Source organism: Oncorhynchus kisutch, linkage group LG3 (assembly GCF_002021735.2).
Source record: "Oncorhynchus kisutch isolate 150728-3 linkage group LG3, Okis_V2, whole genome shotgun sequence".
In the NCBI taxonomy this organism is placed as follows: Eukaryota; Metazoa; Chordata; class Actinopteri; order Salmoniformes; family Salmonidae; genus Oncorhynchus; species Oncorhynchus kisutch.
Genome location: NC_034176.2, coordinates 8,906,475 through 9,050,653, shown reverse-complemented (window position 1 = coordinate 9,050,653; position 144,179 = coordinate 8,906,475). Strand labels below are relative to the sequence as shown.

The 144,179-nt window shown below is 42.1% G+C and overlaps 5 protein-coding genes across 10 annotated transcripts in view; 2 read left to right on the top strand and 3 right to left on the bottom strand.

Annotated features, from left to right (window-relative positions):
• slc1a3a (solute carrier family 1 member 3a) overlaps nt 1-17,654 on the bottom strand; it is a 33,634-nt gene extending 15,980 nt beyond the window's left edge. The window contains exons 1-3 of the mRNA XM_020467217.2: nt 17,184-17,654; nt 15,456-15,751; nt 14,067-14,204 (exon numbers count right to left, since the gene is read on the bottom strand). Of these exons, the coding sequence (XP_020322806.1) occupies nt 14,067-14,204; nt 15,456-15,636 (319 nt within the window). The 5' untranslated portion in view covers nt 15,637-15,751; nt 17,184-17,654. The remainder of the gene's footprint in view (nt 1-14,066; nt 14,205-15,455; nt 15,752-17,183) is intronic.
• A 12,158-nt stretch (nt 17,655-29,812) lies between these two features.
• Nucleotides 29,813-44,648, top strand: lmbrd2a (LMBR1 domain containing 2a). Of its 2 annotated transcripts, XM_020467229.2 has the most exons (18): nt 29,813-29,943; nt 30,218-30,471; nt 30,731-30,831; nt 32,490-32,588; nt 32,701-32,868; nt 33,015-33,225; nt 33,901-33,975; nt 34,111-34,224; nt 34,347-34,530; nt 35,082-35,263; nt 35,565-35,698; nt 35,946-36,051; nt 40,986-41,083; nt 41,321-41,427; nt 41,669-41,715; nt 41,978-42,077; nt 42,308-42,404; nt 42,851-44,648. In XM_020467229.2, exons 2-18 carry the CDS (start codon nt 30,298-30,300, stop codon nt 42,912-42,914), a joined length of 2,061 nt encoding a protein of 686 aa, XP_020322818.1. In that variant the 5' UTR covers nt 29,813-29,943; nt 30,218-30,297; the 3' UTR covers nt 42,915-44,648. The 2 variants fall into 2 exon arrangements, 1 of the variants encoding a protein (XP_020322818.1); XR_004207858.1 differs by lacking the exon at nt 41,669-41,715 and having other exon boundaries at nt 29,819-29,943; nt 42,851-43,889.
• Nucleotides 44,649-49,585: 4,937 nt separating this feature from the next.
• On the bottom strand, nt 49,586-97,672 carry spef2 (sperm flagellar 2). Of its 5 annotated transcripts, XM_020467245.2 has the most exons (38): nt 97,451-97,669; nt 96,771-96,873; nt 96,430-96,682; nt 95,698-95,868; nt 91,331-91,471; nt 88,045-88,127; nt 87,617-87,824; nt 86,618-86,806; nt 84,751-84,938; nt 83,294-83,462; nt 82,717-82,936; nt 81,821-81,903; nt 81,555-81,645; nt 80,765-80,823; nt 77,606-77,709; nt 77,227-77,477; nt 70,943-71,060; nt 70,302-70,456; nt 69,974-70,147; nt 69,734-69,808; nt 69,352-69,494; nt 68,472-68,599; nt 62,297-62,435; nt 61,951-62,088; nt 59,579-59,742; nt 58,993-59,061; nt 58,618-58,747; nt 58,128-58,290; nt 57,796-57,921; nt 56,791-56,929; nt 56,408-56,637; nt 54,647-54,753; nt 53,402-53,584; nt 52,902-52,994; nt 52,428-52,598; nt 51,232-51,426; nt 50,211-50,333; nt 49,586-49,884 (listed from the first exon to the last, which is right to left on the bottom strand). In XM_020467245.2, the coding sequence occupies exons 1-38, from the start codon at nt 97,506-97,508 to the stop codon at nt 49,819-49,821; spliced, it is 5,400 nt and encodes a 1,799-aa protein (XP_020322834.1). In that variant the 5' UTR covers nt 97,509-97,669; the 3' UTR covers nt 49,586-49,818. The 5 variants fall into 5 exon arrangements, 2 of the variants coding, with proteins under 2 accessions (XP_020322834.1, XP_031672925.1); XM_031817065.1 differs by lacking the exon at nt 69,734-69,808 and having other exon boundaries at nt 49,602-49,884; nt 80,774-80,823; nt 97,451-97,668; XR_004207853.1 differs by lacking the exon at nt 49,586-49,884 and having other exon boundaries at nt 51,232-52,598; nt 97,451-97,672.
• A 320-nt stretch (nt 97,673-97,992) lies between these two features.
• Nucleotides 97,993-120,955, bottom strand: lifra (LIF receptor subunit alpha a). Its single transcript, XM_020467278.2, has 18 exons — nt 120,762-120,955; nt 115,336-115,490; nt 114,994-115,130; nt 114,618-114,771; nt 111,982-112,257; nt 111,677-111,806; nt 111,004-111,134; nt 110,714-110,859; nt 109,949-110,102; nt 109,324-109,388; nt 108,885-109,107; nt 108,130-108,315; nt 107,884-107,985; nt 104,308-104,457; nt 103,166-103,303; nt 102,730-102,823; nt 102,167-102,233; nt 97,993-102,039 (listed from the first exon to the last, which is right to left on the bottom strand). Exons 2-18 carry the CDS (start codon nt 115,397-115,399, stop codon nt 101,398-101,400), a joined length of 2,859 nt encoding a protein of 952 aa, XP_020322867.1. The 5' UTR covers nt 115,400-115,490; nt 120,762-120,955; the 3' UTR covers nt 97,993-101,397.
• Nucleotides 120,956-134,821: 13,866 nt separating this feature from the next.
• On the top strand, nt 134,822-136,789 carry LOC109871345 (zinc finger protein 771-like). Its single transcript, XM_020462195.2, has 2 exons — nt 134,822-135,162; nt 135,424-136,789. The coding sequence occupies exons 1-2, from the start codon at nt 134,967-134,969 to the stop codon at nt 136,638-136,640; spliced, it is 1,413 nt and encodes a 470-aa protein (XP_020317784.1). The 5' UTR covers nt 134,822-134,966; the 3' UTR covers nt 136,641-136,789.
• Nucleotides 136,790-144,179: the final 7,390 nt, after the last annotated feature.

Sequence of the window (144,179 nt, the reverse complement as noted above, 5' to 3'; positions counted from 1 at the left end):
TTAGACCTTTTATAAACAGTGATTTTTAAGGACCATTTTTTTTATGGCAAAAACATCTTGAAGACAACTGATCGTGCCAATCAAGGCACTGTTTAGGTCTACATTGCCAACTGTGCATCAACAGTGTGGTGTTTACTTTAAAATGAGAGATTATACATACATCCAGATGAGCAAAACAGAGGCACAGTGCATTCAGAAAGTATTTCAGACCCCTGGACTTTTTCCACATATAGTTACATTACAGCTTTATTATAACATTGATCAATTGTTACCCCCACCCCCCTCACCAATACCCCATAAATGACAAAGCATTGACAAAGTCTTTTGCTTTGTCATTATGTGGTATTGTATGTAGATCGATGGGGGAAATACAACTATTTCATAAATTTTAGAATACGGCTGTTAACGTAACAAAATGTGGAAAAAGTCAAAGGGTCTGAATACTTTCTGAATACACAGAGTTAGTGTAAAAAACGTATTCGTCTGATTTAGCCATGGGCTAGAACTAACGAGTGGGTTGATGTGAGCAGAGGCCCCACCACACACCCCTTGTATAACCTCCACGGCCCCACCCCATATCTCCCAATTCATCCACCCACCCACCCACCCTTTAAACCTCTGCACTTCCCTCTTATGTGGGGTCATGAAATGCCTGGCCACAATATGTTTTTTTTTCTCTTCTAGAAAGCAACGGAAGGAAATGCAGTGTTTTATGTGTAGTAAGAGGACAAGGAGGGAGAGCCATGAGGGCCCTTGTCACAAGCAGACCACACATAGCAGTAATTAGAGCAGCTGACGCAAAGAGGGAGAAAACGACAGAGGCCTCTCTCTCTCCCTCTCTCTCAATTCAATTTAAATTTAAATTTAAGGGCTTTATTGGCATGGGAAACATGTGTTAACATTGCCAAAGCAAGTGAGGTAGATAATAAACAAAAGTGAAATAAACAATAAAAATGTACAGTAAACATTACACTCACAAAAGTTCCAAAAGAAGAAAGACATTTCAAATGTCATATTATGTCTCTATACAGTGAATATGTTTTATTAAATGTATTATTATTATTACACCTTTATTTAACCAGGTAGGCTAGTTGAGAACACCTTTATTTAACCAGGTAGGCTAGTTGAGAACACCTTTATTTAACCAGGTAGGCTAGTTGAGAACACCTTTATTTAACCAGGTAGGCTAGTTGAGAACACCTTTATTTAACCAGGTAGGCTAGTTGAGAACACCTTTATTTAACCAGGTAGGCTAGTTGAGAACACCTTTATTTAACCAGGTAGGCTAGTTGAGAACACCTTTATTTAACCAGGTAGGCTAGTTGAGAACACCTTTATTTAACCAGGTAGGCTAGTTGAGAACACCTTTATTTAACCAGGTAGGCTAGTTGAGAACACCTTTATTTAACCAGGTAGGCTAGTTGAGAACACCTTTATTTAACCAGGTAGGCTAGTTGAGAACACCTTTATTTAACCAGGTAGGCTAGTTGAGAACACCTTTATTTAACCAGGTAGGCTAGTTGAGAACACCTTTATTTAACCAGGTAGGCTAGTTGAGAACACCTTTATTTAACCAGGTAGGCTAGTTGAGAACACCTTTATTTAACCAGGTAGGCTAGTTGAGAACACCTTTATTTAACCAGGTAGGCTAGTTGAGAACACCTTTATTTAACCAGGTAGGCTAGTTGAGAACACCTTTATTTAACCAGGTAGGCTAGTTGAGAACACCTTTATTTAACCAGGTAGGCTAGTTGAGAACACCTTTATTTAACCAGGTAGGCTAGTTGAGAACACCTTTATTTAACCAGATAGGCTAGTTGAGAACACCTTTATTTAACCAGGTAGGCTAGTTGAGAACACCTTTATTTAACCAGGTAGGCTAGTTGAGAACACCTTTATTTAACCAGGTAGGCTAGTTGAGAACACCTTTATTTAACCAGGTAGGCTAGTTGAGAACACCTTTATTTAACCAGGTAGGCTAGTTGAGAACACCTTTATTTAACCAGGTAGGCCAGTTGAGAACACCTTTATTTAACCAGGTAGGCTAGTTGAGAACACCTTTATTTAACCAGGTAGGCTAGTTGAGAACACCTTTATTTAACCAGGTAGGCTAGTTGAGAACACCTTTATTTAACCAGGTAGGCTAGTAGAGAACACCTTTATTTAACCAGGTAGGCTAGTAGAGAACACCTTTATTTAACCAGGTAGGCTAGTTGAGAACACCTTTATTTAACCAGGTAGGCTAGTAGAGAACACCTTTATTTAACCAGGTAGGCTAGTTGAGAACACCTTTATTTAACCAGGTAGGCTAGTAGAGAACACCTTTATTTAACCAGGTAGGCTAGTAGAGAACACCTTTATTTAACCAGGTAGGCTAGTAGAGAACACCTTTATTTAACCAGGTAGGCTAGTAGAGAACACCTTTATTTAACCAGGTAGGCTAGTTGAGAACACCTTTATTTAACCAGGTAGGCTAGTAGAGAACACCTTTATTTAACCAGGTAGGCTAGTTGAGAACACCTTTATTTAACCAGGTAGGCTAGTTGAGAACACCTTTATTTAACCAGGTAGGCTAGTTGAGAACACCTTTATTTAACCAGGTAGGCTAGTTGAGAACACCTTTATTTAACCAGGTAGGCTAGTTGAGAACACCTTTATTTAACCAGGTAGGCCAGTTGAGAACACCTTTATTTAACCAGGTAGGCTAGTTGAGAACACCTTTATTTAACCAGGTGGGCTAGTTGAGAACACCTTTATTTAACCAGGTAGGCTAGTTGAGAACACCTTTATTTAACCAGGTAGGCTAGTTGAGAACACCTTTATTTAACCAGGTAGGCTAGTTGAGAACACCTTTATTTAACCAGGTAGGCTAGTTGAGAACACCTTTATTTAACCAGGTAGGCCAGTTGAGAACACCTTTATTTAACCAGGTAGGCTAGTTGAGAACACCTTTATTTAACCAGGTGGGCTAGTTGAGAACACCTTTATTTAACCAGGTAGGCTAGTTGAGAACACCTTTATTTAACCAGGTAGGCTAGTTGAGAACACCTTTATTTAACCAGGTAGGCTAGTTGAGAACACCTTTATTTAACCAGGTAGGCTAGTTGAGAACACCTTAATTTAACCAGGTAGGCTAGTTGAGAACACCTTTATTTAACCAGGTAGGCTAGTTGAGAACACCTTTATTTAACCAGGTAGGCTAGTTGAGAACACCTTTATTTAACCAGGTAGGCTAGTTGAGAACACCTTTATTTAACCAGGTAGGCTAGTTGAGAACACCTTTATTTAACCAGGTAGGCTAGTTGAGAACACCTTTATTTAACCAGGTAGGCTAGTTGAGAACACCTTTATTTAACCAGGTAGGCTAGTTGGGAACACCTTTATTTAACCAGGTAGGCTAGTCAAGAACACCTTTATTTAACCAGGTAGGCTAGTTGAGAACACCTTTATTTAACCAGGTAGGCTAGTTGAGAACACCTTTATTTAACCAGGTAGACTAGTTGAGAACACCTTTATTTAACCAGGTAGGCTAGTTGAGAACACCTTTATTTAACCAGGTAGGCTAGTCAAGAACACCTTTATTTAACCAGGTAGGCTAGTTGAGAACACCTTTATTTAACCAGGTAGGCTAGTCAAGAACACCTTTATTTAACCAGGTAGGCTAGTCAAGAACACCTTTATTTAACCAGGTAGGCTAGTCAAGAACACCTTTATTTAACCAGGTAGGCTAGTCAAGAACACCTTTATTTAACCAGGTAGGCTAGTCAAGAACACCTTTATTTAACCAGGTAGGCTAGTCAAGAACACCTTTATTTAACCAGGTAGGCTAGTCAAGAACAAGTTCTCATTTACAACTGCGACCTGGCCAAGATAAAGCAAAGCAGTTCGACACATATAACAACACAGAGTTACACATGGAGTAAAACAAACATACAGTCAATAATACAGTATAAACAAGTCTATATACAATGTGAGAAAATGAGGTGAGATAAGGGAGGTAAAGGCAATACATAGGCCATGGTGGCGAAGTAAATACGATATAGCAACTAAAACACTGGAATGGTAGATTTGACAGTAGGTGAGTGTGCAAAGTAGAAATACTGGGATGTAAATGAGCAAAATAAATAACTAAATACAGTAGGGGAAGAGGTAGTTGTTTGGGCTATTTATAGATGTGCTATGTACAGGTGCAGTGATCTGTGAGCTGCTCTGACAGCTGGTGTTTAAAGCTAGTGAGGGAGATAAGTGTTTCCAGTTTCAGAGATTTTTGTAGTTCGTTCCAGTCATTGGCAGCAGAGAACTGGAAGGAGAGGCGGCCAAAGGAGGAATTGGCTTTGGGGGTGACCAGAGAGATATACCTGCTGGAGTGCGTGCTACAGGTGGGTGCTATGGTGACCAGCAAGCAGAGATAAGGCGGAGCTTTACCTAGCAGAGACCTGAGGATGACCTAGAGCCAGTGGGTTTGGCGACGAGTATGAAGCAAGGGCCAGCCAACGAGAGCGTACAGGTCGCAGTGGTGGGTAGTATATGGGGCTTTGGTGACAAAACGGATGGCACTGTGATAGACTGCATCCAATTTGTTGAGTAGGTTGTTGGAGGCTATTTTGTAAATGACATCGCTGAAGTCAAGGATCGGTACGATGGTCAGTTTTACGAGGGTATGTTTGGCAGCATGAGTGAAGGATGCTTTGTTGCGAAATAGGAAGCTAATTCTAGATTTAACTTTGGATTGGAGATGTTTTATGTGAGTCTGGAAGGAGAGTTTACAGTCTAACCAGACACCTAGGTATTTGTAGTTGTCCACATATTCTAAGTCAGAACCGTCCAGAGTAGTGATGCTGGACTGGCGGGCAGGTGCAGGCAGCGATCGGTTGAAGAGCATGCATTTAGTTTTACTTGTATTTAAGAGCAGTTGGAAGCCACGGAAGGAGAGTTGTATGACATTGAAGCTTGTCTGGAAGGTTGCTAACACAGTGTCCAAAGAAGGGCCAGAAGTATACAGAATGGTGTCGCCTGTGTAGAGGTGGATCAGAGACTCACCAGCAGCAAGAGCGACATCATTGATATAGACAGAGAAGAGAGTCGGCCCAAGAATTGAACCCTGTGGCACCCCCATAGAGACTGCCAGAGGCCCGGACAACAGGCCCTCAGATTTGACACACTGAACTCTATCGCAGAAGTAGTTGGTGAACCAGGTGAGGCAATCATTTGAGAAACAAAGGCTGTTGAGTCACATCTGTTGATGTGCAAATGGTTAGAGTACAAAAGGGAAAATAAATAAACATAAATATGGGTTGAATTTACAAAGGTGTTTGTTCTTCCCTGGTTGCCCTTTTCTGGTGGCAACAGGTCACAAATCTTGCTGCTGTGATGGCACACTGTGGTATTTCACCCAATAGATATTGGAGTTTGTCAAAATTGGATTTGTTTTTGAATTCTTCGTGGATCTGTGTAATCTGAGGAAAATATGTCTCTAATATGGTCATACATTTGGCAGGAGGTTAGGAAGTGCAGCTCAGTTTCCACCCCGTTTTGTGGGCAGTGAGCACATAGCCTGTCTTCTCTTGAGTGCCAGGTCTGCCTACTTTCTCAATAGCAATGTTCACTGAGTCTGTACATAGTCAAAGCTTTCCTTAAGTTTGGGTCAGTCACAGTAGTCAGGTATTCTGCCACTGTTTGGGGCCAAATAACATTCTAGTTTGCTCAGTTTTTTTGTTAATTCTTTCCATGTGTCAAGTAATTATCTTTTAGTTTTCTCATAATTTGGTTGTGTCTAATTGTGTTGCTGTCCTGGGGCACTGTGGGGTCTGTTTGGGTTTGTGAACAGAGCCCCAGGACCAGCTTGCTAAGGGGACTCTTCTCCAGGTTCATCTCTCTGTAGGTGATGGCTTTATTATGGAAGGTTTGTGAATCGCTTCCTTTTAGGTGATTGTATAATTTAATGGCTCTGTTCTGGATTTGGATAATTCGCGGGTATCGGTCTAATTCGGCTCTGCATGCATTATTTGGTGTTTTACATTGTACACTGAGGATATTTTTTGCAGAATTCTGCATGCAGTCTCAATTTGGTGTTTGTGAATTCTTGGTTGGTGAGTGGACCCCAGACCCTCTCTCTCTCTCTCTACCTCCGTCTCTCCCTCTCTCTACCGCTGTCTCTTTCTCTCTCTCTCTCTACCTCTGTCTCTCTCTCTCTACCTCCGTCTCTCTCTCTCTCTACCTCCGTCTCTCTCTCTCTCTCTACCTCCGTCTCTCTCCCTCTCCCATCTAACAGCCAACATAATTTGAAGGACAGGCAATGTCAGAAATGATCTAGATATTATGGCACATTTTATCAGTAACATATTGGGGTATACACTAAACAACATATGGATATTGGCAGGAAATGGAAAACGCTGTTGTACATGTCGATCGAGATCTTTCCAAACATGCTCAAAGGGTGACATGTCTGGTGAGTATACAGACATGTTCAGCTTCCAGGAATTGTGTACAGATCCTTGCGACATGGGGCCATTCATTATCATGCTGAAGCATGAGGTGATGGCGGTGGATGAATGGCAATGACAATGGGCTTCAGGATCTCGTCACAGTATCTCTGTGCATTCAAATTTCCATTGATAAAAAGCAATTGTGTTCGTTATCCATAGCTTATGCCTGCTCATAACATAACCCCACTGCCACCATGAGGCACTCTGTTCACAACATTGACGTCAGCAAACTGCTCTCCACCCGACACCATACATGCTGTCTGCTATCTGTCCGGTACAGTTGAAACCAGGATTCAACCGTGAAGAGCACACTACTCCAGCATGCCAGTGGCCATCGAAGGTGAGCATTTGCCCACTGACGTCGGTTACGACGCCAAACTGCAGTCAGGTCAAGACCCTGGTGAGGACGACGAGTACGCAGATGAGCTTCCCTGAGACGTTTTTTTTTACAGTTTGTGCAGAAATGTTTTAGTTGTGCAAACCCACAGTTTTATCAGCTGTCAGGGTAGTTGGTCTCAGACGATCCCGCAGGTGAAGAAGCTGGATGTGGAGGTCCACGGCTGGCATGGTTACATGTGGTCTGCGGTTGTGAGGCCGGTTGGACATACTGCCAAATTCTCTAAAACAACATTGGAGGCGGCTTATTGTAGGAAAATTAACATTACATTCTCTGGCAACAACTCTGGTGGACATTCCTGCAGTCCGCATGCCAATTGCACACTCTCTCAAAACTTGACACATTTCTGGCATTGTGTTGTGTGACAAAACTGCGCATTTTTAGAGTGGCCTTATTGTCCCCCAGCACAAGGTGGAGAAGCTGTTTAATCAGCTTCTTTATAAACCACACCTGTCAGGTGGATGGATTATATTAGGAGAACTGCTCACTAACAAGGATGTAAAAAAGAAAAAAAAGAAAAACATTTGTCCACAAAATATGAGAGAAATAAGCTTTTTGTGCATATTTCTGAGAATATTTCAGCTCGTGAAAAATGGGATCAACACTTTACATGTTGCGTTTATGTTTTTGTTCAGTATAAGTGTCAACCCCTTTAACTGTTGTATGACACACTATATTTAAATGTTTCACTCTTCGTACAATGTTGCAATTCCGAAGTTGTACGTAACATATTTTGTACCATCAGAAGTCATATTAGCCAAGCTCAACCAATATCCATCCATTTTATCACGTCCATGTTTGCATTTGATGGGATCCCAAAAGGTTTCCCTAAATTCTATATATGTCGTAGTCTGAATCAAAGTGTTTATTTCAAGTCTCAATGTGGCAGCCACCCAGTGTTAACATCGATGTCATTCTCTAACCATAGACTCCAATGTAGTCAGCCACCCAGTGTTAACATCGATGTCATTCTCTAACCATAGACTCCAATGTAGTCAGCCACCCAGTGTTAACATCGATGTCATTCTCTAACCATAGACTCCAATGTAGTCAGCCACCCAGTGTTAACATCGATGTCATTCTCTAACCATAGACTCCAATGTAGTCAGCCACCCAGTGTTAACATCGATGTCATTCTCTAACCATAGACTCCAATGTAGTCAGCCACCCAGTGTTAACATCGATGTCATTCTCTAACCATAGACTCCAATGTAGTCAGCCACCCAGTGTTAACATCGATGTCATTCTCTAACCATAGACTCCAATGTAGTCAGCCACCCAGTGTTAACATCGATGTCATTCTCTAACCATAGACTCCAATGTAGTCAGCCACCCAGTGTTAACATCGATGTCATTCTCTAACCATAGACTCCAATGTAGTCAGCCACCCAGTGTTAACATCGATGTCATTCTCTAACCATAGACTCCAATGTAGTCAGCCACCCAGTGTTAACATCGATGTCATTCTCTAACCATAGACTCCAATGTAGTCAGCCACCCAGTGTTAACATCGATGTCATTCTCTAAACATAGACTCCAATGTAGGCAGCCACCCAGTGTTAACATCGATGTCATTCTCTAAACATAGACTCCAATGTAGTCAGCCACCCAGTGTTAACATCGATCTCATTCTCTAACCATAGACTCCAATGTAGTCAGCCACCCAGTGTTAACATCGATGTCATTCTCTAAACATAGACTCCAATGTAGTCAGGCAACAAGAGTTTCCCATTTCACAGTGTAAATCAAACCCTGCGGCGGTTTTATGAGCCAATGACCAACGTAATGTTTCCTACAGCTGTTTAACACAGCATGCTAGATGATGAAACACTTTCACAGATGTAATAATACTGATCAGATTATATATTTCCAGAAAATAATTGCCCAATATGCTCCTTAATAAAGGTATTCTCTTCTTCGCTGTTTTTGGGGGGTTTACTTTAGTCTACACAAAGTTCACAGTATCAAAGAGACCCAAACATTTCCTTTCACTTTCAATGGATTTTTCCTCCATTGTCAAATTCTGAATTATAGATTAAATTGCAACCAGTAAAAATGGGGAAAAAAACATCCCCCTTAAGTTTTTTGGGGAAACATAGGCACAACATATCTTACTGGAAGAGTCTCTTTTCATAAGGTGAGAGAAAGGCTGCTTTGTCTCTCCAGGCTGTCTCTGCATGGCCACCGTGACCCTTGACCCTTGAGTTTTTTGGGGAAACATAGGCACAACATATCTTACTGGAAGAGTCTCTTTTCATAAGGTGAGAGAAAGGCTGCTTTGTCTCTCCAGGCTGTCTCTGCATGGCCACCGTGACCCTTGACCCTACTCGACCCTTGACCCTACTCGACCCGAGTCAGAAGCTCCTGTTGGGTGAAGAGACCGGCGACCACACAGGAGCAGCACCACCTAGTCTCACAACAACCCCTGTTCAGTTCACTCTTCCCCTTCATTACTCTCTCCATTCCATCTGTTCATCTGTAACTCAACACTCAATCACCTATCTTTACTCCCCCAAAACAGATCTGAAGGTTTATGCTCGATACCACAACTTCCCAGAGCTCAGTCTGAACACAGATCCTATTAAATTACAGTCTGGCTGGCTAGCTAACAAACATACTGTGCAGATGTACCTACAATTGCATTGATTAAAGATCCAATGCAGCTGTTTTTATCTCAATGTCAAATCATTTCTGGGTAACAATTAAGTACCTTAGCGTGATTGCTTTCAATTCAAATGTTCAAAAATGAACAAAAATAGCTTTTAGCAAGGACTGACTAGGCGTGGTCTGATTGGGGAGGGGAAAACTGAAAACTAGTTGTTATTGGCTGAGTGGTTTGAAACTCTCTTTCTTATTGGTCTATAAACTAATTGACTGCTTGGTGATGTCACCAGGAAGGCCAAAAGTCCATCCCACCAGTCTTTTCAAACAGCTCTTACACTAAAAGGGAATTATCATCATTTTCACAACTTCACACTATTATTCTATTTGACATTTTAGTCATTTAGCAGATGCTCTTATCCAGAGTGACTGACAGATAATGCATTTTAAGATAGCTAGGTGGGACAGCCACATATCACCTTCATAGTAAGTACATTTTCAAATGAAGCATGTGTTTTGTTAGTCCACCAGATCAGGGGCAGTAGGGATGACCAGGGATGTTCTCTTGATAAGTGCGTGAATTAGGCAATTTTCAAAATATAATGAGTACTTTTGGGTGTCCGGGGAAATGTATGGTGTAGAAATGACATTATTTTCTTCAGGAATGTAGTGAAGTAAAAGTAGTACTTTATAGTATTTTTTACTTAACCTCTACGGCATCGGTGACACTACCACAGGACGGTTGAGCTAACGTAGGCTAATGTGATTAGTAACAAGTAACAAGAACATTTCCCAGGACATAGACATATCTGATATAGGCAGAAAGCTTAAATTCTTGTTAATCTAACTGCACTGTCCAATTTACAGTAGCTATTACAGTGAAATAGTACCATGATATTGTTTGAGGAGAGTGCGCAGTTATGAACTTGAAAATGTATCAATAAACCAATTAGGCACATTTGGGCAGACTTAATAAAAAATGTTTAACAGAAATACAATGGTTCATTGGATCAGTCTAAAACTTCACATACACTGCTGCCGTCTAGTGGCCAAAATCTAAATTGCACTTGGGCTGGAGTAATACATGATGGCCTTTCTCTTGCATTTCAAAGATGATGGTACAAAAAAATACAAAAGAACGGTTGTTTTTTCTTTGTATTATCTTTTACCAGATCTATTATGTTATATTCTCCTACATTCATTTCACATTTCCACAAACTTCAAAGCGTTTCCTTTCAAATGGTATCAAGAATATGCATATCCTTGCTTCAGGGCCTGAGCTACAGGCAGTTAGACTTGGGTATGTCATTTTAGGCAAAAATGGAGAAAAAAAAAACTGTCTGATCCTTAAAAGGTTTTTAAGTACTTTACACCACTGTACATACTACAGGGATTTCTTGAAGAGCTTTGGTCTGAAATCACAGAGCTTTGTTTACTATCATGTATCATGTGACATTAGCTCAGAGGATATGTTAATGAAGAGCTGCACGGTACAAAGCGTGTTATTATAGGCCAAGAAGACTTCAAGGGAACTGGGCCAGCCCTCTGTCTCACTCACTGTGAGCAACCACTCAGAAGGCACTTGCATAACGCCCACTTCCTGTCAAATACAAACAAGCAGACACGACCAGGTACGAGCCCGTCCGGAATCACTGATGTTTTGGTTTGACTTTGTACATTGGCTAAGAATTGGGACAAAGAAATACAAATATCTGTCTTTGGAACATGACCTAAGGTCATTTAGAAGCACATCTGGACCCCAAAAAAACATGCACTGGTAAACATGGAATAGTGTTTGCTCTCAGGTTAGGTCCTAAATACCACCTTATTCCCCTAAATAGTGTACTTGGCCTGAAGAAAAGAAGTTCACTATATAGGGAATAGGGTGCCATTAGGACGTGACCTCAGAGGTACATGGTAAAGTCAAGAATCAACAAACAAAGTGTTCACCTAAATCACATAGCAATATATATCAATATATACTGAACACAAATATAAACGCAACAATTTCAAAGATTTTACAGAGATAAAGTTCATATGAGGAAAATCATAATCTATAGATTTCACATGACTGGGCAGTGGTGCAGCCATGAGTGGTCCTTGGAGGGAATAGGCTTACCCACTGGGGAGCCAGAACTAGCCAATCAAAATATGTTTTTCTGGACAAAAGGGCTTTACTACAGACAGAAATACTCCTCAGCACCCACCCAATGACAATTCCGCAGGTGAAGAAGCCGGATGTGGAGGCCCACGGCTGGCGTGAGGCCGGTTGGACATGCTGCCAAATTCTCTATAACGACATTGTAGGCAGCTTATGGTAGAGAAATGAACATTCAATTCTCTGGCATCAGCTCTGGTGGACATTCCTGCAGTCAGCATGCCAATTGCACACTCCCTCATATCTTGACACATACAGTATGTGGCATTGACAAAACTGCACATTTTAGAGTGGCCCTTAATTGACCCCAGCACAAGGTGCACCTGTGTAATGATCATGCTGTTTAATCAGCTTCTTGATATGCCACATCTGTCAGGTGGATGGATGATCTTGACAAAGGAGAAATGTTCACTAACATGGATGTAAATAAGTTGTGCACAAAATGAGAGAAATAAGCTTTTTGTGCCTACGGAACATTTCTGCGATTTTTGGATTTCAGCTCCTGAAACATGGGACCAACAATTTACATGATGCATATATATATATTTTTGTTCAGTGTAATATTGTATTAGTTAAGAGTTGGAAAAGTGGTCTCATCTAAAGGCTACAGTGCATTCAGAAAGTATTCAGACCCCTTCCCTTTTTCCACCTTTAGTTACATTACAGCCTTATTCTAAAATGGATTGAATAAAAAAAATCCTCATCATTCTACACACAATACCCCATAATGACATCACAAACCCCATAATGACATCACAATACCCCATAATGACATCACAAACCCCATAATGACATCACAATACCCCATAATGACATCACAATACCCCATAATGACATTGTGAAAACAGGTTTTTAGAACTTTGTGCAAATGTATTAAAAATAAAAAACAGTAAGCATTCAGACCCTTTGCTATGAGACTTGAAATTGAGCTCAGGTGCACCCCGTTCCCATTGATCATCCTTGAGGTGTTTCTTCAACTTGACTGGAATCCACCTGTGGTAAATTCAATTGATTGAACATTATTTGGAAATGCACTCACCTGTCTATATACGGTCCCACAGTTGACAGTGCATGTTAGAGAAAAAACCAAGCTATGAGGTCGAAGGAATTGTCCGTAGAGCTCAGAGACAGGATTGTGCCGAGGCATAGATCTGGGGAAGGGTACCAAAACATTTCTTCAGCATTGAAGGTCCCCACGAACACAGTGGCCTCCATCATTCTTAAATGGAAGAAGTTTGGAACCACCAAAACTCTTCCTAGAGCTGGCCGCCCGGCCAAACTGAGCAATCGGGGAGAAGGGCCTTGGTCAGAGAGGTGCCCAAGAACTCAATGGTCACTCAGACAGAGCACCAGAGTTCCTCTGTGGAGATGGGAGAACCTTAGAAGGGCAACCATCTATGCAGCATTCCACCAAATCAGGCCTTTATGGTAGAGTGGTCAGGCGGAAGCCGCTCCTCAGTAAAAGGAACATGACAGCCTGCACCTAAAGGATGCTTAGACCATAAGAAACAAGATTATCTTGTCCGATGAAACCAAGATTGAACTCCTTGGCCTGAATGCCAAGCATCACGTCTGCAGGAAACCTGGCACCATCGCTACGGTGAAGCAGGGACTGGGAGACTAGTCAGGACTGAGGGAAAGATTAACTGAGCAAAGTACAGGGAGATCCTTGATGAAAACCTGCTCCGGAGCATTCAGGACCTGAGACTGGGGCGAAGGTTAATCTTCTACCAGGACAATGACTCATTGCACATTGCCAAGACAACAAAGGAGTGGCTTCAGAACTAGTCTCTGAATGTCCTTGAGTTGCCCAGACAGATGCCGGACTTGAACCAGAACGAACATCTCAGGAGAGACCTGAAAATAGCTGTGCAGCAACGCTCCCTGTCCAACCTGACAGATCTTGAGGAGATCTGCAGAGAAGAATGGGAGAAACTCCCCAAATACAGGTGTGCTAAGCTTGTAACGTCATGCCCAAGAAGACTCTAGGTTATAATCACTGCCAAAGGTGCTTCAACAAAGTACTGAGTAAAAGGTCTGTTTTTTATTTTGAATAAATTAACCCAATTTATACAATTTATACAATGTTTTTCATTGTCATTATGGGGTTTTGTGATGTCATTATAAGGTATTATGTGTAGATTGATGAGGAAACTTTTCATCTGTGTTTTTAGGGCAGTAGTAGCAGTTCATTTATTATAGCTGCTTGTCCAGCTAAATCATTCATGTTTTCTCAGCAGTAGTATTGCAACAGTATAGACGATGTTGGTAGAGTTAAAGCCATGGTATGAGCAGTGGGCTCCTGGATGAAGTACAGATCTAGGATCAGCTTCCTCTTCCCCTAAACTGACCCAAGATCAGCATCTAGGGGCAACTTCACCCAACTCCAGTGTGGTGTGGTGGAATAGGCGGTTCCTCGTCTAACCTGTGATGAGACTGGACACCAGCAAGGGAAGCACCAGCATCTGCAGCATCCTCATCAGCAGCTCTCCAGGAAATGAGAAATACTTCACCTCGCGGTAGGTCATCTTGTACGGCCGCAGTGCAAATCCCAGCCCTATACCTGTCAAATAAAATAAACAACCTCATCTATATAATAGTCTGACTGGAACAGATGCATGCAATTATCCATCCACAATAATCCCACAGATGTATATCTCGTGAAAGAGATCTACACTGAGTGGACAAAACATTAGGAACACCTACTACCACACCCTGTTCAAAGGCACTTATATGTTTAGTCTTGCCCATTCACCCTCTGGATGGCACACATACACAATCCATGTCTCAAATGTTTCAAGGCTTAAAAAATCTTCTTTAACCTGTCTCCTCCTCTTCATTTACACTGATTAAAGTGGATTCACCTGGTCAGTCTATATCATGGAAAGAACATGTTTTGTCCACTCAGTGTATATGTGATTGAAAAAAGGCTTCCGTTTGTACGAAAACTCCTAACACAAGTTGAGGATGTGTCCCAAATGACACCCTATTTCGCCTATATAGTGCACTACTTTTGACCAGAGCCTACGGTCGTAGTGCACAATATAGGGTGTGATTTGGACCACTCTATTAGTGTGATCCTGAATTTCAACATGACTCCAGGTGGCAGGGTTAGGGTTCAGGAAAGGAGGAGCAGGCACTTCAATTGACCCTTTCTCTGGGGGGCTGTGTGTGGAATTCTATCACAGAGCTTTTCCCGGCTATGATCCTGCTGGGATAGGCTAAGGGGTTAATGGGTAGAGGTTAGAGGTTAGAGGTTAGTGAAGGGTTCCTCCACTCACTTCATCTGACTCGCCATTATTCTTCCCTGGGAGCATGAAGGCATGGTGGGAAGTTACACTGCTATCAGATGCACTGATGTCACAGCAGATTATCAATCGTGACCAAATTCTCCCATTTTGTATGATGTGAGAAGGAGAATATGAAAACATTGATTCTAAGTGGATACCAACCTTCAACACAATGCATTTTCAAATTTTGTTAAACGAAATCTAATAATGTGTTTGTTTGTGTGTGTGTGTGTGTGTGTGTGTGTGTGTGTGTGTGTGTGTGTGTGTGTGTGTGTGTGTGTGTGTGTGTGTGTGTGTGTGTGTGTGTGTGTGTGTGTGTGTGTGTGTGTGTGTGTGCGTGCGTGTGTGTGTGTATTTGTGAGTGCATGTGTAAGAGAGAGATAGAGAGAGAAAGAGAGAGAAAGAGAGAGAGAAAGAGAGAGAAAGAGAAAGAGATGAGGAATATGAAGAAATTAATACCAACTCTGTTCATCCTGGCCATTTCTCATTTCTCAAACTAAAAGGCTTAAAGACACAACACTTGCCGATGATGACCGCAGCGACAGTGAAGATCACAAAGGCGTTTCTGCGGAAGAAACCCTTGACGTCATCCTTAGTGACACTCTCCACCCTCTGCACAGCCTTCAGGGAACGGGACTGGAGGCCATCGCGGATCTGTCTGACTCGGCTTCGGGCCTGCGGGTTCTCCCCGTTGCTCTTGGTCATAGTTGCTGGTAGTGCTGTTGCTGGTACCACTATATTCCCAACACCTGTGAGGACCTATAGATCCTGATGCTGTGTCCGGCTCCCCACACTGGTCTTAGAGCTGAGATGAGACAATCTGGGGAGGGAAGGAGGGTGGAAAATGTAAGAGAAGAAGAGGGCTATAATATGTATTTGTTTAATTCATGTTTTATTGTCACATACGCCAGATAGGTGCAGTGAAATGCATTGTTTTACTGGGTCAGCCACCCCTGGAGCAAATTAGGGTTAAGTGCTTTGCTCAAGGCACATCCACAGATGTTTCATCTTGTCAGTTCGGGTATTCAAACCAGCAACTTTCAGTTACTGCCACCCCAAATCATCACACTTACCAACCACAATCTCTGGACCAAAACCTGGTGCAAAGCCCACCAGTGGAAATGTACCATAATGATCCATTGAAAAATCCCTATTAAGTATCAGACAACTAAAACCCCCAAACTGTACAGTGTGTAGACCTACACGTTCCAATGATAATCACAAGTTAAACTCTCAAGGGGCAAGTAGGAATGAACAGAAAGAAAAGGGGAACTTTCCCAAAACAACATCAAATGACATGGATTGGATAATATTTTCACAGAAAGTAAGTCATATAACCTAAAGAAAGTCATCTATCTATTGCCATCGATCTGATTGCCAATAATTGACTTTTAGATTTCAGTTTTAGGTGAACATATGTGATATATACTGTATGGTACGTATACAAAATATATAACATAAAGATGAATATATCTGAACTGAAAATATAAGGAATACAGACAAGTTCTTTATGCAGTAGCTGTTGTAGTGTAGGAGCCAGTCTGGTCTCATATACTAGACGTAACAGAGTAAATTTAAATCCGAGATGCTGAAATTAGCATAATATGTTATCGTTGGTATGGTTACATAAGACAGACGGTTACATATAATGAACGTCTAGCAATGCAAAGGTTGCATGTTTCGAACCGTAACCTTAGCCCTAGCATAGCTAATGTTAGCTACCCAGCTAACATTAGTCACAACTATTTGAAATTCGTGGCATTTCATACGTTTTACAAATTCGTAACATATTGTACAAATTGTAATTCGCAAGATGATATAAGAAATTAGAAAATTATATAATATAAGAAAATTAAGACATACCATAGTAAATGTAACATATCATGCAAATTAGAGTTTTCATGATTTACTTTTACTATGTTACGTCTACCCCTGAGTCCAGGTTGGCTACATTGCTCGGGATACAATGAAACAACATAGAACTGAAGGAAGCAAAACTCCACTGCCTTAGTAATGCCACATGTGGAATCACAGAATGTTTTTGTTCAGTCTGAGCTGCCAGATAGTGAGTAATCAATAGAAAGCAACCAATAGTGAACTGCCAGATAGTGAGTAACCAATAGAAAGCAACCAATAGTGAACTGCCACATAGTGACTAACCAATAGTGAGGTATGAGTAAACAGTAGCACACAGCCAGTGGTTCAGTCAGATAAACACATTTTAAAAAGTGTGAAGAGAGTTGCTACTGTACCTTTAAACTTTGGGATACCTTCCTTTAGGGAGTCATTTCTTGGCCTTTGCAGGGTTATTTGGGGAAAATCTCAGTCAATAAACAACAGAGAAGAGTAGCTCTTTAAGTCGGATCTGGTACAACCAGTGCTGGAGAGGAGGGAGAGAGGGAATGAGGGAGAAAGGGAATGAAAGGGCCAGTGAGCGAATGGAGGGAGGAGGTGCAGAAAACTCTCTCACACGCTGGAGACTCACTGAAGAGGGAGGAGATTTTAATCTTCTCCAAGGAACACCTCCCTTTCAGACAGAGGGGCTTGAGGGAATAATGAGGTTTTGCCACAGCAGGGAAAAAGAGGCCTTCTTCTTTCACATGCTTTTCAAGCTTCGTCAGTTCAGCTTGATTGGACATGAAAAAGCAGAATCAGACACGAGACCAACAGCTGTGCTATAGCCATCTAAAATATGGACGGAGCTTCCTTTTGTCGCTTCCTCCCAAATTCCAGAAGGAACCATCAAACCAATTAGCATACAGATATGGCAGTTATGACATAGGCATTCTAATGATTAGAATACTGCTGTTCCTGCCTCCCGAGTGGCGCTACACATTGTCGCTACACATCTTCCTCCCAAATTCCAAGAAGATGACTCCCTCAGTCATGTGCAGTTGTGTTGATATTTGATATCCAGTTTGACCCTATGCTAGAAAACTCAGAATCAAGTGTAGAGTCCAAGCAAATATTGACCGTGTTGCTGTGGTTTTATGCAACTTTACACTGAAAGAAACACAGGCCTAAAATATTCAGTCAGATAGTAAAAGAATCATTGCGAGGGACTTGAGGGCCAAAGCTCAAACCACTAGGCTACTTGCCGTCCCCATATGACTTACAACCTTGTAAATGAATCAAAAAAAATAAACAAACAATGGTAAGAGGGAAAATAATTGGCTGTGACGGTACAATACAATACATATGCTCTTTCTAGACTACTGGATACTGCATCTCCAAACGTACACATGCCTACGGAACAAATACACAGTAAGTCAAGGCAGTGACATAACAACATTGGCAGCGTTGAACAGCTAATCTGTTCTATTTAACGTTCTCCTGATGTCCCCGGACCCTCGTCGTCTCAGTGGAGAACCAGTACAAAGAAGCCCTCAGTCAAGCTGTCAGGAACAATACAGTACATCTGAGCACAAGATCATTTGTCAGTGGACAAACAGCTCCCGAGTGCCAAATTTCGGTGAGAATCCCCACAGTGCTGCGGTCTCCCCCTGGGGCTTGAGAACGTCTGGATGATTCTCATCACCTATAGTATACTGGACTGGCCAGCGCCTGGCTTATTAAACTACACTGGCTGAACTAGGGACCACACTCAGGGGCCTCTCAGGGAAGAGCACAGCTATGGAAAGCTTTCTGTATTACAGGAAAACGAGGGCAAAGTTTATGAGAGAAAAAGAAATACAGGACTGCTGATGGATAATAGAATATGAATCAGTTGTATGTCACATGTAAGATTTTCACCACATTTATACGTAAGTAATCAATACGGTGCCGATTCAGTAGTCTGATCCCATATCTGTATAGCAAACACAGACTGATCTGGGATCAGGTTATTGATTCAGTTGATGAGTGATCAAGTTGTGGGTGAAAGGAAGGAACCATCCTTCCTTTTGTCGCTTCCTCCCAAATTCCAGAAGGAACCATCAAACCAATTAACATACAGATATGGCAGTTATGACATAGGCATTCTAATGATTAGAACACTGCTGTTCCTGCCTCCCGAGTGGCGCAGCGATCTACCACTACAGACCCGGGTTCGAACCCAGGCTGTGACTGAACCCAGGCATGACATGATCATTACACAGGTGCACCTTGTGCTGGGGACAATAAAAGGCCACTCTAAAATGTGTAATTTTGTCACACAACAAAATGCCACACATGTCTGAAGTTTTGAGGGACCGTGCAATTGGCATGCTGACTGCAGGAATGTCCACCAGAGCTGTTGCCAAAGAATTGAATGTTCATTTTTCTACCATAAGCCACTTCCAACATGATTTTAGAGAATTTGGCAACTGGCCTCACAACTGCAGATCAGGTGTATGGCCTCTTGTGGGTGAACGCTTTGCTGATGTCAACGTTGTGAACAGAGGGCCCCATGGTGGCAGTGGGGTTATGGTATGAGCAGGCATAAGCTACGGACAACGAACACAATTGCATTTTATCGATGGCAATTTAAATGCACAGAGATACCGTGATCAGATCCTGAGGTCCATTGTTGTCCCATTCATTCACCGCCATCCTCATGTTTCAGCATGATAATGAACAGCCCCATGCCGCAAGGATCTGCACACATTCCCTGGAAGCTGAAAATGTCCAAGTTTCCTTGATGTTCGGTATGATGTTTCCTTGATGTATAGTATGGTGTGGCTTAATATTCTATGATGTTTCCTTAATGTTCAGTATGATGTGTCCTTAATGTTCAGTATGATGTTTCCTTGTTGTTCAGTATGATGTTTCCTTGATGTTCAGTATGATGTTTCCTTGATGTTCAGTATGATGTTTCCTTGATGTATAGTATGGTGTGGCTTAATATTCTATGATGTTTCCTTAATGTTCAGTATGATGTTTCCTTGATGTATAGTATGATGTTTCCTTGATGTTCAGTATGATGTTTCCTTGATGTTCAGTATGATGTTTCCTTGATGTTCAGTATGATGTTTCCTTGATGTTCAGTATGATGTTTCCTTAATGTTCAGTATGATGTTTCCTTATTGTTCAGTATGATGTTTCCTTAATGTTCAGTATGATGTTTCCTTAATGTTCAGTATGATGTTTCCTTGATGTTCAGTATGATGTTTCCTTGATGTACAGTAGGGTGTTTCCTTTGATGTTCATTTGTCAGCCTTACTGTAAATGTTTCTCATCCCAGTGGCTTTTACAAATGTAAAAGAATAAGTCGTAAACACAAACGTTTGTCATTGAGATGCCGAAGTACATTATCTTAGCGTCAGTGAGGTTCTGCCTGGAGGAAGGTTTGAGCTCGCTAAGTCTCTTCATGCTGTAATGCTGTGGAGTCTGGTGAATAGATTCTGTCTGAAATGCAGAACAGAACCAATTCTGGTATTTCTGTCCCATTTAGTCATGGGGTGACAGTAGGGGCGTATAATGGCCATTGTCATCGCACGTCATGTGAATTTGAAGGGTGTTATCCCTGTGATTGACTGACAAATCAACATCTTTTGCATGAAAAATGATATTTAGTGAAAACACTTTTACAAAAATTCACTCATTCTTTTAGATGAAAACGGTTCAATTACTAAGATGTCAAGGGTGGAAAGTGATTCATTCTAGGCCTGGGTGAGCAAGCAGAGTGAAGTAGACAAAAGAATAGTTAAACATTTATGTTTGGCTCTCTCAAGATGAAATCAAAGTTCAAGCTTGTTCTTGTTTCACATTAGTATTTCAGTTCTGTAAATCATTTCCACACCTCGTTTTATTTTCTAACACTTCCAGCTTGTTTGAGGGAGGGAACTTGTTTGAGGGAGGGAACTTGTTTGAGGGAGGGAACTTGTTTGAGGGTGGGAACTTGTTTGAGGGAGGGAACTTGTTTGAGGGTGGGAACTTGTTTGAGGGAGGGAACTTGTTTGAGGGTGGGAACTTGTTTGAGGGAGGGAACTTGTTTGAGGGAGGGAACTTGTTTGAGGGAGGGAACTTGTTTGAGGGAGGGAACTTGTTTGAGGGAGGGAACTTGTTTGAGGGTGGGAACTTGTTTGAGGGAGGGAACTTGTTTGAGGGAGGGAACTTGTTTGAGGGAGGGAACTTGTTTGAGGGAGGGAACTTGTTTGAGGGAGGGAACTTGTTTGAGGGAGGGAACTTGTTTGAGGGAGGGAACTTGTTTGAGGGAGGGAACTTGTTTGAGGGAGGGCACTTGTTTGAGGTTGTGAAATAGGTGTGCTTATTTACTTGGCTACCTGGGAGTTAGCGTTCCCTCCATGGTTGCATGTTCACTACAACTCAAACCCACTTTATGTCACTGACCACCTAATGCCCCAAGAAATAGGCTGTAATGGACACCGTCACAAAGCGTCCCAAACTAGCTTGTACACTGCCCTCGATTTCAGTGTGTAAACGTATACCTCTTTGTGGAGATATCCTCGGCTGAAGCTACCATAGGTGGGCTGGGGGAGTGGCCCCTCCCAGGGGGTGCTGAATCGGGGGCAGGTTATGGGATCCGTGCTCTACGGTGCCACTCTAGGGACCAGCAGCACTGTGCCCGCTTTGTCCCACAGCATCTTTGTGCCCAAGGTTTCCCATGGATCAGACTTCAAACAAAAGGTCTCAACGTAGCCGTAGTCTGTTGTTTAGAAGAGTCCAGGACAAGGCAAGTGGGTTGTTCTCATATCTGAATGGACCCTACTTCATCTGCCCACGGCTGGTTACTTGTCTGTCTGAGAAACACACTCACATCTTCCTGTACATCACCAGAAATATCCAGTGTATTTTGTAATCTGCTCAGGAGGAGTCCATTTTCAGTTTCATTGGCAACAAGGGCTGAAGAGTTCCTCTTTCACAAGCCCATGGTGTAATTCTTATGGTGCCAAGGGGAGTTATCAGAAACCCAGTAGCAGCCTTTGTTTAGTTCCCTGTTTAAAGTTACCTTTCTTTAGAAAGGAGGAAAATACTGCTGATCTTTTATCCCCCATATTAAACTTGTATTGTTTGATAAAAAACTATTGACATGAGAAGCCATCAATATCATAAAATATCAAGGCATGACATTCTGGATAAAAACAAACCCTAAATCAGAGAATAGGTTGCTCTGTGAGAATTCCTACTGCTTTCCTAGCCCAGCCTGTTTAAAGGGACAGTTCACCCAAATTACAAAATGACACAGTGAACAGGTCAACAAAACCAATCACACCTTGTCCATAGATGGCTTACAGGGCAAAGAAACCAAAATAAAGTAGTTTTGTAATTTGAGTGGACTATCCCTTTAACATTCTAAAAGATGTGGGCATGGCCTTGTGATTGAAACACAATAGAAAGAGGATGATAGTAGATATCCTTTATTGGAGAATAACATCTTAGAATTGTTCTTATCTGATTATATTGTTTTAATTATAGTCAGTGAACTGCAACTCAGTTAGACATGTAAACTGCATTACTGTAGTATTACTGTAGTATTTGTGAAATGTAATTTGTGAAGAAAGAAATATACCTATCATAACAGTTTGACATTTCTCTGTAGAAAGTAATACATAGTTAGTAGTTAATAGTATATCGTGGTGAAGATAATGTAATTAAAGTATCCACGTCAGCCTGGTTGTGAACCCAGAGACAAGAGTGTGAACTACTCCCCATTACATATGTTTTTAATGTCGTTCATATAGCTGCCGAAACTCACGTGTCTTATTCTACTGACAATGAAACACTTATTGCAGGAAGGTCTGTAGCCAGTCCCACGGCTGACTTTACCTCGACGCTACTGGGATTCTCCTTTGTAAGTGAAACCTTTACGTGTAACGACGTTTGAGTTAAGACATTGCGGGGTTTATGTGACAGATCGGTTTGTAAACAATCGTCCACAAAGATCAGCGTCACAATGTTGACATCAGTGCCACCTGGTGGTTATCCTTAGGAAATTCAGAAAAATCCATTTGCGAACATTTCCCAACTTTTTCCAAGGTCTTTGACCACTCATGGAAAATGTTTGCATCAACTTCCATGCATGAATATGTGATTGAATAGGAAGGGCTAGACCCTCAAGTAATGATACGTTGACTTGGCTGGAGAGAGAGGAGACTCGAGGCCATGGAGGTGGTAGAAATAACACATCTAATACCGAATTGCGAGAGGAGGTTCAATCTTACATGCAAGGGCATAGTACAAAATATGGTAATTAGAATAGCACGGTGTAATACTAATCTGAACCCTGGGGGGCTAAAAGGCAATTAGCTTAAAGGCAGAGAGCAAATTAGTCTCGAGATTCTATAGCAAATCTGAATGCTATATACAGTGCCTTGCGAAAGTATTCGGGCCCCTTGAACTTTGCGACCTTTTGCCACATTTCAGGCTTCAAACATAAAGATATAAAACTGTAAGAATCAACAACAAGTGGGACACAATCATGAAGTGGAACGACATTTATTGGATATTTCAAACTTTTTTAACAAATCAAAAACTGAAAAATTGGGCGTGCAAAATTATTCAGCCCCCTTAAGTTAATACTTTGTAGCGCCACCTTTTGCTGCGATTACAGCTGTAAGTCGCTTGGGGTATGTCTCTATCAGTTTTGCACATCGAGAGACTGACATTTTTTCCCATTCCTCCTTGCAAAACAGCTCGAGCTCAGTGAGGTTGGATGGAGAGCATTTGTGAACAGCAGTTTTCAGTTCTTTCCACAGATTCTCGATTGGATTCAGGTCTGGACTTTGACTTGGCCATTCTAACACCTGGATATGTTTATTTTTGAACCATTCCATTGTAGATTTTGCTTTATGTTTTGGATCATTGTCTTGTTGGAAGACAAATCTCCGTCCCAGTCTCAGGTCTTTTGCAGACTCCATCAGGTTTTCTTCCAGAATGGTCCTGTATTTGGCTCCATCCATCTTCCCATCAATTTTAACCATCTTCCCTGTCCCTGCTGAAGAAAAGCAGGCCCAAACCATGATGCTGCCACCACCATGTTTGACAGTGGGATGGTGTGTTCAGGGTTATGAGCTGTGTTGCTTTTACAAAACATAACATAACGTTTTGCATTGTTGCCAAAAAGTTCAATTTTGGTTTCATCTGACCAGAGCACCTTCTTCCACATATTTGGTGTGTCTCCCAGGTGGCTTGTGGCAAACTTTAAATGACACTTTTTATGGATATCTTTAAGAAATGGCTTTCTTCTTGCCACTCTTCCATAAAGGCCAGATTTGTGCAATATACGACTGATTGTTGTCCTATGGACAGAGTCTCCCACCTCAGCTGTAGATCTCTGCAGTTCATCCAGAGTGATCATGGGCCTCTTGGCTGCATCTCTGATCAGTCTTCTCCTTGTATGAGCTGAAAGTTTAGAGGGACGGCCAGGTCTTGTTAGATTTGCAGTGGTCTGATACTCCTTCCATTTCAATATTATCGCTTGCAGAGTGCTCCTTGGGATGTTTAAAGCTTGGGAAATCTTTTTGTATTCAAATCCGGCTTTAAACTTCTTCACAACAGTATCTCGGACCTGCCTGGTGTGTTCCTTGTTCTTCATGATGCTCTCTGCGCTTTTAACGGACCTCTGAGACTATCACAGTGCAGGTGCATTTATACAGAGACTTGATTACACACAGGTGGATTGTATTTATCATCATTAGTCATTTAGGTCAACATTGGATCATTCAGAGATCCTCACTGAACTTCTGGAGAGAGTTTGCTGCACTGAAAGTAATTGAAAATCATTTTGCACGCCCAATTTTTCAGTTTTTGATTTGTTACATTTTTTTGAAATATCCAATAAATGTCGTTCCACTTCATGATTGTGTCCCACTTGTTGTTGATTCTTCACAAAAAAATAGAGTTTTATATCTTTATGTTTGAAGCCTGAAATGTGGCAAAAGGTCGCAAAGTTCAAGGGAGCCGAATACTTTCGCAAGGCACTGTACATGTACCATTATAAATGTTGGTTGATACGAAACTGATACAGCTTTCAGTTGAACAATGAGAACAGTGAAACATTTGCTACTTCGGGTACAGACAGTGTTCAGCAGCTTGAGCCAGTTCAGGGTCAGATTGAGTTGAGGCCTCTGTCATGTGAAGCACAGATAAGTATGGAAAACACTTGTATACTTAGGACCATTTGGAGTTACGTGTGTTCACTGAAGTATGTTATTCGTGATATGATTGTAAGCGAAGACATGTAAAAAGATGGTTCTCCACCGTCATCAAAGGATGTTTACACCTCACAAATTGATTAGGAGACGAGTGAGAGATGCTTACTGGCAGTGCCAGTCTGGCCAATGAGGTTCTTCTAAATGAGGACTAATCCCTTGTAGTCTGACAGGCTCCTTTGCCCTGTGTGTGTGTTACTGGGGAAGGGGGTTAAATTCAGGATGTAGACAGATGGCTTCACTAAGCTCCTGAGAGAGAGAGAGAGAGAGAGAGAGAGAGACAGAGAGACAGAGATAGAGACAGAGAGACAGAGAGAGAGAGACAGAGAGAGAGAGACAGAGAGATAGAGAGAGAGAGAGACAGAGAGGGAGAGACAGAGAGATAGAGAGAGAGAGAGACAGAGAGGGAGAGAGAGAGAAACAGAGAAACAGAGAAACAGAGAGAGACAGAGAGCGAGAGAGCGAGAGAGAGAGAGAGAGAGAGAGAGAGAGAGAGAGAAACAGAGAGCGAGAGCGAGAGAGAGAGAGAGAGAGAGAGAGAGAGAGAGAGAGCGAGAGAGAGAGAGACAGAGAGAGAGCACTTTGCCACACACCATCATTGGCAGTGTGGACCACATGAACAAACAGAACACAAGCAATGGATGACCTACTTGAAGATTGGCCACAATCTCTGGACATTTTTGGATCATTATGGTTGAATTTACTCGGAGGTCCAGAGAGCGTGGATGACTGGAGCGTCTGTCTGTGTCTGCTGGAACATCTCAGCTTGGATCTCATTGGACAACTAGACTTTCTCCTGGAGGACAGAATGGTGTGTTTTAACTTTCTAGGGCCTCTGGGCTCTGAGGATGCCTATGTTTGGATGTTTTCACATTGCTGACATGAATGTTATGTGTCATGAGAGCAGGCCTGCGTCTGTATACACAGGAGTATACTTGAAAAGGTCCCAGAAGACCTTAAAACAACCAGTCGTGTAAGAGTTCATATAATCTTCCAAGTTCCTTGATTAAATGTATACAAAATGACATTCCACCTGAATGTAACATCAAATGGGAAGGTGATGAGAAACAGGAAGGAATGCACAGATTGAATCAGATCAAAGAAACGAGGCTGTCTCAGGTGGAATAGAGACTCAAATAGTATCTCAATGTAGGTGACTACATAGAAATGAGTTCCTCAACCACCTGATCATTTTCTTGGAGATGTATTTTTGTGACCCTGTAGAGCTCTGGAAGAGCCAGGATTAAATTAGTGTTTTTCTTAATAAAAACCCATTTGTTTACACAGCACACCTGTGTCTTTACCTTTGAGTAATTTCCTGTGCCTGACCCCCATAGACAGTGTAAACCCCTTGCACTGTCACAATGAGTGTCTCATGTAGAGATGTAGTCTCAGCTTACATAACTCTCAGTAGGTCTGTATCCCAATGCAAGTGTCTGAGGCTGGGATAAATGGACACATCCTGTAGAAACCTGTTTACATGGTTTTAGGATGCCTACTTTACAGTTAGGCCTTCAGATTTGGTCTATAGCCATTGATCGTTCAAGAATATAACTTTTAAAGGTTGTCTTACCCCATACCTCAGAACCCAAAATATAATCAGTGTATATATATATATATATATATATATATATATATATTTCTCCATTGTTTGTTAAACATATAATTTTGATCTGAATGGTCAGGCCTTGCATCCATAGCTCCATATCCGAATTTGAGAGTGGTTCCATTTTTCCAGCTCCATGCCCTATTAGTTCGTGTGGGCATAATATTGTATTTATTTAATGTAACCTTTATTTAACTAGGCATGTCAGTTAAGAACAAATTGTTATTTACATTGATGGCATATTATGTAGCCTACATAATTTAAATAGCCTACAGAATATTAGATAGCCTACAGCTATCTGAGCAGCTTACTGATCGCTGCAGCTGTACATAGCCCATCTGTAAATAGCCCATCCAACTACCTACCTCATCCCCATATTGTTTTAATTTACTTTTTTGTTCTTTTGAACACCAGTATCTCTACTTGCACATCATCATCTGCACATCTATCACTCCAGTGTTAATTTGCTAAATTGTAATTACGTCCCTACTATGGCCCATGTATCAATTTATCCCAGCCTCAGACCCACTGTATATAGATTGTTCTATTGTTATTGACTGTACGTTTGTTTATGTGTACCTCTGTGTTGTTGTTTGTGTCGCACTGCTTTGCTTTATCTTGGCCAGGTCGCAGTTGGAAATGAGAACTTGTTCTCAACTGGCCTACCTGGTTAAATAAAGGTGTTCTCAACTAGCCTACCTGGTTAAATAAAGGTGAAATAAAAAATATTAAAAAACATCATTTCAAAAAGCTAACAGAATATTAGATAGCCCACATAATTGAATTAACCTACAGAATATTAGATAGCCCACATAATTGAATTAACCTACAGAATATTAGATAGCCCACATAATTGAATTAACCTACAGAATATTAGATAGCCCACATAATTGAATTAACCTACAGAATATTAGATAGCCCACATAATTGAATTAACCTACAGAATATTAGATAGCCCACATAATTGAATTAACCTACAGAATATTAGATAGCCCACATAATTGAATTAACCTACAGAATATTAGATAGCCCACATAATTGAATTAACCTACAGAATATTAGATAGCCCACATAATTGAATTAACCTACAGAATATTAGATAGCCCACATAATTGAATTAACCTACAGAATATTAGATAGCCCACATAATTGAATTAACCTACAGAATATTAGATAGCCCACATAATTGAATTAACCTACAGAATATTAGATAGCCCACATAATTGAATTAACCTACAGAATATTAGATAGCCTACATAGTTTAATTAGCCTACAGAATATTAGTCAACATAATTTAAATAGCCTACAGAATATTAGATAGCCTACATAGTTTAATTAGCCTACAGAATATTAGATAGCCTACATAGTTTAATTAGCCTACAATATTAGATAGCCTACATAATTTAATTAGCCTAAAATATTAGATAGCCTACATAGTTTAATTAGCCTACAATATTAGATAGCCTACATAATTTAATTAGCCTAAAATATTAGATAGCCTACATAGTTTAATTAGCCTACAATATTAGATAGCCTACATAGTTTAATTAGCCTACAATATTAGATAGCCTACATAGTTTAATTAGCCTACAGAACATCAGCCAACATAGTTTAATTAGCCTACAATATTAGCCTTAATTGTTTATCCCCTAAAAAGTGGCAGCCTCACTGCTTTGTTGTGGTTTCAGATTGTCCATTGAAATTCATGAAGACAGTCCTCTCTATAAAAGCACTAAAGGTGTCTTCTTTTTTTTATACCCCAAATTGGAAATGATGGCAAAATTACACTTCCTGTCAAACATTAACAGATTGACTTTTTGTAACCTTTTGTGAGACAATGAGCATATATTTGGCCAAATTCAATGTTTAAAAATATACGTTTTTGTATGTTTTTAACAGTTATTTCGATCAATCCAGAGCAACTTGTCATAGGCATGTTGCTGTTGTTCATTTAAAGTGTTGTGTTTCTGTGATACTCAGAGGCTCAGAAATTGGCGATTGAGCTTATTTCATGTACCAGTACGATCTAAAATAACCACTTATATGCCTTACAGGCGATTTGGCCACCAGTGTCATCAGACGTGAGCTTTCAACTTAGTTCCAAATGTATCTGAAAGATGAGACTCTCAACTTGGTATAGAGACATTGACTGGAATTTAAAATATATAGTGGCTGCCACACCCCCAGGGGCCAAATCTGGGGTGGCTCCATATCTATATATTTACAGGGTACATACATCTACCGCTGTCCCAGATTTTGTGATTTTATCACAAACTTTGAGTCCACATTTTCAGTTTAGCAGCACACCACTAGTGTACAAAACATAGATTATTTTTCAATCCTCCATATTAACACAGAAATCATCTTAAATAATTTTGTTTTTATGTCGGTAACTAGCAGCTTGACAAAGTCCTACAATTTCAGAAAGAGGTTTTTTTAAAGAAGAAGTTTAAAACAGTTTTGACACCTCATTTTTTTGACCCCTTGGAGTTTAAGGGGAAATCTCTGATTGGTTGTATTAATAATAATAATAATACATTATTGGACTTTGATATTATTATTATACTGTATATCCATCAATTCTTGGGGAATAGGCTAAAACATATACATGTCTCATGTGTTTAGTTCAACTGAGTAGACCATCAGATCCCAAAACATAAGCTTGTTTTACTACATTGTTTGTAAAAGAACAAATTGTATACAGCCTCAAAAGATGGTTAAAACTATAAAATGTTGATCTCAGGATTGGTCAGTAAGCCTACATGCATCCTTGGCTCTGTCCATTCATTTGAGAGAAGGTACAGTACATTTCTCCAGCCCATCCCTCAAGCTGTTTTTCCAAAACAATGGCGGAGTGTCCACTGTGTTTTTGTTTGAAATGCAGATGAGGCATACCTATTCAAAAAACATAATATGATGCTAGCACACACGTGTCAAACACATTTCACTGAGGGCCGAGTGTCTGCGAGTTTTTGCTCCTCCCTTGTACTGGATCGATGAATTAAGGTCACTAATTAGTAAAGAACACCCCTCAACTGGTTGTCTAGGTCTTAATTGAAAGGAAAAAACAAAAAACCCGCAGACACTCAGCCCTCGGTGGAATGAGTTTGACACCTCAGTGAGCTAGAGGGTGTACGCACATAGCCTACATTTCCCGACATGCCAAGTTGGTCCAGACACGCGTACTGTTGCTTAACTGTTTCAAAGGTTGTGTACGCGGATTCCACTTTTCGGGAACACAGTGTTATTATCAGGTTATTATACGTGAGGGAAGAGACCGGCTCGAAGAATTTCAGCTGGGGTTCAAGGATCGAGGTAAACTTAATATACTTTTATTTGTGGCTTGATATTAACAATACTGTTAACCGTAATTAATGAAATCAACCAAAAAATATCGCTAACGTTAATTTATTGGCTACTAGTCCTTATAGGCTAGATTACAACATTACATTTTCAACCTATTAGGACAACGTTATATAACGGGTAAAACAGATGAGTCATATTTGCATTTAGCCTACACAGCCCTTTGGATTTGTTCCGTAGCATTGTCAATGTGTTTGTATTGCTACCTATGTACCCGCCCCCACAGTCTGTGCAGAGTTCACACAGACAGACAGACAGACAGTGTGTGAAGGGGATGGCACAGTATGTGGGTATAGCAGCAACAGGATGAGCGGTGGAGCCCTGGGTATCGAGATTGTGCTGGTCTTCTTCCTGCCACTATTTCTCCTGCATCGCTATGGACACTTCCGCAAGCAGCACCCACTGGTGCTGTTCGGGACCCTCCTGTCCTGGTATCTCTGCTTCCTCATCGTCTTCATCCTTCCGCTGGATGTCAGCACGGTATGTTGTTCCTACCCGCCGATCGTGAGTCAGTTTAGCATTTCCCCCACTATTGGTTAAGGGAAGCTGATCCTACATCTGTACAGAGAGGAAACTTCACCCCAGAGTGTATGGAAATCTGCTCATGTCGGAAGCTGTACAGTAGGGGTGTTAAAGTGATGAATAACTGTTACTCTGTCATGTAAAATAGTAGGACATTAAATTGTGCGTGTGTGTGTGTGTGCGCGTGTATTTGCGTACTCACACGTTCTTATTTCAGACCATATATAACCAGTGTAAGATTGACAACGAGAAACCCAGGGCTCTGACCAGTTCAGACCCCTCTAATCAGACATCCAACTCCTCTGTCTTCCCTACAAGGTACAGTACCAACACATTTGGTTCAGGATGGTACCGCATTCCTCAACTAAACACCCTGTTACGTTATGCACTGAACGCCATTGACTAAATTCATGACCAATTTCTGTAGTGACTGGCTTCAATGTAGCATAAGAGGGCTCTAGTAGAGGAACTCCCTAACTATGTACCTGGACCAGAGATATAGTTGAATTTGGAAGTTTACATACACTTAGGTTAGAGTCATTAAAACTCGTTTTTCAACCACCCCACAAATTTCTTGTTAACAAACTATAGTTTTTGCAAGTCGGTTAGGACATCTACTTTGCATGACACAAGTAATTTTTCCAACAATTGTTTACAGACAGATTATTTCACTTTTAATTCACTGTATCACAATTCCAGTGGGTCAGAAGTTTACATACACTAAGTTGAATGTGCCTTTAAACAGCTTGGAATATTCCAGAAACTTCTGTCATGGCTTTAGAAGCTTCTGAATGGCTAATTGACATCATTTACCTGTGGATGTATTTCAAGGCCTACCTTCAAACTCATGTCCTCTTTGCTTGACATCATGGGAAAATCAAAAGAAATCAGCAAAGACCTCAGAAAAAAAAACAGCAAAAGACCTTGTGAAGATGCTGGAGGAAACAGCCACTGCCCCAAAACCGACATAAAAAGCCAGACTACAGTTTGTAACTGCACATGGGGACAAAGATCGTACTTTTTGGAGAATTGTCCTCTGGTCTGATGAAACAAAAATAGAACTGTTTGGCCATAATGACAATTGTTATGTTTGGAGGAAAAAGGGGGAGGCTTACAAGCCGAAGAACACCATCCCAACTGTGAAGCACGGGGGTGGCAGCATTATGTTGTGGGGGTGCTTTGCTGCAGGAGGGACTGATGCACTTCACAAACTAGATGGCGTCATGAGGAAGGAAAATTATGTGGAAACAACATCTCAAGACATCAGTCAGGAAGTTAAAGGTTCAAGGATCGAGGGTCTTCCAAATGGACAATGACTCCAAGCATACTTCCAAAGTTGTAACAAAATTACTTAAGGACAACAAAGTCAAGGTATTGGAGTGGCCATCACAAAGCCCTGACCTCAATCCTATAGAAAATGTATGGGTAGAACTGAAAAAGCGTGTGCGAGCAAGGAGGCCTACAAACCTGACTCAGTTACACCAGCTCTGTCAGGAGGAATGGTCCAAAATTCACCCAACTTATTGTGGGAAGCTTGTGGAAGGCTACCCGAAACGTTTGACCCAAGTTAAACAATTTAAAGGCAATGCTACCAAGTACTAATTGAGTGTATGTAAACTTCTGACCCACTGGGAATGTGATGAAAGAAATAAAAGCTGAAATAAATAATTCTCTCTACTATTATTCTGACATTTCACATTCTTAATATAAAGTGGTGATCCTAACTGACCTAAGACAGGGAATTGTTACTCGGATTAAATGTCAGGAATTGTGTGAAACTTTATTTAAATGTATTTGGCTAAGGTGTATGTAAACTTCCCACTTCAACTGTGAGTGCCCACTGGACTGTCTGCTGACAGCTTTATGACTTGTATTTATGCAACGGTTGTCTTGTATTCATGTGGTTTCCTTTACAATGTGCACATAGTGTTGTCTCTTAGGAGGATGACCTGTGCTGCTGTCTCTTTTAATTACAGCACACCTAAAGTATGTCACAAGCCATGGAGCTATATTCCTGATGGAATTCTGCCAGTGTTCTGGCGCGTGGTCTACTGGACCTCTCAGTGTCTGACCTGGTGAGCTCTACTGTTCACCCACCCTGACTGCAATAGCAACCGTTTACCAGTGGATTTTTACATTCTATTTTTGGCTAATGTTTTTTGTTGTTGTTTTTATTTGTCTACTCAGGCTGTTGCTCCCCTTCATGCAGTCCTATGCAAGCTCTGGGGGCTTTTCTATCCCCGGTAAGATTAAGACGGCCCTTATCGAGAACGCCATCTACTATGGCACCTACCTGGTCATCTTTTGCTCCTTGCTTATCTACTTGGCTGTCCATCCCCAGTGGCAGCTAACCTGGTGAGTAAACCCCATCACACCTTCTGCATCCCTGTCCCGTCCCCCCTCCTGAATCAATCCAACCCAATCTAAACATTAGCCATTCGTAGGGAAAATGCAAATCTGACCCTAAATCAGCATGTAAGCGTCTCTGTCTTCTCTTCCAGGCAGGGTCTGCAAACCATTAGCATCGCAGCAGCAAACACCTGGGGGCTTTTCCTCTTGGTGCTGTTGCTAGGTTATGGCCTGGTGGAGATCCCGTGCTTGTACTGGAACTCCTCTCGCCACGGTTACCTGTTGGCCAAGACCTACTTCAAGGCGGCCAAGCTGGCGAAGGAAAAGTCAGACGCCGAGGAAAACATGGATGACGCCATGGAGGTGAGATGGACGAGAAGAACTAAAGGAAGTCGTAAAGTATGATGGTTTTCAAAGGTCCACTCAGCGACGTGTCCGTAAGTATAGCGAGGCAGACAGTACGACGCAAGGGGCTAATCTTGGCAGCATTTGTTCTCGCGTTGTACGAGAGAGGAGTGCACTCCCGTGCAGATGGTAAATATTGTGGCTCCCTGTGGGCCCTGGTTAAAAGTGGTGCTCTATGTATAGAATGGGGTGACCATCAAATCAAACCAAATCAAATGTATTTATATAGCCCTTCGTACATCAGCTGATATCTCAAAGTGCTGTACAGAAACCCAGCCTAAAACCCCAAACAGCAAGCAATGCAGGTGTAGAAGCACGGTGGCTAGGAAAAACTCCCTAGAAAGGCCAAAACCTAGGAAGAAACCTAGAGAGGAACCAGGCTATGTGGGGTGGCCAGTCCTCTTCTGGCTGTGCCGGGTGGAGATTATAACAGAACATGGCCTAGATGTTCAAATGTTCATAAATGACTGACGCCCACCGTTATCTGTGAGGCAGTTCATAACAGATCAGTCTCTCGCTTTGCACTCTCTCTGGTGTTTACACTACTCTTTATAGAGACAGTCATATCGCTGTGTAGAGGTATGACAAATCAATGCATTGTTTTAGGCCATTGAATGAATTTCTCTTTGACAGGAGGTGGCAAATGTCAATGAATCAATCGGGTACGGTCACCCCCTAAGGATCAGCATTGACACTATTTTGAGAAAGGTAAGAATGTCAGAACAAAGTTGAATACGTCCGTTTGTAAATCAGTGGTACAGTCTACAATGATGATAATTAATCATGTTCACTGTTAATATGAACGACTAAGTCTAAAATCTAAAATAAGCACATCCATTTTAGTGTCCCATGGAAATCCAGGAGAAAATGGTGAGGCTGAACACGGAGGACAGTGAGGATGAAAGCACACAGAGGACCTATCCTTCCAAAAGGAGCCTAGTGAAGCTTCATAAGCAAGTAATTGTTCCTTTAAATGGTCAGACGGTGTTTGAATTCGACTCACATTGTTGTTGTGAAAGTAACCCATGATGTACATAGTGTCTAGGAGTGGGGTGATCCTGGTATTGTGTGTTGGCCAGGTGATCTGCGCTGGCCAGAGACACAGTCAAACCCAGGTCCAGTGGGCGATCCTTCTGGAAGAGGCCTTCCATTTAGAGGACGTGTGTAAGAATGAGACCAGTACCTCCCATCAGTTTGTCCATAGTTTCCTCTCCTCCCAGCCACCCGGCTGGCTCGGCAAATACCTGTACACTCCTACCATAGGTGAGTTCAAGTAGGGGACAATGGAATTCTTCAATAGGCTGTGTTCCAAACAGCAGCCTATTCCCTATGTAGTGCACTACTTTTGACCAGGGCCTATAGGGAATGGGATGCTATTTGGGATACAATTTACTGTATGCCTACTGTCTAGCCACGGTCATCTTACCTGTGAACACGTTGAACTCTGGCTGTCGTGAAAAGGACTGTGTTGTGGAAGCTGTATCAGGCCCTTTAGAAAATCCAAATGTACACAGAGAATGACTTTATTCGGTATCTTCAACAGACTGGCTCTTGATATTCATCAATTGTGTATGTATGAATGTATTATTATCTATCCTCATGCGTGTCCCTCCCTGCCCCAATACTCATGCCAATATCTGACTGAATTGGGAACTTTTCAAAAGAGTAAACTCACACACCTTAATTTACCTGGTGCATGGAGCAAAAAGTACATTTATTAAAAAGAAGCAAAACTCCTCACACCCAGTAATCTTAACGCTTCCAACAATCGAATGGATCTATTTAGCAACATTTGTTGTGATGTTTTTCTTCAGAGTGGTACTGGGAGTGTGTGCTGCGACAGTGGTGCTACCGGCTGCTGGCACTACTGCTGTCTCTACTCTCTGTGGCTGTGGTGTGGTCTGAATGCACGTTCTTCAGCACACATCCTGTTCTCTCTCTCTTCGCCATCTTCATCCAGTTAGCAGAGAGTGACTACAACTACTTGTACATAGAGGTAGATATTATTTAGAGGATTCTGTGTGTATAGTTAGCCTGGGTGCCAGTCTGCAGAACACAAGCTGATTTGGGACCGGGCTAGTTTATTGTCATGTTGATCTGAAAAATGTCTTACCTGCGACCATAAAGTAACTAATACTATTACTACTACTAGACGTTTAGGATAGCATAGTTGCAAACACAGTGTGGATAAATTACATACATGAAAATGTAGAAGTATAACAGGAAATATGGAGAAAGGTTTTTCCGTTCAGTACCAACGAGCCAAATGATCGTGGTGATGTTCTGTCCACCACCAGATGGCGTGCTTCGTCTCTATTTTATTCCTGTGCGTTTGTGTCTACTCCACCGTGTTCCGCATCCGAGTCTTCAACTACTACTACCTGGTACCTCATCATCAGACAGACGCCTACAGCCTACTGTTCAGCGGAATGTACGTCTCTCACCGCTAAAATATACAGTGTTTTGTGAAGGTGTGTCTATGGTGTCCATTTTAGGACAGCCTCGAAAATAACTCTTGCTAAGACTGAAAGAAGCTGGGACTGCGGCTGTCCTAATATGGACACCGTAGATGTCACTATTTGAGCTTGGTTCTAGAGCTTTAGAACTCTACAACATTTCAGTCTACATGTTTGTCTGACTATCACTTTGAGTACTGTGTGTATACCTTTAAAACGCAGGTTGTTCTGTCGACTGACTCCTCCGCTGTGTCTCAACTTCCTGGGTCTCATCCACATGGACGCCTCCATTTCTCACCAGCAGAGAATACAGACAGCATACACCACAGTGAGTCACACCCAGTGTGCATCCCAAATGGCACCCTATTCAACATACACTGCCCTACAAACACAAAACACAGGAACTACAGCAACAGTCAAAATTAAAATATATATTTTTTTGCTAACCAGCCAAATAGGGTGTAGGTAGATTAACTGATGTATCATATTAATATGAAGTCATTTTTATGCATATAAACTATGACCACTGATTTGACCTATGACCCCTCAAATGATAAAAAAAAGTTTTTTTTGCAAATGAAAGACAGATAGATATATAATTTATATACATATTCACACCCCTGAGTCAATACATGTTAGAATTACCTTTGGCAGTGATTACAGATGTGAGTCTTTCTGGGTAAGTCTCTAAGTGCTTTCCACACCTGGATTGTACAATATTTGCACATTATTATTTTTTTAATTCTTCAAGCTCTGCCAAGTTGGTTGTTGATCATTGCTAGACAGACATTTCAAGTCTTGCCAAAGATTTTCAAGACGATTTAAGTCAAACTAACTAGGCCACTCAGGAACATTCAAAATCGTCTTGGTAAGGGAAGGGGGAGACCTAGTCAGTTGTACAACGGAATGCCTTCAACTGAAATGTGTCTTCCACATTTAACCCAACCCCTCTGAATCAGAGAGGAGCGGGGGGCTGCCTTAATTTACATCCACATCTTCAGCAACTCCAGTATATATTTGGCCTTGTGTTTTTAGGTTATTGCCCTTCTGAAAGGTGAATTTGTCACTCAGTGTCTGTTGGAAAGCAGAATGAACCTGGTTTTCTCCTTAGTCCTTGAAGATGATAAGCATACCCATAACGGGATGCAGCCAACACCATGCTTGAACATATGAACAGACCTCCCGAGTGGTGCAGTGGTCTAAGGCACTGCATCACAGTGCTACCTGTGCCACTAGAGATTCTGTGTTCGACTCCAGGCTCTGTCGCAGCCGGCCTCGACCGAGACCCATGGGGCGGCACACAATTGGCCAGCGTCGTCCGGGTTAGGGGAGAGCTTGGCCGGCAGGGATGTCCTCGTCCCATCATGCACTAGTGACTCCTGTGGCGGGCCGGGCGCAGTGCACGCTGACATGGTCGCCAGGTGTATGGTGTTTCCTCCGACACATTGATGCAGCTGGTTTCCGGGTTAAGTGGGCATTGTGTCAAGAAGCAGTGCGGTTTGGTTGGGTTGTGTTTCGGAGGACGCACGGCTTTCGACCTTTGCCTCTCCCGAGTCTGTACGGGATTTGCAGCGATGAGACAAGACTGCAACTACCAATTTGATACCACGAAATTAGGGAGAATTTTTTTGTTTTTAAGAAAGTAAAAAGAAGAGTGGTACTCAGTAATGTGTTGTGTTTGATTTTCCCCAAACATAACACTTTGTATTCAGCATATAAAGTTAATTTCTTTGCTGTTTTTTGTTGTTGCAGTTTTACTCTAGTGCCTTATTGCAAACAGGATGCATGGATGCATTTGTTTAATTCTGTACAGGCTTCCTTCTTTTCACTCTGTCATTTAGGTTAGTATTGTGGAGTAACTACAATGTTATTGATCTATCCTCTGTTCTCCTGTCACAGCTATTAAACTCTGGAACTGTTTTAAATTCACCATTGGCCTCATGGCGGTTTCCTTCCTCTTTGGCAACTGAGTTAAGAATGATGCCTGTATATTTGTAGTGGCTGGGTGTGTAGTGGCTGGGTGTAATTAATAACTTCACCATGCTCAAAGGGATATTCAATGTCTGCTTTTTTTACCCATCTACTAATAGGTGCCGTTCTTTGCGATACTTTGGAAAACGTCCCTGGTCTTTTTTGTTGAATCTTTGTTTGAAATTCACTGCTCAACCTTACAATTGTCTGTATGTGTGGGGTCCAGAGATGAGGTAGTCATTAAAAATGCATGTTAAACACTATTGCCCTCAGAGTAAGCCCATGCAACTTATTGTGATTTGTTAAGCATTTTTTTTTAAATTTTCTTTTTTTTAAATATTTTTATTTATTTAACCAGGTAGGCTAGTTGAGAACACCTTTATTTAACCAGGTAGGCTAGTTGAGAACACCTTTATTTAACCAGGTAGGCTAGTTGAGAACACCTTTATTTAACCAGGTAGGCTAGTTGAGAACACCTTTATTTAACCAGGTAGGCTAGTTGAGAACACCTTTATTTAACCAGATAGGCTAGTTGAGAACACCTTTATTTAACCAGGTAGGCTAGTTGAGAACAAGTTCTCATTTGCAACCGCGACCTGGCCAAGATAAAGCATAGCAGTGTGAGCAGACAACAAAGAGTTACACATGGAGTAAACAATTAACAAGTCAATAACACAGTAGAAACCAAAGGGGGGGTCTATATACAATGTGTGCAAAAGGCATGAGGAGGTAGGCAAATAATTACAATTTTGCAGATTAACACTGGAGTGATAAATGATCAGATGGTCATGTACAGGTAGAGATATTGGTGTGCAGAAGAGCAGAAAAGTAAATAAATAAAAACAGTATGGGGATGAGGTAGGTGAAAAGGGTGGGCTATTTACCAATAGAGTATGTACAGCTGCAGCGATCGGTTAGCTGCTCAGATAGCTGATGTTTGAAGTTGGTGAGGGAGATAAAAGTCTCCAACTTCAGCGATTTTTGCAATTCGTTCCAGTCACAGGCAGCAGAGTACTGGAACGAAAGGCGGCCAAATTAGGTGTTGGCTTTAGGGATGATCAGTGAGATACACCTGCTGGAGCGCGTGCTACGGATGGGTGTTGCCATCGTGACCAGTGAGCTGAGATAAGGCGGAGCTTTACCTAGCATAGACTTGTAGATGACCTGGAGCCAGTGGGTCTGGCGACGAATATGTAGCGAGGGCCAGCCGACTAGAGCATACAAGTCGCAGTGGTGGGTGGTATAAGGTGCTTTAGTGACAAAACGGATGGCACTGTGATAGACTGCATCCAGTTTGCTGAGTAGAGTGTTGGAAGCCATTTTGTAGATGACAACGCCGAAGTCGAGGATCGGTAGGATAGTCAGTTTTACTAGGGTAAGCTTGGCGGCTTGAGTGAAGGAGGCTTTGTTGCGGAATAGAAAGCCGACTCTTGATTTGATTTTCGATTGGAGATGTTTGATATGAGTCTGGAAGGAGATACTTATTGACTCGAGACATTTCAGCTTTTCATTTTTTATTAGTTTGTAAACATCATTCCACTTTGATATTATGTGGTTTTGTGTGTAGGCCGGTGACACGACATTTCAATTGAATCCATTTTAAATTCAGGCTGTAAAACACAACAAAATGTGTAAAAAGTCAAGGGGTGTGAATACTTTCTGAAGGCTCTACAATCTACAATCTAAATGTGTTGATCCAACTTTCTTGTTGTTTTTCTGTTTGATGGGAACGGTTTGAGAGTTCTCACTACATTCCAACTCTATTTAATGATGTAGTTGTGTTTTCATGTTTTGAATGTTGTATTGTAGTAACCCTCAATAATCCTCAATAATCCTCAATAACCCTCAATAATCCTCAATAATCCTCAATAATCCTCAATAATCCTCAATAACCCTCAATAATCCTCAATAACCCTCAATAATCCCAAAATAATCCTCAATAATCCTCAATAACCCTCAATAACCCTCAATAATCCTCAATAATCCTCAATAACCCTCAATAATCCTCAATAATCCTCAATAATCCTCAATAATCCTCAATAACCCTCAATAATCCTCAATAATCCTCAATAATCCTCAATAATCCTCAATAACCCTCAATAACCCTCAATAATCCTCAATAACCCTCAATAATCCTCAATAATCCTCAATAATCCTCATAGTCATTGGACTATTTCATCACGCAGAATGTTTATACTAAATATTTGTCTTTGTGCAGCATCTACAATCGAAATGGGTTTATTCAACTTTCTTGTTGTTTTTTTCTGTTTGACTTTGTATGGTAATTTATTTGACTTAGGGGATCATAGGTCAAATCAATGGTCATGGTTTATATGCATAAAAAGAACTTCATAATCGGATGATTACATTTTTTATTTATCCGTTATTTTACCAGGTAAGTTGACTGAGAACACATTCTCATTTACAGCAACGACCTGGGGAATAGTTACAGGGGAGAGGAGGGGGATGAATGAGCCAATTGTAAACTGGGGATTATTAGGTGACCGTGATGGTCATCAGTGTATCACTTATCTACCTACAACATATTTGGCTGGACAGTAAATGCATTTGAAAGACATTTTTCTCAGGTTCATTGTTTGCGTACTTACTGCTCGTTGCCTTTGCTTGGCAGAGTGGGAAACGGGAGTCAAAACACGGTGTGAAAAAGCTGAAGTGCAAATGTCACACTCCATTTTCTCTGAAACGGAACATATTTGAACCAGGACACTTGCCACAAGATAAAACAGATACTGCAAAGCCTTATTTGAGTCTTAACTACATTTTGACCAAAAGTGTAGTTTCTGCCTTTTGCCTTTTGTAGACCCCACAGTGGAGGTTTCATAATACCCATAAAACCTAGCGGTCAAACAGGGAAATGGTTCCAATCGTTTTTCCACCATTCATTTTTCCCGTAGTGCATTTTAGAAACACTTAAAATATGGTTTGTGGGAAAATTGATTGAATTTGACCGCTAGGTTTTATGAGTATTATGACTCATACTGTGGTAGTCTACAGTGCACTAATCTAGACCAGAGCCCTATTTCCTATGTCGTGCACTACTTTTGACTAGAGCCCTATTCCCTATATCGGGAATACAGTGCCATTTTGGGACGTAGCCTCGGTCACATGGGCTCTCTCATTGTAAAGGATAACTAGTCAAGTCGTGCGGAACCCACTTGGCATGTTACTGAACAATGAACATCACCCTACTGGGATTTATTTAATCAGCTAGACGTTCTAGGTATCGAAGCCACCATTTTCTCAACTCCTTTTTTTTCTTGTGTCTACCAGATCATGGGCTCTATGCGTCTCCTCTCCTTCATAGCAGATGGTTTCTACATCTATTACCCCATGCTCATAGTCCTCCTCTGCATCGCCACCTACTGCAGGTATGTCTTGTCTGCAGGTCTATTTGACATCCTCTCCAGGGGATTCCCATCATAAGACAACAGGGTCTGTATTGACATTTGTCTCATAGTGGTGATCTAGGATCAGTTTGGAAGTTATATGCTTTAACAATCAATGGCTATATTCATTTAAAAGTCTGGAAATGGAACCCTAGATTGTCTCCTTTACCTAACACATGGCCATGTGTTTTTCTTCCTCCCCTCCCTGTGTATTTTCAGCCTGGGTACCCGATGTCTCAACCTCCTGGGGTTCCCACAGTATATTAGTCAGAGCGATGACTTGACCTCTGAGCTGGTGGAAGAGGGCAGAGAGCTTATCAGAAGAGGTACTATTGTAGGGTGAAGTTGCCTCTAGACTCCGATCTTGGATCAGTTTTGCATTGGTTGAGGTTAATATTGTGGGAGGGGCAGCTGATCCTAGATCTGTCACTAAGGGAAACTTCACCCCAGAGCAACAGTTGTACACTCAGCCTGGATGCCGTTTGAAAAGCTCTCCTTTTGGAGTCCATGTGGATAAGACCAAGTCTGGGACAATGTTGCCACTATCTCTGCTTGTTGTTGTTGCAGAAAGAAGAAACCGACAGAGAAGTGAGGATGCGGAGAGTCGGAAACGAGTGAGCGCGGTCCTTTCTTATTTGGAGTCTTCTCTGGACACTGGAGAAGACCCCATATCAATGTTCACACCACTGCATTCCCAAACTATGAACCACCCGCCAGCTCATTGGGTTCACTGTCTATGTAAAATGCTCCGGCATGAAGTTTCCCTTAGGTACAGATCTAGGATCAGCTTCCCTAATCCTGGATGCAAAAACTGACTCAAGAACGGGCGTCTAGGGTCAACTTAACCCTACACCATGTAAAATAACTGTTTTTCAGGGATGGAGAGAGCGCTATGGAGAACAGAGAAATCTGAGGAGGAGCAGAAATGGTTATTCCGAGTTAAAGGACAACGACTCTCCCTCAGACAACAGTGACAGTGAGTATGACGTTTATGATGATCATTTTCAACAGACTTAAAATATTTAATGCTTATGGCATAATGTCTGATGCATTATAGCCGTCAATCAAATGTTATTTTGCGTCCCAAATGAACACTGTTCCCTATGTAGTGCACAACTTTCCCTATAGGCCCTGGTCAAAAGTAGTGCACTACCTTGGGAATATGTTGCCATTTGGGACTCAAACTTAAATGTTTGTTCTCTTCAGCTGCCCAGTTGACTAGGAGAGAGAGCGGGGATCACACTGGGCTACTTCAGGACGTGGACACCACAAGCCTAGATCCTAGTGATTCGCCAACCCAGAGGTACTAGATCCTAGTCACTCTCCAACCCAGAGGTACTAGATCCTAGTCATTCTCCAACCCAGAGGTACTAGATCCTAGTCATTCTCCAACCCAGAGGTACTAGATCCTAGTCATTCTCCAACCCAGAGGTACTAGATCCTAGTCATTCTCCAACCCAGAGGAACTTAGATCCTAGTCATTCTCCAACCCAGAGGTACTAGATCCTAGTCATTCTCCAACCCAGAGGTCTAGATCCTAGTCATTCTCCAACCCAGAGGTACTAGATCCTAGTCATTCTCCAACCCAGAGGTACTATGCCCTAGTCATAGTACCTCGTGGACAGTGGATGACAGACTGGCGCCCAGGCTAGTGCATGGTGGGAAAACATTGTTTTATTATAATGGCAGTAGAAGAGAAAGGGGAATGATTGATCTGATATTAATTCTCATTGGTCTGTCCCTCTCTAGGTACGCAGGAGGACGTTACCTCTCCCTGGCGTCCTCTCGGCCACACATTTTAAACAATGTCTGAGAGGAACCCCTGCTCAGAGGCTATGTGACTGAACTGACCTTTCCTCATTGCCCACACGGCTGCTAGAGTTCCATGGATATTTTCTTCTTCTCTTTTGTCCTTTAGCCTGTTTGTCTGGAGATAGATATTTATTTAATGCACATTGGGATCATAATGAATAAGATAACATGGACCAGGGGGTCCTGATCTGAGATCAGCACTCCAACTGTGGTTCCAGTAGTGCCCCAAGAACAAAACATTGTCTGACCTCAGGAACAACTGTGACTTTTAACCTTAGGAACAAGGGATGCATTAGGGCCCCTGACCAAGTGCTTACCTTTTCTCCCCGTTTGTTTTTAGAACCCATTCATTCTGTAACGACTACTCAGTCATTTTATTTTACCTTTATTTAACTAGGCAAGTTAGTAAAGAACAAATTCTTATTTTCAATGACGGCCTAGGAACAGTGGGTTAACTGCCTGGTTCAAGGGCAGAACGACAGATTTTTACCTTGTCAGCTTGGGGGATCTGGTCTTGCAACCTTTCGGTTACTAGTCCAACGCTCAACCACTAGGCTACGCTGCCACCCATCTCACAATGCCTCTTCTTTGCCAGGGTATGTATGAGTTTTTAGGGTACAATGATAATACATGTCTTCTTTCTAGGAGATTTTCCTGTGCCTTGATTTTTCTGAAGTCATAATGGATGTGCACCCTAGTTTTGCTCCATTTTAAATGGTTTTATTTCCATAAATGCTGCATATTTAAATATCGATGTCCTTTTATAGATGTACTGTCATTCTTTTAATCAAAAGGTACTGACTGCACTGTCGTTTTTTATGAATAATAACTGAGCTCAGTGGTGTTTGATGCTTGGAACTTAAGGGTGAGGATGGTGTTAACCATGTTAACCAGTAAGAACTGTGTGAGTAAAGGTTTGATTATGTAAAATCCCCCATTATATTTCAGATCCAGTTTCAATAAATCATCCCCCCCCCCCAAAAAAAAATTGTGAAACTATTTAGTCAAATTTCAATTCAATTAAAGGTATGTATTTGTAAATTAACGTTGATCTATATTATTAGTGATGGTTTATGGTGATGAAGGGATGATTTGACCTCATACCTGCTACTGGGAGACTGCAGGTCTTGTGGGCCGTGCAGTATGTGTGGAGGCTACTATGGTTCTATGACTGCATTCCAAGGGGCTCAGGTCATAAGTAGTGCACTGTATAGGGAGCCATTTGGCACACAGTCTATATGTGTGGACTGGTGGATCCCATACTGTGGTGTAGGGGGTGGATCCCAAAGACCCTCCTCATTATTAAGGGGACGTGAAGATTCATGTTTTGTTATGTGTCTAAAAACTCTGAGCTTGTGCAGCGTATTCTATCTATATCAGTCTTTGTGGTTAAGCCCTGGCTGTTGTGAGAGTGTGCTTGCAGACTGGGTCTGAGTCAGACTGAAACTAGATAGAGAGAAGTAACCACTGTCTGGTTTTGACATGTTGATCTTGAGTGACAGACAATGCTAATAAATTCAGAGAAGCTACTGTACTAGGTTGCCTTATACGGTAACCTCAGCTTATTGATACACACATACGTTGATGTAGGTGATGACACCACTAGGGAGTGATCACATGTATAAAATCAGCTGTGCCCTTAGGTGGGGTGCAGAACTTACTGGGAAACATGCGTGCCATGTTCCCGTTGTCAACTTGTCTGCAATTGCATTAATAAAGGTATTTGATTTATTTACTTAAAGATATTGCTGATTTCACCAATAAGCAAAATGATTGACAAGGAACCTACCCCCCGACAGTGTATGTCCTTTGGCTCCAGTGTTCTTCTCTGTAGGGGTTAAATGTAGCCCTGAGGCAGGGCAGGGATTACCCATGTTTCACGGGAACTGACCCAGAGAAACCCATTCTGTATTCTCTATTGAAATCCATAACAAACTTCAATGGCTTCAGCCGATCCTGACCGGCCACTCTCTATACAGTCTGTTCCCTTCTTCGCCATGTTCTCGTGAGAGACGGGCCTGTCTGAGGAGAGAAGACTCGCCGGCACCTTCATCTGCCTGACAGCCCTCTCTAATCGCTTATTATTTCCCCTAATCTACAGGACCAGTCAAAAGTTTGGCGACACCTACTCATTCAAGGGTTTTTTCTTTATTTTAACTATTTTCTGCATTGTAGAATACTAGAAGACATCAAAACAACACATATGGAATCATGTAGTAACCAAAAAAGTGTTAAACAAAATATATTTCAAATTAGAGATTCTTCAAAGTAGGTTGGGAGGGGCCAAGTCCCACTCTGGTTCTCACGGGGACTGAGGCCGGGCTTTGACCACACTTATCTAAAAGATGGGGAGGGGCTAGAGAATGGGGAGGGGCAGTGACCACACTGATCTCAAAGATGGGGAGGGGCTAGAGGATGGGGAGGGGCAGTGACCACTCTGATCTAAAGGATGGGGAGGTGCTAGAGGATGGGGAGGGGCAGTGACCACTCTGATCTAAAGGATGGGGAGGTGCTAGAGGATGGGGAGGGGCAGTGACCACTCTGATCTAAAGGATGGGGAGGTGCTAGAGGATGGGGAGGGGCAGTGACCACTCTGATCTAAAGGATGGGGAGGTGCTAGAGGATGGGGAGGGGCAGTGACCATGCTGATCTAAAGGATGGGGAGGGGCAGTGGCCATGCTGATCTAAAGGATAGGGAGGGGCAGTGGCCATGCTGATCTAAAGGATGGGGAGGTGCTAGAGGATGGGGAGTGTTGCTTTTGTCTCTTGGGGGTTGGAGGGATGAGGAGAAAGTGGGGTCTAAAGTAGTGCACTATATAGGGAATAGGGTGCCATTTGGGACACAACCAGAGAGTTATTTTGGGCAGGCAGGAAACATAACTAATGGTCCTCGCCACCTTTTCCTCCCCTACTGCGTCCTTCCCTCCCACCCTCTTCCCCTCCCTATATCACTCCATCCCACATCCAGGTTCAAATCAGTTCCATGGTTGGCCGATCGGGCCACGCTTGATTTGGACAGTCCCCAATAGATGATTTGGACAGTCCCCAATAGATGATTTGGACAGTCCCCAATAGATGATTTGGACAGTCCCCAATAGATGATTTGGACAGTCCCCAATAGATGATTTGGACAGTCCCCAATAGATGATTTGGACAGTCCCCAATAGATGATTTGGACAGTCCCCAATAGATGATTTGGACAGTCCCCAATAGATGATTTGGACAGTCCCCAATAGATGATTTGGACAGTCCCCAATAGATGATTTGGACAGTCCCCAATAGATGATTTGAAAATACTTAAACTGCTGCAACTCTGTTGATGAGCAAGAACTTGCTAAAGTTACAGTTAGGTTTAGGGTTAACTTAGGATACTAGGGTTAGGTTTAGGGTTAACTTAGGCTGCTATGGTTAACTTAGGCTGCTAGGGTTAGGTTTAGGGTTAACTTAGGCTGCTATGGTTAGGGTTAACTTAGGATACTAGGGTTAACTTAGGCTGCTAGGGTTAGGTTTAGGGTTAACTTAGGCTGCTAGGGTTAACTTAGGCTGCTTAGGGTTAACTTAGGCTGCTTAGGGTTAACTTAGGCTGCTTAGGGTTAACTTAGGCTGCTTAGGGTTAGGTTTAGGGTTAACTTAGGCTGCTAGGGTTAACTTAGGCTGCTTAGGGTTAACCTAGGCTGCTTAGGGTTAACTTAGGCTGCTTAGGGTTAACTTAGGATACTAGGGTTAACTTAGGATACTAGGGTTAGGTTTAGGGTTAACTTAGGATACTAGGGTTAACTTAGGATACTAGGGTTAGGTTTAGGGTTAACTTAGGCTGCTATGGTTAGGGTTAACTTAGGATACTAGGGTTAACTTAGGCTGCTAGGGTTAACTTAGGCTGTTAGGGTTAACTTAGGATACTAGGGTTAGGTTTAGGGTTAACTTAGGCTGCTAGGGTTAACTTAGGCTGTTAGGGTTAACTTAGGCTGCTAGGGTTAGGGTTAACTTAGGCTGCTAGGGTTAACTTAGGCTGCTTAGGGTTAACTTAGGATACTAGGGTTAGGTTTAGGGTTAACTTAGGCTGCTAGGGTTAACTTAGGCTGCTAGGGTTAACTTAGGCTGCTAGGGTTAGGTTTAGGGTTAACTTAGGATACTAGGGTTAGGTTTAGGGTTAACTTAGGATACTAGGGTTAGGTTTAGGGTTAACTTAGGCTGCTAGGGTTAACTTAGGCTGCTTAGGGTTAACTTAGGATACTAGGGTTAGGTTTAGGGTTAACTTAGGCTGCTATGGTTAGGGTTAACTTAGGATACTAGGGTTAACTTAGGCTGCTAGGGTTAACTTAGGCTGTTAGGGTTAACTTAGGATACTAGGGTTAGGTTTAGGGTTAACTTAGGCTGCTAGGGTTAACTTAGGCTGTTAGGGTTAACTTAGGCTACTAGGGTTAGGTTTAGGGTTAACTTAGGCTGCTATGGTTAGGGTTAACTTAGGATACTAGGGTTAACTTAGGCTGCTAGGGTTAACTTAGGCTGCTAGGGTTAACTTAGGCTGTTAGGGTTAACTTAGGATACTAGGGTTAGGTTTAGGGTTAACTTAGGCTGCTAGGGTTAACTTAGGCTGTTAGGGTTAACTTAGGCTACTAGGGTTAGGTTTAGGGTTAACTTAGGCTGCTAGGGTTAGGGTTAATTTAGGATGCTAGGGTTAACTTAGGATACTAGGGTTAGGTTTAGGGTTAACATAGGATACTAGGGTTAGGGTTAACTTAGGCTGCTAGGGTTAGGTTTAAGTTAGGATGCTAGGGTTAGGTTTAGGGTTAACTTAGGCAGCTAGGGTTAGGTTTAGGCAGAGCCATATATTTAAATCTAATAGTTGACAGTTGAATAGTTTGTTGACAATGAATTGAACATCTATCAGAGCATGTGCAGACCAGCTGGCTGGTGTGTTTACGGACATATTCAATCAATCCCTATCCAAGTCAGCTGTTCCCACATGCTTCAAGAGGGCCAGCATTGTTCCTGTTCCCAAGAAAGCTAAGGTAACTGAACTAAATGACTATCGCCCCGTAGCACTCACTTCCGTCATCATGAAGTGCTTTGAGAGACTAGTCAAGGATCATATCACCTCCACCCTACCTGACACCCTAGACCCACTCCAATTTGCTTACCGTCAAAATAGGTCCAAAGACGACGCAATCACACTGCCCTAACCCATCTGGACAAGAGGAATACCTATGTAAGAATACTGTTCATCGATTACAGCTCAGCATTCAACACCATAGTACCCACCAAGCTCATCATTAAGCTTCAGGCCCTGGGTCTCAACCCGGCCCTGTGCAACTGGGTCCTGGACTTTCTGACGGCCCGCCCCCAAGTGGTGAGGGTAGGAAACAACATCTCCACCCCGCTGATCCTCAACCCTGGGGCGCCACAAGGGTGCGTCACCAAAAACACTGACAAACTTTTACAGATGCACAATCGAGAGCATCCTGTCGGGCTGTATCACCACCTGGTATGGCAACTGCTCCACCCACAACCGTAAGGCTCAGAGGGTAGTGAGGTCTGCACAACGCATCACCGGGGGCAAACTACCTGCCCTCCAGGACACCTACAGCACCCGATGTCACAGAAAGGACAATAACTACCCAAGCCACTGCCTGTTCACCCCGCTACCATCCAGAAGGCGAGGTCAGTACAGGTGCATCAAAGCTGGGACCGAGAGACTGAAAAACAGCTTCTATCTCAAGGCCAGCAGACTGTTAAACAGCCATCACTAACATTGAGTGGCTGCTGCCAACATACTGACTCAAATCTCTAGCCACTAATAATTATTGGATGTAATAAATGTATCACTAGTCGCTTTAAACAATGCCACTTTATATAATGTTTACATACCCTACATTACTCATCTCATATGTATATACTGTACTCTATGCCATCTACTGCATCTTGCCTATGCCGTTCGGCCATTGCTCATCCATATATTTCCATGTACATTGTGGTCTACAGCAGGTCAGCCACCAGGGGGAGACTCGTTGAGGCCTGGTGAGAGAAGGAGTATACATCACAAGGCAATGGCTCCATCTGCTGGACGTGCCAGGTCTCGACGGGCTCGCTGCCCAGGACTAATTGGGGCTGATTGGGGAGTTGGTGATTAATCAAGGGCTGATTGCTCACCAGCTGTCCAAGCCCCATAACGCTGCCAGAAGGGCAGCAAACAGGGGGGACTGGGGGAAGTAAGGTGACTTCCGTGTAGTTGGAGACGGTGCCCGAGCGAAGACGAGGGAGTTTGTGTGCCCGACAGGATACAGCAAGACCCGGAGCCCAGAAGACGGTATCCCGGAGAGGGTGTCATGGGGGAGACCTTTCCTTTTGATTTATTGTTTAATAAACACCCTTGAAACCGAGCTAATCCTACTCTGTCCGTGTCTGATCTGTGTAAACGTCTTGACCCAACCCCCTGGTCTGCCACAAGATATTCTTATTCATTCCTTTACTCTTGTGTGTATAAGGTAGGTGTTGTGAAATTGTTAGCTTACTTGTTAGATATTACTGCATGGTCGGAACTAGAAGCACACACATTTCGCTACACTCGCATTAACATCTGCTAACCATGTGTATGTGACAAATTTGATTTGATATTGGGGACAATGTTTATTGAGGATATGTTAAAGCCACAATCATTATCTGCATAAGAAGAACAACAAAGTCTTCATTTTTGTGATTTTAATGAAACACTTTACTTCAAGAAAGAGGCATGTAATTCAAAAACTGAAGGTTAACATTTTGAAATAATTAATTCTAATTATTTTACTTTATAATGCACTGTAGAATTTGCAGAAGTATTTTTAAATCAACTGCATTTCTAAGTGGATGGGAATCTCAGGTTGGCTTGTGAGAGTTAACTGCGTGATATATTAGGTATATTTATCTTAAGACACCATCAAAGACAGAGGCTCCCCTTCGCTCTGTTGGACCTGCAGAGCTCGGTGAATATCCTGGGAATGAGAGGGAGAGCATGGAGAGGTTAGCTTGATCACTGTTCAATAGGAACGTGAAGAGGGACTGTCTTTCTTTATGGGCTTGGACCTGGATTCAAATAGTAGTCGTTTTCTTTCAAATATTTGAGCTGTGCTTGATCAATCTTGGGGACCAATGAAACAGTCCCAAAAGCACACAGATCTCACCCATTCGGCAGAATCAAAACAAACATTCAAAGTATGTGAAAGAAAGCCGATACTATTTGAACCTAGGTATCGTGTTGTGAATACTATACAGTGTGTTTATCTTTTGAGTGTGAAGTTTTCTATTGGTCCATACTAACAATGAGTTGGTATTGAGCAGAACCCTCGATCAGATCTTGTATGACCGGATGCTGGGATAGGATGGAGAATGGAATCTTGTCCTCAACCTTGTACCCCAGTTCTCTGTAGACCTTCACAAAGTCCTGTGGGTAAAGAACAATCCTAGACTTAACAAGCAGCTCCAAAACAAACAAACACATTTTCGTTCAAAAGACAGATATATGTCCCGGCATAGCCAGAAGTCCCGGCATCCCTAGAAAGGCCAAAACCTAGGAAGAAACCTAGAGGAACTAGGGGTCTAAGGGGTGGCCCCTTAGACCCCTAGTTCCTCTAGGTTTCTTCCTAGGTTTTGGCCTTTCTAGGGAGTTTTTCCTAGCCACCGTGCTTCTACATCTGCATTGCTTGCTGTTTGGGGTTTTAGGCTGGGTTTCTGTACAACACTTTGTGACATCGGCTGATGTAAAAAAGGGCTTTATTAATACATTTGATTGATTGTTGAAATCGTTCATCAATCAGCCAGGTAGTTCAGTTCATCCCAGTCAATCAAAATACGTATTTTTTTTTTTTTGGCAAATGCATTTTCAAAATTCTACCAATCACTGTGAAGTGTTAGGTAGGAGTGGGTAAGAGTGGCAATACCATTTGGCAAAAAACAGCAACATAAGCAATATGATTAAGTGGGAAGTAGTGTTTCATATGTCTCTTAGCCTGGTCCCAGATCTGTATTTGCTAACTCCTTTTTAATTTATAATTTTACCTTTATTTTACTAGGCAAGTCAGTTAAGAACAAATTCTTATTTTCAATGACGGCCTGGGAACAGTGGGTTAACTGCCTGTACAGGGGCAGAACGACAGATTTGTACCTTGTCAGCTCGGGGATTTGAACTTGCAACCTTTCGGTTACTAGCCCAACGCTCTAACCACTAGGCTACCCTGCCGCCCCAGGGAGTTGTCATGACAACACAAACAGATCTGGGACCAGGTTATATTTAGATATATATATATATCTTACAGAAGGGAGTGAAAACTCCTGTCCTGTACCTCCTTATATTCATCAGGACTCTTCCAGTTGGGATGAAAGCGGTTCTGGCATGCCCCCCAGGCTCCCCCGTGACAGATAGCTCGGAGGAGGGCAGGGATGGACACCCCCTCTTCCCCTCTTGGCCCCCCCTGAGGCTCCACCTCCTCCTCTAGCTCGGTCGACTCACTCAGCCCCTCCTCCATGTAAGGCACCGACTACAAATTCACAGTTAGTCATCAAACAATGGATAGAAATTAGCAGATGCTCTGAGCTATCCCACCAAGGCCAAGCTACTACTACTAATGGTACTACTGCTACAACTACTACTGACACTACTACAACAACTACTACTGCTGCTACTACTACTGCTATTGCTACTACTGATATTGATACTATTACTGCTACTACGACTATTAGTGCTACTGCTATTACTACTACTACTGCTACTTAGTTATCAACATACACTGGACTTGAAACATATGCACATGATACATCTAATAGGGACTATGAGGTGTAGTTAAGGACAAAACGGTACCATATTCCCCTACATAGTACACTCCTTTTGGCTAGAGTCGGAACACTATATAGTACACTCCTTTTGGCTAGAGTCGGGACACTATAGTACACTCCTTTTTACTAGAGTCGGGACACTATATAGTACACTCCTTTTGACTAGAGTCGGGACACTATATAGTACACTCCTTTTGACTAGAGTCGGGACACTATATAGTACACTCCTTTTGGCTAGAGTCAGGACACTATATAGTACACTCCTTTTGACTAGAGTCGGGACACTATATAGTACACTCCTGTTGACTAGAGTTGGGACACTATATAGTACACTCCTTTTGACTAGAGTCGGGACACTATATAGTACACTCCTTTTGACTAGAGTCTGGACACTATATAGTACACTCCTTTTGACTAGAGTCGGGACACTATATAGTACACTCCTTTTGGCTAGAGTCGGGACACTATATAGTACACTCCTTTTGACTAGAGTCGGGACACTATATAGTACACTCCTGTTGACTAGAGTCTGGACACTATATAGTACACTCCTGTTGACTAGAGTCGGGACACTATATAGTACACTCCTTTTGACTAGAGTCGGGACACTATATAGTACACTCCTTTTGACTAGAGTCGGGACACTATATAAGGGAATAGGATGCTGATTCACATGCAGCCTTGGATGCAGAGTGACGAAGCCAACCTTGAGAAGTCTACTGCTAGACTGATGTCGAAGCGGCTGTCCCATGACGACACTGAGAGCTCGGACAAAGCCCTGCGTAGGGTCAGGGTGGGCGGCGAAGTACAGCAGCATGGTCACGTAGTCGACACGAGCTGGCGAGCAATCGGGGTCGGCGAAAAGCAGGAAGAAAAACTGCAAGAAATATTTGCAGATGAGTTATCAATGCAACATTGTGTGATGATTTGTATTATTCCATTTATAAATTCAAGCAGTTGGTTGTTGTGAGACCTGGGTTCAAATACTATTTAAAATAATTTCAAATACCTTATTTGGGCTTGATTGAGCTTGCCTGGCACAATGGAACCAATAGAGTAGTCGCAAAACTGCAAACCCCACCCATCTGACACACCAGGCAGGCTTAACTCAGCACTAAATGTATTTAAAAGATTTCGAATAGTATTTGAATCCAGGTCTGGGTGTTGTTGCTATGTGTACCTTCCGTAGATTAGCCAAGCGATCGTAAGGAAGTGGCTCAGACAGGTCTTCGGGAATGGGCAGTGCCCGCTCACTGGGGAACCACAACTCAACCTAATAATGAAGCAAGAAAATATGATTCATTCCATACATGTCAACCAGGTATCACAGTATGAGCGACAATGTCACGTCTTCACCTACCACCTGTAATGATGTGTAATTCATGAATTTTGGCAGCCATCATTTGATGCTAACCAAGACATAAAGATTTGACTGCCATATGTTTAAAAAGTGCTAATATCACTGTGTGTAATGGGAAATGTGATGGTGATAGTAGAGTTTGTTGAAGAGCTGGCAGTGTACTGTAGGTAGGTAGTATATGGTGAAGTTTCCCCTTGAATCTGATCATGGGTCAGTTTAGCATTTCCCCCACTGATGATTAAGGTTAGGATTGGGGAAGGGGAAGCTAAACCTAGATCTGTACCTAGGGGGAAACTTCACGCCATAGCGCAGGAAGGTACCTTTAAGTACTGCTCCTCAGTCAAAGACCCTGTGGCCCCAGTGTCCTCCATCTTGAAGCGGGCCAACACTTGCAGCAGCTGAGGCAGAGTAGGGGTGGGCCAGGGGAGGGCGGCACTCAGCAGGAACTGACGCCAGTCCAGCATCTCTGTGTTCTGGGTTAGCATTGACACCAGCTCCACCAGCTACACACACACACACACACACATTTCACACAAACACAAACAAACACACACACACACACTCCATGTCTGTTCATGAGAACATGACTGTTTGTGGCCGTGATGACCCCTAGTAGCCATGTTGTGAGTCAGTCAGTCAGTGAGTTAGTCAGCCAATGGGTCAGTCAGCCAGTCAGTCAGTCAATCAGTCAAGCCAATGGGTCAGTCAGCCAGCCAGCCAGTCAGCCAGCCAGCCCATGGGTCAGTCAGTAAGTCAGCCAATGGGTCAGTCAGTCAGCAGGTCAGTTAGTGAGTCAGTCAGCCAGTCAGTTAGTCAGCCAGTCAGTGAGTGAGTCAGTCAGTGAGTGAGTCAGTCAGTGAGTGAGTCAGCCAGTCAGTTAGTCAGCCAATGGGTCAGTCAGCCAGTCAGCCAATGGATCAGTCAGCCAATGGGTCAGTCAGCCAATGGGTCAGTCAGCCAGTCAATCAGTGAGTCGGCCAGCCAGTCAGCCAGCCAGTCAGTCAGTCAGCCAGTCAGTCAGTGGGTCAGTCAGTCAGCCAGTGGGTCAGTCAGTCAGACAGTCAGCCAGTGGGTCAGTGAGTCAGTCAGTCAGACAGTGGGTCAGTGAGTCAGTCAGATAGTCAGCCAGTGGGTCAGCCAGTCAGCCAGTGGGTCAGTGGGTCAGTGATGTCTGTTCATGAGAACATGACTGTTTGTGGCCGTGATGACACCCTAGTAGCCATGTTGTGAGTCAGCCAGTCAGTGAGTTAGTCAGTCAGTGAATTAGTCAGCCAATGGGTCAGTCAGCCAGCAGGTCAGTCAGCCAGCGGGTCAATCGGTCAGCCAGCTGGTCAGTGAGCCAGTGGGTCAGTCAACCAGCGAGTCAGTCAGTGAGTTGGTCAGTCAGTCAGCCAGTGAGTCAGCCAGTGAGTGAGTCAGTCAGCGGTGTCAGCCAGCCAGCCACTGGGTCAGTCAGTCAGCGGGTCAGTGAGTCAGTCAGCGGGTCAGTGAGTCAGTCAGTGAGTCAGCCAGGCAGTCAGTCAGTGAGTCAGTCAGTCAGTCAGCCAGCCAGCCAGTGAGTGTACCTGAGACTCTGAGATGTGCATCCAGGGGTCTGGCAGTGCGTTGGTCCCCAAGTTCAGAGAGGTGATCTCCTGCAGGATCTCCCAGAAGTCAGTACTGCACTGCACACCTGACGGGACACACAGAGTCGATGGGTGAATCTCAAGCGTATCAGTTGATAAATCCTTGATTCCTCGCATCCTTTCTCCTCACCTCCTTATCAAAATGCATTGGAGGAGGTCAGAGGAGAGGAACCTCGGATCTCCTCCTCCAATGCGTTTTGAGAAGGAAGCGAGAAAAGAGGACATGAGGAATCAAAGAAATACAATTGAGATTCACATAAATCAGGGGAATCCAACGACCCACGTACATTACCATTCAAAAGTTTGGGATCACTTAGAAATGTCCTTGTTTTTGAAAGAAAAGCACATTTTTTGTCCATTAAAATAACATAAAATGTATCAGAAATACAGTGTAGACATTGTTAATGTTGTAAATTACTATTGTTGCTGGAAACGGCCGATTTTTTATGGAATATCTACATAGGCGTACAGAGGTCCATTATCAGCACTCCTGTGTTCCAATGGCACGTTGTGTTAGCTAATCCAAGTTTATAATTTTAAAAGACTAATTGTTCATAAGAAAACCCTTTTGCAATTATGTTAGCACAGCTGACAACTGTTGTCTTTGATTAAAGAAGCAATAAAACGGTCCTTCTTTAGACTAGTTGAGTATCTGGAGCATCAGCATTTGTGGGTTTGATTACAGGCTCAAAATGGCCAGAAACAAAGACTTTCTTTTGAGAAATGAAGGCTTATTCCATGCGAGAAATTTTCAGGAAACTGAAGATCTCGTACAATTCTGTGTACTACTCCCTTCACAGAACAGCGCAAACTGCTTCTAACCAGAACCAGCATAGAAAGAGGAGTGGGAGGCCCCGGTGCACAACTGAGCAAGAGTACAAGTACATGAGTATTTACGCCTCACAAGTCCTCAACTGGCAGCTTCATTAAATAGTACCTAAAAAAACACCAGTCTCAACGTCAACATTGAAGAGGCGACTCCGGGATGCTGGCCTTCTTGGCAGAGTTGCAAAGAAAAAGCCATATCTCAGACTGGCCAATAAAAATAAAATATTAAGATGGACAAAAGAACACAGACACTGGACAGAGGAACTCTGAACTAGAAGGCCAGCATCCCGGATTCGCCTCTTCACTGTTGACGTTGAGACTGGTGTTTTGCGGGTACTATTTAATGTTACTATAAATATATAATTACCAGTGGCGTAAAGTACTTTAGTGAAAATACTTTAAAGTACTACTTAAGTATTTTTTGTTGGTATCTGTACTTTACTATTTATATTTTTGGCAACATTTACTTTTATTTTGCTCCATACATTTTCCCTGACACCCAAAAGTACTCGTTACATTTTGACAGTAAAATTGTCCAATTCATACACTTATCAAGAAAACATCCCTGTTCATCCCTACTGGTTTGCTTAATATAAGGAATTTAAAATTATTTATACTTTTACTTTTGATACTTAAGTACATTTTAGCAATTCCATTTACTTTTAATGCTTAAGTATTTTTTTAAACCAAATACTTTTAGACTTTTACTCAAGTAAGCATTTTACTGGGTGACTTTTACTTGAGTCATTTTCTATTTAGGTAACTTTACTTTTACTCAAGTATGACAATTGAGTACTTGTTCCACCACTGATAATGACATAGATTAGTACATATACTTGGGTAATACTGTGTACATATATTATTGTTGCAGACCTGTGGGCGCCACCTTGCGTAGCTGGCGGTAGAAGGCCTCCAACTGAAGGATGGTGAGAGTGCTGTCTGTGGGAAGCTCCAAAGGGGCGGGGCGGGGAGGGTTAGGGGGACTGACAACAACCCGCATGTCCCCGTTCAGGAAGAAGTCTGTGCATACCAGCATCAGCTCACTCTGGAGCTTGGCGGCCGACTCGATGTGGTGACGCACCACCTCAGCCAGCTGGTCAATGCTGGGGGGACAGAGAAGTAGGGTGAAGTTGACCCTAGATGCTGATCTTGGGTCAGTTTAGCATTTTATCCCCACTAATGGTTAAGGTTAGGATTGTGGAGGGGAAGCTGATCCTAGACCTGTACCTAGGGGGAACTTCATCGCCGGAGTATACCTGTTCATCTCAGATAGGAAGCGGGCTCCCAGCCACTCCTCCATGGTCCTGAAGGCCTGCTCTGCCTGTCTGTGCAGGACCCTCACCATGCACAGAGCACAGGCCTTGACCAGCTCCACACGCACCTTCACTGCACTGTCTGAGAGGGTGGGGTGGAGAGGCACGTAAAAGCCTTTATATTTGTTATGGATCCCTATTAGCTGCGGCCAGCTAGATACTCTTCAGTTATACCATTTTAAAAACATTACAATACATTCATTCCAGAATTCACAACACACTAAGTGTGTGCCCTCAGGACCATACTTCACTACCACGTGTCTACAACACAAAATCCATGTGTACGTGTGTGTATAGTGCGTATGTTATCATGTGTGTGTATTCATGTGTCTGTGCCTATGTTAGTGTTACTTCACAGTCCCCGCTGGTCCATAAGGGGTATTTTTTACCTGTTTAAAAAAAAATCTGATTCTACTGCTTGCAACAGTTACCTGATGCGGAGATTCATGTAGCCATGGCTCTATGTAGTACTGTACATTTCCCATAGTCTGCTCTGGACTTGGGGACTGTGAAGAGACCTCTGGTGGCATGTCTTGTGGGGTATGCATGGGTGTCTCCACTGGGGAAGACTGCATCCCAAAAGGCACCCTATTACCTATATAGGGCACTAATGTGATAAGGGCCCACAGGACTCTGGTCAACAGTAGTGCACTATGTAGGTTATAGCAGGGCCCTGGTCAACAGTAGTGCACTATGTAGGTTATAGCAGGGCCCTGGTCAACAGTAGTGCACTATGTAGGTTATAGCAGGGCCCTGGTCAACAGTAGTGCACTATGTAGGTTATAGCAGGGCCCTGGTCAACAGTAGTGCACTATGTAGGTTATAGCAGGGCCCTGGTCAACAGTAGTGCACTATGTAGGTTATAGCAGGGCCCCTGGTCAACAGTAGTGCACTATATAGGGAATAGGGTGGTATTTGGGCTCTACAGCCAATGCTGTAGTTTGGTACCTTCATGGTCGAGGGCTGCAGCATACTCCTGTCTGATTTTGTTCCGTATGGCCCTCTTGCAGACCTCCTCTGAATCTTCCTCTGGGGCAGGGGGTGGGCTGGGCTCCTGAGCAGGGGAGGGAGGGCCTAAAAAAGGAAGTCACCCAAATTACACATCAAAATAAGGCCTGGCATCATTTTCAAGAGAAAATCCTCAAAACCCTCTAATAAAGGACGGATTTAGACCTGGGACACCAGTTGGGTACAATTATTTTCAGGTAGAACAGAAAACCAGCAGTACTCCGGACCTCCAGGCTCAGATTTGAAAACCACTGGGGTAGAATAAGTCCAACCTTTCTTCTTGGTGCCAGCTTTCTTCTTGTCCTTGCCAGAGTTGGCTGCGGCGGCTGCAGCGGAGGCGGAGGCTTGGGACATTCTCTGTAGTCGTTCTCTATCCATCTGCTGCTGAGCCTCCTCATTCTCCTCTGCCTCGCGTTGAGCCGCCTCCACTGACACCTGGACACACACAACTACCCATGAGAAACACATACATACGCTCACACACAAACACACACACACACACATACAGACACACACAGACACACACACACATACACACATACACACACACACATACACACACATACACACACAGACACACACACACATACACACACAGACACACACAGACACACACACACATACACACACACACACATACACACACACACATACACACATACACACACACACATACACACACAGACACACACAGACACACACATACACACACAGACACACATACACACACAGACACACACACCCATACACACACTTCTTCACCATGTTGTTGATGGCTGTCAGAGCAGTCTGATAGATGTCATGCAGCAACTTCTCGTCGGGGTCCTGGAAGCCCTTCTGTTTCATAGAGGCCACTTCGGTAGAGGGAGGTCTGCGGGGAATCAGTGGAACACTGCAATAACAGACAAACAGAATCACACGATGCAAAACGCATCATCAATGGAAGTTCTTGCTCTGTACTGAAAGTGCCTTATCTTGAAATCCTGACTGCTGACATGCAAAACAAAACATGGGATTGCATTAACAGTGGACTTATGTGAAACAAAGTTCTACAATATTGTTTTTGTAGGAAATATCCCTTTGACGTGTCTATATTTGACCAAGGTGAGAGGTAAATTGGGCAGTGCTTTCTCTTACACTTTGGTTTTCTTCTTCTCGTCTCCTTCACAGTCTCTTTTACCAGCACTCTTGGTGACTCTTTCAGAACTGGAGGGACAGGAGTGTTTGATGATGAGACGACAGTAACAATTGATGAATACCTTATACTGTAAATTCCCCCAAATAAGCAAAGGTATTAACTATTGAAATAGCTGTGACTCTCCCTGATTGGCATTGGGCATACCAGATCAAATGGGTCCGTGCTGTGATTGGCTGCGCAAAAGGCCACTTCATTATGCTCTGCATAAACGGATAAGAACTGACAGAAAATGTGGATTTGGGCTAGGGGAGAGCAGCTAGCTAGGTCAGTTTCTATTATACATCAATGGAGAATAACTGTCAGAAAAGCAGGTGTGTATTCATTAGGGCACACCGAAGCAAAACGTTTTTCAATGGAAAAAAACTGTTTTGCAACCAAAACATGAGCTATATTATTGGACAAATGTAGATTGGTCCCGCGCTGTTTGCTTCCATTTGGTTCAGAATGGTTTCTAGTGAATACACCCTAGGTATTTCGGATGAATCTGGACGAATCCCTTCCCCTGAGCAGCAGCCTTCTGCTTGCCTCTTGGATTTGTCAGTCTGGGTTCCTGGCTCCTCCAGCGCCACGATGTCTAGCAGTGGAATACAGGTGAATTCTGGCCCCGCCTCAGACAGAACCTGTTTGTACATGCCTGTGTAGTAATCCCGCAGGAGACGTAGAGAGTCCTGGAATCGGTCCACTTCCACCTGGAGGAGGACAACATTAGTACATCAGTGTGCGTTTCAGCCAAGGAGCTAATCAACCTCGAAATGGAGATAAAAACCAAACCTGCAACATTCCCGTTTTCACTAATACACGTAAGCAATTGCACAGTCGCTCATGACAGATTTAACAATTAGGGACGGTTTCCCAGACATATTAAGCCTAGTCCTGTATTAAAAAATATATATACAGTTGAAGTCGGAAGTTTACATAGACCTGAGCCAAATACATTTAAACTCCGTTTTTTCACAATTCCTGACATTTAAACCTAGTAAAAATTCCCTGTTTTAGGTCAGTTAGGATAACCACTTTATTTTAAGAATGTGAAATGTCAGAACAATAGTAGAGAGAATGATTTATTTCAGCTTTTATTTCTTTCATCACATTCCCAGTGGGTCAGAAGTTTACATACACTCAATTAGTATTTGGTAGCATTGCCTTTAAATTGTTTAACTCGGGTCAAACGTTTCAGGTAGCCTTCCACAAGCTTCCCACAATAAGTTGGGTGAATTCCTCCTGACAGAGGTGGTGTAACTGAGTCAGGTTTGTAGGCATCCTTACTCACACAAGCTTTTTAAGTTCTGGCCACAAATTTTCTATGGGATTAAGGTCAGGGCTTTGTGATGGCCACTCCAATACCTTGACTTTGTTGACTTTGGAAGTATGCTTGGAGTCATTGTCCATTTGGAAGACCAATTTACGACCAAGCTTTCACTTCCTGACTGATGTCTTGAGATGTTGCTTCAATATATCCACATCATTTTCCTCCCTCAGGATGTCATCTAGTTTGTGAAGTGCACCAGTCCCTCCTGCAGCAAAGCACCCCCACAACATGATGCTGCCACCCCCATGCTTCACGGTTGGGATAGTGTTCTTTGGCTTGTAAGCCTCCCCCTTTTTCCTCCAAACATAACGATGGTCATTATGGCCAAACGGTTCTATTTTTGTTTCATCAGACCAGAGGACATTTCTCCAAAAAGTACGATCTTTGTCCCCATGTGCAGTTGCAAACCATAGTTTGGCTTTTTATGGCAGTTTTGGAGCAGTGGCTTCTTCCTTGCTGAGCGGCCTTTCAGGTTATGTCGATATAGTTATGTCGATATACCATTTATGGTGGTTGGAACCAAAAACCTCAAATTTGGACTCATCAGACCAAAGGACAGATTTCCACCGGTCTAATGTCCATTGATTGTGTTCTTGGCCAAGGCAAGCCTCTTCTTCTCAATGGTGTCCTTTAGTAGTGGTTTCTTTGCAGCAATTCGACCCTGAAGGCCAGATTCACGCAGTCTCCTCTGAACAGTTAATGTTGAGATGTGTCTGTACTTGAAATTTGTGAAGCATTTGGGCTGCAAGCGGAGGTGCAGTTAACTCTGCAGCAGAGGTAACTCTGGGTCTTCCTTTCCTGTGGCGGTCCTCATGAGAGACAGTTTCATCATCGCGCTTGATGGGATTGTGACTAGACTTGAAGAAACTTTAAAAGTTCCTGAAATTTTAAAACATTGATTGACCTTCATGTCTTAAAGTAATGATGGACTGTCGCTTCTCTTTGCTTATTTTAGCTGTTCTTGCCATAATATGGACTTGGTCTTTTACCAAATAGGGCTATCTTCTGTTTACCACCGCTACCATGTCACAACAAAACTGATTGTCTCTAACGCATTAAGAAAAAAATAAATTCCTCAAATTAACTTTTAACAAGGCACACCTGTTAATTGAAATGCATTCCGGGTGACTACCTTATGAAGCTGGTTGAGAGAATGCCAAGAGTGTGCAACGCTGTCATCAAGGCAAAGGGTGGCTACTTTGAAGAATCTCAAATATAACATATATTTTGATTTGTTTAAAACTTTTTTGGTTACAACATGATTCCATATGTTATTTCATAGTGTTGATGTCTTCACTATTATTCTACAATGTAGAAAATAGTAAAAATAAAGAAAAATCCTGGAATGAGTAGGTGTCTCCAAACTTTTGACTGGTACTGTATATATTTATATATATATATATATATATATTTTAAATGTTTTATTGTCACATACACCAGTGATACGCGTTGTTTTAAAGGGACAGCCATAGTAGTATTTCAACTCATTTCAACTTGCTTTTTATTGTCAGCTGGCAAGCACATGTGATATTTGGTTCTGGGTGATGCTGAGATAACATGTTCATGGACAGGATGGGAGGAGCATCACCTGCATTAGTGTGGAGAAATGGTTGATGAGCACCGCCGTGTGGTCTTCCAGCCAGCCGTCGCACATGATCGCCGCCCGCTCCTGCCCCGCTTCTTCCTTACGCTTATCACAGATGTCCCACAGACGCTCGCGCAGGTCCTGCAGTGTCACGACACCAGACGAGACAGATAGACAAACACAGACAGAAGGACAGTCCGACGAGACAGAAGGACGGACGGATAGACGGACGGACCAACATAGCGACAGACAGACTCTCAGTATTGACAGGCAAATGGGAAAAACAACAGACATGAGCAAATGTCATAACAGACACGGCTTTGATGGCGTTTGTGTTACTGTAGCCTACATCCAGACGCTGGTGCAGCTCTGCCTTGGTCTCCTCGTCATCTCTCATGTCCTTGGGGATGCTGTTATAGTTCTGCTGCCACTGGGACACAAACTCTTGCTTCAGGTCAGGCCGTCGGAGGTACTGCTTAAACTCCTCTCTGCAAGCGTCACAAGATAAGAGTCAGAGTTACTTCTCTCTGTTCACACTCTACATATCCCAAATGCAGTGTGGCAGACGGCAGGAAGAGGTGAGGGGAGTGGTAATCGAGGAGAGATATCTTGCAGGTCGCTGGCTCCACCCCAAAGCCTTATATGGACTTCCTGCTCCAACGAGGCAAGACCGTAAAACGTTAAGCCAGGGAGTGCTTGGGGATAAAGGAGGAAGCAGCCTTCACAAAGGGGCAGAGGAGGTGAGAGACAAGAGAGGTATGAAGGGTGAGAGAAACAAATAAAATCTGTGTGATTGCCTGTTGTGACCTGGAATGTTGGATTGCCCCCCTCATGTGCTGGATTGGCTGAGGACCCGAGTGTGAGGATTACCCTTGGAACACGGAATGGACAAAGAGAACAGCTTGTGGATTGTGAGGTGATTGGTGAATTCCCTGTGCACTAAAATCCCTAATAAACTTCCCCTTTGCGTTCTATTTGTGCTACTGGTTTTGTTATTGAACTTGGTGACATGGAAACCCCACACCCTTGATCTTTTTACAGCAGGAGTATAGATCCAAGTTATCCTCACTGATGCGAGATCAGATCAAAAAACAACAGACATTACTTGAAATCCCTGGCCACTTTAATAATGTTTACATATTTCTTGCATTACTCATCTCATATGTACATACTGTATTCTATCCTACTGTATCTTAGTCTATGCCGCTCTGACATTGATCGTCCAAATATTTCTATATTCTTAATTCCATTCCTTTCCTTTAGATTTGTGTGTATAGTTGTGAAGTTGTTAGATGTTACTGCACTGTTGGAGCTAGAAACATAAGCATTTTTGCTACACCCGCAATAACATCTGTTAAACACGTGTATGTGACCAATACAATTTGGTTAGAGATCAGCACAGATGAAATGTTGTGAGATGGCATGTCAAGTGAAATAAATTTTAAGTGCATTTAACAGACATCACTGTTCTAAGAAAGGAGGTAACAATACCGTAGCCTGGTCCCAGATCTGTTTGTGATATAGGAGTTTACAGATCTAGGACCAGGAGAATAATATGGGTTTGTCAGAGTTGGGTTAAATTCGGAAGATCCATTTCAGTTGTACAACTGACTAGGTATTCCCTTTTCTCTTACGTCCATTGTGCACTAAACGATGTCAAATGTAATGTTATTAGTAACCTGCACCGAATACAACAGGCCTTACAGTGAAATGCTTTTACTTATGAGCCCCTAACCAACAATGCAGTTAAAAAATACATACAGAGAAGAATAAAAGTACCAAGTAATTAAAGAGCAGCAATAAAGTAACAATAGCGAGACTATATACAGGGGGGTACCGGTATAGAGTCAATGTGGAGGCTATATACAGGGGGGTACCGGTATAGAGTCAATGTGGAGGCTATATACAGGGGGGTACCGGTACAGAGTCAATGTGGAGGCTATATACAGGGGGGGGTACCGGTATAGAGTCAATGTGGAGGCTATATACAGGGGGGTACCGGTATAGAGTCAATGTGGAGGCTATATACAGGGGGGTACCGGTATAGAGTCAATGTGGAGGCTATATACAGGGGGGGGTACCGGTATAGAGTCAATGTGGAGGCTATATACAGGGGGGGTACCGGTATAGAGTCAATGTGGAGGCTATATACAGGGGGGGGGTACCGGTATAGAGTCAATGTGGAGGCTATATACAGGGGGGGGTACCGGTATAGAGTCAATGTGGAGGCTATATACAGGGGGGTACCGGTATAGAGTCAATGTGGAGGCTATATACAGGGGGGTACCGGTATAGAGTCAATGTGGAGGCTATATACAGGGGGGGGGTACCGGTATAGAGTCAATGTGGAGGCTATATACAGGGGGGGGTACCGGTATAGAGTCAATGTGGAGGCTATATACAGGGGGGGGTACCGGTATAGAGTCAATGTGGAGGCTATATACAGGGGGGTACCGGTATAGAGTCAATGTGGAGGCTATATACAGGGGGGGGTACCGGTATAGAGTCAATGTGGAGGCTATATACAGGGGGGGGTACCGGTATAGAGTCAATGTGGAGGCTATATACAGGGGGGGGGTACCGGTATAGAGTCAATGTGGAGGCTATATACAGGGGGGGGTACCGGTATAGAGTCAATGTGGAGGCTATATACAGGGGGGTACCGGTATAGAGTCAATGTGGAGGCTATATACAGGGGGGTACCGGTATAGAGTCAATGTGGAGGCTATATACAGGGGGGGGGTACCGGTATAGAGTCAATGTGGAGGCTATATACAGGGGGGGGTACCGGTATAGAGTCAATGTGGAGGCTATATACAGGGGGGGGTACCGGTATAGAGTCAATGTGGAGGCTATATACAGGGGGGGGTACCGGTATAGAGTCAATGTGGAGGCTATATACAGGGGGGGGTACCGGTATAGAGTCAATGTGGAGGCTATATACAGGGGGGGGTACCGGTATAGAGTCAATGTGGAGGCTATATACAGGGGGGGGTACCGGTATAGAGTCAATGTGGAGGCTATATACAGGGGGGGTACCGGTATAGAGTCAATGTGGAGGCTATATACAGGGGGGGGGGTACCGGTATAGAGTCAATGTGGAGGCTATATACAGGGGGGGGTACCGGTATAGAGTCAATGTGGAGGCTATATACAGGGGGGGGTACCGGTATAGAGTCAATGTGGAGGCTATATACAGGGGGGGGTACCGGTATAGAGTCAATGTGGAGGCTATATACAGGGGGGGTACCGGTATAGAGTCAATGTGGGGGGCACCAGTTGAGGTAATATGTACATGTAGGTAGAGTTATTAAAGTGACTATGCATAGATAAGAGAGTAGCAGCGGTGTAAAAGGGGGGGGGGGGGGGGGGGGGGGTAGCTATGTGATTAGATGTTCGGGAGTCTTATGGCTTGGGGATAGAAGCTCTTGGACCTAGAATTGGCGCTCCAGCTTGTCGTGCGGTATCAGAGAGAACAGTCTATGACTAGGGTGACTGGAGTCTGACCATTTTTAGGGCCTTCCTCTGACAGTGCCTGGTATAGAGGTCCTGGATGGCAGGAAACTTGGCCCCAGTGATGTACTGGGCTGTTCGCACTACCCTCTGTAGTGCCTTGCGGTAGGAGGCTGAGCAGTTGTGTTACCACCTCGGGGCGGCCCGTCAGGAAGTCCAGGATCCAGTTGCAGAGAGAGGTGTTTAGTCCCAGGGTCCTTAGCTTATTGATGAGATTTGAGGGCAATATGGGGTTGAATGCTGAGCTGTAGTCAATGAATAGCATTCTCACATAGGTGTCCCTTTTGTCCAGGTGGGAAAGGGCACTGTGGAGTGCAATAGAGATTGCATCATCTGTGGATCTGTTGGAGCGGTATGCAAATTGGAGTGGGTCTAGGGTTTATGGGATAATGGTGTTGATGTGAGCCATGACCAGCCTTTCAGAGCACCTCATGGCTACAGACGTGAGTGCTACGGGTCGGTAGTCATTTAGGAAGGTTACCTTAGCTGCTAGGAGCGCCGCCTCTGGGTGAGTGTTTCTTATCGCGGAATATAGCTCATTCAATGCTGTCTTAGTGCCAGCCTCCGTCTGTGGAGGTATATAAACAGCTACAACAAATACAGATGAAAACTCTCTAGGTAGATAGTGTGGTCTACAGCTTATCAGGCGAGCAATAGCTCGAGACTTCCTTAGATATCGTGCACCAGCTGTTAATTACAAAAATACATAGTCCGCAGTCCCTTGTCTTACCAGACGCCGCTGTTCTATCCTGCCGGTACAGCGTATAACCAGCCAGCTGTATGTTGATAGTGTTGTCATTTTGCCACGACTCCGTGAAGCATAAGATATTACAGTTTTGAATGTCCTGTTGGTAGTTTAATCTTCCGTTAGGTCATCATTTTTATTCTTCAAAGATTGCACTTTTGCTAGCAGAATGGAAGGAAGTTGGGGTTTATTCGATCGCCTACGAATTCTCAGAAGGCAGCCCGCCCTCTGGCCACTTTTTCTCTGCCTCCTCTTCACGCAAACTACGGGGATCTAGGCCTGTTCCCGAGAAAGCAGTAAATCATTCACATCAGGCTCATTCAGACTTGTTAATTCTTAAGGCTAGGGGGCAGTATTCGGAAGTTCAGATGACTGACGTGCCCAAAGTAAACTGACTGTTACTCAGGCCCAGAAGCTAGGATATGCATATAATTGGTAGCATTGGATAGAAAACACTCTGAAGTTTCTAAAACTGTTAAAATAATGGTATGGGTCACAGTCCATTCAAATGCTTGTCTATGGGATATTCAAAGGAATTCCTCCCAGATTGCAGTTCCTATGGATTCCACTAGATGTCAACAGTCTTTAGAAAGGGTTTCAGGCTTGTTTTCTGAAAAATGTATTAGTAGTTGTAGTTTTTCAAGGTGGCTCTCATTTTGACTGTAGTCTTGTGGATGAGGGTGCGCACCTCGTTATTTATCTCCGGTATTGAACATACTACATTCTGTCTTAAATTGTATCATTTATTTACATATTAGAGTACCTGGGGATTGATTAGAAACGTTAGACTTGTTTACACAGTTTATTGGTAACTTTCGGATTCCTTTGTCTGCCCGTTGAACGAGTGGAAGGGGTGGATTACTGAATCAAACGCACCAACTAAACTGACTTTTTTGGTATATAAAGGACTTTATCGAACAAAATGACCATTTGTTGTGTAGCTATGACCCTTGGGATTGCAAACAGAGGAAGATCTTCAAAAGGTAAGTGATTTATTTTATCGCTATTTCTGATTTTTTGTGACGCCTCTGTTTTTAATGCTGGTGTATGAGGGGCGTTGTCCTCAGATTTCACCGGATGTTGTCGAGGTGGGTCAGTAGCGCCCCACCTAGCCCAAAGAGGTTTTAAAGGAAAAAATGGTATTCTGCCAGTCCGTGGTGAGTAATCGCAGTCCTGATGTCCAGAAGTTATTTTCGGTCATAAGAGACGGTAGCGGCAACATAATGTACAAAATAAAAAAGTTACAAACAACGCAAATAAACAAACAAAAAACACAATCGGCCTTCTTCTCCGGCGCCATTGTTAAAACTTCTTAGCGCTAGGCCCATTTTTTTCTCCACTTCCTGCCTGAATGACGTGCCCAAAGTAAACTGCCTGTTGCTCAGGCCCTGAAGCCAGGATATGCATATAATTGGTACCATTGAAAATAAAACACTTTTAAGTTTGTAGAAATGTTAAAATAATGTAGGAGAATATAACACAATAAGATATGGTAGGAGAAAATCCAAAGAAAAACCAACCATATTTTTGTTGTTGTTGAGAGAGACCATCCTCTTAGAAATGCAAGAGAAAGGTCATATTGAAAATTAGCTCCCTGTATGCAATTCCTATGGCAGTCTGTGTTCAAGGTTTCAGGCTTGAAAACTTCAAAAAACAAATAAGAAATAACAGTTTTAGTAGGACAGTCTTGGAAATGTGTGTATGCGCGCGTCATGAAGACATTATGCACCTGCTAAAATCAGTTTCCTATTGAACATACTTCTTTCCGAAATAAATATTATAGTTTGATTACATTTTAGGGTGAGTAAATAGAAATGTTTTCTGACTTGTTGAAACAAAGTTTAGGGGGAGATTTTCGGATTCCTCCTTCCTCGATGGCCCAAACTAAACTGACTTTTTTGGACATAAAGAAGGATTTTATCTAACAAAACGACACTACAGGTTATAGCTGGGACCATTTGGATGACAAATCAATTTCAAAAAGTGAATATTTAATCATTATATGTGAATGTATGAAACCTGTGCCAGTGGAAAAATATTTTGATGTGGGGCGCCGTCCTCAAACAATCGCATGGCAGGTTTTCACTGTAATTGCTACTGTAAATCGGACAGTGCAATTAGGAATTTAAGCTTTCAGCTGACAAGACACTTAAATGTACCTAAATGTTTAAAATCCATAATATTTATGCTAATTTATTTGAATTGCGCGCCCTCCAGTTTCACCGGAAGTTGTCCCGCTAGCGGGACACCGATCCTTTATCCTCACCTGATGTTAAACAGATGGTGAATGATCAAGATGCGTTCTGTGCGGAGGTTCTGCATCACAGCCTTGACGTTAGTCACATAGGAGTTACACACATTCTCCCAGTATGGAACCAGGTACTCTGGTATCTCCTGGGGAAGAGAGACAAAAGATGCTCTGGGGTGAAGTTTCCCATAGTTACAGATCTAAGATCAGCTTTCTTTTTCCCAATCCTAACCTTAACCATTAGTGGGAGAAATGCAAAACTGACTCAAGATCAGCGTCTAGGGGCAACTTCACCCTTCTCCACAAAAGAAAGTCGAATGGGGAAATGCAGGCTCAAACATAGACAGAGACCAGGCCAATGAGTGTAAATAGAAGTTTGGGAGGTCCCTCGTGGCCATCCATGGCTATCGCAAATGACTCAACTCAACCTTATCGTTCTCGACCTCCTTGATTTCAAGAATGAGGGCAGAAGGACCAATGCCTGGTTCTCTTTGTTAATTGATTCGTAATTTGCCTGAACCTTTATGCTGAACACATCCATGCATTCTGACTGAGAGCTAATGAGATTATGCATTCTGACTGAGAGCTAATGAGACTATGCATTCTGACAGAGCTAATGAGACTATGATTTCTAACTGAGAGATAATGAGACTATGCATTCTGACTGAGAGCTCATGAGATTATACATTCTGACTGAGAGCTAATGGGAAGAGAAAAAGCCCATGCAAACCTATAATGGTTCTCTTGTCTTCCACCAGTACAGGGTAAAGTTCCCCTAGGTACAGATCTAGGATCAGCTTCTGTTTTTCCCTATCCTAACCTTAACCACTAGTGGGGGAAATGCAAAACTGATCCAAGATTAGCATCTATGGGAAACAACACCCTACTCCTACTGTACCTTGGGAAGGGGCTCGTCCACATACACCCAGTGTGTAGTACCTGGGGTGGGAGCAAGGGGCTCTGTAGGGCTGGTGTTCACACCATGGGAATTCTCAAAGGAGGAGGCTATGGACAACGTTCTAGAATGCCCCACGGCTCCTCCTGGAAGCAATGGGGAAAAAGGGATATTTTATTTTTTAAAGGAACGGGGCAGTCCCACTCCTCTCATATTCATTGTTTATTGGATCGGATATAGAAAGGAAATTGAGTGTCTTTCCAAAGACCCTAGGCCACCATACCTCTTTTTTTAATTTTTTTAAATGTGGTTTAAAAACAGTGTGAGAGCAACTGTTGTTTGTTGTAGAATGTTACTAATAGCTAGGCTGATATCAGTAATGGACCTGATCCTGACTTGGACAGCTTAAGATGGACATCTTTCCCTTCGGATGTGTTCTTCTCGATGTTGCTCTGTGAATCTACAGAATGGAACAGAACTGTTTGACCACATGGTTCTCTTGTCTTTGAAACAAACTGTCCCAAATGGTACCCTATGCCTTATATAGTGAACAACTATGGTCAAAAGTAGTGCAGTATGTAGGGAATAGGGTGCCATTTGATACACTGCGTGGTTGTTAGCCGACCTTTGGGGGAGCGAGAGTTGGACTTGGAGCTGGAGCATTTCACAGGTGGAGTCAGGCCCTCCTGGGTGAGGGTGGAGGTGGACTCAGTGGGAGCTGGGACCGCAACCGGAGTTACCTGGACGAGAGCAGTTGAGACCGCTGGTGCCTTCCCACTGTCCAAAACAACTCCCTCACCTGGTGGGTCAAAATAATTACACATAGAACCACTTTAGGAACAGTAGGCATCTCACTGGGCAATTTTAGAGTCAAAGTAGCATTAAGTCAAATCTCCCATTTTGGGGAATTAATATCTTATCTTAAAATCAACCATTCCCTTAGTGCCCTGTACCTTTTTCTGACTGCATCATGGCCTGGTACAGGATGGATTCCACTTTTCTAAAGAGCATGTCCTCCGACATCTCAGCATTCAGTCTCATCAGAATGCTCTGTTTACCAGAGAACCACTTCTCCAGCTTGGGCCAGGTATCCTGGAAGGCTGTGATCCTGCAGTGATAATAACAAAGGCTGTATTCATTAGCGCACACCATAGCTAAATGTTTTGCAATGGAAAAAATTGTGTTTGTTATTGGACAAATTAAGGTGGGTCCCCTCCCTGTTTTGGCCCGTTTTGCTTCTGTTTGGTTCCTAGTGAATACACTCAATGTGTGAAGAGAACAATGGTGTGTCAGTGGGCTAGTTTAAAAGTTCAAAGACACTCAGAGCCCTGAAAATCACTTACAACAATGTTAGAGATGATGTACTCAATAATCAGACCTGGGTTCAAATAGTATTTATTTTTCTTTCAAACCATTTAGTTCTACTCGATTGATCTTGACTGGCACAATGTCACCAATGGAGTAGTCCCAAAAGTGTAATGCCCACCCACTTTGTCACCTAAGGCAGTCTCGATCAAAGGCTCAAATTATTGGAAGGAAAACAAATACTATTTGAACCCAGATCTGCGTCTTGTGGTCATCGTACTAACTGTACCTGTGCTGGATCTGTCTCTTCTCCAGGCTCTTGTCCCTGGCGATGACAACATTGTGCTCTCTTGCAGGGGCACAGCTCTCCTCACCAGCCCCAGCCGGGCCAGAGCTCTCCTCCTCATCTACAAACACAGTCCGTCTGTGTCATTCATTACACACATGAAACTCATATGACATGTGGAGAAGGTCGAGAGCAGCGGTGGGCAACTCCAGTCCTCGGGGGCCTGACTGGTGTCACACGTTTTCTCCATCCCCAGCAAACACAGCTGATTAATCAAATGTCATTCTAAACTGAACATCATGATTAGGTGAATATTGGAGTCAGGGGTGTTAGCTGGGACTGGGGCAAAACTGTGACACCAATCAGGCCCCGAGGACTGGAATCGCCCATCCCTGGTCAAGGGCTTCAAGTTCCTCGGTGTCCACAGATCACTTGAAGACTTAACATGGTCCTCTCACACCAGAACAGTCGTGAAGGCACGGCAACGCCTCTTCTCCCTCAGGAGGCTGAAACGAGTTGGTATCCTCAGGAACTTTTACAGTTGCACAATCGAGAGCATCCTGACTTGTTGTATCGCCGTCTGGTAAGGTAACTGCAATGCCCATGACCAGAAGGCCCTACAGAGTGTGCTGCGAATGGCCCAGCGCATCACTTGGTGCGAGCTCCCTGCCATCCAGGACATACAGTGTATTCGGAAAGTACACTACACCCTTGACTTTTTCCACATTTTGTTACGTTACAGCATTGTTCTAAACTTGATTAAATAGTTTATTCCCCTCATCAATCGACACACAATACCCCATAATGACGAAGCAAAAACAGGTTTAGACATTGGTACAAATTTATTCAAGACCCTTTACTCAGTACTTTGTTGAAGCACCTTTCGCAGCGATTATAGCCACAAGTCTTCTCGGCTGTGACGCTACAAGATTGGCACACCTATATTTGGGGAGTTTGTGATTCTGCTTAGGGTCGTTGTCCTGTTGGAAAGTGAACCTTCGCCCCAGTCTGATGTCCTGAGCGCTCTGGAGCTGGTGTTCATCAAGGATCTCGCTGTACTTTGCTCCGTTCATCTTTCCCACGATCTTAACTAGCATCCCAGTCCCCGCCTCTGAAAAACATCCCCACAGCATGATGCTGCCACCACCATGTTTCACTGTAGGGATGGTGCCAGGTTTCCTCCAGACGTGCCGCTTGGCATACAGGCCAAGCAACAGGTTCAATCTTGGTTTCATCAGACCAGAGAATCTTGTTTCTCATGGTCTGAGAGTCCTTCGGATGCCTTTTGGAAAACTCCAAGCAGGCTGTCATGTGCCTTTTACTGAGGAGTGGCTTCCGTTTGGCCACTCTACTATAAAGGCCTAAGTGCTGCAGAGGTGGTTGTCCTTCTAAGGTTCTCCTATCTCCACAGAGGAACTCTGGAGCTCTGTCTGAGTGACCATTGGGTTCTTGGTCAACTCCCTGACCAAGGGCTTTCTCCCCTGATTACTCAGTTTGGCCTGGAGGCCAGCTCTAGGAAGAGTCTTGGTGGTTCCAAACTTCTTCCATTTAAGAATGATGGACGCCACTGTGTTCTTGGGGACCTTCAATGCTGCAGAAACGTTTTGGTACCCTTCCCCAGATTTATGCCTCAACCCAATTGTGTCCCGGAGCTCTATGGGCAATTCCTTTGACCTCATGGCTTGGTTTTTGCTTTGACATACACTGTCAACTGTGGGACCTTAAATAGACAGGTGTGTGCCTTTCCAAATGATGTCCAATCAATTGAGTTTACCACAGGTGGACTCCAATCAAGTTGTAGAAACATCTCAAGGATGATCAATGGAAACGGGTTTCACCCGAGTCTCATAGCAAAGGGTCTGAATACTGGTGTAAAGATATTTCTATTTTTTTGTGCTATTTTTTTCTAATAACCTGTTTGTTTGCTTTGTCATGATTGGATATTGTGATGTCATTATATGGTATTGTGATGTCATTATGGGGTATTGTGTGTAGATTTATAAGGGATTATTTTTAATCAATTTTAGAACAAAGCTGTAAAGCAACAAAATGTGTAAAAAGCCAAAGGGGTCTGAATACATGCCAGGCAGTGTCTGAGAAAGGACTGAAAAAAGGCCAAGGACTCCAGCCACCCAAGACATGGACTGTTCTCCATGCTCACGTCCAGCAGGCAGTACCGGTGCATCAAGGCTCAGACCAACAGACTCCTAAACAGCTTCAATGCCCTGAACATAAGAATGTTAAATGGCTAACAACTAGTGCTCTCCCTCTCCCACAGACCTCTCCCATACTGACCCTATGTCCATCCCCAGGTCTCTACCCACTCAGACACAACCTACGCTGCTGCTAAAATGATTGTTGATTCAATGTGTTACTCCTTTAAACTGCTGTCCATTGATTATTGATTGCCATCACCATTAATCTATTTATCCTGCTACTGGTTTCGATTACTCCTGTTTACATGTATATATTACCATTAGTATCTATTACCATTAGTATCTATCTACTTATCCTGCTACTGGTCACTATTACTCATGTTTAGATGGACACTGACCAAAAATATCAACGCAACATGCAACAATTTCAAAGATTTTACTGAGTTCCAGTTCATATAAGGAAATCAATCAATTGAAATAAATAAATGAGGCCCTAATCTATGGGTTTCACATGACTGGGAATACAGATATGCATCTGTTGGTCACAGATACCTTAAAAAAAGGTAGGGGCGTGTATCAGAAAACCAGTCAGTATCTGGTGTGACCACCATTTTCTTCATGCACTGTGACACATCTTCGTATAGAGTTGATCAAGCTGTTGATTGTGGCCTGTGGAATGTTGTCAAACCCCTCTTGGCTGTGCGAAGTTGCTGGATATCGGCACGAACTGGAACACGCTGTCATACATGTCGATTCAGAGCATCCCAAACTTGCTCAATGGGTGACATGTCTGGTGAGTATACAGACCATGGAAGAACTGGGCCATTTTCAGCTTCCAGGAATTGTGTTCCGATCCTTGTGACATGGGGCCATGCATTATCATGCTGAAACATAAGGTGATGGCGGTGGATGAATGGCATGACAATGGGCCTCAGGATCTCGTCATGGAATCTCTGTGCATTCAAATTTCCATCGATAAAATGCAATTGTGTTCATTGTCCGTAGTTTATGCCTGCTCATACCATAACCCCATCGCCACCATGGGGCACTCTGTTCACAACACTGACATCAGCAAACCGCTCGCCCACAAGACACCATACACGCTGTCTGCAATCTGCCCGGTACAGATGAAACCGCTGAAATCGGTTACGACGCCCAACTGTATTCAGGTCAAGACGCTGGTGAGGACGATGAGCACGCAAATGAGCTTCCCTGAGACGGTTTCTGACCGCTATTGCAGAAATGTTTTGGTTGTGCAAACCCACAATTTCATCAGCTGTCCGGGTGGCTGGTCTCAGACGATCCTGCAGATGAAGAAGCCATATGTGGAGGTCCTGGGCTGAACATTTTAGATTGGCCTTTATTATCCCCAGCACAAGGTGCACCTGTGTAATGATCCTGCTGTTTAATCAGCTGCTTGATATGCCACACCTGTCAGGTGGATTCATTAGCTTAGAAAAGGAAAAATGACAAGGATGTAAACAAATTTGTATACAACATTTTAATAAGCTTTTTGTGCGTATGGAAAATGGCTGTGACTTTTCAGCTCATGAAACCTGGAATCACTTTACATGCGTTTATATTTTTGTTCAGTGTGTTCTGACTTTATAAAAAATATTATATTATTATCTATATTATTACTATCTATATTATTACTATCTATATTATTACTATCTATATTACTATTATCTATATTATTACTATCTATATTACTATTATCTATATTATTACTATCTATATTATTACTATCTATATTATTACTATCTATATTATTACTATCTATATTATTACTATCTATATTATTACTATTATCTATATTATTACTATCTATATTACTATTATCTATATTATTACTATCTATATTACTATTATCTATATTATTACTATCTATATTATTACTATCTATATTATTACTATCTATATTATTACTATCTATATTACTATTATCTATATTATTACTATCTATATTACTATTATCTATATTATTACTATCTATATTATTACTATCTATATTACTATTATCTATATTATTACTATCTATATTACTATTATCTATATTATTACTATCTATATTACTATTATCTATATTATTATAATCTATATTATTATAATCTATATTATTACTATTATCTATATTATTACTATCTATATTATTACTATTATCTATATTATTACTATCTATATTATTACTATTATCTATATTATTACTATTATCTATATTATTACTATTATCTATATTATTACTATCTATATTATTACTATTATCTATATTATTACTATTATCTATATTATTACTATTATCTATATTATTACTATTATCTATATTATTACTATTATCTATATTATTACTATTATCTATATTATTACTATCTATATTACTATTATCTATATTATTATAATCTATATTATTATAATCTATATTATTACTATTATCTATATTATTACTATCTATATTATTACTATTATCTATATTATTACTATAATCTATATTATTACTATTATCTATATTATTACTATCTATATTATTACTATTATCTATATTATTACTATTATCTATATTATTACTATTATCTATATTATTACTATTATCTATATTATTACTATTATCTATATTATTACTATTATCTATATTATTACTATTATCTATATTATTACTATCTATATTATTACTACTATCTATATTATTACTATCTATATTATTACTATCTATATTATTACTACTATCTATATTATTATTATCTATATTATTACTATCTATATTATTACTATCTATATTACTATTATCTATATTACTATTATCTATATTATTATTTTCTATATTATTATTATCTATATTACTATTATCTATATTATTACTATCTATATTACTATTATCTATATTACTATTATCTATATTATTACTATCTATATTACTATTATCTATATTATTACTATTATCTATATTATTACTATTATCTATATTATTATTATTTTCTATATTATTACTATCTATATTACTACTATTATCTATATTATTACTATCTATATTATTACTATCTATATTACTATTATCTATATTATTACTATCTATATTACTATTATCTATATTATTACTATCTATATTATTACTATTATCTATATTATTATTTTCTATATTATTACTATCTATATTATTATAATCTATATTATTATTATCACTGCATTGTTGGAAAGAGATCCCAAGGTAAACATTTAACTGTACTGTTCTACACCTGTTGTATCCTGTACTGTTCTACACCTGTTGTATCCTGTACTGTTCTACACCTGTTGTATCCTGTACTGTTCTACACCTGTTGTATCCTGTACTGTTCTACACCTGTTGTATCCTGTACTGTTCTACACCTGTTGTATCCTGTACTGTTCTACACCTGTTGTATCCTGTACTGTTCTACACCTGTTGTATCCTGTACTGTTCTACACCTGTTGTATCCTGTATTGTTCTACACCTGTTGTATCCTGTACTGTTGTATCCTGTACTGTTCTACACCTGTTGTATCCTGTACTGTTATACACCTGTTGTATCCTGTACTGTTGTATCCTGTACTGTTCTACACCTGTTGTATCCTGTACTGTTATACACCTGTTGTATCCTGTACTGTTATACACCTGTTGTATCCTGTACTGTTATACACCTGTTGTATCCTGTACTGTTGTATCCTGTACTGTTCTACACCTGTTGTATCCTGTACTGTTCTACACCTGTTGTATCCTGTACTGTTGTATCCTGTACTGTTCTACACCTGTTGTATCCTGTACTGTTGTATCCTGTACTGTTCTACACCCGTTGTATCCTGTACTGTTCTACACCTGTTGTATCCTGTACTGTTCTACACCTGTTGTATCCTGTACTGTTCTACACCTGTTGTATCCTGTACTGTTCTACACCTATTGTATCCTGTACTGTTCTACACCTGTTGTATCCTGTACTGTTGTGGTGAATAGACGTGAAAACTTGAAACATACAGTCTTGATACCTACTACTGTTTGTGTTGTCATGCCGACCCCTATGGTCGAGGTAACGCTGCGTGACAATGACCATAGGACCTGTGACAACGACCATAGGAGTTGGCAAGACAACACAAACAGATCTGGGACCGGGGCTATGAAACTCACAGGCCTGCTTGGCCGCCCTGTCCAAAACGTGGTCATCAGACACGTCAAGCAGCAGAGCTAGGTCCAGCACAGGAGAGGGAGGAGGGGGCTCCTTAGGCGCGTTGCTATCCACAGACAGGTTGGACCGCTTGATCCTTCTCTTCCTCTCCTTCCCAGTGTCCGAGCCCCCCAGGGCCTTCTCCAGAAGCTTGGCCTGGGTCAGATCGACCGGGAAGCCGTCCAGAATCCAGCCGGAGTCTGCTGGGATTGCCCTGGGGTAAAGAGTAAAGAGATTACAGTCAACACACATTCAACACGAAAGGGCTATTCCTTTAAACGTAGTATTCAATTAGATTTATTGCTTCTAAAGAACAGAATAGGATTTTGTTTGTGTTTAAACCTGATAGCTTCGACTGCAATGTCCACAAGGAGCTCATCTGGGACGGATCTCCCTTTTCTGAGAAACTTTTCCACTGCTGCTCCATGCTGGGCCCTCACAGAGAGCTGGGAAGGATGTTCTTTGTTATTCCGAATACAAGTTCTTATTCTTACAAATTCTTATTTTCAATGACGGCCTAGGAACAGTGGGTTAACTGCCTGTTCAGGGGCAGAACGACAGATTTGTACCTTGTCAGCTCAGGGATTTGAACTTGCAACCTTTCGGTTACTAGTCCAACGCTCTAACCACTAGGCTACCCTGCTGCCCCAATACCAGTCAAAAGTTTGGACACACCTACTCATTCAAGGATTTTTCTTTATTTTTTTAAACTATTTTCTACATTGTAGAATAATAGTGTAGACATCAAAATGAAATAACACATACGGAATCATGTAGGAACCCACATTTTTTTAAACAAATCAAAATATATTTAAGAGTGTGCAACGCTGTCATCAAGGCAAAGGGTGGCTACTTTGAATAATCTGAAATATAAAATATATTTTGATTTGTTTAACACTTTTTTGATTACTACATGAATCCATGTGTTATTTCATAGTTTATTTATTTATATATTTTTATTTCACCTTTATTTGACCAGGTAGGCTAGTTGAGAACAAGTTCTCATTTACAACTGCGACCTGGCCAAGATAAAGCAAAGCAGTTCGACACAAACAACAACAGAGGTACACCAACGGATTAAACAAACATGCAGTCAATAATACAATAGAAAAAGTCTATATACAGTGTGTACAAATGAGGTAGGATAAGAGAGGTAAGGCAATAAATAGGCCACAGTGGTGAAATAACTACAACATTGCAATTAAACACTGGAGTGATAGAAGAGGAGTAGGTAGAGGTAGAGATACTGGGGTGCAAATGAAATAAATAACAGTATGGGGATGAGGTAGTTGGATGGGCTATTTACAGATAGGCTATGTACAGGTGCAGTGATCTGTGAGCTGCTCTGACAGCTGGTGCTTAAAGTTAGTGAGGGAGATATGAGTCTCCAGCTTCAGTGATTTTTGAAGTTCGTTCCAGTCATTGGCAGCAGAGAGCTGTAAGGAAAGGCAGTCAAAGGAGGAATTGGCTTTGGGGATGACCAGTGAAATATACCTGCTGGAGTGGTAGCTACGGGTGGGTGTTGTTATGGTGACCAGTGAGCTGAGATAAGGCAGGGCTTTACCTAGCAAAAACTTAAAGATGATCTGGAGCCAGTGGGTTTGGCAACGAATATCGAGAGCCAGCCATCGAGAGCGTACAGGTCGCAATGGTGGGTAGTATATGGGGCTTGGTGACAAAACGGATGGCACTGTGAATTTGATGTCTTCACTATTATTCTATTACGTAGAAAACAGTAAAAAAAACAAGAAAAATCCTGGAATGAGTAGGTATGTCCAAACTTTTGACTGGTACTGTATATACAGTATTAGGTATAAATATAAACTGGTTGACAAAACATTTATTTTTACTATTCTGATTATGTTGCATCGTGCCTAAGAACAGCCCTTAGCCGTGGTATATTGGCCATATACCAAACCTCCTCGGGCCGTACTGCTAAAATAGAACACCTATGCACCTACAGTGCATTTGAAAAGTATTCAGACCCCTTGACTATTTTCACATTTTGTTACCTTACAGCCGTATTCTAAAATAGATTTTTATTTTAAATGTATTTTTTTATAAAAATCCAACAAATCAATCTACACACAATAACCCAGAATGACAAAGAAAAACAGGTTTAGACATTTATGCAAAGTTATTACAAATAAAAACATAAATATCTTATTTACATCAGTATTCAGACCCTTTCCTACAGTATGAGATTCAAACATTGAGCTCAGCTGCATCCTGTTTCCATTGATCATCCTTGAGATGTTTCTACAACTTGATTGGAGTCCAACCTGTGGTAAATTCAATTGATTGGACATGATTTGGAAAGGCACACACCGGTCTTTATAAGATCCCACAGTTGACAGTGCATGTCAGAGCAAAAACCAAGCCATGAGGTCAAAGGAATTGAAAGTAGAGCTCTGAGAAAGGATTGTGTCGATGCACAGATCTGGGGAAGGGTACCGAAACATTTCTGCAACATTGAAGGTCCCCAAGAACATCATTATTAAATGGAACCACCAAGACCCTTCCTAGGGCTGGCTGTCCGGCCAAACTGAGCAATCGGGGAAGAAGGTCCTTGGTCAGGGAGCCGATCGTCACTCAGACAGAGCTCTGGAGTTCCTCTGTGGAGATGGGAGAACCTTCCAGGAGAAAGATAGAAGACATTCCTCAGTAAAAAGGCACATGACAGCCCACTTGGAATTTGCCAAGAGGCACCTAAAGGACTCTGACCATGAGAAACAAGATTCTCTGGTCTGATGAAACCAAGATTGAACTCTTTGGCTTGAATGCCAAGTGTCACTGGAGGAAACCTGGCACCATCCCTACAGTGAAGCATTTTGGTGGAAGCATCATGCTGTGGGGATGTTTTGCAGTGGCTGGGACTGGGAGACTAGTCAGGATCGAGGGAAAGATGAACGGAGCAAAGTACAGACAGATCATTGATGATAAACCTGCTCCAGAGCGCTCAGGACCTCAGACTGGGGCGAAGGTTCACCTTCCAACAGGACAACGACCCTAAGCAAAGAGCCAACACAACGCAGGAGTGGCTTCGGGATAAGTTTCTGAATGTCCTTGAGTGGCCCAGCCAGAGCCCGGACTTGAACCCGATCGAACATCTCTGGAGAGACCTGAAAATAGCTTTGCAGTAACTCTCCCCATCCAACCTGACAGTGTTTGAGAGGATCTGCAGAGAAGAATGGGAGAAACTCCCCAAATACAGGTGTGCCAAGCTTACAGCATCATACCCAAGAAAAAGGTCTGAATATTTATGTAAATGTTATATTTCATTTTTTTATTTAAAACATTTTCAAATAAAACTGTTTTTACTTTGTCATTATGGGTTATTGCATGTAGCTTGATGGTGATGATGATTTGTTTATCCATTTTAGAATAAGGCTGTAACATAACAAAATGTGGAAAAAGTCAAGGGGTCTGAATACTTTCTGAATACACTGTATGTGTCAGTGTGTAGGTATAAGAGATACATGGTCATGTTAAAATACGTACTGTACTTGCCTTGGGTTTTTTCTTGGCTCCTTGCTGCTGAGGCTCCTGAGCGAGTGGGCCTACCAAACAATAAGACCAAATCAGACAAAAAGCTTGTTTACAGACAGGTCATTCAGGATGAAGTAAGAAAACACAAGTTTCTTAATTTTTTTATTTTACCCCCTTTTTCTCCCCAATTTCGTGGTATCCAATTGTTAGTAGCTACTATCTTGTCTCATCGCTACAACTCCCGTACGGGGTCGGGAGAGACGAAGGTCGAAAGTCATGCCTCCTCCAAAAACACAACCCAACCAAGCCGCACTGCTTCTTAACACAGCGCGCATCCAACCCGGAAGCCAGCCGCACCAATGTGTTGGAGGAAACACCGTACACCTAGCGACCTGGTCAGCGTGCACTGTGCCCGGCCCGCCACAGGAGTCGCTGGTGCGCGATGAGACAAGGATATTCCTACTGGCCAAACCCTCCCTAACCCGGACGACGCTAGGCCAATTGTGCGTCGCTCCACGGACCTCCCAGTCGCGGCCGGCTGCGACAGAGCCTGGGCGCGAACACTGAGTCTCTGGTGGCACTGCGATGCAGTGCCCTAGACAACTGCGCCACCTGGAAATCACAAGTTACATTTCTCATTGGCTTAATCATGTGCTGCTGATTCTCCTAATATTGCGCTCTGGCGTGATGTTTCCCCTACGTACAGATCTAGAATCAGATTGCCCTCGCCCAATCGCCACCTTAACCATTAGTGGGGAAAATGAAAAACCGACACAAGATCAGCGTCTAGGGGCAACTTCACCTGAACCCTGTGACGACTCCTCCTCCATCTCGGTATCCATCTCCACCTGGTCGATGTCTTTAGTGGCCAATGTTTCACAGCTCTCTGGGCTCTTATACAGTATAAAAAGGTTCATGTTTTTAATTAAATACAGATAAATGGAATATAAAACTGACCGTTTTATATATGTGTTATTCCAATTCACTTCAGTTCAAAACCTTTCAGACACGATTTAGATTTTTTATTATTTTTTAACATAAAAAAAATAAAAAAAACGGTTTTCTGACCTCACGTCCAAGCTTTCCAAGCTGATGTGCAGCCAGGGCCTCCTGGATCAGAACATTAGCTGACAGGATGTGGATGTGATGGACTGGGTTAGAAGACGAGAGAATAGATGGTGGTTTGCAGAGAGATCCTATTTTCATATATATATATATATATATATATATATATATATATATATATATATATATTATTCATATATACTGTATACCTACACTGACTGTACAAAACATTAATAAGAACAAATTCCTAATATAGAGTTGCACAGCCCCCCCCTTTTGCCCTCGGAACAGCCTCAGTCTGTCAGGGTATGGACTCTACAAGGTGTCGAAAGCGTGAAACTGTTGAGTGTGGAAAAACCCAGCAGCGTTGCAGTTCCTCACACAAACCGGTGCGCCTGGCACCTACAACCATTCCCTGTTCAAAGGCACTTAAATATTTTGTCTAGCCCATTCACCCTCTGAATGGCACACATACACAATCCATGTCTCAATTGTCTCAAGGCTTAAAAATCCTTCTTGAACCGGTCTCCTCTTCTTCATCTATTCAGATTGAAGTGGATTTAACAAGTGACATCAATAAGTGATCATAGCTTTCACCTGGATTCACCTGGTCAGTATTTTAGCATGATGGGAAGTTATCTGCTTAATTAACTCAGAAACCTGTGTGGAAGCTCCAGCTTTCAATATAGTTTGTAGCCCTCATTTAGTGTTTCCTTTATTTTGGCAGTTACCTGTATGTTCTATGGTTGTTTTAGCCAAAGAACATAGACGACTCATGAGGCAAGACACACGACAACACCTAATCTGTTACCTAATCTTTTGCAAGAAATGAAGTAGCATGGTAATGCACAATACTGCACGATACTGTGTGATACTGCATCATATGGTTGGAGGGATACCTTTGGCAATCCTGGTTAAGCATGTGGTCTTCCCAGAGAAAAGCTTCCCTAGCACACAGGCTTTCAGTGTGAACCGAGGAAAGAAGGGAGGAAGGGTGTCTGGTTTGGGGGGGTTCACAATAGTCTGCAGGCGGAGCACCACATGTCCCAGGATATTGTTGTTGGATGGGGGGGGCTTTGTCTCCCCCTCCTCTGGCCAGGTCCACTCACCAGTCATGCTCTAACACACAGAATCAACACATAGAACACACCTAAAGACACTGGGATTACAGCCAACAATAACGCTGAACCTGCTAGCCTGGGTACCAGGAATACAAGGAATTATCATGAAAGCACAAACAGATCTGGGACCAGGCTATAAACCTGCACCATTGTGAAATTCAACATATCAGTGAAGTCATATTCTTGACTTGCGACACCATTTCAAGACAATTTGAGAACAACTGAATTCCAGTTACACACGGAACAGAATTTATTGGACAATTCCTAACAGAATGTCTTGGAAAATTCCTAACAGAATTTCTTAGACAATTCCAAACAGAATTTCTTGGGCATGACCTCACACTAATGGACTCACCATATACTCATCATAGTCCTGGTTGTTAAGGATCTCCTGTTTCTCAACCTCAATGAACTGCTCTGGGGTGGGGTCAGCAGGTAGCTCCTCCAGACTGCCACTGTCATACAGGGGCTTCCCGCAAAACATGAGCTCCTTCCATTCCCGCATCAACTTCCCAGGGATAAGACTGCAGGACAGAGTAGCAAAGTACACTCAGAGCTGTGTTGCATCTAAAATGAGGCCGTCAGAATACTGTGTGGGTCCTGCTGGAGTATCACTCTACTGAATTAACGATTAAGGTCTTGAAGATAAATTTTTTTTTAAAGGGTCCCAAAACAGAAAGGTTGCTCTCCCACCCTTGTCTACTTGTCTTCTGCTTTGCCTTTACATATCATTTCTATATCTCTTCCCTCCAAGTACATTCTAATTGTTGTTGTTCGAACCACTACAAGTGAACAAGTTACACTAAAACTTTCACGAGAAGAATGAGACAGAATTGTAGGTTGTTTTCTTTATTTGGTTTTGTTGGTCAAGTCATTTGACAAGCAAAAGAAATACATGATTCCGTCATGTCGTGCCTTGAGCGAACCTAACGATTTTGCACAAGCAAAGCTATAACGGTATGAGTAAACAACTTCCCACTTGGCATATACGTCTATTCCATGTTGGTTCCACGTAATTTAATTGAAATGACGTGGAAACAATGTTGATTCAACCAGTGTGTGCCCAGTGAGTGGTGAAATACTCACATTCTGACACATTGTTTATTTCTACGGGGGTTAACACTCTTAGATTGTCTTAGCTCCTCAACATCTATAGCTGGCTCATGATATTGTGAGTGCTTTTAGTATATTAAATGGATATAGCAGCCTTTTCACTTTCATTATTTTATCATTCAAACAAATTACAAACACCCTTGTCTTTCCGATTCTATCAAACATTTGTACAGAACGTCATGAAACTCTAAAGAGTGACTGAATAAAATAAAAATGTATCTGGTTGAAAACAGCCTATGTGGCATCGATCGGAGTCAGAAACATTTATTCTACAGTCAAAATTGTCTACAAAGTGTAAATAGGATAATTTTGGATCATTAAGTCAGTCTCGTCCAGAACCGAGATCTGCGAGATTATTAAGACAAAAGGGTATGTCACGTATTGAAGAGTACGTAACAGTTTTCCTTGGATTGGGTTTATTTCAATCCTGCCCACATGCCCACATCTGGCAGCACTCAAGCCATAATCAATTCGGAGCACAGTTGCACGTGACCAGATTGTAACGCCCATCACACTGACCATGGTCAATTTCGTTTGACTTTGGTTATCCGTATGGGGCTAGTTTGGGACATCAGTACATGACAGAATGTACATGGGACAATATTCAATAGATCGAAATGTCAATGACATAAAAACCAAAAAAAAAAAAAACCGTTGAATTTGTAGAAATGAATAACACTCTCGAAGGGTGGCACATACTTTCCAGTGAGAAGGCGGTACTCTCCAGCTTTCGTGGCCAGGTCCACTATCTGCTCCAGTATTTCTCTGCAGCTGTCGGAGTGCTTCCTGTAGCGAGCCTGGGCGCGCTCCGTCGCTATCCTGTCATGTACCTCAATCTCCTTCCGAGTTTCCTCGGCGTGATCCAAACTGGCCTGGCGTGCTAGAGCCTGGTTACACCAGTGGCAGGTCAAAGGTCAAACCTCACATCAGCTTTTAGTTTTTAATAGTTAGTGCTATTCCGGGATCCTTGGGACGTCCTAACCTAAACCCTAACCTTAACCCCTACCTTTATCGGATAGTAAGGACCTTAGTTCAATCCCCCCCTCGTGACCAGAATCCAGCCACTCCAAAAACATATTGTTAGTAACACTAAGAAATGGAAAATAAAGTCATATTCTCCTGAAGGCACCCAAAACTATACTTGGCTTTACACTGTATTTCTTTTGAAGCATGGCTGTACATGAAACTAATGCAAACCTTTTGTTTGTTAATAATAACATCGTTACAATTTTTAACAACTAAGTAGATAAACTAGATGAGGCATTACTTTCCATGCTGATTCTAGGTATATAGGCACAATGTGCAGGTGCAATACTTCCTGTACTTGCCGAGGTCAGGGTCTCACTGAAGGGGAAATCCTGCACACAACTTCTTCTGACATGTTGGCTGCTGATGATTGACTAAAGCAGGGCATTGCTCAAGCAGACCGTCTATGGTCCATCTATGGTCTATTTGTCTGTCTATGGTCCATCTACGGTCTATTTGTCTGTCTATGGTCCATCTACGGTCTATTTGTCTGTCTGTGGTCTATGGTCCATCTGTGGTCTATAGTCCATCTATGGTCCATTTGTCCATCTATGGTCTATGCTCCATCTATGGTCTATGGATGGTTTATGGTCTATCTATGGCCTATCTATGGTTTATCTATGGTCTATGATCTATGGTCTATGATCTATGGTCTATGGTCCATCTATGGTCTATGATCCATTTATGGTTTATTTACGGTCCATCTATGGTCCGTCTATGGTCTATTTACAGTCACACTATGGTCTATGATCCATCTATGGTCTGTGATCCATCTATTGTGTATTTACAGTCCATCTATGGTCTATGGTCCATCTATGGTCTACGGTCCATCTATGTTCTACGGTCCATCTATGGTCTACGGTCCATCTATGGTCTACGGTCCATCTATGGTCTACGGTCCATCTATGGTCTATGGTCCATCTATGGTCTATGATCCATCTATGGTCTACGGTCCATCTATGGTCTACGGTCCATCTATGGTCTATGATCCATCTATGGTCTACGGTCCATCTATGGTCTACAGTCCATCTATGGTCTATGATCCATCTGTGGTCTATGGCCTATCTATGGTTTATCTGTGGTCTATGATCTATCTGTGGTCTATGGTCCATTCATAGTCTATCTTTGGCCTATCTATGGTTTGTCTATGGTCTATGATCTATGGTCTATGGCCAATCTATGGTCCATCTATGGTTTATCTATGGTCCATGGCCTACCTATGGCCTACCTATGGTCTACCTATGGCCTATCTATGGTCTACCTATGGTCTATCCTCTGGACTCCAAGGGGTGCACGGTTTAGTTTTTGTCCTAGCAATACACAGCTGATTCAAATAATCAACTAATCATGTGTAATGTTAGGGCAAAAAAGAAAACTTGCACCCCTTGGGGTCCCAAGGACAAAGTGTGGGAATCGCTGGTCTATAGTCTATCTATGGTCCACCCATGGTCCATCTATAGTCTATCTATGGTCTATATATCTATGGTCTACAGTCTATCTATGGTCCATCCTATGGAGCGATGGACTACATGGATCTCACCGCCTCCCTCTCCAAGGCCTCTTGAAAATCCCTCAGCCGTTGCTCTTGGTACTGTCTCTCGCGGAACACTCGGTTCTGTCGGAGAACGTCCTTCTGCTGGCGGAGCTGCATGAGCTGGACGGCCAGGCGTCTCTCCAGCTGGGACTGACGGGTCAGACGCTCCACCAGCTGCTCCTCTCGAAGGGCCTCCTGCACCACAAAAGGACACCATTTGTGTAGGGTGAAGTTGGCTCTAGACGCTGATCTTGGGTCTGTTTTTAATTTCCCCACTAGTGGTTAAGGTTAGGATTGGGGGGAGGGGAAAATGATCCTAGATCTGTACCTAGGGTAAACATCACCACGGAGCGACACAAGACGGGACGATCGAACAGGTCTAAATTGACAATTTAATTTGTTTATAATCGTGGAAGTAGCTACCCAAGTCTTAGCTGAATTGCCATGTGTAGGTTTTACTCCATGTGTAACTCTGTGTTGTCTGTTCACACTGCTATGCTTTATCTTGGCCAGGTCGCAGTTGTAAATGAGAACTTGTTCTTTTTTTTTCTTTTTTTACCTTTATTTAACTAGGCAAGTCAGTTAAGAACAAATTCTTATTTTCAATGACGGCCTAGGAACAGTGGGTTAACTGCCTGTTCAGGGGCAGAACGACAGGTAGGCAGGTAGGCCATAGGTAGGCCATGGACCATAGATAAACCATAGATGGACCATAGATTGGCCATAGATTGGCCATAGACCATAGACCATAGACAAACCTTGTCAGCTCGGGGGTTTGAACTCACAACCTTCCGGTTACTAGTCCAACGCTCTAACCACTAGGCTACGCTGCCGTATCAATTAGCCTACCTGGTTAAATAAAGGTGGATTTAAAAAAAAAATAATTACACCTGTTCACAAATGACTATGTGACTGGTTACTAGTGCAGAACATGGATCATCATTAATAACATCATGGTCATGTAGTATGAGAGGTCATACACCATCTGTGGGGTTTGCTGCTCACCTCTTGGGCCTCGTGGGCTTTCAGTTGTTCCACTAAGACGTGACGGCGGCGTTTCTCCCTCTGCTGACGAGCTGTTGCATCCTCCTCCAGCCTCTGGCGGATTTTCTGGATGTACTCGCTGTTGGCCTGAGCCAGCTCCTCAGGCCTCTGCAACTGGTAGCCATGGCTTCTGGGGGCCTCACTGTGGAAAGCGGACATGTGCTGGGCACTGTGGAGAGGATGGATGGTAAGTCCAAGGGCCGCTTGGACTTCTTAGAGTAGGAGTGATGATCTAGGATCAGCTTTGCCTTGTAGATCATAATGAATACAAGCAAATGGAAAGGAGGAACCTGATCCTAGATCAGCACCCCTACTCTGAAACAGTTGATACTCATTTTTTAGGGGAAATATTTGGGAAGATTTGTGGTTCGGATTTTTCCAACACGTACCTCAAAGAAGAGGTGCCAAAGCCGCCAGCAGGTGACAACTTCTTCCTGTTCTTCTCAAACTGGGCGATTTCCATGTGAACCTTCTGTAAGGAAACCACGATGGAGAGATTGGTCATGTCAAAAAGGGCCTGTGACGTTCTATGGAAATGATCCACAGCGGAGTGGTATGATGTGAAGCAAAACCAGTTGCGTAGGTTAATTACAATGGACCCGAGTGCCCCAAAAAAATGACAGGCCCCTATCACCACCCATATTTCCCTTACAATTTTAATAATTTTGTTGGTAAGACTGTGTGTTAATATGACTAAGCATTGTAACACCAGAGCAGAACCTAATCTAAGGGCACATTTGAAGCTGTTACCAGAGAAGCAATATATCCAATGCATTCAGCACCACGGATGGCGGTCAGAAATTAACCTGTATAAGTCCATCAGCACCATGGAAAGCATAAAGTGGTCAAAAAACACCATATTTTATCTACAAATAATAGACAATAGCCTATATTATAAAACATAAATACAGTGGGGCAAAAAAGTATTTAGTCAGCCACCAATTGTGCAAGTTCTCCCACTTAAAAAGATGAGAGAGGCCTGTAATTTCCATCATAGGTACACTTCAACTATAACAGACAAAATGAGAAAAGAATCCAGAAAATCACATTGTAGGATTTTTTATGAATTTATTTGCAAATTATTTCCAACGCTCGGCACTGGCTACAGTTATAGGCCGTCATAAAAATGAGCATGTATGTAACTACTTCCCCAAATGTAGCAGTGACTGAATTGTAATCCACAATGAGCATCTTGGCCAGGTCTCCCATTGTAGTGTGCTTTGCTATTTCCTTCTTAAAACAGGCCCTGAAAGAGAGTAATTGGCCAGGGAAGCTAGCTGATATATCTTTGCTGTAATGTTCAGCCAGCCGGTTAGCGGTCTCGCAGAGCGCATCATCAACTGCGTTGGCCAGGGTAGTGGGATGGATGGACTCAAACAGACTCGATGTTGCCCGCAGACTTTTAAATCTGTTTGACAGCTGGTAAATAACGATGTCAAGGTTTGCATTAAAGACGTTAACTCTAAAACTACTCTCCCCATCAGACAGTCGCTCGTCCTCGCATAGCGCATCAAAATGACGCCTCGCCTTCCTTCTCCGAGTGTCTTCAAATGCGTTCTGTGCCTCCCCATTTTGTCGGCAGTGACTTTGGCCTTCTCAAAATCCTGTTGGAATAAGGAGCATTTTGGAGACGACGTTCCCATTTTCTAAAACCTAAGTCTGCAGAACGATTAAAAAAAATTATAATAATATTATATTTTTCCGTGCTGCTGCATCATCCATCTCGTCCTTCTTGTCACTTAAAAGCACAATCTTGGTGAGGGCCTTCATTATGTCCACATATCTGTATCTCAGGGTGACAAGGGACTCCTATCTAGATGACCAGCGGGTGGGACACAGTCGTTTTAGAGTAAAATTTTCTTTTTCTGATGCAAAATTAAATATACCACTCAACATTGACCATCTCTTTATGCTATGCCCGAAGAAGGTGTATAACAGTTCAACAGTATTATAAAACTGTTTAATCTCTGGCACATTTTTGACAGAGTCGTTGAGAGCCAGGTTAAGATTGTGCGCTGCGCAATGCATATAAACAGCAAGCGGCTCTTTTTCGGATATTCTGGCCTGCACACCCGAATAGACCCCGCACATGTTAGCAGCTCCATCATACCCCTGCCCACGACATTTTGAAAAATCCAGCCCATTATCCTCTATGCTGCCCAGGATTTTGTGTTGAAGCTCAGCTGCTGATGTGTCAGCAGTCTCCAGAAATCCCCAAAACGACTCTCGGTCAGATCTGTGGCGACATTATTTGCATCGCTTATCACTCTCACATAGCAATTAACTTGGCTTAACTGGTCTACTTTGGATACATCCGGTGTGGTGTCCATAATCATATATATTAAATGGGGCTTCCTGCATCTCTCCCTGAATGTCACACTTCACTCGCTCGGCTAAAATATAAATCAGCTCATTTTGGATTTCAGGACTGAGATAGTTAATAACGGATCCTGCGGGAAGTCCCAAAAGTTATTTAAGAACTGGGTCGTAAAATGTTCAATTATACTGAGAAAATTCCCACTGTTGGCCTGCCCCAACTTTTCACGGTGCACTCTGAACGCCAAATTACATGATGAGAGTTACGTTAACTATGCGCTCCAACACCTGTCGCCAGAAATGTGCTGCGTTACGCACGCCTCTCTTCATTTCTGCGTCAATAGTGCCATTGAGCTTCCATTGCTCATATACCAAACAGTCACCCATGTGATTCTGGGATGTCTCATAACATGCTGTTTTGGATGTTAGATGGCGCCAATCTCTCACCCCATTCACTCACGCATCAGATAAGAATGAGGAACTCCGATCTCCGAACAAATAGCAGCAAGGCTCACAATACGCGCAATCTAGCTTGAGATAATAACACAAGACGCCACGATTCTAGCCTCGCCCCGTTCCTCTTCCTCCCCAGGGGATAGCTTGTCCAGCCTGGCTTGTCTGGGTCGTATCCGCCGATACTTGACAGCATGCATCCTCCTCTGTTGCTTCTTCTGGCACGATGGAACAGCCTGGCCTTGGCTCACTTGACCCGCTAAAAGCTGCTGCTGGCGATGATAAACCTACATCCTCTTCTGGTCCCGCTACATTGCTTGTGCTAGCAATGGCTGCACTTGAACTGCATTGAAAAAGGAATCTAATTTAACAAATGTTGATACCTCCTTTGCTTTCTCATTTTTGGCCTTCCTCTTTTGGGCTCCACCTTTTGTGTTGATACATTGCTGATTTTTAAATCCGTAATTTTCTATTCTCGACTTTCTCTATTTTTTGGCCGTTGTCTCTTGATAGCTAGCTCAACTGTTGCTTAAAACAATGACAGAAACAACAACGCTTTGGAGAGTATTACATGGGGTTCCTGCGGCTCCGCAGACCTGGCCCGTCACCTGGCCCTAGTGCGGTCTACTGAACGGGCTGAAGCTACCCCACTGAAGCCCAAACATAGTGGAGGTAGGGGGAAGTTACCCCTAGACGCTAATCTTGGGTCAGTTTAGCATTTTCCCCACTAATGGTTTGGGGAGGGGAAGCTGATTTGAAATCTGTAGCTAGGGGAAACCTTACCCTGGAGTGTATAATATGTTATATTATCTGTCCCATCTACTGTCATGTATCCTCTCATTGCCTTACACTCCAACCCCTTTTTACATAGCCTGACACTTTACAATATAGACATTCTTCTTTCACCTGAGCCTCCTGCTTCTTCCGGTTCTGTTGTTGTTTTTCCAGGGCCTTCAATGTCCGGTTGGGCGGGGGTTTGGGAAGTTGGATGACGGCGCTCTGAATTCGAGTCATCATCTCATGCTGCTTTCTGCGTGCGTGTCGGTGCTGCAACGACAATATTATGTCAATGTAGTTCATATGCATACTAGCTAGGCATCCACATTGAGTAGCTAAACGTCTCACATAATTAATTCACTTCACTATATGTATGTGACCAGAGCAGTTCAGTATGCAGTAAGCACTGTTAGACATTGGACAGGAGCAGCTTTTCCTTCAGTCTTTTCATTGTCCACAACAACCCTGCAATGGAAGTCTGTGATTGGCTAGACCAAAAAGGTTGGCTCTAATCCTTCTCCGGAGCAGGGCCAGGTAGCCCTGGTCTAAGTTTTATGCTGTCCCACTGTGCAAATGTGAACATTAGCTTAGCTCTGGGCTACAATCTCTCTTAGTCCAGGGCTAAGGAGGCTGTTAGGGTTAGGAGCAATAATGTATATAAACCCTGGATTGCTTATGCTATGTATTGGCCATTGAGAGGCTTTGAAGCCATCGGTCGGCCATATTGGAAATCCCCAGTAGGAGCAGTCCTCCATAGAAATTAATATAATTCTACAGTGTTTCAGTATTATTATACAGTGGCTTGCGAACGCCTTACAACCTGGAATTAAAATAGGTTTTTGGGGGGGTTGTTGTATCATTTGATTTACCCAACAACAGCCTACCACTTTGAAGATGCAAAATATTTTTTTATTGTGAAACAAACAAGAAATAAGACACACAAAAAAAGAAAACTTGAGCGTGCATAACTATTCACCCCCCCAATGTCAATACTTTGTAGAGCCACCTGTTGCAGCATTTAAAGCTGCAAGTCTCTTGGGGGTTGTCTCTATACGTTTGGCACATCTAGCCACTGGGATTTTTGCCCATTTTTCAAGGCTAAACTGTTCCAGCTCCTTCAAGTTGGATGGGTTTCGCTGGTGTACAGCAATCTTTAAGTCATACCACAGATTCTCAATTGGATTGAGGTCTGGGCATTGACTAGGCCATTCCAATACATTTAAATGTTTCCCCTTAAACCATTCAAGTGTTGCTTTAGCAGTATGCTTAGGGTCATTGGCCTGCTGGAAGGTGAACCTCCGTCCCAGCCTTAAATCTCTGGCAGACTGAAGCAGGTTTCCCTCAAGACTTTCCCTGTATTTAGCGCCATCTACCATTCCTTCAATTCTGACCAGTTTCCCAGTCCCTGCCGATGTGAAACATCCCCACAGCATGGTGCTGCCACCACCATGCTTCACTGTAGGGATGGTGTTCTCGGGTTGATGAGAGGTGTTGCGTTTGCGCCAGACATAGTGTTTTCCTTGATGGCCAAAAAGCTCAATTTTAGTCTCATCTGACCAGAGTACCTTCTTCCATATGTTTGGGGAGTCTCCCACATTTTTTTATTTATTTTTAAAATTTTACCTTTATTTAACCAGGTAGGCAAGTTGAGAACAAGTTCTCATTTACAATTGCGACCTGGCCAAGATAAAGCAAAGCAGTTCGACAGATAAAACGACACAGAGTTACACATGGAGTAAAAACAAACATACAGTCAATAATGCAGTATAAACAAGTCTATATACAATGTGAGCAAATGAGGTGAGAAGGGAGGTAAAGGCAAAAAAGGCCATGATGGCAAAGTAAATACAATATAGCAAGTAAAATACTGGAATGGTAGTTTTGCAATGGAAGAATGTGCAAAGTAGAAATAAAAATAATGGGGTGCAAAGGAGCAAAATAAATAAATTAATTAAAATTAAATACAGTTGGGAAAGAGGTAGTTGTTTGGGCTAAATTATAGGTGGGCTATGTACAGGTGCAGTAATCTGTGAGCTGCTCTGACAGTTGGTGCTTAAAGCTAGTGAGGGAGATAAGTGTTTCCAGTTTCAGAGATTTTTGTAGTTCGTTCCAGTCATTGGCAGCAGAGAACTGGAAGGAGAGGCGGCCAAAGAAAGAATTGGTTTTGGGGGTGACTAGAGAGATATACCTGCTGGAACGTGTGCTACAGGTGGGAGATGCTATGGTGACCAGCGAGCTGAGATAAGGGGGGACTTTACCTAGCAGGGTCTTGTAGATGACATGGAGCCAGTGGGTTTGGCGACGAGTATGAAGCGAGGGCCAGCCAACGAGAGCGTACAGGTCGCAATGGTGGGTAGTATATGGGGCTTTGGTGATAAAACGGATTGCACTGTGATAGACTGCATCCAATTTGTTGAGTAGGGTATTGGAGGCTATTTTGTAAATGACATCGCCAAAGTCGAGGATTGGTAGGATGGTCAGTTTTACAAGGGTATGTTTGGCAGCATGAGTGAAGGATGCTTTGTTGCGAAATAGGAAGCCAATTCTAGATTTAACTTTGGATTGGAGATGTTTGATATGGGTCTGGAAGGAGAGTTTACAGTCTAACCAGACACCTAAGTATTTATAGTTGTCCACGTATTCTAAGTCAGAGCCGTCCAGAGTAGTGATGTTGGACAGGCGGGTAGGTGCAGGTAGCGATCGGTTGAAGAGCATGCATTTAGTTTTACTTGTATTTAAGAGCAATTGGAGGCCACGGAAGGAGAGTTGTATGGCATTGAAGCTTGCCTGGAGGGTTGTTAACACAGTGTCCAAAGAAGGGCCTTTTGGTGTTCGCCTTAAGCGTGTTTGCTTCTTTTTTTCTTTAAGCAATAGCTTTTTTTCTGGCCACTCTTTCGTAAAGCCCAGCTCTGTGGAGTGTTCGGATTAAAATGGTCCTATGGACAGATATTCCAATCTCCGCTGTGGAGATTTTCAGCTCCTTCAGGGTTATCTTTGATCTCTTTGTTGCCTCTCAGATTAACTCCCTCCTTGCCTGGCCGTGAGTTTTGGTGGGTGGCCATCTCTTGGCAGGTTTGTTGTGGTGCCATATTCTTTCTATTTTTGAATAATGGATTTAATGGTGCTCCGTGGGATGTTCAAAGTTTTGGTTATTTTTTTATAACCCAACCCTGATCTGTACTTCTCTACAACTTTGTCCCTGACCTGTTTGGAGAGCTCCTTAGTCTTCGTAGTGCCCCTTGCTTAGTGGTGTTGCAGACTAGAGCCTTTCAGAACAGGTGTATATTTACTGAGATCATGTGACAGGTCATGTGACACTTAGATTGAACACAGGTGAACTAATTATGTAACTTCTGAAGGTAATTGGTTGCACCAGATCTTATTTAGGGGCTTCATAGCAAAGGGGGGAATACATATGCACGCACCACTTTTCCATTTATTTACTTTTTAAGTTACTTTAAGTAATTTTTTTCATTTCACTTCACTAATTTGGACTATTTTGTGTATGTCCATTACATGAAATCCAAATAAAAATATATTTAAATTACAGGTTGTAATGCAACAAAATAGGAAAAATGCCAAGGGGGGTGAATACTTTTGCAAGGCACTCTATGTGTTATATTTGAGTATTTTGTTGTTAGTGGGGTAGTAACATTAACAGGCTCTAAAAAAAATTATACTTTAAGGATTAAAAAAATATATATATATTTTCATTTTTATGTTTAGCTCACATAATATAATGTACAATTATGAATGAAGGTGTCTGTAATAGAATACAAGTGTCAAAAACAAATGTAAACATTAATAAATGCATTTCTATAGATTCCCAAATCTTTTTTAAAAACAGAGGAGTACCAAGAGGACTGCGCTATAATACAGCGCCCCGTCATCCTGGGGTTTATACACATCACTGGTTAGGAGGCTGTTAGCCCAGGGTTAGGAGGCTGTTAAGATTAAGATTAGGAGGCTGTTAGGATTAAGGTTAGGAGGCTGTTAGCCCAGGGTTAGGAGGCTGTTAGGATTAAGGTTAGGAGGCTGTTAGCCCAGGGTTGGGAGGCTGTTAGGATTAAGGTTAGGAGGCTGTTAGGATTAGGGTTAGGAGGCTGTTAGGATTAGGGTTAGGAGGCTGTTAGGATTAGGGTTAGGAGGCTGTTAGGATTAGGGTTAGGAGGCTGTTAGGATTAAGGTTAGGAGGCTGTTAAGATTAAGATTAGGAGGCTGTTAGGATTAAGGTTAGGAGGCTGTTAGCCCAGGGTTAGGAGGCTGTTAGGATTAAGGTTAGGAGGCTGTTAGCCCAGGGCTAAGGAGGCTGTTAGGATTAGGGTTAGGAGGCTGTTAGGATTAGGGTTAGGAGGCTGTTAGGATTAGGGTTAGGAGGCTGTTAGCCCAGGGCTAAGGAGGCTGTTAGGATTAGGGTTAGGAGGCTGTTAGGATTAAGGTTAGGAGGCTGGTAGCCCAGGACTAAATGTAGTGTGAACATGGATTCTTTCTGATACCTTTTCAATGTCCTGGAGTCTCATCTCTTCCTGCACTTTCTGCCGTCTCTGCTCCTCCACAAAGTGGGCCATGACAGACTTGTCATATATCTCTCGACCTTTGATTTCGTACTTCAGAGCGATTTTTTGGAGTTTCAGATCAGCCTCTCTCTTGACGACTGTCCTCAGGCGCTGGGATAATAAAGACAGATACAATTAAAAAATAAATTTAAAAACGTATTCTTATTGGTCAAAGGAGAGATTGTGGAAAATTTCACAAAGGCAGTGGGTCAGATTCAAAGCCACGTCGACACTGGCAAACGTGTACTGTAGGCAAACCTGGTCACAGGCTTGGATAATGCTGGTGGCCCCTTCGGTCTCCACAGAGTTGGGTAAAGCTGCTCTTAGTTTTCATATCAAATCACATTTTTTTGCACCCTTTATGTGGAACAACTCACAGAGATCTCTGAAATTAGATGTTCTGGTCATCCTTGGACAGTTCAGAAAAAGAATTAGAGACCTCTATGTTGATAAATGTGTCTGTTTTTCTTAATGTTTTGTAATTTTGTATGTATGTTTCATGTATTGATGCAGGACTAATCTGAAAAAGAGACCCTAGTCTCAGTATTACTCCATATAAACCTGTCAAAATAAAAGGTTTAATAAAAAATAAACTTACAACGCTAAACCACCCAGGCGACAACAAACAAATGAAGCAGACGTGAGGGGTTGAGGGAGCCTTATTCCACTTACCTCAGAGTAGATGTCATTCTCAACACGGTGGAGAAAAGCTGTGGCAGCTGGCTGCATAGCCTCCATAGCTGTGCCTGTCAGGCCGGCTCTCCTCTTCTTCTGCAGCAGTATGAAGAGCTGATAAAGCAGCCGTGTGGCAGCACCGTGCTGCTCCCGCATCACTGCTTGGGCCATGCTCAGGTCCAAGGAAACTCCGAGCAGTTGTAATGTGGGTTCCATGAGTGTGAAGTTATTCAGCTTTGAGTTTGCAGTGCTAGGAGAGACAACTGTTTTGTAACCTAGGCAAAATAATAAGATATTGGAACATTGTTGATTAAAGAAATATCAACTGATGAACTTACTTGCTCTTTAAGAACAGGTCAAAATCCCCCTGCAGTTGATATTTATGCAGGACCTCTCCAATAAGATAGCCATTTGCAAAATCCTTAGAGATGGACCTGGGGTCTGCAAAAAGACAAGAGTGTAACATTTAGGGCCACCCTAGGCAATAGGCTACCAACAACTGGAACTCCTATAGCTACACTTGATTTTGAGATGAGAAGTAAAAAAAGCTAACAAACAAACGAGCTTATTAAAGTCACATATTGCAATGTCAATACCCTGCGTTAAGTATTACATTGTTTACAAACAAGAGTAAAATAAGCTTATATTTGTTCTTTTGATGGGGTAAGACTGTTGAACTATGCTCACGATGCATTTCTTAACGTTAGATTCTTCAAGAATCAATGACTTTTTCCCATGGTATATATTTAAAAGTACGTTTATCCCAGATTGCCCTTTTAATTAATCACTATTGAACAGCAGGAAATATTGCAGACTAACGTTATGGCTTTAATTCTTTTTTTTAAATTTTGCTAACTATAAATACTACACAACACAATACACAAAACGCACAATAAAAACCACAAGTTGGACTCATCACATCAAAATATAATTGTCTACAGGCTGGCTTGATAAATTGTTCGTTTACAGTTAATACATTACCTAGCTACAGTAGCTAACGTTAGCTGTTCACACTTACCAACAGTTTTTGATAGCCGGAGCTCTACGTTAAGCCACCTGCATAATATATCCGACATTTTGACCTTTTCGTTGTTGTTGTAAAGCTAAATATTATAAGTATTAAACTACATGATAGCTCTTAAATGGTTCTGGCTAGCTAAGGGGGGGAAATTGACAACAACCACAAGGTGTGCCGTTGCCTTAGTGATATATACCAACTAAAAGTGTGGTTTGGGGAAAGCAAGCAGGGCCTGCCTCTCTGGTGGGTTGTGCTTGGCACTGAAATCAGCAGCTCCTTGAGTAATCATTGTTTTGTTCACAATTATTTATTTTTTTGCCTTTTTAAAGCTGCCCTGTAGTGATTGATTGCACTAATAGCAATATGTAACCATGCATGTAACATACAGGCAAACATTTGCAAAAGGAAGCCAATAAAATTGATAAATTCACAGGTAGAAACGGTGACTTTTGATACATACCTCAGTATTTCACCCAATTGTACCTTTATGAAATACAATATATATGTCTGAGTTTCTTGTTGTAAAATAGTTGACAGTAAGAGAGGTTTTAAATTCTTTATTGCCTTAAAAACAGGTTACATTGCAGTGTTAGCACTTAGCAGTGTTTACAAGTAGTGTTCTAATTTTGTTCAGTTGATAATCTTCCTGAAGAAATGTTCAGTGTTTCTCTCCATTAAACCAAGGCTGCTTACCAAAATGGGACCCTATAGAGTACCACATTGAGTCATCATACCTAGCCGTCAAAAAACAGCGAAATGGTTCCAAAATTTTTTACACCATTCATTTTTTTCCCATGGTAGATTTTTAGAAACACTTAAAATAAGGGCTGTGTTTCATGTAGGCTTAGCCTTGTGTGACGTTTTGGTAACTGTGTAAATCTCTTTAGGACAAGGTGACTTTTATCAATATATTCACCCACCCAAAATGAAATGCTAATTAGATGCTAATGTGGCTAACTACAAATGCCATGATGATCTGGACGGGACTGCCGAATCGAGGCAAAGGTAAGAATCTCTGGATGAATCTAATGTTAGCTAAATGTAGTAATGAATAAATTGGATACATTTCTTTAAATGGTAAATTCTGTGAACTGTCTTGTGCAAGTTTTATATAGAGATGACATGCAGGAGCTTGCAGGGATTTGTAGTTTTGTATGATGTCTACATTGATGCGAATTAGTATTTTCGAAACCTGAGAGTAAATAGTGCCGAATATATTGATGGGTCACCTTGTCCGACAGAGATATGCATGGTAATTAAAACGTCACACCATGGTAAGCCTACATTAAACACAGCCCTTGTTTTAATTGTTTCAAAAAATCCACTAAGGGAAAAATGAATGGTGGAAAAACGATTGGAACCATTTCCCTGTTTGACCGCTAGGGTTTATGGGTATTATGAAACCTCCACTGTGTGGCTCTATTCCCTATGTAGAGCAGTGCACTATATAGTGAATTGGGTACCATTTTGGGCATAACCAAACCAAGCATTTTCAGTGTTAAGAATAAGAGCTGCATCATTTTCTGAAAGACATGAGTCAAGCACAATGCCATTATTAGTGTTTACATATTAAGTAGTATATAGTATATATATATATATATATCTTCATTATTTTGATGTTGAAGGAAATTCCACTCTAAAATGGTTAATAGCTTATACAACATGCACAAACTTACAGGCAAAACAAGAAGCCATGAGCCATTAGCAGACAGCACAATTCCTATCACTATAAATCCCTACAACACAACCCAAGCAAGCTGAAGCTGTCAGTAATGCCATTACAAGGACTGTTTGGACAAATACATATCTTGCATCAGAGTGAGTGATATGGCTTGTAACGTAACAGACCTAACAAGAAGGATACATTGTCTGTTGAAAAACGTAGACTTCTAGAACTCCAGAACAGAGTCGTGGTGAGACAGAAGATAGGAAATACACAATTAACGATATATAAAAAGAAAAATAACTAACTTCCGAGCAAGAGGAAAAGTGCAGAGTTAAACAAAAATCAACAAAATGTTAACGCATAGCATTAGGATAGTCTCTAATACTCCGAAGACAACTTCAGAGGAGCGTGTCTATAAAAACCATTTATTATGGTTAATCTATTAACCTTCTACCTATGTCACAGTAGTACTCAAAAGCTTTGTTGCTGGAGGTGCTCAGAAAATGGAAGAGTGACATCATGCCAAGCTCCTTGTCAATGGAGCTGACAAGTGCATAAACAGATCTGGGACCAGGCTATGACAAGATATCAATGTTCGCTGTAAAGTTGACACCAGCTCCCAGATTGTCCTGTATTCTCTGACAACAACCCAGGAAATACTATGCTATAAGCAATAAGGCCCCAGGGGGTATATTATATAGCTCATGTACCACGGCTAAGGACTGTTCTTGCACAACGCAACGCGGAGTGCCTGGACACAGCCCTTAGCCGTGGTATATTGGCCATATACCACAAACCTCCGAACTTGCCTTATTGCTATTATAAACTGGTTACCAACGTAATTAGAGCAGTGAAAAGTCATATTTTGTCATAACCTGATATGCCACGGCTTTCAGCCAATCAGCATTCAGTGCTCGAACCACCCAGTTTATAATACACTATACACACGTTCATCTGGATCTCCCTGAAACACATCAACAGGCACTCACAGCAAATCCACTGCAACCACTTCAACTAGAGATCTAGGCCAACTTAGAACAGCTGTTCTCAAACACCAACAATACCTCCCAAGCCTGTATTTACGTAGTGCATGTGTCTTCACTTCACAGTAACAATTCCATAGGCATATGTATGTAGTATGTCTGAATAATGCCAAAAATAGTGTTAATTACTATTTCAAAGTAAAACCGTTGGCCAATAATCTATTTTTAAACTGCGCTAGGCTTGGGGTCAATTCCGCTTCAATTCTGGAAGTAAACAGAAAAGTCCAATTCCTTTGTTGAAAAGCATTGAGGAAATGTTTAATTTCAATTTGAGTGTACTTCCTGAATTGACGACATTGAAATTGACCACAAGCTTGCATTGCACTATTATGGAGGATTACCTCTATATCCATATCCCACTGCATTGGAGGGTAAACTCCAGATCCCATGATGCAAATCTGCATAATGGTGTTCAGTTGTTTTGATACCCCATATCCATCTACAAGGCAAAAAAGGTTTGTTCGAAACAGGCCAAAATGATTGGAAGCACAATATTTTCAAGGCAACACTTATGTTTGTTTAAACTGTCAAGACGTGATTTGGTAAAGGGCTGTAGAACAATCAACAGTTCAATAGTGGAGGCCCAACAGATCTGGAATATATCTAACAATACAACCATGCAAAACACAGGGAAAAAATGGTGTTATATCTTAGAATGTGCAAGTGAAAAGTGGTGTTTTTCAAATGCATACTTAAAATAATGGGGACTAACTTATCTTCCACATTTAGCAAGGGCACCTTCTGATGCCCCCGGCTTGGAACGAAAACACAAAAATACACAACAAAATATAACATGATAGTACATTTTTCCATATACTACTAGCTTATTTCAGTGAATATTTGCTATTTCCAGAAAGTTCCAGAGGACAACAATAAGTAATTGAGACCTTTTCATTAATAATGTTAGAATCTAACTGCTAGTGTGTGTAGCAGACGTCACGGTTTTCAGGGCATATGTTTAAGAAAATGCTGTCAACTTTCTTTGAACTAGAATGCCTTCAACACTTTCAGTAGCACAAACTGCTCAATCTCCACAAATGCAGTCCAGCAAAACTAGGATTAGTGTAATTAGTGTTCTCTTAAGAGTGTCCATTTGTAAATTCACACCAACATGAGCTTAGAAACATAACATTGAAATGTGTATTGTAACATCAACAAATGCCGGTTGGGAAGGTGAGAGAAGGCAGTGGCGAATTGGACGTGAAGCTCATGACTCGTCGTCATGACATTGGGCTGCCTCAGGGTTTGCCTGTCAGGAGATTATGGAACCAGGTGCTTGCTGATGACGGGTGCTCCTTGCCCTCCTCTGAGGTGTCATAAGGGAGCAGGAACTGGGAGGAGGTGACCGAAGTAGGGCTGCCTAGACAGGCTTGGTCCAAGCCGTCGCCATCAGCCTCGGGAGAGTCCGGTTTCCAGGAGCACTGGGGCTGGTACCCTCCAAAAGAACCCACAGGGGGCTGAAGGTGCTCCTCAGGGCCAGTTTGGGGCTCCTCGGGGCATGATGCAGACTGCATTTGGGGCCGGTAACCTCCACCGCCAACACATTGGGATGCATCAGGCTGAGGCTGGAAGGGGGCCAGGGAGCAGGCCGAGGTCTGGATGCCGGTGTAGGTAACGTCGGTGTGTCCTGAGTCCATGGAGCCGGTGGAGGAGGCTGAGGAGTCGGAAGCATGAGGACGACGCTGGGAGGAGGAGCCTTCCTCCACCACCTGGTTGTAGTAGCGAAGCGAGGCGGGCTCGTCGGTGTCAGCCGCCTCGTCGCCGGTACCCTCCTCGTCCTCCTCGGGAACGGTCACTAGAGCCTCCTTGCTGGAGTCCCACACAGAGTCCTCCACGATGTGCACCATGCTGTGGGGAGAGGGCTTCACGTCCAACGTCCCCTGGAAACAAACACATATTAGTCCTGTGCCTGGCATCGTTTTCCACAAGATGGTGAAGATGGAGAAAGAGAACCCAGTGACTAGAAGGGATTAGGCCACACTGATAGGATAAGAACAGAGAGCTTACCTGTGTTATCCCCCAATCTCCTGGTAGCTTGGGTTCTGGAATCTCAGGGTAGAAGGCCTTCTTCACCCTTTTCAAGAAAAACAAAAAACAGAACATTATACTCTGTTTATAAACTGGGTGGATCGAGCCCTGAATGCTGATTTGGCTGAAAGCCGTGGTATATCAGACCGTATACCATGGGTATGACAAAACATTTATTTTTACTGCTCGGGGGTTTGTGATATGGCCAATATACCACAGCCAAGCGAGGTATCTAGGCACTCTGCTTTGCGCCGTGCATAAGAACAGCCCTTAGCCGTGGTATATTGACCATATACCACACCACCTCGGGCCTTATTGCTTAATTATAACAGACAATCTGGTGTTGGTGATTTAGTTTACTGGCTCCGGGGTGAAGTTTCCTCTAGGTTCAGATATGGGATCAGCTTCCCCTCCCCCAATCCGATGGCTTTATAACCATTAATGGCCAACAAATGCAAAAGTGACCCAAAATCAGTGTCTCTATGGGCAACTTCAACTCATTCATTTTGACTCTGCCAAAGCAGTGAGAAACACGAGCCTACCATTTCCTCTTCCTGTAGCAAGCAATGGTGATGACGATGAGGAGACAGGTCATGGTGCCCAGAGCAACCAGGATCTCCATGATCAGCCAATAGGCTACAGGAAAGAAAGGGAAATATTAGAGATGCCATGGTGCTGTGCTGGCGAAATAAAACTATTTTTTACATATCTTTGCATCCTGGTTCAATCGGAGCAGACTAAAACCACTGTCATGAAACTCACAGAATGACAGCTACACATACTAGCAGTCAAATACTAACACATTACATACAGCACTGATCAATTCGAATCCAAGAGTACAACAAACAAATGTGAGAGAACATACTGTAGAACAGTGAGACATAGAAACAGCTGTGAGAACATTGACAGAACATACTGTTAAACTGTGAGGCCTAAAAACAGCTGTGAGAACTGTGAGAGAATGTCGACAGAACATACTGTAGGGCTCCAGTGAGATGGACACTGTGGCGCCTCCGTCCTCCCCTGCTGCGGTGTAGGCCTTGACAGTGAACTTGTAGGAACCTAGGACCAGGTTCTTGACTGTGTGGTTGGTGAGCTGTGGATCTGTGATGTTGGCTGTCAGAGAGAGAGGAAACAGATGTTGTCCATGGTTACCACTGGTGAGTTCCTCAGGTTGAGAGGCTTAAACACAGCCAACTGATATGTCCTTGTTGATGGATGGATGGATTGATGGATGGATGTATGTATGTCACAGGAGGTTGGTGGCACCTTAATTGGGGAGGATTGGCTCGTGTTAATGACTAGAGCGGAATAGTATCAAATAAATCAAACAAATGGTTTGATGCCATTCCATTTGCGCCATTATTAGCCGTCCTCCCCTCAACAGCCTCCACTGATGTATGTACAGTATATGTATGCATAGATCATGTATGTATGCATGCAATTCCTGGATGTTAGATGAAATAGCCAGCCCCCCCCCCCCCCCCCCACACACACAATGTGTCAATTTATCGCGATATCGATTTTGTCCGTATGGCCCAGCTCTATAATACACAGTGTGAGGCAGAGTTTTTCTAGCTAGCGCAGACCAGTGTTCCGTCAATGATTAACTGAATGACAAAAATTCCTAAAGTGTCCTACAGTAGGAGAGCTGATCTAAGGTCAGTTTAGCCTTTTATATTTATTTGATTTATATCGTAATGAATAACAGACGGGGACGGGGTCTGATCCTAGATCAGCACTCCTACTCTAAGACGTTTATAAATCCAGGCCCAGGGGCTATTTCGAAGAATTACCCAGTAGGGTAAAGTCTGAAGGGTTACCCAGTAGGGTAAAGTCTGAAGAATTACCCAGTAGGGTAAAGTCTGAAGGGTTACCCAGTAGGGTAAAGTCTGAAGGGTTACCCAGTAGGGTAAAGTCTGAAGGGTTACCCAGTAGGGTAAAGTCTGAAGGGTTACCCAGTAGGGTAAAGTCTGAAGGGTTACCCAGTAGGGTAAAGTCTGAAGGGTTACCCAGTAGGGTTAGGGGTGAAGGGTTACCCAGTAGGGTTAGGGGTGAAGGGTTACCCAGTAGGGTTAGGGGTGAAGGGTTACCCAGTAGGGTTAGGGGTGAAGGGTTACCCAGTAGTGTGAGGTGGGATGCGTTGGTCAGGTAGACGGTATATCCCAGGATGAAGCCTCCCTGATGCTCCAGTGGAATCTGATCCCAGGTCAGTTGGACGTCAGCGCCCTCCTGTTTGGGTGACAGCCTGGGGACGGTCCGAGACGGGACTGCAAAGGAGGGGAGAGGGAGGGTCAGATGTGACAAGGAGATATTTAAAAAGGGATAGTGCACTAAAAACACATTTTAGTATTTTGTTCATAAGTCCACTGTTGATACTGTCCCATAGAATTGTACATGTCAGCTGTCAGGTTTGCTACTGTAGATAGATCACTTTTAGTACACAGAAGGAAAAGTGTGGTAATAGAAAATGCATCATATGACACAAAACGATTCATCAGCATACTTTTTGATTTATCTTCAACTGTTGAGACCATATGGTTGTTTATATTTTATTTATTCAGGGGAACCCATTGGAGACCAGGGAGTCATTTACAATGCTACCCTGAGGACAACAATTACAACCAATTCTAAATGATCCATAAAAATGACATACAGAATCAATACTACAACTTCAAAACACCACAAATACATTTAATTATATTCAATCCAAACAGTTGCAATTCTCTTTAAATCCACTCAACATTGAAGTCCTAAACTGCCCCAGAGAGACCAGTTTTCCAAATATGAGGGGCACTAAAACTGAAGGAGGATTTACCAACAGTGGGAAAAAAAAGTATATGAACCCTTTATAATTACCTGGATTTCTGCATAAATTGATCATAACATTTTAGGATCTTAATCTAAGTCACAACAATAGACAAACAGTCTGCTTAAACTAATAACAAATATAACTGTTCATGTCTTTATTGAACACACCGTGTCAACATTCACAGTGCAGGGTGGGAAAAGTATGTGAACCCTTGGATTTAATAACAGGTTGACCCTCCTTTGGCAGCAATAACTTCAACCAAATGTTTTCTGTAGTTGCGGATCAGACCTGCACAACGGTCAGGAGGAATTTTGGACCATTCCTCTTTACAAAACTGTTTCAGTGCCACAATATTCTTGGAATGTCTGGTGTGAACTGCTCTCTTGAGGTCATATCACAGCATCTCAATTGGGTTGAGGTCAGGACTCTGACTGGTCCACTCCAGAAGGTAAGGACTCTGACTGGGCCACTCCAGAAGGTCAGGTCTCTGACTGGGCCACTCCAGAAGGTCAGGACTCTGACTGGGCCACTCCAGAAGGCGTATTTTCTTCTGTTCAAGCCATTCTGTTGTTGATTTACTTCTGTGTTTTGGGTCATTATCCTATTTCATCACCCAACTTCTGTTCAATTCAAAGCTTCAATTTGCAGACAGCCTTACATTCTCCGGCAAAATGTTCCTGCAAAATGTCTTGATAAACTTAGCATGCTGTCCAGGCCCTAAGGCAGACCCAACAATGTTGCTCCCTCCACCATAGGTTACAGTTGGGATGAGGTTTTGACGTTGGTGTGCTGTACATTTTTTTTCTCCACACATAGTGTTGTGTGTTCCTTCCAAACAACTCCACATTAGTTTCATCTGTCCGCAGAATATTTTGCCAGTAGTGCTGTGCAACATCCAGGTGCTCTTTTGCAAACTTCAGATGTGCAGCAATGTTATTTTTGGACAGCAGTGGCTTCTTCCGTAGTGTCCTCCCATGAACACCATTCTTGTTTAGTGTTTTAAATATCGTAGACTCGTCAACAGAGATGTTAGCATGTTCCAGAGATTTCTGTAAATCTTTTGCTGACACGTAGGATTCTTCTTAACCTCATTTAACATTCTGCGCTGTGCTCTTGCAGTAATCTTTGCAGGACGGCCACTCCTAGGGAGAGTAGCAACAGGGCTGAAATTTCTCTATTTATAGACAATTTGTCATACCGTGGACTGACTTTTAGAGTTAACAATTCTTAATCTTAGGTCTTCTGAGATCTCTTTTGTTTGAGGCATGGTTCACTTCAGGCAATGCTTCTCATGAATAACAAACTCAAATTTTGTGTTTATGGGGAAGGCAGCTCTAACCAACATCTCCAATCTCGTCTTATTGATTAGACTCCAGGTTAGTTGACACCTGACTCCAGGTTAGTTGACACCCTGGGGTTCACATAATTTTCCAACCTACACTGTGAATGTTTAAATGATGTATTCAATATAGAAAAATACAATAATTTATTAGTTTAAGCACACCGTGTCTGTCTATTGTTGTGACTTAGATGAAGATCAGGTCAAATTTATGCAGTAATCCAGGTAATTTCAAAAGGTTCACATACTTTTCTTGCCACTGTAGATCGATACTTACTAGTGGAACCTTGAGTTAACCATCCCTGTGAACGTGTTTGGTATATTGGGGCGGCAGGGTAGCCTAGTGGTTAGAGCGTTGGACTAGTAACCGGAAGGTTGCAAGTTCAAACCCCCGAGCTGACATGGTACAAATCTGTCGTTCTGCCCCTGAACAGGCAGTTAACCCACTGTTCCTAGGCCGTCATTGAAAATAAGAATTTGTTCTTAACTGGACTTGCCTAGTTAAATAAAAGGTAAAAAAAAATATATATTAAATCCTGTTTTTATATTTTAACAGTGAAGTGAGGTAGTTTGGAAACTTCTTGTAGTAGAACGGACATTAATGACGACCAGTCAATCTTTTGATACAGGAAGCACTGACACATTAAAACGGTCTCCTGTGATAAAGCGGAGGGCACTATGGTAGATGGCATCCAGAGGTTTAAGAGTAGTGGCTTCTGCATTCCAGTAAATAGTGTCACCATATAGTCAAGAACTGGCAGGAAAGATGACTGTACAATCTGTTTCCTGCTGTTTAGGGAGAGGCACGATCTATTTCTATAAAAAGAATCACACTTTAAATCTCAGCTTCTTAACTAGCTCATCTGTATGTTTTTTTTAAACGTCAAATTATTGTCATTCCAAACGCCAAAATATTTATAGGCTGGAACATGCTCGATGAAAGAACCATCCAATGCATAAATGTGTAAGCCATCTACAATATTGCTACGAGAAAACATAACTTTTCGTTTTTCCCGCATTATGTAACGATTTTAAATCAACAAGGGACAAAATCTGAGGGCAGCTCCAACATAGTCTAGTCAGCCGTAGGGACAATAGAGTACACAAGTGTCATCTGCATACTGAGGAATGTTACAGGTCTTTGCAAATAGTCCAATATTATTTATATAAAGAGGTCAGGTCCCAAAATCGATCCATGCGGGACACCTTTAGTAATATCGAGGTAACTTGACACCATTAACGCACACATGGTCTCCTGTCTGACAGATAGTTCCCAAACCACTCGCAAGACGACTGGTCGAGGCCCATTTCAGACAACCATTGAATGAGTAGGGCGATGGTCGACAGTATCTAAGGCCTTGGATAGGTATATAAATATGGCAGCACAGTGATTCCTATGATCTAAGCAATTTAATATATAATTTAAGACAAGCGTAGTGTATTAACGAACAAAATACTCAAATGTGGTTTTTTTTGAGTAAAATATCCCAGAAAAGACAACTACAATATGCTCAATTGCAGTCATTCAATTGCCAGCCAACCTACCCAGTTCCTGCATGTACCCATGCCACCTCTCTAGCAACACCGTGGACTCCGATGAACAGGCATACACAGAAAACGTGTATCTCACTCCTGCAAAAAAGTTCCCTGCGATGGAGAAAAAAAAGCATTTATTGAGACACACTCTTTGATAGACTGGCTTTCTGGCAAATGCAGACGGGCCAGTCACACACTAAATCGAATATGTAAACTTGGGAAAAAAGAAAAAAAAAGTTATCTTCCCAGACTCACCGGATTGAACCATGGTGTTGGTGTTGTCCGCTGCCACCCTGGTCCACTCCACATTGCAGTCCTGTGTGCAGCTAGTGTTGTACCAGTCCACCACGTAGCCACAGCTAGCGTTAGCATGGGCCACCCAGGACAGGGGAAACCCACTGCCATTGAATGCGACCTTGGAGATGGCGGTGTCCTCTGCGTCTAAAAGATAGTCGGAGTTCAGTCACATTCCAAGAGACCTAGTTTTCCCAACATGCATCACTTTTAAAGTTACATGTGTAAAGGAGAGAGTGCAAAGGCAAGTATTCATAAAGCAGGAGTGCCCTGTCGCTGATTTCAAAACTGATCGTAGATCCGGAGTCCTATTCTGAGACGCTGAATTCGGCCCCCCCTTTCCCTCCCATTCTTACCTGGCAAGTGTCTGGGGATGACGACCCGTTTCCCCCCATTCTTACCGGGTAAGTGTCTGGGGATGACGACCCGTTTTCCCCCATTCTTACCGGGTAAGTGTCTGGGGATGACGACCCTTTTTCCCCCATTCTTACCGAGCAAGTGTCTGGGGATGACGACCCGTTTTCCCCCATTCTTACCGAGCAAGTGTCTGGGGATGACGACCCGTTTTCCCCCATTCTTACCGAGCAAGTGTCTGGGGATGACGACCCGTTTTCCCCCATTCTTACCGAGCAAGTGTCTGGGGATGACGACCCGTTTTCCCCCATTCTTACCGAGCAAGTGTCTGGGGATGACGACCCGTTTTCCCCCATTCTTACCGAGCAAGTATCTGGGGATGACAACGTTCGCTGGGAGGGAGGCTCCTGCAGGATTCTGAGCGGTGACCGTGACCGTGACCTTACTCCCGCGGTCAGTCACGTTGATGGGGAGACTATACACGCTCTGGGGAAGGGTGAGAGTCTGTTGGCTGTTCTCCTCGGGGCTCCACAGGATCACCTCATAACCGCTGATCTGGCCGTGGCTCTCGCTCTTTGTTAGAGGCTTGAGGAGAAATGGATAGCCGGTGAGGAGTACATTTAGGAACGGTTTTGCAGACACAGATTAAGGCTCGTGCTAGACAAAAAAATATGCTTAAATGGGGTGTTTCTATTGAAAGTGCTTTTAAATCCAGGACTAGTATTGTAGCTACTTTCTCACATGACCACTCACACACACAGAAACCCAGAATATTATGATAAGCAGCTAGGTAGTACTCACTTTCCACAAAACACGGCCTAGGTTGTCGCTGTCCATCCACAGCCATATGTCAGGAGCAACAGGGCCTGGCACAGGAGGAAAAAAAACAGAGCTTAAAAGCTGGGAATCCCTTAAATGGTGAAACTGCCACGGCCGTTAGTGACATTACAACAAAGACGTTACTGCAAACAATGAACACTGTTTTCCCCCACTGACACGCGTGACAGAACAGCAGCCTATGTACTGCAACATGTTTTACCATGATGCACCATGCTCCCCAGCGCTGCTTCCTCAACTAAACTAAAACAGTAACAACGGTAGTGGTGCCGTTTCCCCTACTGCATAGTTCTGTATTTCAGTGTTTTCCTCATTGTCTAACGAAAGCAGTATGTGTGGAAACAGCAACGCCATGTAACCAAACATATCAATGAGTCATGACTAGGTCAAAGGTCAATGGAATGTCAAGTCTCATTTCAGAGTTAAATGTTACTGTGATTGTTTTTTCATTTAGATGTTTTGTATGATTTATATATAAATCTCTGTCCGTGTTTACCTCTGTATAGCATTTAATCTCAATACCACTATTTATATTTCAATAAAATCATGTTCACAAAAAATATCTCCAATGACAGGGGTGTGTGCTTACGGTCCATTTTGGTTTGGAAACTCAGCGGGAAACTCCACTCTCCCCATTTCCAGAAGTTCTTCTGGGATCCACAGCGAACCTTAACGCTGTACTTTTCGTCGGGCTGCAGGTCCTTCAGTACCACTGTGTTCAGTCCGTAACCAGTGTAGGTTTGCTAGATTTTTAAACAACACAAAGCCATAAGCATACAATAAATTATTTCGATGTCATACACCTAGTCACATGATCCTTTCCTACATGTTTTCATGGTTACTGCCTCGTTGAAATAGAATTGAATAAAGGTGGTAGTGGTCGAATATTTTGAGATGTTCCAATCTCTCCCTTAAATGTCTAACTCTTTACTTCCTTACTCTCTGTACTCTCTTATAATTTAAATAACATTCCAAAAAATGTATCACACACACATTTGGAAACATCAGGGATATTGGATTACATCCATTTTAGAGGAAGATGCTAAATCATGCTAGCTACTGCCTGTAGCAAAAGGTAAACAACATATTATTGTGGATGCTGTCACTACTGGCTTACAGAGACAACTCAAGGTAAGATTAAAAGGACCCGTTTGCTTTTTTTCAATCAAATCTCCATTTGATGTAAATGGCAGGTTATAAACGTGCCCAGACAGACACCTGTTTTGGGATTTCACTTAGCTGGTAGGTTAAGTTTCTCAAAACCAAGTGAAATCGCAGAAAAATAAACAAACTTGTCCTTTAATGTAACCCAAACATGTATATTGGATAAATAATCCCCTTTCAGTCCACTCACCGTGCTGCTGTTCAAGTGGCTGGTCCGTTGCACCTGGCAGATAAGGGACAGCCTCTCGAAACCCTTATCCTTCCACAGCCAACCCACACTGGCATTCCAGCTATAGACCTCTGGGGTGGTCAAATTCACAGGGGCCACTGGGCGGACTGGCAACAACATTACATTCAAAAGAGTGTGTAAAGACCTCGCTCTGCTGATGCTGTGGACTTGTTGTATTGAGGTTTACATGTAGTCATCTAATATGAATCATATTTAGTAATAATGAGACTGTATCGAACAGCAGCACTGACCTCTGTGACCCAGCTCGGCTGCGTCTGTAAGCCTGAACTCGCCCAGCAGGTTGCGTGCGACTAGAGTCCAGTTCCCATCCCACTGCTCCAAACCACAACGCATGTTGCTGTTCCTGGCTTTGGGGCAGTTCCTGAACATTGCAATGGCAATGAAAAGTGATGAACGTAGACATTATTGGAAGCTTATGTTATGCAATAGGGATGAGTCCTGAATGACATCCTATTTCCTATACAGTGCACTACTTTTGACTAGAGGCCATTTGCAACAGACATATCTAAAGCTGCAATTATGTAACTTGTTTGTGCGATCCAACCAAATTCACATAGAAATGCGAGTTATAGATTTGTCATTGACATTGGAAACAAGTCTAAGAGGCGGTAGATCTATGTGCACTATTTCTCTGCTTCCCATGCTTAAGTTTCATTTTTGCGTCTTTTACTTTCAGTTTTGTACAACAGCTGAAAATAAAATATTTTGGTTATTGAAAATATATTTCACAGCGGTTTTGATGGTACAATGATTCTCTACACTCCAGAGTACTTATTTTCTCACATAAACTGAAATTATGCGAATTATTCCAATTTTAGCAACCAGGAAATGGCAGAGTGATTTCTGCCTATTGCACCTTCAGCAAACATAGAGGATGAAAGATGAATGTTTGTAAGACTGTACCTTCCATTCAGGGTGTAGTACGTCTGACGGGTCATTCCAAACAGGTAGGTATCTCGGCCCTTTGACCACTGACAGTCCACAGAGATCAGGTCATGGGTTTCACACACCAAGTCACTGGGCAGAGGGGGGTCTAGAGATGGTGGGGGGGGGAGATATGGTCATGGAAAATCTCAACATGTTTAGCCAATAGGTATTCACATACAATAGATAAGACATACAATGCAAATTAGCCGCGATTGATTCACAATTCTACATTGAACACGACAGTATGAGAGAGTAGAAGCAACACTACAAAGTGGACTTACACCCCACAAAGACAACAGCGCCGGCGATAATCATTTTCTTCTCGTTGCTGCAGACCACATTGGTCCCGGAGGGGTTGGACGAGCCCTGATTGGTCATCGTGGTAGCGTAGGTCCGCCTACTCAGCATGTTCTCTTTCATGAGTGTGTCTTTGTACCACAGGCTTCCAAACTGTTGACCCTCTTCCACGATGCAGCAGAACGTCATGTTGCTGCCCACGGGAACCGTTTTCCCCTCTGGGTACATTTGTGAGTCTGTGTTGTCCGGGAGGTCCAACCCTGGGAGAAGAAACAAAATGGAGATCAAAATGGAATGGTGGACATCACCAATGGTACGGTCGCTGACTGAACATTGAAGAGGCCCTCTTATTTAGCTGTTTTAATGCAAATGTCCTGCAATACACGACTTGAACATAACAAAATCAATCAAATACTCCTGCCTGTCGAGCTTTTATCTTTTACACACACACACACACACACACACACTTAGGTTGGAGTCATGAAAACGAACAAACTATAGTTTTGGCAAGTCGGTTAGGACATCTACTTCTTCATCTTCAACAATTGTTTACAGACAGATTATTTAACTTATAATTCACTGTATCACAATTCCAGTGGGTCAGAAGTTTACATACACTAAGTTGAATGTGCCTTTAAACAGCTTGGAAAATTCCAGAAAATGACGTCATGGCTTTAGAAGCTTCTGATAGGCTAATTGACATCATTTGAGTCATTTAGAGGTTCACCTGTGGATGTATTTCAAGGTCTACCGTCAAACTCAGTGCGTCTTTGCTTGACATCAAAAGAAATCAGCCCCAAAAATTGTAGACCTCCACAAGTCTGGTTCATCCTTGGGAGCAATTTCCAAATGCCTGAAGGTACCACGTTCATCAGTATAAACACCATGGGACCACACAGCCGTCATACCGCTCAGCAAGGAGACGCGTTCTGTTTCCTAGAGATGAACGTACTTTGGTGTGAAAAGTGCAAATCAATCCAAGAACAGCAGCAAAGGACGTTGTGAAGATGCTGGAGGAAACAGGTACAAAAGTATCTATATCCGCAGTAAAACGAGTCCTATATCAACATAACCTGAAAGGCCGCTCAGCAAGGAAGAGGCCACTGCTCCAAAACTGCCATACAAAAGGCCAGACTATGGTTTGCAACTGCACATGGGGACAAAGATCGTACTTTTTGGAGAAATGTCCTTTGGTCTGATGAAACAAAAATAGAACTGTTTGGCCATAATGACCATCGTTATGTTTGAAGGAAAATAACACCATCCCAACCGTGAAGCACAGGGGTGGCAGCATCATGTTATGGGGGTGCTTTGCTGCAGGAGGGAATGGTGCACTTCACAAAATAGATGGCATCATGAGGGAGGAAAATGATGTGGATATATTGAAGCAACATCTCAAGACATCAGTCAGGAAGTTAAGGCTTGGTCACAAATGGGTCTTCCAAATGGACAATGACCCCAAGCATACTTCCAAATTTGTGGCAAAATGGCTTAAGGACAACAAAGTTAAGGTATTGGAGTGGCCATCAGAAAGCACTGACCTCAATCCCATAGAAAATTTGTGGGAAGAACTGTGCGAACAAGGAGGCCTACAAACCCGACTCAGTTACACCAGCTGGGCCAAAATTCACCCAACTTATTGTGGGAAGCAATTGTTTAAGCAATTAAACTATTTAAAAGGCAATGCTACCAAATACTAATTGAATGTATGTAAACTTCTGACCCACTGGGAATGTAATGAAAGAAATAAAAGCTGAAATAAATTATTCTAAACTTCCGACTTCAACTGTACACACACACACATACATATATATAAATATGTAACAGTATAGCTTCCACCCCTCTCCTCGCCCCGACCTGGGCTCAAACCAGGGACCCTCTGCACACATCAACAACTGACACCCACGAAGAATCGTTACCCATAGCTCCACAAAAGCCGCGGGGGTGAACAACTACTTCAAGGTCTCAGAGCGAGTGACGTCACCGATTGAAACACTATTAGCGTGAACCCCGCTAACTAGCTAGCCATTTCACATCGGATACATATACACACACACACACGGTATTATTACTTTAAGTTTACACTGAATGTTGTTTTTTTAACTGTTTGGACATAGGCGGCCACAAAAAAACACTTAGGCGACCCGCACAATACTTTTCTATGCAGAAGAAACACTGATTATGGCAGCAGAGGCCTGCCCCACTGTAAAAACACTTTATTTATTCCAGAGGGGCAATTAGTTTAGAGTAGGTCTGCAACAACCACGACACCATACCACACCCATCCACTCACATCGTCATCAAATCCTCCTAAACCACCAGACATTACTGGCATCTAAAAAGGCATCAAAACAATTCTGTCCATAAAAAGGGCCTGTACGGCTCACCACACCTATTGTTTTCCCCAGTACATAATGCTATTGGTGAAAATGTGATATTCCTGTTTTATGCAAAATTCCATGAACTTTCCCCAAAAATCCCCAGGTTTTCCAGAAATTCTGGTTGGAGGATTCCGGATATGTGCTCATTCCCGTCTGATTGCGTGAATCTTACCCTCCTCTAGGAGGAACAACATATAGGGAGTTGTTCAAGCCCCCCCCCCGTGTGCAGAGAGACTAACCTGGAAGTATCTGTTGAGAACTCCATTCGCTGACATCTTGGCCGTCTCTGGAGCGTACTTTGACCGACAGAGAGGTACACTCCAGGGGTACTGGAGAGGTCCAGTTCCATTGGTGCTTCCCTGTGCTCTGGTTTTCTGTTACACCCACTGTTTCCTACCAAAACAAATAAGTCGAATTGTTAAGACGTTGGCTTTCCTGAGCGGGAGACCAGGGTTCAGATCACACCCATGACAAAAGCAGGTGCGGCAGTCGAGAGACACGACTGAAGAGCAAGACACTACAAGCGAACATGTAGTCTACCGACGCTAAGAAAGCGTTTAAATATACTTAAAAAAATTAAAACACAGTCTTGATCAAACATAATACTTCACTCACATTCAGCACCATCTCCATGAGTTCAGTGCGTAGAATCTCCACGTCAAAGGTAGAGGCGTGGCCGTCCTCCCATGTGACCGATAGCGTTTGTGTTTCCTTGTCTGCATCCAGCCTCACTTGCTGTGGAGGTGCGAGTCCTGCAGACCCATCGACAGTTTGAAAACCCAAATACAGAACGCTTCAGTTAGTGACTCTATCAAGTCCTGAGCATCAATATTATCTGATAATAAAACGTTATGGCGCTTTATGACTTGTTATGTGCATGTAACCTTTCTAAAGTCTTATTAGAAGGCTTATATAATATGTTATAAACACTAATCCCATCTCACTGGATAGACTTACCACTGGCCTGGCTCTCTGTGACCCCCAGGCCCAAGAGCAGAATGCAGAAGAACAGACTTGGCATGGTGGTTAAGTTAGATCCTTCCAGGTGATGCAGTCTGTGGTTTTACTGCAACAGCAGTTGAGACATGGCAACGGGAGACAACAGCACTTCCCTGTCGACACACACAATAAGATAATATTAGAACCAAATTACAATATGAATAAAAAGAGCCCTAGTCTCTGCATCATGTAATTTATCATGTGATTTACCTGAGACCCCAAAATTACAATGCCAGTTACAGACACCCTGTAATGACGTGGCACAAGTCGGCGTGGTTGTTCTGACTTGAATTCAGCAGAGCCACTTCAATTTTCGAGAAAAAGTAGCAACAAATATTAGACTATTACGTACAAGAGAATGTAATGTTTTCTCTAAAGTCTACAAAAAAATGCTGTGACATAAATATACAACTAGCAGCTGCACTAGTAAAAAAAAATGTCACGGACAAATTGTTCCCATTTCCCCTACAGTAGATTTGCATGCAGTAGCCTAGCTCTGGCACAATGCCTTAGTACACATCCCTTTACAAAGAGAGCAGAGGGAACTCGTAAGCTCTTACTATAAACTAATAATTAACAAGATACAAGCTTGTTATGATTAACCTCACAAAATGTGGAAGAAGTAAAGAGGTGTGAACAATATTTTGGATGACTTGACTTGCTTCTGCTTAAAATGTCATTAAATTGCTAGATTTGTTTTGAGAAACATCAGACTGTAAATACATGCATGTGAATCATTTTAAGTGAGCTTTTAGTAGACAGTGATAGGCCTATGAAGATCAGATTCTTCATTATTCCATTACACATGAACATAGCCAGATGTGTTTACTGCAGTGGTACATATGTGGGATCTTAACATGATCAGACTTGTGTTGCTGAGAATGTTCCTACACAACAAGAAATGCAAACGTGTAGTGTATTCAAGGTTTAAAACAACTTTAAAACAAAATTTGCAATTTCAACTTTAAAATGTCAAGACTTGATTTGCCCTAAGGATTGTTCCATGTCACATCAGCAATCTCATATTGTTCTGAAATCGTTTCTGTAGTTAGAAACAGAAAAGATTAGCATTCAAATCTTTGAATCTCTGAGAAAGCAATCAATTGTGTTAATTGATTGCACCCAAATTGGCCATTTTAATTTATAGAATTCATATAATATTCAATAGATAGAGTACCTAATATCTGATTTGGGCTAAGATTTTTTCTTACAATGAGTAAGACATGGGGAAAACAAAGAAATGGTCAGAGGCCAATGAGTAATTAGTATCAGGTCTCTATGTCTGACATGTAGTATCGTTTCTTCAGACTATTGTTCGGTTCTAAATAAACAAATCAAATCAATTTTATTTATATAGCCCTTCGTACATCAGCTGATATCTCAAAGTGCTGTACAGAAACCCAGCCTAAAACCTCAAACAGCAAGCAATGCAGGTGTAGAAGCACGGTGGCTAGGAAAAACTCCCTAGAAAGGAACAGAGAAAAAAACCTTGCAAACAGGATGCATTTTTTGGGATATTTTTTATTCTATACAGGTTTCCTTCTTTTCACTCTCAATTAGGTTAGTATTGTGTAGTAACTACAATGTTGTTGATCCATCCTCAGTTCTCCTATCAGAGCCATTAAACTGTTTTAAAGTCACCATTGGCCTCATGGTGAAATCCCTGAGCTGTTTCTTTCCTCTCCGGCAACAAAGTTTGTAAGGACGCCTGTATCTTTGTAGTGACTGGGTGTATTAATACACCACCCAAAGTGTAATTAATAACTTCACCATGCTCAAAGGAATAACCAATGTCTGCTTTATAAAACAAAAATATACCCATCTACCAATAGGTGCCCTTCCCTGATCTTTATGGTTGAATCTGTGTTTGAAATTCATTGCACAACTGAGGGGCCTTACAATTATCTGTATGCATGTATGCATGTATGCATGCATGTATGTATGTATGTATGTATGTATGTATGTATGTATGTATGTATGTATGTATGTATGTATGTATGTATGTATGTATGTATGTATGTATGTATGTATGTATGTATGTATGTATGTATGTATGTGTGTGTGTGTGTGTGTGTGTGTGTGTATGTATGTATGTGTGTGTGTGTGTGTGTGTGTGTGTGTGTGTGTGTGTGTATGTGTGTGTGTGTGTGTATGTGTGTGTGTGTGTGTGTGTGTATGTATGTATGTATGTATGTATGTATGTATGTATGCATGCATGCATGCATGCATGCATGCATGTATGTGTGGGGTACTGAGATGAGGTAGTCATTCAAAAAAATCACGTTAAAGACTATTATTTGACACAGAGAGTCCATGCAACTTATTATGTGGCTTGTTAAACACATTTTTACTCCTGAACTTATTTAGCCTTGTCGTAACAAAGGGCTGAATACTTATTGACTCAAGGCCAGAAATGTCTAAAAACATAATTCCATATTATGGGGTATTTTGTTTAGGTCAGGACAATTTAATAAATATTCAATTCAGGGTGTAACACAAGGGTGTAACACAACAAAATGTGTTACACCCTGAGTAAAGGGGTGTGAATACTTTCTGAAAGCCTTGTAAACCCAACAGTTTCAATGACTAATTGGTGTGCTGTGTCAGTGGGTGGCTTTTTACCAGTTTTTTGGATTCCTCATGTCTAACTCGTTGTTATAAAAAGGTTGAGACAAGGATATCCTTGCAAGGCCCTCCCTAACCCGGACGACAGTGGTCCAATTGTGCGCCACCCCATGGGCCTTGCGGTCGCGGCCGGCTGCAACAGAGCCTGGGCTCGAACCCCGAGTCTCTGGTGGCACAGCTAGCACTGCGATGCAATGCAGTGCCTTAGACCACTGCGCCACCCGGGAGGCCCCACTTTTTTTATTGAATATTATATGAATCCACAAATAATTCTGCAGGAATGCTAAATCTTATATGTTTCTAAGAAGAGAAACAATTTCAGAACAATCAGAACAATCAGATGGGTGTCAGAATCATCGTTCTTGTACTTTTTGAGGTGGAATGACCCCAAATAAATAAAATGTATTTATGGCAAAAAAATGGCCATTAATTATAATCCACATATTAATTCACATTTCCTGTTGATCCAGGAATATTTTCATGCTGTAGCAAACTGGCTCAAATTAAGATCAGACAGCTGTTAACTGTATCCTGGTCCCAGATCTGTTGGTCCTATCATGTCAATTCACTGTCATACCAAACATACAAGGAGTTGACATGATAGCAGAAACAGGTCTGGGAGCGGGCTATAAAATGCCCTTAGGTGCGACGCATCTAGGTGCTCGAGACAGAGATTTGGGGTTAAATCAACATTGTGTTGTGATGTTGTCATGACTCCACTCCAGTTGGTCCAGTTCCCTGGGACAAGCTTGAGCAGGCTTATCATCCTGCATTACAATGATAACACAACCGTAACTTAAAGGAGTGTCCATCTCTTCCAAACCCATTAAAGGAACATTGTAGGCAGTTAACTGGGTTTGCTATTATTAGAAAATATAAGACTGTACAGGTGAGGTTAAATAGAGCCCAGCCCTAAAGCAGATCTCCCTTCTGAACAATGAAAAAGACATGGGGCAGTAGGTAGCCTAGTGGTTAGAGTGTTGGACTAGTAAACGGAAGCTTGCAAATTCAAATCTCCGAGCTGACAAGGTAAAAATCTGTTGTTATGCCCCTGATTAAGGCAGGGCATTGACAATAAGAATCTGTTCTTAAATGACGTGCATAGTTAAATAAAGGTAAAATATAAAAACCATGCATTGCATGGTTTGGTCCACACATCCCCCAGAAATAAACAAGGTCTCTCTAGTCTACAGGTGTATAATAAAGTGACGCTTCACATCCAAACACCCTCAGAATTCTGTGGAAAATGACATGCTGAAGACCGAAGTGATAAAACACACAAGCACAAAGTCACATAAGGAGAAGGAAGTACAAATGCAGAGTAGAGGAACCAATATTGGCTGCTATGTCTACTCCTATTACAGCATCAAATGCCTAGAGACCACAAACACCACAACAGCCTGCATCCCACAACTGATTGCTTTCGATAAGAATCATGTTCCGTAATGCATTTCTGTGGAACCAAGGATGTGAAACAGTATGCTTCTGTTTTAATGGAAGGAGCAGATCCTTGGCAGTCTTAGGAATATGACCAACTAATTCGTTTCCTTCCTTCCTTCCTGTTCTCTTTCTGGGGAAAATACAACTCACTATCAGACAGAATAATAAGGCTAGCACGTATCCTAAATGAAAAGGGGTATAATTTCAAAAGCTTGCAGCAGCACCTCACTTGAACACGGAACTATTCTTCCACTTGTGTAAATAATCAGCCGAGTGAGAAAAAATTAACATGGTCATTGCATTTTTAAATACACAAGTCAAACAATTCACACCGCATCCTTTTTATGCATTTTAAGTCATGTTGAGTCAGAGCTGGGATGCTAGAGGAAAGCCTAATGATCACAGTTTAAACTCTGTACTGAAAGTACTCCATCTTGAAAACAGTGCGAAAATGCAAAAATTGACCATTGAACAAGATACTGTTTTTGAGTAAAGTGATCCGTTCCTCCCATTCTAGATCCACTTAATAGTATTTCCATCTAGCCTACATGCACTAGCTTGTCAGTTGACACTATTCAGTGATAAATACCTATTGTAAATCAACACACTTTGAGGTAGCTAGCATGTGTTCATGTAGAGAGGTAGTAACGGGCCATTCCATTTAGCAATCCAAACACCAGTGGGTACTGTTAACATTGTATTTCGTAATTTAGTTTAGTTAAAATAAATGCAATTTCTAGAGATTTTTAAAATGTAAATAATGGTTGAATATGAGGTATTAAGGATATTAATACAATTGTAGGGTGGGGGCTATCTAGCCATCTAACGTTACCTGCCTATTAAAATGAGCTAAATCTGTTTTTGATACCTGTTTTACTAAACTAACGTTAGCTATGTTCATATTCAAATAGCTAACCATAAATGAATAGAAGTAAATGGTTAGCAAACTCATGATAGCCAGTAAGGTTAGTTATGATTATAATAACACGTTGTATTCTAAAACATGCCATGGCCTTTACTTTAGCTAACGTTAACGGTTTATAATTTGGCTGATTTTAGATCAGTAGCTAACGTTAGGCCTTTTGATGCTACCTACACACCAATGATTCTGTACAAAATGTATCTAGACCAACACCATAATAATAAACAACCTCACTATAACGTTAGCTAACTAGTTTATAGTTTAACTCAATTCTACTAGGCTACTTGCCAGCAAGCTATATTTAGCTTTCTAGCTAACTCCGTTACACGCAGACATGATGTTGTTTCATGTTATGGAGAGCGCGTCAACCCAATAATAATAAAAAATCCGACATTACCTTACACCGACCTGGGATCACGTAGTAGTTGGTTTATTTCTATAACAATTAACCTTTTTAATGATCAACAACCGGTGGATATTAGATATAAAAAAAAATGTAAAGAGAGAGTTGAAATGTGAGTTTCAACAAGCTAGCTGTCTTGTCAAGCTTCTCCGTGAGTACAGAGAATTCAGAATTCCAGAATGTCGGATTTACTGGAAAAGGCGTACGATACACGTCCGATTCCATTTCGGTGACGAGCCTCCCTTCCCTAATCGTTTGTTCCTTAGCTGGTTTGCAAATCTGAGGTTATTTGAAAGGTAAGATCAATATGGTGATGGATACATACATTATCTTGATTGGCCATCGAATTAATTTAATATATTAAGAGCTTTCAAGTCCAGTGCATCAAAGGGATTGAAGAATAAGAGGCTAGAGACTGAAATGGAACTGGGCCTGAAAACGTCAAATTGGCGACAACTGGAGAGCATTTCCGGTCTCGCCTATATTGAATAATTTTATTGACCATCCACTTTGCTGACGTTAGATCATTTTCCTTTGCCGTAGTATTTCACAGTGGCCAATAAATATATTTGCAAAGAAGTACAAATATATGTTTGAAAGAATTCAGAGAGCTTTATGTAAGGTAGTGTATAAAGAAACACAGCTCCCTCTCAAGAACCCCTGCTGTGCCATGCAGGTCAAGGAAAGCACGAGTCGCACGGGATTGGTTATTACTGGGGGATATTGGTTATGTAATTATGTGCACGAGCACAAATCACCACATCTGTAATTTAAATTTCGTCCTTATCTGTAATATCGGTAATTTTTTACATAGCAGGAGAGAAATGATTGCAGCCGGAAATAACAGTTTATTGACTAACTCCACCGAGGTCCTCTGATAATACTAGTCCCGTGCAAATCGACATCCATGTGTTTTGAGAGAAATGTCTGAGCTTTACATTTCTCTCAAGTGTTTCTCGCGGTTTCAGCAAGAAAACAGTAACTGATTCGATCTTTTGATGCTTAAAACGAAGTGCTGCGCATAGCCAATATATGAAAAGCCTATGTATCAACTTTCAGTGAATGCTTTTGCTTATAGGTGTGCCAATGAATTGGACATCGCCAAATGCGTCAGTTGTAAAAACATTGCGCCTATGTAATGCAACCCTTGCTGTTAATTACATCGCAAATCAGTATTACAACTGAGCTAAACGTTTGGAAATGACAAGTGCACTTTCTCATTCATAGCCTAAAAATGCATCTCAAGTGCAAGTGCGCTTTTTAGCTCACATCTGCAAGTTGGGGCCATTTAGGACGTCTTCTACTGCGGATCGCGAAACTATCCAAATTATTATAATTACACTTCCTCAATCCAGATATTATGGCGACACTATACCGAGGATGCTTCGGTATGGTTTAGAAACTTGGGAGCCAAACTGGAGTTATCAGTGTTTCCTGTTATCACGTAGACATGTTGAAATATCTTCACGCCTAGATTTTAAAAAACGTCCAGGCTTCAGTCATAACTGTCCATTTTTTTTAAAAATTACTTATTGCAGGAGGCAGTTAAAACATTTTTTTTTTTTTTATAATCGCCGAGTGGAATAATGGGGATTCTATGGTAATAATTACATAACCAACGTTCTCTTGTAATACTAGTCCCGCACGAATAGGGGTTTCACTGCTTTATCATACCAAATTACAGAGATAATTTTCGTTAAATGAATACAGTGCAAGTTATTTTTAGCATTCTTCAGAATGCTTCGTTTACACAGGCAGTCCAATGCCATGTTTACTTGCTATCGGAAACTCCGAGTAAAAAATAACATAAGTTATCTGCTTAGAGCTTCATATTGGTTGATTCTGACACTTTCCAAGTGGTAAACTCGGGATCGTCTTTATAAAACGAGATAGCAAGTCGAAATGTCAGAGTTTCATAGTTCCGACTAGTATTTGAACGCCGCACAATTCTGTTTGTTTGCAACTGATCGGTCTTTTGACTATAATTGGGCAACATATCCGAATTACGCTTCCAGTGTACACAAACTAAACGCTTCACTTGCTTGTCAGAGCTTTCTATTTCCTTGTTGTGATGTCGGAAATAAAACGTTTTTTTTTTCATTTGTTTGGCTCCGGAGTGGTGCAGTGGTCTAAGGCACTGCATCTCAGTGCAGTCCTTGGTTCAAATCCAGACTGCATCACATCCAGTCGTGATCGGGAGTTGCATAGGGCGGAGCACAATTGGCGTCATCTGGGTTTGGCCAGGGTTGGCCATCATGGTAAATAAGAATTAGTTCTTAACTGACTTGCCCAGTTAAATGTTATTTTTGGGCGGAACAATTCTTCAACCAATAAGATTTAACCTAGCTTGATAAGCTAACATTTTTTTAAATTTAAGAACAAAAAACATTTTTTTTTACCTTTTATTTAAACTAGGCAAGTCAGTTGAGAAATCTTGTGACTAAACTGAATAAAATGAAGAAGAAACTACAGTACACTATGAAACAAAGATAAATAAACATAAAAAGTTTGGAGCGCCTTAAATTAAATTGTGAAAAAAGGCAAACTCGGCTCCATCTTTCATCGAATCAGATGGCTCATTCATCACAAAACCGACTGATGTTGCCAACTACTTTAATGATTTTTTTCATTGGCAAACTTAGGCATGACATGCCAGCAAATAATGCTGACACTACACATCCAAGTAAATCTGACCAAATTATGAAAGACAAGCATTGTCATTTTGAATTCTGTAAAGTGAATATGGAAGAGGTGAAAAAAGTATTGTTGTATATCAACAATGACAAAGCCACCGGGGTCTGACAACTTGGATGGAAAGTTACTGAGGATAATATCAGATGATATTGACACTCCTATTTGCCATATTTTCAAATTAAGCCTACTAGAAAGTGTGTGTCCTCAGGCCTGGAGGGAAGAAAAAGTCATTCCGCTACCAAAGAATAGTAAAGCCCCCTTTACTGGTTCAAATAGCCGACCAACCAGCCTGTTACCAACCCTAACATTTTATTTGACCAGATACAATGCTATTTTAACAGGAAACTAAAAAGCCTACAATGTATTCTATCATTTGTACCGTTCTGTGAGCCAGCTATGATTTTCCCTGTTGCCTTGGCAGCAGCTAATGGGGATCTCTAATAAATAAATACAAATATAAATGTGGTACAAAATATTGCACTACAGGAAAATATATTGATTGTGGGTCTATAAATCCAAGGTTCAGTCTACTCATTAGAGTCCACAGTATCCAGTTTTGAACAAATATTTAGGTCCCTCAAACTCAACTCTGGATCTCGAAGACAGTTCCACTGCATTTTTTTCATTGTTCCCCTCTAATTTAGACCTGGGACACCAGGTGAGTGCAATAAATTATCGGTTAGAACAGAGAATCAGCATGCTCCGGACCTCGTAGGGTAAGAGTTGAATACCCCCTGATCTAGGTCATAGACCCAGGTACACAAAAAAATGCATGGGACAGGACTCTTATTCTGAAGGATTCCAAAAATCTGTGACTCGGAAGTCCCTAATTATTTTGCTCGCATTGCAGCGATAGTGCCAATCTGACCTCCATTGTGCCAGCAAGAATAAGCAAGACCTAGCAAGAATAGAGCTCGCCAGTTTGTAGACCTAAAACCTGGAAATGAGTTACCTCTGGTTCGTTCTGCCATTCCTATGTGAAAAATTCATGGGGAACGAAAAGGGGTTTTGGGATAAACACCCTGAAAATAAGGTCTGAGGTTAACACAGGCTTAGGAGATCTGATACATTCTTTTCAGGAGCACCTCTGACTTCCAAATCCATGGATAGAGTATAACATTTAAAGCAACGTGTATTTCATCTTCACAATGTGCTTATAATGTTTACAAAAAGATAAAACTACCTGTTGTGATATCACGACAACAATGAAATTGACAATTAAGCTTCCACCCATTCTGAAGCTGCAGTGACAGAATATATTCCATGAATGAATTGTAGGCATACTGTATCCCATATGAACATACGGTAGAGCACAATGAGAAATGGTTGGAGCTTAAGTAAAGAACATAATATTCTACAGACCCTATTGATCTAGCACTAGAATCTATTTATGGTGTTATATCATGGGGAACTGTGGTCTAAATACCCAGAAACCCTTTCTACTCCACCCATTCCATTGGTCCCAATGGAACACCACTATATTGTAGGCCTTTAAAATGTCATATTGGTTTATAGAGAAAAACATATACTCTATGTGCCGATGTAACAGTGGGGTTACAATTACTCAGTAGGGTCTGTAGAATCTATATATCTAATCAAATTGTATTTGTCACATGCGCCGAATACAATAGGTGTAGACCTTACCGTGAAATGCTTACTTACAAGCCCTTAACCAACAATGCAGTTCAAGAAATAGAGTTAAGAATGCGGGTCAATATGCGGGGTCAATATGTGGGGTCAATATGTGGGGTCAATATGTGGGGTCAATATGTGGGGTCAATATGTGGGGTCAATATGTGGGGTCAATATGCGGGGTCAATATGCAGGGTCAATATGCGGGGTCAATATGCGGGGTCAATATGCGGGGTCAATATGCGGGGTCAATATGTGGGGTCAATATGTGGGGTCAATATGTGCAGGTACAGGTTAGTCGAGGTAATTTGTACATGTAGGTAGGGCTAAAATGACTATGCATAGATAATAAACAGCGAGTAGCAGCAGTTTAAAAACAAAAAAAGTGTGTGTGTGTGTGTGGGGTGGGTCAATGTAAATAGTCCGGTGACCATTTGATGAATTGTTCAGCAGTCTTATAGCTTGGGGGAAGAAGCTACACTTTCTCATCCACCCACACCATTCACTGCAATGCAATACACTGTAGGCCTATGAATTACACATTGGCTTGCTCACACGCTCTATATAGGTAATGTTTTATAATGATGATTCTCCCATTCCATGGAATGTTCACCGTCCTCATATGACATGTCTGCTGAAATGTTTTATCTGGCTCTTCAATGATTGGGGCGGCAGCGTAGCCTAGTGGTTAGAGCGTTGGATTAGTAACCGGAAGGTTGCGAGTTCAGACCCCCAAGCTGACAAAGTACAAATCTGTCGTTCTGCCCCTGAACAGGCAGTTAACCCACTGTTCCCAGGCCGTCATTGAAAATAAGAATGTGTTCTTAACTGACTTGCCTGGTTAAATAAAGGTAAAATTAAAATAAAAAATTGACAAAACAGACGAGGTTGACTTTGATTCTTTACAAGTAAAGAGCAACAAAATCCAACTCCTTCCATGGAATGTGCACGGGGGGGAAAATAAGAACAAAAAAGAGAACAAGTTTCTTGAACACTTCAAGAGATTATCAGCAGATGTGGCTTTCCTGCAACAAAAAAAAAGACATTTCAAAAAAGGAGAAATTGAATATTTAAAGAGGAGCTGGGTTGGTGAGGTCTATGCTGCCACCTACAGTAACAGCAGAGGTGTAGACGTCCTGATGAATAAGAATACACGTTTCCCTTAATATCACAGATCAAGAAGGACATTTTCCAATGTTGAATTGTAACTTACATGGTGATAAATACACATTGATAATACCAATTACCCCACCAACGACGTTCTGGGCCATAACAGACTTTATATGGGCACATAGAATTCAAAGAATAAAAAGGAAAGCCTTATAGCCTCCCTGACTTGACTTGACTCGACTCGCCACCCAAGGCTTTTACTTTTCACATGTTTATTTGAAAGGATAAAGCTAAGAACATAGTTAAAAACACTATAACAATATGGAATAAAATGAAACGGATTCTACAAGAACCAATATCACTCCCTAAAACACAACCCTATGGAACAATCCTTGGATAGCTTTTCAGAATGCACCAATAAATTGTCCCATGTGGAAAACTAAAGGCATAGAAACTGTAAATTACTTGTTAATAGGAAACAGATTCATTTTCATGACAGAATTAAAAAGCTATTTTTGTCAAACAAATGCAGGTATTTTCCAATACATGCAACTAAAAATGTTCATATCACAAAATCTTGATTTGAAATCTTTTGGACACCAGAGCAATCTTGAGGGAATCCTATTTGAGTCATAAAAGAATATTCATATGATTGTTAAGATACACAAAACCTTGCCTATCCAACTGACAATCTTTTAGAAAAACTATTGGAACCAAGACTTTAAAATAACTGATATTCACACAGGGTCGCAACTTTCACTGGGGGCGGGCGGGACATGACCCCCTCACATTCTGAAATTGCATTTTTGTCCCCCCCCCCCAATTTGATCATTGCACTGTGATACAAAACGCAGCACCTGTGTGCTTTAGGACCATGTGGACACCTCAGAGCAGTTGGGTAGGCTGTTTTCCAGTTTCAGCTGGCTGGATTAAGGACTGCAACTACACGGACACCACAGAGCATGCAGACAGGCTGTGTGAAGGCAAAGCTTCTGAAAAGGCTGGAGTTTAGGACCAGCATAGCAGAGGTTAACAGAAGCAGCTGCTGTCTGTGTTGCGCATTTACTCTGAGTTGTAAAAGCAAGCAGAGCAGAAACTGGCTACTCTTTAGTTGACTGATCTAGCTGGCAAGGTAACTGCTGTTTGACAGAAGAAGAAAAAAATATTCACAGTGCTGAGCTAGTAGTGTAACTGACATGTTACGTTAGTTAATGTTTCATTCCCTCTTAACTGAAGTTAATTAACTACCATACCCAGTTCAGCTCTAGCTAGCCATCTGTCAGGTAGTGCTTCAACACCTGCATTGCTTGCTGTTTGGGGTGTTAGGCTGGGTTTCTGTACAGCACTTTGAGATATCAGCTGATGTACGAAGGGCTATAGAAAAACATTTGATTTGATTTAGTAGTATCAAACAGATGTTGTGTATATGAAAATGTTTTGTAGCCTTTGTTTTGTCCCATTTCAACAGAAGTACATTTCAAATTTTATTTATTTTACCTTTATTTAACCAGGTAGGCAAGTTGAGAACAAGTTCTCATTTACAATTGCGACCTGGCCAAGATAAAGCAAAGCAGTTCGACAGATAAAACGACACAGAGTTACACATGGAGTAAAAACAAACATACAGTCAATAATGCAGTATAAACAAGTCTATATACAATGTGAGCAAATGAGGTGAGAAGGGAGGTAAAGGCAAAAAAAGGCCATGATGGCAAAGTAAATACAATATAGCAAGTAAAATACTGGAATGGTAGTTTTGCAATGGAAGAATGTGCAAAGTAGAAATAAAAAAATAATGGGGTGCAAAGGAGCAAAATAAATAAATAAATACAAATTAAATACAGTTGGGAAAGAGGTAGTTGTTTGGGCTAAATTATAGGTGGGCTATGTACAGGTGCAGTAATCTGTGAGCTGCTCTGACAGTTGGTGCTTAAAGCTAGTGAGGGAGATAAGTGTTTCCAGTTTCAGAGATTTTTGTAGTTCGTTCCAGTCATTGGCAGCAGAGAACTGGAAGGAGAGGCGGCCAAAGAAAGAATTGGTCTTGGGGGTGACTAGAGAGATATACCTGCTGGAGCGTGTGCTACAGGTGGGAGATGCTATGGTGACCAGCGAGCTGAGATAAGGGGGGACTTTACCTAGCAGGGTCTTGTAGATGACATGGAGCCAGTGGGTTTGGCGACGAGTATGAAGCGAGGGCCAGCCAACGAGAGCGTACAGGTCGCAATGGTGGGTAGTATATGGGGCTTTGGTGATAAAACGGATTGCACTGTGATAGACTGCATCCAATTTGTTGAGTAGGGTATTGGAGGCTATTTTGTAAATGACATCGCCAAAGTCGAGGATTGGTAGGATGGTCAGTTTTACAAGGGTATGTTTGGCAGCATGAGTGAAGGATGCTTTGTTGCGAAATAGGAAGCCAATTCTAGATTTAACTTTGGATTGGAGATGTTTGATATGGGTCTGGAAGGAGAGTTTACAGTCTAACCAGACACCTAAGTATTTGTAGTTGTCCACGTATTCTAAGTCAGAGCCGTCCAGAGTAGTGATGTTGGACAGGCGGGTAGGTGCAGGTAGCGATCGGTTGAAGAGCATGCATTTAGTTTTACTTGTATTTAAGAGCAATTGGAGGCCACGGAAGGAGAGTTGTATGGCATTGAAGCTTGCCTGGAGGGTTGTTAACACAGTGTCCAAAGAAGGGCCGGAAGTATACAGAATGGTGTCGTCTGCGTAGAGGTGGATCAGGGACTCACCAGCAGCAAGAGCGACCTCATTGATGTATACAGAGAAGAGAGTCGGTCCAAGAATTGAACCCTGTGGCACCCCCATAGAGACTGCCAGAGGTCCGGACAGCAGACCCTCCGACTTGACACACTGAACTCTATCAGAGAAGTAGTTGGTGAACCAAATCAAATCAAATCAAATGTATTTGTCACATACACATGGTTAGCAGATGTTAATGCGAGTGTAGCGAAATGCTTGTGCTTCTAGTTCCGACAATGCAGTAATAACGAACAAGTAATCTAACTAACAATTCCAAAAAACTACTTATACACAGTGTAAGGGGATAAAGAATATGTACAGAAGGATATATGAATGGGTGATGGTACAGAGCAGCATAGGCAAGATACAGTAGATGATATCGAGTACAGTATATACATATGAGATGAGTATGTAAACAAAGTGGCATAGTTAAAGTGGCTTGTGATACATGTATTACATAAGGATGCAGTCGATGATATAGAGTACAGTATATACGTATGCATATGAGATGAATAATGTAGGGTAAGTAACATTAAATACAGTAGCATTGTTTAAAGTGGCTAGTGATATATTTACATCATTTCCCATCAATTCCCATTATTAAAGTGGCTGGAGTTGAGTCATTGTCAGTGTGTTGGCAGCAGCCACTCAATGTTAGTGGTGGCTGTTTAACAGTCTGATGGCCTTGAGATAGAAGCTGTTTTTCAGTCTCTCGGTCCCAGCTTTGATGCACCTGTACTGACCTCGCCTTCTGGATGATAGCGGGGTGAACAGGCAGTGGCTCGGGTGGTTGATGTCCTTGATGATCTTTATGGCCTTCCTGTAGCATCGGGTGGTGTAGGTGTCCTGGAGGGCAGGTAGTTTGCCCCCGGTGGTGTGTTGTGCAGACCTCACTACCCTCTGGAGAGCCTTACGGTTGAGGGCGGTGCAGTTGCCATACCAGGCGGTGATACAGCCCGCCAGGATGCTCATTTGATGATGTACCACTGTACCATTAGCAAGAGCTAGCCAAAAGTTGGCTTAAATTAGCTATCTAGCTAGCGCACCAACATTTGCAACTATTTTAAGGCAGTCTGACAAACCTCCAAAGTTGATTTCCAAACTATATCAAACCAATATCTGAAGAAGATATGTTAGAATGTCCAGTCATGTTCATATAATCTCACACATAAATTACTGCAGTTTAAGACCACCCATAGAATGCCAGTTAAACTGAATATCATGTAATTCTGCTGCTGGAGGTGTAAAACACAAAAGGGGACATATTGCCTACAGTATGTTATGCTCTTGTGAAGGCTGGCTGAATTCTGGCATAGAGTATGTTCTTTTATCTCAGCATGTCTACAGATTCTCCCTTCTCCCTGTTTTTGTTTGCTTGGAAATGTTGATACTGGAGACTGTTATTAAGTTAAAAGAGCTCTACAGTACTATTAGGCTTATGCTATGAAATACAGTGTATTCGGAAAGTATTCACACCCCTTCACGTTTTCCATGTTTCCATGTACTTTGTTGAAGCACCTTTAGCAGCTTTGACCAGTGATTACAACCTTGAGTCTTCTTGGATATGATGCTACAAGCTTGGCACACCTGTATCTGGGGAGTTTCTCCCATTCTTCTCTGCAGTCCTCTCAAGCTCTATCAGTTTGGATGGGGGGCGTGGCTGCACAGCTATTTTCAGGTCTTTCCAGAGATGTTTGATCAGGTTCAAGTCCGGCCTTTGGCTGGGCCACTCAAGGACCTTCAGAGACTTGTCCTGAAGCCACTCCTACTTTGTCTTGACTGTGCGCTTAGGGTTATTGTCCTGTTGGAAGGTAAACCTTTGCCCCAATCTGAGGTTCTGAGTGCTCTGGAGCAGGTTTTCATCAAGGATCTCTATGTACTTTGCTCCGTTTATCTTTCCCTCGATCCTGACTAGTCCCCCAGTACCTGCCGCTGAAAAACATCCTCACAGCATGATGCTGCCACCACCGTGCTTCACCGTAGAGATGGTATTAGCCAGGCGATGAGCGGTGTCTGGTTTCCTCCAGACGTGACGCTTGGCATTCAGGCCAAGTTCAATGAATCCAAGTTCAATCTTGGATTCATTAGACCAGATAATCTTGTTTCTCATGCCCTGAGAGTCCTTTCCGTGCCTTTTGGCAAACCCTGTCATGTAACTTTTACTGAGGAGTGGCTTCCACTCGCCACTCTACCATAAAGGCCTGATTGGTGGAGTGCTGCAGAGATGGTTGCCCTTCTGGAAGATTCTCTCATCTTCACAGAGGAATTCTGGAGCTCTGTCAAAGTGACCATCAGGTCCTTGGTCATCTCCCTGACCAAGGCCCTTCTCGACTGATTGCTCGGTTTGGCCAGGATAATTGAATTATCAATCACTTAAACATATTTAATAATGATATCTTACCTAGCTTGCTGACTATGGGCCTTTTTTCTTACTTTTTTCTTGTTTACAATAGAGACTGCTAAATGGGTCATATTAGAAATTATATATTAGTATTACATATTACATATATATTACATATTAGTGTAGAAATGCAGGATATTAGCTTTAGATGCCCCCCAAAATTGGAGGACCCACTGTAAAGTTATGCCCCACTACACTCCTAAAATCAAAGTTGCACCCATGTTGCAGTGGCGATTTTAGCATGTAAATCTTTGTGGGGCAAAACGTTTTTGTTGGTTTAAGATGCATGCCAGCAAACCCACGACACAACACTAAACAATACATTAATTGCACTATAACAGTGACAAACGATGACCACACAGTAAGGCCTACATAAAGCTGTCCTAACAGCAGAGTCCCAACACCTTACCACTGCTACACCTGGCTATCAGCGGAGCCTTGTCTGGCAGCGAAACAGTTCATTCAGCCTCATTTACTGCCTTTAAAAAAAACAAAGCTAATATGGCTGACTTGCTTAAACAAATGTTTTTTCTACTGACAATTGAGATGTACAAACTATGGCATTCGAGGACGACCAGCATATAAGAGGCCATCTGTAATTTCAATTAAGACATTAATGAGCAAGCTAGGATTAACAGTCAATATAACAATTTGTTCAGGACTTTTGAAATGCTTTATTTTTTATTTAATTAGTCAGTTAAGAACAAATTCTTATTTACAATGACGGCCTACCCCGGCCAAACCCTGGATGACGCTGGGCCAATTGTGCGCCGCCCTATGGGACTCCCAATCACGGCCGGTTGTGATACAGCCTGGAATCAAACCAGGGTCTGGAGTGACACCTATAGCACTGAGATGCAGTGCCTTAGACCACTGTGCCACTCGAGAGCCCCTGAAGTGTACAGCGACAGAATTCAGAACATTCTTACTGTATTCTCCCTGTACACCAAGTCAGAACCGTAGGATAAATAAAGAGGGCATTTAAGCAGACAATGAAAGCTCTTACAATATTCAATTGTTACATTTCTCTAAAACAGGCTAAAGGCTACATGTGCACCACCAAGCCAGAACTGTAGGCAAAATTAGGAGGGGAAACGGGACCAAACTATTATGATGAGGCACGTGAGCTACGTACAGGTTACTGCACAACAACACGTAGTATTACCTTCTTAGCTACAGTATAAATATCTCCCATATTACATCATTCATGAAGCAGCATACAATACATTTTTGGACTCACCTTGTTGTGCTAGGATCACTTGAACAAGAAGGTGGCGTGGTGGTCCTTCGTGATTACATTTTGTCATCAAACTTTGTCATCAAAGTCTGGCATTCTCTGGATTGATGATGCTTCAAGACAACTGGGAACCCAGAAAAAAAAGGTTGAATCGTGATGATGTCAGTAATCTTCAGGTCAGAGTTCTAGAAAGAGGCCCGAGTTCCCGACTTGCAATTCCGAGTTCAAAACGTATTTTCCCAGTCGAAGCAAATTTTTTTCAGAGTTTCCAGTTGTTCCAGTCACTGAAATCAGATTTCCTAAGTTCTGAGTTTCCAGTTGTTTTGAGCGCGGCAGAAGTCGTGCTGGATTGACACCATAGCCAATGTTGAATGTCTATCATTTTAAGCTTGGAAAAGAGACCCTTAAACCCAGACTTGGGACCAAACACCCACTCCACTGAACACCAATTCCTTCCAAACCACTCATTGTTGAATTTGCGATTTCCAACTTATGTAATGTTTATTTCCAATGGCCGATGAGCACCGATACGTTTTATATGGTATATGGTACGGTAACTGCACCGCCCTCAACCTGTTGGGTTGTATCACCGCCTAGTACGGAAACTGCACCACCTTCAACCGCAAGGCTCTCCAGAGGGTGGTGCGGTCTGCACAACACATCACCTGGGGCAAACTACCTGTCACAGGGAGGCCAAAAAGATCATCAAGGACAACCACCCGAACTACTGCCTTTTCACACCGCTATCATCCAGAAGGCGAGGTCAGTGCAGGTGCATCAAAGCTGAGACAGAGAGATTGAAAAACAGCTTCCATCTCAAGGCCATCAGACTGCCCAGAGAGGCTGCTGCCTACATTGAGACCCAATCACTGGACACTTTAATAAATGGATCACTAGTCACTTTAAACAACGCTTCCAATAATTCCACTTAAATGTTTACATATCTTACACTACTCATATCACATGTATATACCATATTTTATACCATCTACTGCACCTTGTCTACGCCGCTCGGCGATCGCTCATCCATAAACATACATATTCTCATTCACCGCTTTAGATTTGTGTGTATTAGGTAGTTGTTGAGGAATTGTTAGATTACTTGTTAGATATTACTGCCCTGTTGGAACTAGAAGCACAGGCATGTCGCTACACTCGCATTAACATCTGCTAACCATGTGTATGTGACTAATAAAATTTGATTTGATTTTCAAGCTCTACCCTTAGATTTGGTGATGACGTAGTGTCCCCAAGCTACTAGAGAAGATTACCAACCCAAACACTCCGTATTTCCACTGGCTGCCCCACCACCACAGAAAGCACTGAGCTAGGCTGAAACACCTACATTTTGGAGCTGCCTTACTCAAGAAAGCAAAAAAGAGATCTTAGTTTGTATGCTGCTTTATTAACTAAATTGTTGTATATATATTTTTTACAAACTGATATGTGACACGTATTAATGCCAAAATGCAAAATAGGCATGTTTTTGTTTTTATAGCTAGCTAGAAAGGTGGGGCACTGCTCTGATTGGTCGCCACTGCCCCGTTGGCACAAATTTGAGGGAGTTGGAATTTAACTAACACATTAGTTAAAGAAAGGGTACGCTTAATGCATCATCAACCGATCTATATCATTTATTATACAAGAGACAAAATCCACAAAATCTACAGCACAACGACAGAGTCATGTCTTCAGTACACTGGACATGAATATGAATACGACATTTAGATCGCGAAAACGTCAAACATGTCAGATTTCAATAGTGGTCGATGTCATAAAGCGGGAGGTTGTCTTCTCTCGAATGAGACATTGGTCATATTTTTTTGCGATATTCCTACCTCTAGAAATGTGTAACTTAACAGAGGGTCTAACACATATATTTGTGCATTGCATAGTGCCGTCGCGAAGGTCAGACTCCACTCTTTGAGCCACATCGACCTGCAAGTTGAACGTGATGAGATTGTAGACTCCTAAAAAGCTAGCCAACCAGCCCACAGAGAGAACATTACATTCTGGGTTATGTTGTCAACTTCAGCTGCAACATATTTCACATGTTGCTACCAACCTTATTATAACGACAAAATAAAACATTTGTTCACAAAAAATATTGTTCTCACATAGTGTTATGTAACACTGTAAAGTATAGGAATGAGTGTATTTTTCCTTTAATGTTTAGACAATTATTGTTCATATCATGAATAAATACAAGTTACTGATACTTCTCTACTATTCGAAATTCCGTTACCCGGAAGTACTTTTTAAGTGTTACTGACGAGACGCTGATCCAGTCTGGATTCATCAGTCTTCACAACGGTATCGCCAGTATTTATAACTTCTTCCACCTTCAATCCATTTCACCCTCAAAATGTCTAAACTACAGCTGCTTAATGTGATTCTCAAAGAAAAATTAACTACAGTTCCTTTGGAGATATCAGTGGCAGTCCAAAAAACGATGGCAGAGTACCTAGAAGAAATCTTCCGTTTGAAACGGGCGAATGCACGTCTACGAAAACTGCTGGATTTGGTTTTTAAACCAGAGATAAAGTTGCATAGATTAGCAGGTTTGTGTCTTTTTGTCATTCATTATGCATTGTAGCCTAATTGTCGTCATTTACATTTTAGATGTATATCATATATGACCGCGTTATTCATGAATTTCATGATATTTTGAAGCATTTTCAAAACTGTGGTACTGGATACCGGAAGTAAAGCAGGAATTGAAGTAACTGTCCCTATTTTTAGTGGAAGTCACTAGACCTATTTCTTGTCTCTTTTCAGTGTTTACGGTTTAATCAAATGTCATCCTTTCTCGTTCCCTCCAGTCCTCCAGCAGCTCAGTCTCACTGAAGAGGAGATTAACCCAGAGCAGCAGGAATGGAACCCTGGTCTGGGTCCAGTGGAGTCTGATGCAGAAGAGTCTATATGGGACTCTTTCAAAATCATAACTGAAGAGAACCAAACAGAATCTGATGGCGAGAGCTACGGTGAGTCCGAATTAACCAGTGATTATGAGCCCCCCTCTGAAGTAAATGCAGACAGTGACAACAGTGGAAGTCATAAAGGAAAAAGGGATGGAGTGGAGAAGAGAATATCTCTGTCAGGGTTAAAGCCTCTTAAATCAAAGCGAAGAAGAGGACGGCCGAGAAAAGAAACCAGTGAGTTGCCTGATCTGATATGTGACGTGTGCGGGAAATGCTTGGCGAATGAGCGTAGTCTGAAAAGGCATCGGCAAAGCCGGCACAGTAAAGACAGACCATACATGTGTGACACATGTGGACACTGTTTTGCCATGAACTGCTCCCTGAGGAGGCACATGAAGATTCACATGGAGGAGAGACAACATGGCTGCACCGAATGTAGCAAGCGTTTTTTTCACAAGAAAAGCCTGAAAAATCACATGGATACTCATAAAGGGCTAGTTTTTAAATGTGATTTTTGTGGAAAATGTGTGACGACAAAAGCAAGTCTGAAACTGCATCGGCGAATTCACACTGGGGAGAAATCACATCCGTGCAAAGAATGTGACAAAGCCTTCTACCGTGAGTCAGACTTGATAAAGCACACGAGAACTCACACTGGGGAGAAACCATTCCGGTGCAAAGAATGTGCCAGATGCTTTGTGGAGAAGGGAACGCTGACAAAGCATATGATGACTCACACAGAGGAGAAACCACATCGCTGCAACAAATGTGGCAGATGCTTCGGTCTGAAGGGAAACCTGACAGTGCATATGAGGACCCACACAGGGGAGGGGGTTCAGTGTCATATGTGTGGAACTCACTTGAAATTAGCATCAAGTCTGAAAAGACATCTACAAACTCACAGAAGGAATATTAACAATAACGCACTCTCCCCTGGTTCCCAGTCGAAGCGTACATCCTCTTCAATACCCTGGTGCTTGTCTACGGAGCAGCAAGGGGAACTGCCCCTCCCTACCTTCAGGCTATGCTCAAACCCTACACCCCAATCCGAGCATTCCATTCTGCCACCTCTGGTCTCTTGGCCCCCCCATCCCTATGTGGCCCCCCCATCCCTATGAGGGGCTGGCCCCCGCTCATACCAGTCAAAGCTCTTCTCTTCCCTGGCACCCAAATGGTGGAACAAGCTTCCCCCAAATGAAAATGACTGAAAACCTACTTCTTCACTAAATATCTTGACTAAATCCCACAGCCACCCCCCCCCCCCCCCCAAAATAAATAAATAAATAAAAACAATAACAAACAAGCATTTGCACTTGTCGTTTCTAGCACTGACCTTGCTGACTACTTTGAGGTCAAATGTACTTACTAAGACTGGTATGTGGTTGTCTCACTGAGCTGTCTTAAAGCTATAATCAGCAGTTGAAACATTAACAAAGCGTCACCCTACCACTGTTTTGGTAAACAACTGAGGGAAGGGCCTGGAGAAATGTAACCAGTACAATTCATAGACCGAGTTATGGATGCAAGTTTTAACCATGTTTTGAGTCTATGCAGTGTTCATATTTAAGTTGTTTACAAACATTGGAGTAAAACAAGCTTATATTTTGGGTTCTGAAGTGGTATGACAGTTGAACAAAGCTATTTTTTTTATTTAACCTTTTTTGAACTGGGCAAGTCAGTTAAGAAAAAAATGTACGCTGGGCCAAATTGTGCCCCACCCTATGGGACTCCCGATCACATCCGGTTGTGATACAGGCCCGGGATCGAACCAGGGTCTGTACTGACGCCTCTAGTACTGAGATGCAGTGCCTTAGACCGCTGCACCACTCGGGAGCCTTATAATGATGCATTTAAAGTTTTATATTCTTCAAGAATCAATGGGTATTTCTAAATCATTTCTAAATCCAAAAATGGATGTAGCAACTAAGGACTTGAGCTTTAAGTCGAATGCACTAACTGTAAGTCACTCTGGAGAAGACCGTCTGCTAATGTTAATGTCTGAGAACACGTCACAAAGCCTTTTGTGTAAAATGGGTTTGTTCGAAGATCGAAGAGACAACTATCAAGAGGACATACCCATCAGGTAGGTCACTGCTCTTGGTTAAAAGAACAGCCTGCAATCTTGGAATCTGTTCAATGGTCATTTGAATTAATACAGCCTACCCTATTCATTTCTGACATATGTAACTTTGTAATGCACAACTGAAACTCAGAATATAATATAATATTATATTACTATGTTGTTTACTAACAAGAAGAATGTAAACAACCAATATCTTCAAAATGTTAAAATATCATGTGGATGTTATGGCTGTCAGTCTTTGTATATAGAGTGCTGTCTATGACTGTAAGAGGGTTACATTTCCCTATCCCCATTTTTGTTGGAAAAATAATTGGTGGGGGCAATTATAGCCTTGCAGACAATCAGGTAATCTGAAGAGATTTCACCCCATGCTTCCTGAAGCACCTCCCACAATTTGGATTGGCTTGATGGGCACTTCTTACGAACCATACGGTCAAGCTGCTCCCACAACAGCTCAATAGGGTTGAGATCCGGTGACTGTGCTGGCCACTCCACTATAGATAGAATACCAGTTGACTGCTTCTTCCTTAAATAGTTATTGCCTAGTTTGGAGCTGTGCTTTGGGTCATTGTCCTGTTGTAGGCTCCAATTAAGCGCCATCCACAGGGTATGGCATGGCGTTGCAAAATGGAGTGAAGATCCCTTCAAGATCCCTTTTACCCTGCACAAATCTCCCACTTTACCACCACCAAAGCACCCCCAGACCATCACATTGCCTCCACCATGTTTGACAGTTGGCATCAAGCACTCCTCCAGCATCTTTTCATTTTTTCTGCGTCTCAGGAATGTTCTTCTTTGTGATCCGAACACCTCAAACTTAGATTTGTCTGTCCACAACACTTTTTTCCAATCTTCCTCTGTTCAGTGTCTGCGTTCTTTTGCCCATCTTAATCTTTGAATTTTATTGGCCAGTCTGAGATATGGCTTTTTTTCTTTGTAACTCTGCCTAGAAGTCCAGCATCCCGGAGTCACCTCTTCAATGTTGACGTTGAGACTGGTGTTTTGCGGGTACAATTTAATGAAGCTGCCAGTTGAGGACTTCTGAGGCGTCTGTTTATCAAACTAGATTCTAATGTACTTGTCCTCTTTCTCAGTTGTGCACCGGGGCCTCCCACTCCTCTTTCTATTCTGGTTACAGGCAGTTTGTGCTGTTCTGTGAAGGGAGTAGTACACAGCGTTGTACAAGATCTTCAGTTTCTTAGCAATTTCTCACATGGAATAGCCTTCATTTCTCAGAACAAGAATAGATTGACGTGTTTCAGAAGAAAGGTCTTTGATCTGGCCATTTTGGGCCTGTAATGGAACCATTAAATGCTGATGCTCCAGATACTCAACTAGTCTAAAGAAGGCCAGTTTTATTGCTTCTTTAACCAATGCAACAGTTTTTTTTAGCTGTGCTAACATAATTGCAAAAGGGTTTTCCAATGATCATTTAGCTTATCCAAGTTTATCATTTTAAAAGGCTAACATAACGTTACATTGGAACACAGGTGTGATGGTTGCTGATAATGGGCCTATAGATATTCCATTAAAAATCACCCGTTTCCAACTACAATAGGCCTTTACAACATTAACAATGTCTACACTGTATTTCTGATCAATTTGTTATTTTAATGGACAAAAAAATTGCTTTTCTTTCAAAAACAATGACATTTCTAAGTGACCCCAAACTCTTGAACGGTAGTGTATATTCATAAAGATGCTGAATATTGCACAGCTTTTTTATTTTAAAAGAATCTCGTGGGTAAAAGGGATGTACAGTTGATAACCAAGTGCTATAAATCCAATCTTACTGAAACATATTGTTGGTTTATACCTCTGTACTGGTACAGATCTATTACTCACACCACTCCTCTCAGGATCCCTCCCCCTTGACCCATCTTCCTCTACTTTCTTCACTGCCTCAGCATATGACAACTTCTGCACGACTCTAACCCTGGAAACCTCAACCTGCCTCTTTTTTTTTGCACAGGACATTTCTGATTCCCAGCCACATGGGCACCCCTATAATTAACACATACCACTACTTTCCCCAGTACTACACATTCCTTTGTCTCATACCCTTCTGCACACTTCTCACACCTAGGAACCTCCCTCCTACACACTGCTGCCACATGCCCATAAGCTTGACACCTGTAACAACTGTGGATGCACGATATATCAGTGAGCATATCCGAATTGGCCGATATTAGCTAAAAATGCCGCTATCAGCATCGACCCGATGTCTAGTTTAACGCCGATGTGCACAACTGATGTCAAAGCTGATACCTATAACGTAGGTAGATGGCGTACATATATAACGTAGGTAGATGACGTGCTTATATAACGTAGGTAGATGACGTGCATACCTATATAACGTAGGTAGATGACGTGCATACCTATATAACGTAGGTAGATGACGTGCATACCTATATAACGTAGGTAGATGACGTGCATACCTATATAACGTAGGTAGATGACGTGCATACCTATATAACGTAGGTAGATGACGTGCATACCTATATAACGTAGGTAGATGACGTGCATACCTATATAACGTAGGTAGATGACGTGCATACCTATATAACGTAGGTAGATGACGTGCATACCTATATAACGTAGGTAGATGACGTGCATACCTATATAACGTAGGTAGATGACGTCATGCCGCCACAGAAAATACAGCGCTACACAGAACAAATGCAGAATAATACTAAGCGCACACTTCCAAATAAACAAGTTCAAGTCCAGCAGTCATTTGAAAGAGTAAGAACATTTCAGCGAGACAACTCAAAAGGTGAAATCCATGCCAAGATAATGGAATTTATTGCCCTTGACAATCAACCATTATCTGTTGTGGATGATGTTGGCTTTCGCCGACTGGTCGAGCACCTTGAGCCCTGGCACACAATGCCAAGTAGGTGCTATTTTTCAGATGTTGCCCTACCGGAGTTACACAGTATTTGAGCTACTTGCTATGGGCGTCACTGCTATTAGCTTCACGACTGACATGTGGACCAGCGATGTCAGCCCCATGACCATGCTGAGTCTGACAGCACAGTGGGTTGACGAGGATCTCGTACTGAGGAAAGCCATATTGCATGCTCAAGAATGTGCTGGTTCTCATACCACTGCTGCCATTTCAATGGCATTTGAGAACATGTTTGAAACTTGGAAAGATGAACACACAACTAGCTCCATTCGAACAACTGACTGGAGAAATAAGCTCATCAACTGTGCCTGCAGCAGACGTGATACCCTCTGTCATGGTATTGAAATGCCTGCTCAACAAAACTGCCGACACAGACCATGGGGTTAACACTTGCGAAAGTATTGTACTAGAGGCTGTGAACAAGCGATTCGGTGGCATTCTCTCTGAGCCTCTTTACTGTGTCGCCACCAAGCTCGATGCTAGGTACAACAAGGACTGCAACTTCGATGCAGACAAGAAACAGGGTTTACGTGAAATGTTAGACACAGCTGGACAAGATGGAAATGGACACAGTGACAGTGAAGCCCAGAGGAAGAGAGACCACGAACAGATAGAGCTGAAACTTCACTGCTTGTCATGTATGATTAAATCCTGGTTGAGACTGAACAAATGAACAATGAAACAGCACAGCAAGTAGGTGAAAGAAAGAGGTTTTGATGATGTTTTAATGGTAATGGGGACATACCGAAATGCCAACAAAATTTCCTTGCGAGCCAAACAATTCACATCTCTTGCCCCAATTCCTTTAACACGGAGTATCTGCTCCTTCTGACCAGCAAAAAAACAAAAGAACACTTCTGGTTCTATTCCGATTCCACAGCACAAGTGGTGAATTTAGCATGTAAATCTTGGTGGTGCAAAAGAAAAGTGGGATGCATGCCAGCAAAGCCACTACACTACACAACACAACACTAAACAATACATGAATTGCACTATAACGGTGCCAAACTGTGCCCACAAACTGTTAGGGCCTACATAAATCTGTCCCAACAGCAGAGTCCCAACATCTTACCACTGCTACACCTGGCTATCAGCGGAGCCTTGTCTGGCAGCGAAACAGTTCATTCAGCCTCATTTACTGCATTTAAAAAAATTATAACGTGGTTTCTAATAACAATTGAGCTGTATAAACTATGGTATAAGGGGACGACAAGCGGATAAGCGTAATTTCGATTAAGAAATTAATAAGCGAGCTAGGACGGACGTAAACAGCTATTTGTTTAGCACTTTTGAAATGTACAGCGACAGAATTCGGAACATGGGTCGTTCTTACAGTGTTCTAACCCTGTACAACAAGTCAGAACAGTAGGACAAATAAAGGGGGCATATAAGCAGACAATGAAAGCTCTTACAATATTCGATGATAACATTTCTCTAAAACAGGCTATAGTGTACATGTGCACCACCAAGTCAGAACAGCAGGTGAAATTAAGAGGGGTAAATAGACCAAATTATTAGGGTGAGGCATACGGGCTACTAACCGCTTACTACACAACCCTATAGTATTACTTTCTTAGCTACAGTATAAATATCTCCCTGGCAAATTATATAATTTGTGCAGCAGCATACAATACATTTTTGATGTCACGTTGTGGTGCTGTGCTCACTTGAACAGGAAGGTGGCGAGGCGGTTCTTCGTGGGAAAATTCTGTCACCAAAGTCTGGCATTCTCTGGATTTAAGGTGTTTTCAAAACAACTGGGAACTCTGAGAAAAAGGTTGAATCGTGATGACGTCATTGCTTTTCAGGTCGTAGCTCTAGAAAGAGCTGCCGGATTTACAATTCCGAGTTGGATGACCGTTCAAAACGTATTTTCCAAGTCGGAGCTCGTTTATTCCAGACTTCCCAGTTGTCTTGAACTTATGTCAAGTTTTCGCAGTTCCGAATTAAGTTGTTTTGTGCGCGGCACAAATCATGCTTCAAATGTTGAATTTTTATCATTTTAAACTTGGAAAAGAGCTCCTTAATCCCAGATATGGGACCACACAGTAACTCCACTGAATAGGCTAGTGATTGCTTTGCAATGCTTGCAGTTAGCCACTGTCACTGATTCCTTCCAAACCACTCATTGTTGAATTAGCGATGTCCAACTTGTTGTGTAATGTTTGTCCATTGGCCGATGACCACTGATACATTTTAGAGAAATGTATCTTTATTATTTCTCTTCATATGACAAGGATTAAAAATAATTTGCCAGTAGATTGTCCACTTGATTCATGATGATGACTGCTAGCTAAGATTTTGAAAGTATGATGTTGACATGATCAGTCCAATCAAAGCTACTGTACATATAATGTGATTTGACATCCTTTTATCTGTGGCCAATGACCTTGAGCCTTCTTGGATGGGCCCTTCTAATGTTACTCTACAGCAGCACCCAACGGGCTAGAATTGTATAGCTTTACCATTAGACTTGGCAGTGACGTTGTGTCCCCATGATTGACAGAACACTGAGCCAATCACTACGCATCGCTCCATATTTTCTGCTGGCTTGCCCCACCACCACAGAAAGCTGAGCGAGGCTGAAACACCTTCATTTTGGAGCTGCCTTACTCAAGAAAACAGAAAAGTTACCATGTTTTTATATGCAGCTTTATTAACTCAATGATATATATATATATATATATCGTATGTTGTTTGCTTGCTGATGTGACACATATTAATGCCAAAATAACATGCTAAACAGGCAACCCCCCCCCCCCCAAAATAAGAATATATATATATATATATATACACAGTTTAAGTCAGAAGTTTACATACACCTTAGCCAAATACATTTAAACTCCGTTTTTCCACAATTCCTGACATTTAATCCTAGTAAAAATTCCCTGTCTTAGGTCAGTTGGGATCACCAATTTATTTTAAGAATGTGAAATGTCAGAATAATAGTAGAGAGAATTATTTATTTCAGCTTTTATTTCTTTCATCACATTCCCAGTGGGTCAGAAGTTTACATACACTCAATTAGTATATAGTAGCATTGCCTTTAAATTGTTTAACTTGGGTCAAACTTGGGTTTTCAGGTAGCCTTCCACAAGCTTCCCACAATAATTTGGGTTAATTTTGGCCCATTCCTCCTTACAGAGCTGGTATAACTGAGTCAGGTTTGTAAGCCTCCTTGCTCGCACACACTTTTTTGTTCTGCCCACAAATTTTCTATGGGATTGAGGTCAGGTATTGATGGCCACTCCAATACCTTGACTTTGTTGTCCTTAAGCCATTTTGCCATAACTTTGGAAGTATGCATGGGGTCATTGTCCATTTGGAACACGAATTGTGATACAGTGAATTATAAGTGAAATAATCTGTCTGTAAACAATTGTTGGAAAAATGACTTGTCATGCACAAAGTAGATGTCCTAACCAACAAAGTAGATGTCCTAACAAACTATAGTTTGTTAACAATAAATTTGTGGAGTGGTTGAAAATCGAGTTTTAATGACTCCAATCTAAGTGTATGTAAACTTCCGACTTCAACTGTACATACATACGTGTACAGTACACTTGTACTATACATACATTCAAAAATGCCCCCCCAAATTCTACCTCCATATTCCAAGTATACGACTCCTTATTATGATAACTGAACTTCTCCTGACAAACA

Bases quoted from the DNA above. Each gene is read 5' to 3' on its own strand.
- lmbrd2a (XM_020467229.2), top strand. From the start codon at position 30,298: ATGAGCGGTGGAGCCCTGGGTATCGAGATTGTGCTGGTCTTCTTCCTG. The intron at 34,531-35,081 runs GTGAGTTCAAGT...GTTTTTCTTCAG, and splicing joins CCTGTACACTCCTACCATAG to AGTGGTACTGGGAGTGTGTG. The intron at 42,078-42,307 runs GTGAGTATGACG...TGTTCTCTTCAG, and splicing joins TCCCTCAGACAACAGTGACA to CTGCCCAGTTGACTAGGAGA.
- spef2 (XM_020467245.2), bottom strand. From the start codon at position 97,508: ATGTCGGATATATTATGCAGGTGGCTTAACGTAGAGCTCCGGCTATCA. The intron at 80,824-81,554 runs GTGAAGTTGCCC...ATTGTTTGGTAG, and splicing joins GGAGTCGTCACAGGGTTCAG to GCCCACTCGCTCAGGAGCCT. The intron at 50,334-51,231 runs GTACAGGACAGG...CTTTACCCACAG, and splicing joins GTCCTGATGAATATAAGGAG to GACTTTGTGAAGGTCTACAG.
- lifra (XM_020467278.2), bottom strand. From the start codon at position 115,399: ATGCCAAGTCTGTTCTTCTGCATTCTGCTCTTGGGCCTGGGGGTCACA. The intron at 111,135-111,676 runs GTACAGTCTTAC...TGCAATGTTCAG, and splicing joins TACTACACCCTGAATGGAAG to GAACTGCCCCAAAGCCAGGA. The intron at 102,234-102,729 runs GTAGGCTCGTGT...TTTCTTGAAAAG, and splicing joins TGCTACAGGAAGAGGAAATG to GGTGAAGAAGGCCTTCTACC.
- LOC109871345 (XM_020462195.2), top strand. From the start codon at position 134,967: ATGTCTAAACTACAGCTGCTTAATGTGATTCTCAAAGAAAAATTAACT. The intron at 135,163-135,423 runs GTTTGTGTCTTT...CGTTCCCTCCAG, and splicing joins AAAGTTGCATAGATTAGCAG to TCCTCCAGCAGCTCAGTCTC.